The 144179-nt window shown below is 38.5% G+C and overlaps 1 protein-coding gene across 3 annotated transcripts; it reads left to right on the forward strand.

Annotated features, from left to right (window-relative positions):
* Positions 1-5976: 5976 nt before the first annotated feature.
* Positions 5977-111863, forward strand: kctd16b (potassium channel tetramerization domain containing 16b). Of its 3 annotated transcripts, XR_003675482.1 has the most exons (3): positions 5977-7579; positions 12817-12923; positions 105559-105651. XR_003675482.1 is itself a non-coding variant. In XM_028466493.1 (2 exons), the coding sequence occupies exons 1-2, from the start codon at positions 6751-6753 to the stop codon at positions 106020-106022; spliced, it is 1293 nt and encodes a 430-aa protein (XP_028322294.1). In that variant the 5' UTR covers positions 5977-6750; the 3' UTR covers positions 106023-111863. The 3 variants fall into 3 exon arrangements, 2 of the variants coding, with proteins under 2 accessions (XP_028322294.1, XP_028322296.1); XM_028466493.1 differs by lacking the exon at positions 12817-12923 and having other exon boundaries at positions 105559-111863; XM_028466495.1 differs by lacking the exons at positions 12817-12923; positions 105559-105651 and adding an exon at positions 39283-39335.
* The last annotated feature ends 32316 nt before the right edge of the window (positions 111864-144179 follow it).

Genomic DNA, 144179 nt, shown 5'->3' on the forward strand with positions numbered 1-144179 from the left:
CACTCGGTGTGACTGTAATGGGAGATGGAAGTGGGAGTAGTATGCTGTTTATTTCAACCATCTGTGGCCGGACTGAAAATGTCCCTTTGTAGTTTTCTCGGCGCCGCTTAGGAAGATAATGACTGTTGCATGCGTATAAGCAAGACGGCAATATTATTTGTAGATAAAAAATTAATTTCTTATTCGGGTGAAAAATTAAACGTCTTTCTGAATGCGTGTCTCACTTGGTGAAAATGATGAATAATATATGCTTCTGCTGAGCCAGTGTAATAAATGGTTCATTATATTCTGTACAGTTGATGCATACATAAGTGTTGAAAGTTTAACAAAAATCATAGATTGTTCAATAAAAACACAGTACTGTCATCATAAATGATTAAAATAAGGTGTATTGAACAATAATGCACTAAGATGTTCTGCAGCTGGAACTGATGCGTAATAAAAAAGCATGCAATGGGTAAAAATATCATTAACTGTAACTCACTGGTGTTTTTGGGGTTTAGTTTAGGGTTTTGTTTCATATTTAGTTCTTTATGTTGTTAAATAGATTTCACATTGGATTTTGTTTTATTTTAATGTTTGGATTTTTTTTTGACAGGGACAATGCACATTAATGAACATCCGCACTGAAACAACAAAAACATCCGCACTGAAACAACAAAAACAGACGCAAACATGCCGGATTATAGCCACGGGGCTAATTTATATCCATAGTTCCTCGGCAGATGACAGAAATACACAAAATACAACAATGTAACAGAAATGAATAAGTACAAGGAAAGTAAAAGAAGAGTCACTGAATGGTCACAAGACTGGTTTGCTTTAAGCCACACTATGAGTTTGGTTTTAAATTTTGGAAATGTGGGACATTCCCTAACAGTGAGGGGGAGACTGTTCCATAATGTACAGACCTTCACAGACATTGAATTTTGTCCAAAAGCTTTTATTCTGAAAGGCACCTCACAGTCACCTCTAGAGGAGGCCCGTGTCCTAGCGCCACTGTGAGTCTTTGGTTTAAAGAAATCCGACAGGAGAGGTGGGGCTAATCCATTTAACACTTTGTAAACAAAACAGGCATATTGAAAATGTTTAAAATTCTCTCGGCTCAATAGATTTTTGTTTTTGTAAAATATTCCAAATATGGAAGGACATTGGACTTTTAAGGCATTTTTGTAGAGCAATTCTATTGATTTGAGTGTATTCACATCAACACTTTGGTAGCCCCAAATGGTATGAATTGTTTAAAATTTCGTAGATTAAATTTGACTGTTTTCAATACTCTTTATACATGTTTTTTAAAACTTAAGGTGGAGTCAAGGGTCTCACCAAGGTACTTAAATTCTGAGACAATTTCTAATTCTTCTCCTCTTGAAAATACACCAGAGTGTTTTGTGTCGTGAGACTGTTTAGTGAACATTATACAAAATGTTTTTTTTTATTATTAATTTATTTTTATTGAGTAGCAGGCAGGATTTAAAAAGCCATTCATTCACAGGGACCAGAGCGGAGGTCAGAATGGCAGAAGCCTCTTGAATACTTTTTGCACTTGTGTAGATGACTGCGAGATCAGCATACATTTAAAATTCAACATCAACGCAAGTGTTAAGAAGGTCATTTATGTATAAAGAAAATAATAAGGGACCGAGTATTGACCTTTGAGGCACACCAATGGGGAAATCAAGGAAAAACTATTTTACACTGTTAATGTTAACACACTGTTTCCTTGAGTCCAAATAACATTTTATCCATTGAATAGCATTTGAGGAGAAGTTGAAATATGTTAGCTTAGATAATGAAATATCATGATTGACAGTGTCAAATGCTTTTTTCGATCTAAAAACACAGCACCAACACGAGCATTTGCTTATTTTGGTCTGTTTTGGTTCCTAATGAATGTCTTAATAATCAGCGGGTTTCTGTATGTTTTCTACAATCCATGTCTTGTCTGTGTGTGCGTGTGTATGTGTGTGCGTGCGTGAGTGCATGTGTGTTGAGTAAATAAGTAGGTTTCTCTTCTTTATCCACCCAGGTGTGCCACTACTTCCTGATTACCCCTCTGCACTATTTAATATTTGCTTTCTCACAGAATGAGTGCTTAGTTGTTGTTTTTTCTGCTTGTTTCTGTCAGCGCACAGTTATTTTAGTCGTTCTCTGGAGGAAATCTTTTTCGAGGGCGAGTACTTTTGTTCTTTCACATTATTCTTTTGTACTTTGGGATTCATTTGTATTAAATGGACCCATTAGTCTAGTCGTTTAGACCTTTGAACACCTGGATGCCACCAAATCTGCACTGTACAGTGGGCCAATTCTATGCTTTTTAAATAGCAGTGCAGTCGAGAGCAACATGGTGGCCACATGAATTTATGATGAAGCTTGCCCTACTTCTGGGTGACTGATCTAGTCCTGGTGAGGCACACCTCTCAACTGTGTCTCTGCCTTCCCCTTGTTCAGCCACTTAGTTTAGAAGGTAAAGATACAATGATATAGTAATTCACATTAGTGTTGAAACTATACTGTGCTGTTGTAAGAATGTGTCATTACCACACCTTCTGAGAGCGTGTTGGGAATAGTCGACAGTCATTACATTATATTCCTCAATGTAGGAGTTGTTTCGCTCAAAAAGTATAAGAAATGATTTTAAATAAGTAACATTTACATGGCACATCCTGTTATTTTTTCATACAAACAAAGGAGTTTCAGGAATTTTTTTTTTAACATTTAGCATAGACCTGATCACAGCTTCATACGGCATGCAGTACTTTCTAAAAATGTGCACGTTTCTGGCTTTCCGTATACTGCACTTTATTTTATACAATTAATAACACCCACCATTTTTTTGTTAATCTGTTTGGTTTTCGTCCAAAGCAGCCATAAGCAGTGTCCTCATAACAAAATGGGTCTGTATAAAGCTTTGAGCCATGGCAATGCTAATGAACAAATCATTTTGAACTGGCCATTTAGAGCTGTTGGTGCACCCTCTTCTTTTTTAGAAAGGCTTGAGTAGGCAAAGCCTTGTGGACTATAAGCCAAGCTACATCTTTGCGTTCATTTAATATGGGATTGTTTACATTTGACCAAGCATTTATTGTATTTTGTTCAGTTAGTGTGCCTGCAGGAGTTAACATTGAATTCTGGGTAGACAGTATAGCTGTTTGACACCTCTTCTTGTGATTTTGTCAAAAGGAAGGTGGAATGCACATTCATACATCACTTTGGAAACCACATTGTTGGGCAGGTTTCTGCATACGGTCTGGAATGGGATGGTTTTTTCCCCCCATGGCCTGAGAGCACCCTGCTCCACCCAGAACATGGAAGAATTGCCGCAACTCAGACCTTCCTGCAATTAAGGATTGTGGCCACAATCATAACTTTCAATTTGTTCTCCACGTCTGGGACACCGCTGCCTTCTTTTTCTACTGGAAATTATTTGATAACGCAAACAACAAGCTGCACTATAAGGATCAAATGAGGCAAAATGTAGCATTAATTGACCTGTAGACATAATCCATCTGACTCATGGTGCCACAAAGGAAGGAAGGTACTCCCAAGACATGTTACTAATCCCTGCATTATGAGACAACCACGCACACGCACAACACACACACACACAAATTGTTTTATAAGAGGAGAACAATAAACAAAGTTACAAACTGCATAGAAAAAGCACAGTACAAACCCATCGCTCTTTCAAAATTAACTTTCATCTCGTGATATGAAATGTGTTATTAAATCATTCTTCACCCGTCTTGTTTACGAATGTCCCCTCGTACAGCTCTGTCTGATCTTTGTTGGCTGTTAATCATCCTCTTGTAAGGTCACGCTCACCAGGCAGACACTGATGTCTAGACCTCTTACTGCCTGTGCTCTTTCCACTGTAATCCCCCAATAGGCCTGTTTGCAAAGTTTGCTTTTGATCTGTGTGTGTGTGGTTGGCTTTAGCAAAGCTCATCTCTCCGCCCCTGCAGACTGGGTTAGAAAGATGGTAGAAGGCAAGTTTCTTGTTAGTTGTAAGTAATGCAGTGATGAGGCCCAAACTGCCAATAATGTGGAAGTCTCTGGGTATTTTACTGTTGAAATTTGACATTCATCTTCTTTTAAAGACAAAATAATTGGGGAAATCTAAACCTGTGCAATATTTTCGGCATGTACAAAAAAAAAAAAAAAGTGAATGTAACCATGTCGGAAATAAACTGAATAAATAAAATAAAAAAAAAATAAAAATTACAAAATCTTAAAACATGCTTTAAAATGGCAGAGAAGTGTTTCAAATCAATAGATAGATCGTTGTCTGCTTTATACGATCACATCTAAAACCATTAAAAAACCACCAGTAAACCAAAAAAAACCAAAAAAAAAAACCATTCAGACCAAAACATATCATTTTCAAACATTGAAGTCCATGCATGGCATCCATTGGCTTTAAAGTAGAAACTATTTTGTTGGACACACTGAATCAAAGTTCTGCTCTGCTGAAGCCCAACATGCACAGCTGAATAAATACATAATTTTTTGTTGGGTGTTTTCCTTGTGCTGATAAAAGAAACGGTGATAACAACTACCAGAGGGTGGGGCTGTTGTACACTATAGATAAAGGGAACCAAGTCTCACTCCATTAAACTTAAAGAAGTAAAGGATATTTATCTGAATATTGATCCTGAAATATGTTGTTCAGTTATTACGTGAACTGAATCACATCCAATATCCTTTCACACAGCAGCAATGCTACAGTTTAGATAAACACATCAATTTCACCAATGAAACACTTCCTCTGTATAAAGTTATAAATGTTCATTTAAAATAAACAAATGACAGTTCCAATATCAAAATAGATAAAAACATTCAATAGTTGCAAATGTTTGCTTAAAGCCAGAGGGTTGTAGGTTTGTTTGTTCATGTTGGTAAATGTAAAGTCTGAGCATATGCGGGTTGTATCCATATGTTGGTTTCCTTGATTTTGATTTGATGTTTATTTGTCTCAAACAAGCACAAACACAAAAACATTATTTGTAAAAAATAAAAAATAGCACACTGTGAAGATTAAAACATTTAACTTTAGTATGATATAGAGCCCTGCATATAAAGTTACTGACATCCTTTAAAAAAAACAAAAAAACAAACAAACAAGGGTAGAAAACTTAGCTGTCCAGTTCTTTATTGCAATTCTTCTGCAGGTCAAACACATGTATTTGTGTATAACTGTGAGATAAGGTTGACCATGAGCAATACATACACACACATATATATATATATATGAAAGACAAATGACTGGATGGAAATGACTTCTGCCAATAATAATGAAAAAAAAAAAGTGCTAATATTTTTTTAATTAACCATTTTATAGTAATAGTCTTCTTCATACTGCTCCTTTCCACTCATTAAAATTTATAATTTAGATCAGTAATTCTCAATTTCTTTTTGGCTCAAGTCGCCTCTTCTCTTATTTCTGAATCCAAGTACCCTCTTTGTCCGACTACAACATTTTGCCTAAAAAACTATCTAAAAACAACGATAAAGCATAATGATGGAATGAACGAGTGATAACACACATTTTAAATAATCTCATTTTGTAAATAAGTGGAAAAAAACAGTATTTACTGCAGTGGTCCTCAACCTTTTTTTAGATCATCACCCCATTTTGAAAGTATAGAAATACAGTTGTTTAAGATTGTGTGTGGTTTTAATTTAAAAAAAAGAACAATATTTTAAAAATGAAAAAAAAAAAAATACATTTTAAATTTTTCAGAAATTTCAGGCGACCCCACATGGGGTCTCAACCCCATGGTTGATAAAAACTGCTTTCGTGGTTCCTGAATAGATTGATTTCTATAGTTTCATCTTGGGACCAAGACTGACACTTTATTTGTAAATTTCCAACTCTCTCTTTTCTTGAGTACCGCCTGTAGCTCCATCGCGTAGCCCTAGGGGTACACGTACCCCCATTTGAGAAACACTAATTTAGGTTGCGATATAGTTTGATGTGCAGGGGTATCTTTGTTGATTGCATTTCCTTGAAAGAAACAAATGTGTGTGTGGTAATAAAGACACCACCCAGCTCTTCAGGGGGAGGGGAGTGATGAGAGAGAGAGGAGGGATGTGAGGGATGCTCGTTTCAGCACCACGGACAGTTCCCGGTGACCGCGTGCAGTCACAGCGTGAGCACCGGGTCCTCTCCTCCTCTCCTCCGACAGAATTATTACCCAGACTGAGATTCATTTCACCGCTTCAACAAGAGGACATTACGTAGTGCGCTTTTCTCTCCTTTTAGCAAGACTTTGGTGAGATGTTGGACACAATCAACAAAGGTTTGTTTCTACCAAGTTGTTCTCCGCTGAAGACGTATGACTAATTCCCCTCATCCAGGCAGCAAAGCAAAGTTGTTTTTTTTTTTTTTTTTTTTTAAAAAAAGAAATATGTTGGGATATATTTCAAATCAATTTCTATAAAGATTTACGGATGTTGCACTTATCATGGATTGAGACAGGGTATGCTGGGTATGGTCCTGTAATGTACAATGCTCTTATCAGGAGATCTTTCTCAAGTTGTGAGTCTTATAGTGTGATTTCTACACAGGACTGCATCCATAAGACATTAGAGGTTCGTCACTGACTCCTTTGGCTCTGATAACTGAGATGAAGTTGGACGTCCTGAGACAGATGAAGAGAAAACGAGCCTGATTCTTAATCTTTAATCTCGGACTTAGTGTGAACAAACAGCCTTGGATCAGATCACTGGGTGTGTTTTAGAGGAACGATGGCGCTGAGTGTGAACTGTAGGACTAACCCCAAAGACCAGGCGTCGGTTCAGAACAGTTTCCCCGATGTTGTCGAGTTAAACGTTGGGGGCCAAGTTTATTACACGCGTTACTCCACTTTAATCAACACACCCAATTCTTTACTCGGTAGATTGTTCTTGTCCAAAAAAGACACATCTAATGACCTGGCCAGAGACCCCAAAGGTCGGTATTTCATCGACAGAGATGGTTTTTTATTCCGCTATGTGTTGGACTATCTCCGGGACAAACAAGTCGTGCTCCCGGACCACTTCCCAGAGAAAGGGAGGCTCCGGAAAGAAGCGGAGTACTTCCAGCTGCCCGACCTGGTGAAGCTCCTGTCCCCGGAGGACATCAAACACAGCCCGGATGACTACTTCCACAGCGACTATGAAGACGGATCGCAGGGCAGCGACCACCGGCAGTGCCCGCCTCCGTCCCTGGTCCCCGCGGACAGGAAGAGCGGGTTCATCACGGTGGGTTACCGGGGGTCATCATGCACCATCGGCCGAGAGAGCCAGACTGACGCCAGGTTCAGGAGGGTACCTCGGATACTAATCTGCGGGAGGGTGGCCCTGGCCAAAGAAGTGTTCGGGGAGACTCTGAACGAGAGTCGGGACCCGGATCGGACCCCGGATCGGTACACGTCCCGGTTTTACCTCAAGTTTAAACACCTGGAGAGATCTTTTGACATGCTGTCGGAGTGTGGCTTCCAGATGGTGGCCTGCAACTCCTCTGTTACTGCCTCGTTTGTCAACCAGAACACGGAGGACAAGCTGTGGTCCAGCTACACTGAATACGTCTTCTACCGTAAGTCCTCGTCTCTTTTTAGTGCTAAAGTCAAACTATGCACACGCACTAAAACTCATTTTAGCGCCGCAAGGGGGCGCAATTATCTACGAGGTGACAGAAGAGAGGGATCTGGTTCATTTCTTGGATGGGTGGAACTTCCTGTTTCTTTTAACACCTCCTGTCATGGCTATGGGTGTTTTGCGGTTTTATTTCATAGATTGTCGATTTACAATAATATAGATAATATCGGCTGAGATTATTTAAATAGCGCTTTTCCCACCCAAGGAGACTCAAAACGCGTACAGAAACCATTATTCATTCACATCACTCAGTCACTCACATCAGTACTACAATTGGTGGTAAGCTACAAAGTAGCCACAGCTCCCTTGGGGCATACAGACAGAAGCGTGGCTGACATTTTGTGCCTACGACCCCTCTGACCATCACCAAAATGTATACCCATTCATACGGGCAATGTGGGTAAAGTGCCTTGCCCAAGAACACAAGGACTTGGATAGAGCGGGATTCGAACCCTAACAATTCGGTTACTGGACGACCACACACACATGTAATCTTTTTTAGAACATACATTAAATCTATATATTTTCCTGTGAAACATGCATTTCACTGCATGCCTGTCAAATGAAAATTTTCTTTCAACCGGGACCCAACCAGTGCAGGTCCACGATCCACATTTGGGTCCCGACCCACTAGTTGAGCATCTCTGCATTAGATGTTATTCTTTCGTTATTTTCTGACTAAGATTAAAAAAAAAAAAAAAAAATCCATAGCAGACTCAAGCATTAAACAAATTATTTTTAACATTTTGCTTGTGTATCTTAAATATTTTCTAGATTGTATTGTTATAGGTCTATACAGTATATTTATGATGCTTGATTTTGCTAATTTCAATTAGACAAACTGGGCCTCATTTATGAAACTGTGATCAGATTTTCAGTTATTTAAATGGGGTGCTAGTGTGAAATCAGCACAAGTGGTAAAAAGGCAATAGTTGTAATGCTCAGTGTTTTGGCATAATGCTCACAACTGGTTTTATATCAACAGGTTCACATTTGATTTCGATGTTGTCGAACTTCTTACAGTTTGCCACAGTTTTGTCAATTAATTGTCAATTTAAAAGCAACTAAATGATCATTTAATGAGGCAAGTTGAATGTACTGTATATCTGAAAGACTGATCGAGATATTGGAGGTTGGTGGCATTTTAAACATGGTTCCTATTTTTTATTTTTTTTTGGAAAGTACCAGCATTCTGTCAACCCCAGCAAGTTCACCAGTTATCTTCACATTTCTACTAATTAATGAGGAGATCGGTTCGTGCACTGGATTTTAAATAGGGTCGCCTGAAATGTCTGATTAAAGACACATTTTTGATTATTTATTAATTATTGTTCTTTTTCAAAATAAATGAACACACAATCATAAAAAGCTGTTTTCTATTGATAAATATAAATCTAGATAATAATAATGAAATGCTGTAAAAAAAATCTAAGCTGGAAAAACTTGATCAAAAAGTAATTCTAGTACAAAAAATGTATTTTGTGTTGCCAGAAATTATTGATATGGAAATGGGGTCACGATCCCATAAAGGTTGAGAACCACTGGGACAGTGCAAGGTGGAGAACACTGGTTGTCACAGAGCGCAAATGGGAAGGTTTTCATGTCTGCTGGAGATATTCTCTCTGTTTACTTTTGTATTTTCCATTTTCAAAATGGGGCCTAAGTAGGTGTGTTAGTTGTTTTGTAATTTTGCATAAAGGAGAGGGTTTTCTGAAGCAGGTCGAACATTTCATGCTAAAAAATGTTTTTAAGTACACCACCTCATTTATGTTTTTTTCCCCCAGAGTGTACATAATTGGACGACGATGTTAAAACTGTGTGTGTTCCAACAAGATTGCAGCATGTTGCTGCATGCTCCGTTAAAGATACTGTAGCTCACAGTTTCTGTGATTTGAATAGTTTCAGTCCTCATTTGAACGATGATCACCAATGACTTAACCAAGCAGTGGTCTTCCTTTTCATCATGGAGCTATTTGCTACTCCTCCTACACCACACTTTACGCTACTCATCTATTTAGTGTCTGTATCAATCTATCTATTCTGGTTTTTGTAAGATTATTTTGTGAGACCAGTTTTTTAAGCCGACATGTTTTATGTAAAACTAATTACTTCACATCGCTGGGTGTGTGTTCTGAAATTTTATAAAAATGTCAGTACTTTGACAGGTACGGTTCAGGGTCAGTGCATGTTTTGGTCATTGAATTTTCCGTTCAGAAAAGTTTAATTGATTTTCATTTTTAAATTGAAAAACGAAAGGTAAAATTCAAGGTATATTTCTTTATAAGGGTCAAGAAGAGAAACATTTAAAAATAGGTTGATTTTCAATAATTGTTTCTAAAAACTAAAAACAAAAAAAAAAAAAACGCCAATTTTTCAATATGGTGAGACCGTCATGTTCTGAGTTTACTTCTGTACTGAGATTATAACCCTAAACCTAACCCTAACATAATCCAATAAACAAATAAAACACGTGTCTGTTCACTTTGAAAACAAAAATAAGCACAAATGAACTTTACGGTATAGTGCGCATGTGCGTATATGCTCATAAACAATCTCAGTATGATGCGCACTCAGTACATGACACCTGAAGTAGTTATTTTCAAATTAAGAGCACATATGAGGACACTGCTGTTTTTCTGGTACCAAAATATATGAATTATCTCTATATTTTTCCTGCTGTTTAAAATGACCAAAACATACACTGACCGTTCAGGCTAAATTGCAATAAATCCACCTTAATAGTCCGTAAAACACAATAGCTGATTGCTCTTAGCTTCAAATAACACTTAGAAGCTGCGCTAACATTGCAAATCAAGAGGTTGTGTGGGATGCTAACACATTCCACACACATCTCGTCTGTGCACTACGCCTCTGCTTCATTTTCCTTCTCAGCAAATAACTCTGTTGACAAATGTTGTGCTGAAAAGTGAAGCCACAAAGAGAAGCCAGCGTGTCAGGCTTTGTGAATGGAAGCACACTTTGGCAGAGGCCAGGACGTGTATACACAACTGCAGACAGTGCAAAATTATCAAAGCAGCAGCTCTGTACACAAGGCAATGCAACGCAGACACACGGGTAAGCAGAGGCAGCACATGTGCACTCAGAGGATCATTAATGCAACCAAGAGATCAAATAGTGCCACTTGCAGTCTCTTGTTCTTCAATCTGCCTTTCACCTTTTTTCCACACTTATTCAGATCTGCTACCACTTTTTCTTCCTGCTTTTCATACTACCAGTATTCCTCTGTGCTGTCTACCTTATTTCTTTATTCCATTCATGCCCTGCCACAAAAAGCAAAATTTAGTAAAGCCTAACAGCGCTGTAATGCCTCCTGTTTTGACGTTGGTTCAATTTTGCCCCACTGTTTGTTTTCATGGTTGTTTATTTCCCTCTCAGCTGCCTTCTTTGTTCGTTTTATAATTTAGACGTTTTGTCTGCCTCTTTCAATTTCTCCCAAATACAGATTTTTGTGAGTCATAGTTATAGTATTAAGATGAACAGGCATTAAAGTTAGTGGTCTGCATATTTTGGAAATTGTATTGACTGTTCAGATAAGATATAAAAAAAAAAAAAAAAAAATGAGTGGATATTGGATTTTTCTATAAACAATATTTGATATAATATAATGTAATTATCAATAGAATTGTTGATTTCTTCACAAGCTAACATTTCATTTTTGGTCCCACTTGTTTTGATTGACGTTAAGGACGTTGGCTGTGTGAGTTTGTACTTGCAGTTTAAAAACAAAATACTTTTTAGAATAAAAGAGGTATCCTTAAAGCTGCTATCCGGCGTTTCTGAGAAACGTCTCAATGTCCCGCCCTAAACAGCCTCACTTCCTCCCACTGCCTCTGCCAATTTACCAGAAGCCACGCCTCTACTGTTCGCGGAACATAACAAAGTCGCATTGGGTCACATTGATATAGGTCTATGGGTCAGGTCAGAGCCAAAATCATATATACTTGTTTGCTGTTGTGACGCGCGGCCTTGTTTCCGTGCACAGTTCCGCATTCACTTTGATTGACAGTCTCAAAAACAGGAAGTCGAAGCCTATTGGCTGGGCGTACTCGATCGTTTCCATTTGTATAGGGGTCTATAGGACGAAGGAGGGACTTATATACATTAATGTATATGAATGACCACCAGCAGTAGATCATAGTAAAAGACTAGTTGGGTATTTTTTCACATTTCAGAAGAATCATACATAAACATAGATTTCTCAGAAACTCCAGATATCAGCTTTAAGTCCAAATTAACTGAAAGTTTAAAATTTCATATCAAATTAGAGTTTAACTGTGAGCAGTGGGAAAATGTACTAATGCGGCTCAATAGGCTTATTATATAATTTGCAAATAGAGAAAATGTGAATGTGAAGCACAGTGACAAAAGAGAGAGTAGGATACAAAACAACCTAACATCCAGGTTTTTGCACTGTTTGGGGGAAACAATGAGAAAATAAATACACTCTCAGTGAGAACACGCAATCTCTGGACAGACAGACCAGGGTATCGGGGCTGAAACTGCAAGCTGTGACACAGTGATGGCACTCACTGCTTCACTGAACTAATCCTTGCCTAAATCAATGAATGCAAAATGCTTCTTCTCTGAGGCAGTTAAGACCCCAAACCATAACATTTCCACTACAAAGCTTCACATTTCTCATAAGTTTTCTCCCTTGGACTGTGCCAAACGTGCGGTGGCCAAAAACCCGGTTAACTTTGTCTGGAGAGTTTGTCTGGCAGAGTGCAGCTTGGCTCTTCTGCTCTCTCAGTAAGGTTTCTTCCTGGCATTAATTTTGTGAAGGTTGGGTCTCACAAAGCAGCTGTTAGATAATGGGTGTGAACTTTAATAAAAAAAAAGTTGTTGAATTCGTATTTGCATTAAACTCTAAGACCAAAATGAAATAAACCTCGAGCACCTCAACCGTGTAACTAGTCGAAATGAGCTCGATCATGTAGAGAAAACTAAAGTATTTGAGAGAAGCGTAATAAAATATAATTGCTTTTAAAGTGATTGAATGTTGTTTTCTTTCAAAAGTGAGCATTTTCCACCCTTTTTTTTTGTTTATTTGTCGTTCAATTTTACGCTTATGATTTGTGATTGATGTATTAAATGTTTTCATTAATCTCGTTCGACTGCGTTAATCTTGCCTTGTTTTTGTTTTCAATCAATCAGGAGTGGAGCTTTTCTGATTGGACCTATCATTGAGTCATAATATTCCATTTCGAGAACAGCTGTTGAATCTCAACAGAGCAAATCAGATTTAACAGTTTCCAGCTACAGTGAGTAACGATTAATTTTTCCTGTTGACTGCAGATTCAGTAAAATGTATAAATGTTTTCCTTTAGTTTGAAGCAGGAGTGGATTGGCCATCTGGCATACCGAGCATCGTCCCGGTGGGCCGTCGACCCGAAGTGGCCGAGTCCGGTCCGCGACATTTATCTTTTCTTTTTTTTTTTACAAGCTAGTGAAGGCAGACATTGTAACAGGTGGCCAAAAATGGTTCAAAAGTGGCAAGAAAAGAGTGAAAAGTAAGTAAAATAGGCCAAAAATTGTCATGAGTGGCCAAAAGTGGGCAAATAAAGAGGAAACAGGTGGTATGTAATGGTAAATGGTAGCTTAAATGGGCACAGTGTGGCAAACAATAGTGAAAAAGGGCAAAAATGTGGAACAAAAATAGAGAAAATGTGGGGAAAAAGGAAACAAGTGTTATTTATTGGGCAAAAGTTAGCTTATTTAGCTGAAAAGTGGCCAAAAAAATTAAAGAAAAGTGTCAAAGAGAAGTTGTAAAAATGGACGAAACATTGGAAAAAGGGATATTTCTAAAATCAGAAAAAAGTGTCAGAACTTTTTAAAAAGGGGCAAAAATGAAATCAAATTTCGACATAAAGAGCCACATGTTGAGTATCGCTGACTTAATAATGGCTTCTACGTGGTATCACTGATAATGTAGTGGGCTGGTCTGGACAGAAAATGCCAGGGCGGAATTTTTGTCCCAGTCCACGCCTGGTTTTCAATTCATTTCAATTGAACTTCATTTATATAGTGCAAATTACAACAAAATCATCTCAATGTGCTATTAAAATATGAAAATCATAATAAGGGAGAAAAAAACCCAACAAGATCCACATGAACAAGCATTTAGTGACAGTGGGAGGAAACAACTCCCTTTTAACAGGAAGAAATCTCCAGCAGAACCAGGTTCAGAGGTGGCAGCCATCTGCTGTGACTGGTTGGGGTTAGTGGACAGAAGGACCAACAGAACAGGATAGAGAGATGGACCATTAGAGTGTCCCAGACTAGTTAAGCTGTGAACCACAGATCAGGAACTGTCATCATCAGCTTCACGACACCTGAAACAGAAAAGAGAGAGAAGGACAAGGAGAAGGCACTGACTGCAGAAAAACATGATACAGGAACAGTGGAATGAGAATGAATATGGGGTGGACATTAGTGTAAATGGTGTGTAAGCAGTGTGAGCAATGTGATGGGTATACATATATTGAAGAGTGTATTTTCCCAGTGTGAACTGGTTTGCATGAGGCTAGTTAGGCTAGTTATCATTTTCTGTTGCACACAGAGCAGATACCACATTGCCCACTAATAAGCAACTCATTTTGTGCAAATGTTATTTGGCAGACGGCAGCCATTTCAGTTAGTGCGAATGTGTGCAGAACCCATGATGACGCATTAGCTAACCTGTTGGACTGCTAGCCAAACACATCTGCCCTCCACCAAACTTTCACACGTGGACAGTAACAGAAACACATCAACATGTAAAACAACATCAGGCTCAATGTGCAAACTCATCCCAGAGCAGTGAGTGAACACATTAACAGCAGCTGCCCTGCACTACAGGCTTTTAGGAAGTGATTAGCTAAGGAGCAGACAGGCCATGACAGCTCTTAGGAGTGTCTGGGTAGGGACAGCTGCGAACGCGGCCCTTAACTCCACAGGGGAGTTCATCACCATACACATCGACCCCAGCCTATAATGACGGAAACAGAGCAGGTTGATAAAAGAACGAAGGGGAAGAGAAACTATTACGTTCGTCAGGTTAGTATTTCCTCTCAGTAACGTCCGCTGATGCATGTCCTTTGACACTGTAAATTTGATTCCCTGCGGAGTAATGTCGCCCCCTACTGTGCGTTTTTAGCAGCGTAGGGGGGCTTTTTTGCTCTTTTTTCCCTTTTTAATCGGTTCCGTTGTAATAACTGTTGCACACTTGGACACAAAAGGGACTTTCAGGTGTGCACAGGTTGTTTTAACTCTCTTTTTAATCTACATAACTCATACACACATACATTAGCCGCACTATCTATTGCTCGGATGCTCCCGTCTTCACCTGAGGACCCCTGTTGCCACTTAGCTGCCCCCGATGCTGCCTGTGTGCATCTTCCGCTTTGTAACCATAATATAATACCATCTGGTTGAAACTGGTTTAAAGAGGCATCGGCTATATTCTGGTTGGATGGGTTGTGTTATCTCGGGCTGGGTCTTCTTTTTTCTGCCCAATTAAAGCTCAACTGTGTAGTATGTACATCCTCTGCTTTGTAACCAATAGTTACCGTCCATTATAAACAGTGTGCTTCATAGTGTGTGTTGGAGGTGGTGGGCGTGTCCATAACAGTCCCAATAATACTGCGGGTCTCACATAATCCGTCATTTAAATTTGAAAAGCGCGTCTTTTAAATAAAATGTGATTTCTTGTCTATACAGTGTCTTAGTATTTATAATTGGAGTACCTGATACCAAGCATAACTAACTCTTGTCAATTAAATAAATAACTTTTGGCTTTAAAATAAGGCAGTGACAAAGATAAAAACAAAAACAAAAAAACAAAACAGAAACAACAACTTTCGCTTTACGTCACTTCATTTCTCAGAGAGTTAAAAATGTTCAAATTTCCTGCACCAGTGGCGCTTGTTCTTTGTGAGAACCCTGATGGTACACCACTACTGTCACCAGAACTTCTTTTCATTGCTTAGCTAGCACTGGATTTTAGTTGCATTTAGTGTTCTTTAATGCAAATTCTGTTCTACATACTTGTAGAACAATTCAGATTAAATAATTGTTCAATCAGCGTGAACGTCTGTCTGAAATACTGAAAGTACTCCAGGTCCCCATGACCCCCTTTGCAAACACTAACTTTAATTTGCACTACTTCGCACATGATGCTATAGGCTATTGCTAGCTAAATATAGCAAACATTTACATACTGTACTATCATAGCCACAGGCAGAATAAATTCAATGACTGATTGCATCACTTGTTAGAAGCAAAATTGCATTTGTGGTTAAGCCAACGCTTTCTTTGATTTACTAGCCTTCACATTTTTTATTTCATTTTTTTTTTTTTACAGCTAGATTATAAGCATGTTTTAATTTAGATTATAACTCCTTGTATCATGCAGTTCTCTCTCTCTATTGATTCGCTTTGCCACTCTGCAATACTTATTTGGAAATATATAAATAAATAGATAAAGGAAATTTTTTTCTTATTTCTTTAGCTTGTCCTGTTTTACAGAGTCACTACAGCAAGTGATTGCAACTCTCACCTGAGCTAGTTTTTGTACTGCATTTGAAGTGACCTTTTGAAAATGACAGCCAAGTGTGAGGAAGGAAAAACAAACAAACAATATGCATATTTGTGAGTGAAGCAAAGGAAGCCAATTCAAGCAGAAAACAGATGAGGGTATTCTAAATCTGAACTCATTTTTTTCCTTTTACAACAGAGTTGACTTGCTTTGTCACACAGCAAAACTATGTTGTGTACATGGGAGAATGTTCATCCACTTCAAAAAAAAAAAAACAAAAAAAAAAAAAATAGCTTGCATTTCTTTCACTTTATTCTGGATTTATTTATGTTATGGGTTGACCGATATATAATTTTTTTTTTTAGGGCCGATACGATACCAATTATTAGTAATCGTAGAAAACAATATTAAGAAACAATATTCATTTGCTATAAAAATGTCAAAATTTAGAATAACACACTTTGGATTAGACTGAATACAGTGTACTGTTTGTTTTTGTACACTGATTTATGATTAGAAAAAAAAGAAAAGTAGAATAAACTGACACAAATTTTGGTTGAAAAGATTTTAGCAATTTTTTAATTACATGAAAGCAAAAAGTGTAGAGATCTCCTAATGTTCAGTGAAACAAAAAAGTAAAATAGCTCCTTGATTTTTTTTTTTTTCTTCATAAAATCTAAGTAAAATCACAGATCAGTCCTCTCCTTTCTTTGTGGAGCTTTAGTGTTGATTGGCTGTCACTTGTTTTGTAGTCAATCAGTGACGACTGTGGGCGGGACATTCTTATACAGCCAAGAGTGGTGACTTCAGGCAGAGAGAGACGGCTGTATAAGAGCTAAAGGGGCACGTTTTAAAATATGCAATGAAAAAAAGGTCGGCACAACTGCATGGTTAGCTCCCAATTTGAATTTACATCAAAAAAAATGTGACGTTTCGGGCTAAACGCCCTTCATCAGACATGTGTCCTAGACAGTTTTTAATATGGTGTAGTGACCAATGTGGAGACCACGATTAAAAATACAAAAACAGATGAATGAATTACAATATAAACATGAACACTGCAGTGATGGTCCACCAGAAAAGAGACAACATAACACCGGAGTATGGATGCTTACAATGAACATAGATTACATTTTCGAATAAACATATTTTATTACTGGAAAGAAGGCCCTATACCGTTAATTATAAAAATGCTGAATTTCGACAAATATTATCAGCCGTGCTAATTATCAATCGATCCTTATTTAGGATACCTTATATGTGTTTTTGATTAAAATGTAATGATGATATACAGCCTCCCAAAGACTCTCTTCTCCGAGCTCACAGAAAGAAAGAAGATGGGGGAGAAAAAAGGAAGTCAACTCCCAAGCACCAACAAGCTTATGTGCAACCACCATTTTTCTTCATCCCCACCACCGCCCCCAGACCATTTCCCCTCAGTCGATTCTCTACACTCATTTCTTCTAACAGTGGAGAGCTCAGTTGATACAGCTTTTCTCTGTTGAGTTGGAATAAGCACTCTGTGGTGCAGCGAAGTGTGGAGAATTGCTGTAATGACAGAAACTACAGCTGGAGAGCCTCTTCACACGCTCAACCCACCAGCTGGATGCTACAATGCATCAGTGCTTTAATAGAATTACAACATTACAGCACAAACTGGCTGGAAGAACAACTTAAAGATAACACAAAATGTATATTTTTTTCTGTAATCTCATCAGGTAGTTAATTCACTAATTTTTAGCAAAAATATAACACATTCAACCTGTTTTGTTTGCTCGTTAGCCACTGAACCAGAGTTAGATTTTATTTGTTCATTAGGGGACGGGACCCAGATAAGCAAAATGCTTCTCTCGTCTCCTGTAAATGTAAAAAAAGTGAATGTAACCATGTCGGAAATAAACTGAATAAATAAATAAATTAAAAAATAAATATTTTTCTATTTTACACTTCTTCAGGGTTCTACTGGTAGCTAGCTGGTAGCTGGTAGCTGGTAGAAAGGGTCACGGCATTCAGTCAGATTATCATTCATACACCCACCTATGGGACATGTAAAAACTGGAAACAAGCTAACATGATACATCACTGTGAGAGGAAGCTGGAGTATCAGGAGAAACCCCCGCAAACAAGGGGAGAATTGGCAAATTCCACAAAGAAAGGTCAGAGATCAAACCCAGCACGCAACACAAGTGTCAACTACTACGCTACCTTATTGTAGTGTAGTTTTTTTTTAGTGATCAATTGTAGTTCAATATGTATTCCAGTTTTATTCCTGCCATTCAGAGCGTCATAAGGTACTAAAGCCTTGCCCATGTTGCTGGGAGGTTAGGTGTTCATAGTGGATTTTTAGCATTTCTTTACTTTAAGTTGGTGACCGTGGCTAGATGGGTGTGTGTCTATGTGTTGAAATGGGGGCAAAACTCTGAACTCTGAGTCAATCTTAATGATAGATTTGCACCTTGCATGGAAGCACTGTTCCATTGGTGTGTAAATGAATGGGGGAATGTGGCTGATTTTGTAAAGCATTTACGGACTACTTGGGTTGTAATCAAAGCGCAGTAGAAGTCAAGTCCATTTACCATTTGTATTTATTTATAGACTATTAGAGGTGCTTTACAAACACGTGTGAAAAGAAACTCCATCTCAAAGATGTAATGGTAACGTGACATACTGGCTTTATCAAATATATGACATCAATACTGGTGGAGGAAAGAAGGCATTGTGATTCAAACTAAATTTCATCATTAATATTTAACAAGCATTTATACTACTTTTGTGATATTATTATAATACCATTTAATTATTATAGATTATAGATTAATTATTGTTTAACTCTCTGACATTTTAGTCAAAATATTTCATTTTGCTGTGTGTTGTTGTAAAAAATAAATAAATAAATAAGAGTCACTGCCCTCCGTGGGTTTGAATCCGGCCATTAAAGTCTAATTTTGTTATTGGCTGAGAATGGTGGTTTGTGACATTTTTGTGGCTTCTTATGTCACAAACCACCATTGTTGGCCCCGCCCTTCCTATAAAAGCTAGCACCTGTGGTGAGTAGGTTGGATTTAGATAATTGTGAATTGAGAGGTACAGCATAGTGATTATTGAGGAGGTAGTTTGCATAGCATAGATTGTTCTTTAGAGATTTTATAGTATCTTGCCCATGCTCATTCTACCCTCCCATGTATATAATGGACGTGTCTTAACTATTCCAGAAGCCCCGCCCATAATCAAGAAATGTTTTTCTTTTCCAGTCTTGATGCACGTTATCCATAACCCAGGAGTTTAGTTACTCTTTAATAAATGGGCGGAATAATGCTGAATAAATGACATACCAGAGGCTCATTATCAGACAGGTGCAGTTACAGTTAACAATGTGTAGGAACTTTTAAGATGATTCAGCTGTACCCACAAAAGACTGAGTTTAAATAGTTAATATTGGCTTTTGCAGGTAACACATGCAGATGACTATCTCCAACCACAGTGCTATGTTTTGTTAGTAATCCCTATGTGTCATTTAACAGCACTTCTTCACTTGCTTGCCAAAGAATACTGCAATCCAACATGAATAATGTAGATGTATGCGCACAGGGTCCCACCCCCCAGCCACCATCACACACTCCCACACACACCTGTTTACCTTACCAAAAGCTTGTAAGTAAAACGTCTCTCATTAGTGGGAATATCTGGCTCACTTAAACACACTTTTGGTACCCATTGGTATTGGTGATTACTCCACCACTGTCCCTTTGCCCTCACAAGTGACACTGGGTGGACTTGGTTTTTCTGCTTTGGAATCCATGGCAGAGGTATTCACGCCATATTAGACACACTTTAAGATCACTACGCTGCACTCTAGAGCCTACCCATGCTTCCAACTCCAATTCTTTCATCCCAAGCCATTTTTTTAAGACTAAAAAGGGATTTACAGGGCAAATGTATCATAGCGTGATTATCCTGTTATCTGAATAAGCTCAGCTTCCTCAATTCTCATCCATTACCGGGATTGCACAACAGCATGAATGAATGCAGGGATCTCATTCTGGGCTGTGGACTGATCTGTGTGTGCAGGACTGCCAGACAAAATAAAATATCATTGTTTGGATTTGACTATATCTGATATAGTGTGCATTCTGGTTTTAGTGTATAAAATAAAGCGGTTATGGCAATAAGATTCTATTTGTTTGAATAATTTATAATGCTTGCAATTCCACATGTTTCACACTACGTATTCAGAAAATTACTGTTGTGAGTGACATGATAGTTGAAGCATGGCTCGTATTGTTTATTGATCTGTTGACAGATACCAGAGCAGACCTATGTGTAATAGGGCTGCAACTACGACCATTTTAATAGTAGACTCGTCATCAATTATTGAAACGATTAATCGACTAATCGGATGATAAATTGTACAATTGTTTGTTTGCTTTATGTTGCTACAATCTTTTAAATGTGGCTTGGGACAGCAAAGTATTTTTTTTTTTTATTGTGTCAAGGGTGAAATGCGACTAAATATGTATCCCAATAAATTCTGGTATTTATCACGGTAATGATAAATATTACGATAAAAAAACTAAAAACAATAAATAAAACTATTTCCAACTTAAAGTGTAAACAGGTTCTTTACAAACACAAATTCAATTGAATACATCACTGGAATCTGCTTCAGTAATAGCATTTACACATTAAAAAAAAAGCTACAGTACCTGTTGACTCAAAGAGCTTTTATAATTTATAATGAAATTATTTTCTAAAAACAAGCACATGAAAAGCAAAAATAACTCCAGTAGTCTTTTTACTCTTTAATATAATTTTTTTTTTGAGGTCAATAGCTTTAGCTCTTAGCCCAGCCTGTGTTTTGGTGGGTTAGCTTAGCTTCGTTCGCTTTAGTCCAGTTTCTATTTCATAATCGTCGCTGCAGGTACAGCTCTGTCAACATGTTTGTGGGAGCTTTGGGTGGATCTGACGGAGGAACTTAGACTGGTTTACTTTGTTGGGTACTGGTCTCATTGTCTGTCACTGCACAGATTCTTCAGGTAGGCTGCGATGAGCAGCGTCTGTGTGTGTGTGAGGGGCAAGAGGGCGCCACCGCGGAGCTCCGGTGAATAATAAGTTGTTGACTAAAGTTTTGGCACATGGAACAAGGTTTTTAAGGGCATTTTTGGCTAAATTGAGGGCGTTACATGCATAAAGCTCTGAGCAAAGATACTGTATAGAGAAGGTGAGATAAGCCACTCCTCATGAAAAACAATGTTCAGCACCGTCCACAGCTGTTGTCAACTAACTGGGGGTTTCCACTGGACACGTCTCTGTTGCGCCACTGCACCGATCCGGTTTTGCCCCGCTGTCCGCCGTCCGGTAATCCCCACCGGTTGCGTTTTAAGTGCGCCATGGTGCACTCCGGTTGGACGACTGTGACGTCACAAGACAGAGGAGTTCTCACGATGTTTATATAATCACAACATGAACTAAATCAAAGTTGCTGCAGTTTACAGTGCAGTTACAGTATGAGAGGAATCGATACAGTGAATGTGATTTTGTTTTTACACATTGTGACGTTTTGGTGATATAGTTACTTGAAATAGACTTTGAAGTGTTTTATTTTGAAAAGTAACCCTATATTTTATTGCGGAGTACATGCTTAACTTCCTGTTTAGCTTAATTTGCTCCGTGCTGATTGATGCGTCGTGCTCCGGTGTCCGCCAGAAATAGAAGCCCTGCGTATATCTGGCGGAGGGCACCGGACTACCGCATCTGGGAAGGAGCAGACACGCACCACAGCGGACCCGGTGGAAAGTAACACATAGACTAAAATGGAAACCTATCAGCTCCGGTGGCGCGGTGGACACGTAACGCAGCGGAGCCGCATCCAGTGGAAATTGGCGGTCACTGTGTAACCCTAAAAATCAACACAAACTAATCAGCATTTTCATTAAGTCTCCCTCTGAATTATGATATAGTGTGGATTGATTGTGGCTACTGGCAATTTTTTATTTTTTTGTTCCTCACATCAAGGAGTATTAACTTTAGCATCTTTTTACTGTGAATGGCTGCTATGCTACAGCCAATGCTGAAACAAAATTAAAGTGATTAAAGTCTGCCATGCTTTTGCAACACAAATCTTTCTTTAGCATTACATCTTATATACACAGACATTTCTGGGGCGTAAGGTATGAACTGGCTTCCACAACTTAGCAAACCACATAATAGCAGTCATTATGTCACTGCACATAATCCAATCTTCCAGTTTTCCAGGTGTGAAAAACCCAGGCAGTAGGTTTGATCTCCACATAGTTCTACCTTGTGGATGGGAGGTGTTTCTTGTTATTGCTGGAAAAAGGCTGAAGACGAAGACATTGGTTTTGGCAGATTTGTATTATTTGCAGTTGGCTGCCTCACAATGATGATGAGTTATCAAAAATGAGCACAACCACTATCTTCTAATCTAGCCCACACTCATGTTTGCTATTCACGTTGTACTGAATGATTGAGTGCTCTTCAGAGAGGACTGTACTGTCTGTGTTGGTTGTTTATTTGCAAATGTAAAAGGTTTCATTTTTTACATACTATCTTATGCTATCCACACAAGGGGTCTTTAAGCCTACAAGCCTGTATTAGCTGCATGAGGAAAACAATTTGCAGGATTTGAAGCTCGGTAATTATGGGCTGAAGACAGGGGGTCCTTTAGTGAATTGGTTGAGCATGAAAAACACATCAGGGTGTAAATGCCTAAAAACAAATATCCACACATTCAGACATATTTCGCCCTCACCCAGCAAACACGCACACGCACACGCACACAAGCATTAACCAGATGAAATCAGGCAGCAGTCCAGCTGAGGAGATTAATTTGGCAAAAGATTGAGGGAATTTGTAAAGCAATGTCTGTAATTTTAGGTGAAGACCGTGGCATGGTCAAGCAAAACAAGCCGCCTGGTGACACGCAGGCTTCATTAGCTAAAGACAGAAGGGTATATCTTAAGCTAGGGACTCATATATAAAGACAATCGGGCAGTTTTTGTCCCAATTTTACCCCTTTCCGACAAATACCAGATCACTTTAGGCTTTATAATATTATTATATCAGATTATTCTGTGGTCTGAGAGTTAATTTGTCTTGATAATTGGCTCTGAAACGGATTGGGGTCGTAAATCAGAAACATTCGATCAAAACTCCTCGTTTGTTGGGAAAGCCAATGACTCTCGACTCATGACCCTGTGATTTGAGACTGGGAACTGACTGTAGCCAATCAAGAAGCAAGTTGGCTGAGAAACACATAATGCTGCGTTCAAGGCAACTAAAATGAAAATTCCAATCTCCAACTTTCTTCAACAGGGATGACCGGTATTGCATATTACATGTCAGTGCCTGATCCTTTTGCGGGCCTGATCCTTTCGGCTCCTTTCAACGTATGCACGAAACGCATCTACATCCGGTTGGCCTATTTTACGGCAGTTCATTTACTATTTAAGAGGTTGAAATCCTGCTATTTAAAAATAATTACAAATATATGTTTTGAGTAGGTGGACTTGGGTCCTTTCTGTGTGGAGTTTGCATGTTCTCCCCGTGCTGCGTGGGTTTCCTCCGGGTACTCCGGCTTCCTCCCACAATCCAAAAACATGACCGTAAGGTTGATTGGAGTCTCTAGATTGCCCATAGGAGTGAATGAGAGAGTGAATGGTTGTCTGTGTCTGTGTTGCCCTGTGATGGACTGGCGCCCTGTCCAGGGTGTACCCCCGCCCAGCGCCCTATGAGAGCTGGAGATTGGCACCGGCAGACCCCTGCGACCCTGTTAAAACGGGAATAAGCGGGTATGAAAATGGATGGATGGATGGATGTTTTGAGTGAAATCCGATTTATTTTGGTTTTTATTTCATTTTCTGTTTGGTTTTAGATCGTCTATTGTTGTGTATGGTGTTTTGATCCATTTTTGTATATATCGTCTCGCAGTGGTTTTTCCTTTTTGTCTTTTTTTAAAATCAAATTAACAATTAAAAACACCACAAAAACAGTCCCATATTTACATGGGTACTATTGAAATAGTTAACAAACGTGATATCGTTGGTTTACATTCAAATACCACGTCCCAGAAGCTCTGTCGTAGAGATTGTGAGTGAAGGAAGTGACGTACGTCTACACACATGCGTTGAATGGATCTAAAACAATCCGGCCTGTGAAAGGATCGGGCCCTTTAAATTCCTTCTAACAAAAACTCTCTCTACTCATTTGCATTTGTCACCTTCAATTGTTCACTTTCTGCCTAGCTTGAAACAGTGATTAAATGCACAGTAAGGGCAAAACAGGTATAATATTCAGTAGGAGCTCCGACTTCAGGTGGCGTTCCAAGTCACTCTTTCAAGTAAAAGGAAGGAAATTACTGAGCTGCTTTGAATGCTGCATTGGGTCACGTTATATCTCGTTTGATTATGCAACATTTCTGGCTTGGAATAAGATCACTGGTTAAACAGAATACTTGTGTGTGGTGTACTGTGTTGGGATTATAGGAGCAAAACTGTTCTATGCATCATTTTTATTTTCATTATGATGTCTGTTAAGACAAACATTTTTTTCAGATTGTTTGATTGTTTGTACGCACATAATAAAATATTTGTGTGTGTACCTTGCTTTATATGTGCAAGATAATGTGGCTCATTTGTACATGGTCATGCTTGTTTGCACTCGTTTGAGAAACAAGTCAATGAAGCAAAACAATAACATACATGCATCACCAAGGAATCTCATTGAAACAATTATAACCATTAAAAGATGACATTTTAGTGCAACGATCCCCTTTGACCTATGAGATACACATGCACGCACACACAATAAGCTGGTTAAATGATGGGATCAGAGCCATAATGGAGTTGTCTCATGATATAATAATGTGTCCTCGCTGAAGAGCAAATCTCATTCATCTTGATTAGGTCTGCCTGTGTGCGATGCAGTCTTGAGAACCAGTGAGGCAGAACGTTGAACGTTGGCTTTTTAGGTCTCACTCTTCTGGTCTTACATCTCACCTGATAAAATGTGCCCACATTTCCATTTGATTTTTTTTTTCTCACCTGCACCATCACCTATCGTCACACATTACTCTTAACTAGTACAATGCCCGTTGGAAGTATGTATTCATATAATGGGGGCTTAAGTAGAGTTGTCAATTATGGCCAAATGAGTATGTGTTTGAAGGTTGGATGCACAAAGAGGTGCACATACTTAAAGGTGTATATTTGTGGGTGCAAAGTAAAATAGAGTGTGCGACTTCCCTGGTTTAATTCTATGAGACATGTGCATGATAAATGTGTTCGTTGTTTTTACTCATTTTTATATTTTCTTGTTTGGTGTATTTTTCTGTAATGTATGTTTTTTGGAATCATTATGTGTATTTTTGTATCTTTCTGTTGTCTTTTTGTGCATTTTTTGTATATTTATTGTTTTTTCTTGCCATTGTAGTGTGATTCTGGAGTCATTTTGTGTATTTTTGCATCTTTTTTGGTGTAGTTTTGTGCAATTCTTTTGTCATTTTTTGTATACATATTTAGTTTTGTGTATTTTGAGTCATTTTCATATTTTTTTCTTGTTGTTTGGTGTAATTTTCTGTAATATTATTTTTGGAGTCATTTCGTGTATTTTTGGAGCCTTTTGTATATTTTTGTATTTTGAAATGACATATTTTTTTTGCATTTTGAAATGAAGATGCACACACTCGGGGTATTTGGAAGCCATTGACAAAGTTTGAGGTCAAACAGACATCGTGTCGGGGAGATATTTCCTCCACAAACACACACTGATACACACACACACACGCGCACTCACGCTTTCCTTCTTTGCATTATAGATAGATAGATAGATAGATAGATAGATAGATAGATAGATAGATAGATAGATAGATAGATACTAAAATACTAAAATGTCTTCCATTTCCAATAGCTGAAGTAAAACTTTGCTAAAAATAAACCAGAAATTGACTTAAGATATAAGAAAATTAAAGAAAATAATAATATTCAGTTTTGTTAACCAAGGGTATGTTATTTTTTAGTCTCAGCTTGGGTGTTCGTGTTGTAACACTTAAAGCTTAGAAATGCTGTGCTGTTAGATCTAACACATGGGCCCTCTGCGTAGTTTTAGTTTTCGTAGTAAGTGCCCAGTGTGCATCACTTTCATGAGTATAATTATACATCACCAAATGACTCATTATGTCCTATGATAGAGTAGAAGAAATAAGAGGAGAAAAGAAGTTGAGAAGGGGAAAGGATAAAAGAACAAATGAAGATGTGTTACAGTGGTTGTCGTTGTCGACTGTGGTAGAAACTGATATGCAAAGAGAAAACTATGGAAATATGTTTGGGATGGAAGACTGCAAGTGGGCGTAAAGTATGTATACAAGAAGTGTTTTTCTCTGTTCTGTTTTTTTTTCCTGTACTCTAACCCTCCAGTTTTGTATCAGTTGCTGCTTTGAGGATTTGATTCACCGCCAGCCGTGCAGATCAGATGTTTTTTGGGTTTTTGCTGGATCATTTAAGGCATCAAGGTCTTGTGCTGGGAGCATTGCCTTCTATCTTTAGAAACACAATCTCTGGTTGGTGTCTCACCGATTTCAAACACCACACCAAAGCTGCCAATTCTGGCTCTGCTGGTGGATATTTGTCTCTGCTATGTTCTTTCATAGCATTTCCTGCTTTTGGCTTACACCAAAGTCCTTTTTCTCACATTTACCCTTCTCAGTTCCTCCTTTTCTTCGATTGTCTCCCACTGACAACTGATTTGCTCAGCTTGGTAGGTGTTTTTTTTTCACAGCTACAGGCCTTTGTCTCTTTTTGACAGTTCTTCTGTTTGTGTTTGCCTGTCTTCTGCTTCTTTATCCTACAATCGTTTGATAATACTTCTCCTTTTTCTGTTGTTGCCTTAAATGGCTTGTTTTGTGATTTTATTCTTTTCTTTACTTTTCTGACAAATATTAAACCGACAGCAGCCACAGAAGCAATCCCACTGGTCGTATTCATTCTCAATTGTGGGTCTTTTGTTCTCCTCCTCTCTCACGCTCTAGTCAACTACAAGCTTACAATATATTTCATGTTGCTTCCCTACTGTACATTGTCCTTTTCATAAGAGAGGAGAAAAGAAAATCTCAGCCAGCTGAAAGATGAAAAACCTTTTTTCCTCAGAACAGTTGCAGTCATTGACAATTGTCCATTGACTGAAAGTGTTGCTAACACTGGTAGGAAGTATAGACAGTTGTTTTTCTTTCCTGTGGCAAGTTACCATGGTTCTAGTAGTATCTGAATAAAGAATACATGATATTTTGTTTGTCAACGTTGTTTTAACTTTTGTTTTTACAGTAAACAGACTTCAGTTTATGAAGAAATACTTTATTCTTGACATTTAAATGAATATTTCACCCAAATTACAAACAAAGACAATTCAACTGAAAGACTATGATTATTAACCTTTACTACTAGGAATGAGAGACTATTTAGAGGCTGCATCTGCAATAAAAACCTCAAAATACACACTGTGACACAGCGATTACTCAAGAAATCTCACTATTTACATGAATCCAACTGGTTTTATGAGGTTAAAGGCATCCAATTGTTCCGATGATAGCGTGGACTTCCCCGTATTAAGGTGTCTGTCATGTTTAGCTTGAATGTTTGCGTGTGTTTGTTTGTAATATGGCTAATATGGCATCCAGATGCTGCTCTGACAGGCGTTTTCAAAGTCTGATTTGTCAGTTCCTGGTAATTGCAAAGTCAATATCCGTCCATCGTTATTTTCCTGGTTTTCCTAGGAAAAATTCCCCAATGTTCTACCACATGAGGAGTGTTTGGTTCGAGGACCCAGATGCAGAGAGAGGCCGGAGTAACTTGGGTAATGAGTCCTTTCATTGTCCAGAAACTGACTTGGCACGTCATCACAGGAGCGGGGAAGACAATAACAATGACAACAATGGACCGGCAAACGTTCGCCGTCCAAGCGCTCAGCTAAATAGTGAGCGAGGCTAATCAGGAAACGCAGCACACCTGAGGACGGAGCATAATCACAATCACAAACCTGGAAGCATGAAGACAAGAGTTCACAAAACATGAACTCGCAACCTAAATGTTGCAAAAGTATAAATTAACATGGACTGACGGAAATTGTTAACTAAATAAAAGGACCCACACAGGGCTGAAAACAAAGATAAACTAACAGAGCCTGACATGTCCAAGAAACTGCATGACATGTAACTAAGCTTTAAAAAAGGAAAGTGACCAAGTCGAATATCAACATGTAGTCATTTGATCCATAAAACTCGCGGAAAACACATTTAATTCCCACATTTCAGAGATTTTCGGAGACCTGCTATTGTGCTACTGACAAAACTTCTGATGAACTTCAAAACAAGAGCCGTATTTATAAGCGTTAAAAACTAATGGAAAACAAGAACAGATGCTTTTGTTTTGAAAATGGGATATTTGATTTTTAGCTTGAAGTCAGTCTCAGGACGATTTTACATTCCGCTCGCAATGCATCATGGGGTGGATGAGTATGACTACCGTGCCCACCGTGCATACAAAAATGTCCCAATATAGTATACATCCGGGTTTTTCTCACATACTCAATCTTTCCATACTGTCTAACTGGAACGCACTACACACTCATTTTGATGTCAGACTTAGTACGAGTAGTAGGTTAGTATGACATTTACAACACAGCCTGTGACTAAGAAGAAGATGGTGATTAAGACAACAGGGGTAGAGGTAGCTTGCTCTGCAACATCACAGGCATATTAATGTCTAACCATCCACATAACCATTACATTAACAAGACTTTGAATTAACTAGTGGTTTCAGGAGGATGGCCCACTGGCCTTGTTAGGAAGCTGCAGAATAGCCCTGACGTGAGAACACCACAACATTTAGCCTGATTGGCGGAAATCTCCAAAATGACGATACCCAAAAATAAAGGGATATTCCAAGTGTATGAATTAGAGTTCTATTATTCAGCTTTAGACCATTAGACCACCTATTTTCTCTTTTGTAGGCCCTGACACGTACTCTATATGCCTGGTTTGAATACTCACATAAGTTGTGCACCGTTTTCATATGACCTCAAGCCTCTCCTGTGCAGACCTGGGTATCGATTCAATTTCGATTAAAAAGGTTTTGAATCGATTAAACATGATTCAATATCAATTCAGTATTGATCTTTCAAGTTTTACTTCGATATTAATAAGATGGTTCCAAACTTCTGACTTAAGTTGTGGTGGCTTACCCCGCTTTGTCTGCCATGTTTGCACTGAAATGAATGCACCACTGAGCAGGCGCAGTAGTCCACTTTGCTAACACCAGACTACAGTGCGAGACTACTGGGGTTAGGGTAAAAAAATTTTTTTCAATGAAATCGATTCAGGATAGATTAAATCGATAGATTAAATTTGCCTTTCGAAAAATGAACCGAATCGATTCGAATCAATCATGGTGCAGTGTTATGGTTTAGGGCGGGTTATCCGGGTGTGACGAAGGCAAAAGCGCCGAAGCGAAACTGGCGAGGAGAGGAACTAGCTGGGCTACCGCTATTAGCGTAGCTCCGCATCAAAATAGAAAGATGACAACGCAGCAGGATGAACGTGTGGAAGCTGCTATAAACTCAGTTTTAGAAGAATCTAGCATTTCCTTTTTGAAAGAGCAACAGCGAGAGGCACTTTGTGCATTTTTGGACGGTAAAGATGGCAAAGCGGGGCCTTTGCCCAATCAGCTTCCAGCGTTCTGTTCATGTCCCTCCTTGGTTCCAAAGGATTCACCAGACACAGACCCAAATCGATGTGGAGAACTCGAGTTAGAGGGAGGGGCTACACATCATACTGGCTCTTGCCAGGTTATTCAGGAACAGCAGGCCTGCTAAAAACTTTACTTGTGACTATAACTAGAATAAACCACATTGAAATAGAACTACTATTGTCATCCATCCTTGAGCTGTTCTATAAAAGATTCAGGGCGAAGGTAGAAAAAAAACCTTACACTATAATTGCATTCATGTGATGGGTTGCGTATCACTTCAAACTGTTTTGTTGGAGCTAGATTTCTTTGATGTGCACTCTTTGTCTCTATACTAGTGGGACCACCTGCTTACAGCTATTGTTCTGTCAAATAGTGTGAAGTAATAAGAAGAAGAAATTAATGATAATCTTGGTAGCATTGTCCACCCTTTGGCTTTATCTCATAAAGCAAAAAACTCTTTTTTGCAGTTGTGCCTAAATCTGTATTAAACCAATTCCTTATTAATAGTCTATGTTTCCTAGGTTTGTTGTGACCTTTGAAGACTTGAACAAAGTGGATGAATATGGTGGAAAACGTCTAGGAGTGCATAAAATGTGCTTTATCTGAGTAAAATATATTTCGTTATACACATTTGTGCTCATATATTTTTGTGACATTGCAAGTTGTATTGCTGCTTTCATTTTAGATCGGTGGCGTCCTGAAAATGTCACAAAATCTAAAAAATGTGATTAATTATTAAAAAACATTTTCTCAAACGCAGACATTTTGTTTACACACTTTCAAAATCAGATACGAGAATCTAGCATTCCATTTACGTGTCTGTCAATCCAATGTGGCTGCAGTAAACCATCTTCATAGCCCCCAACGACCCCCTCAATACTGACAAAATTCCATTTCCCCTGCAGGAATGCTGAGACATTTTCAGGCCAAATTGGATATTTAATCCGTCCGCTATGCTTCGGGTATTCCACAGTATCTCCAATCAGGTGGACATGCTCAGATTACCTTCACTGGAAAGCTTCTTCCTGCAGATCAGATGTCAAACCAACTAAGTGTGCCTTAATAATGGACTTTTTACAATGTTACTAAATTTAGGTTCATCCACAAGGAAAGCCTCTGACACACAAATCAGATGATGCATTCAAACCCCTGTAACATGAGCAGACATTTCCAAACTATCTTTTAATTCATAAGCGGAACATTTTAGAACAAGACTCAACAATAAAAAGTGCAGTGTCACAGAGGGGAAAAAAAAGCAACAACCACAACAACCCATATAGCCATGAATGTTTACAGCTATGCATTTTACGAATAAGAATGTGTGTAGAACACTTAGGGTTGACACCTACCATTGCTGCTGAAAGGAAAAGAATTGACCTTAGTGCCTTCTGGTACTCGACTCGTCTCTGCCTGAGGCTTCCAGTAAAAGCCTGAAGTAGCCTCTCCTAGTTTGACACATATACGTGTCAAGTAGTTGAGTCATACCCAGCAATACATTGGAATATTTAGACAAAAAATGTTTTTTTTTAAAGGTTGCAGTTTTTTCAGTTGTTTTAACTTGTCACCCTCTTTGTTTCATCATGTGGATGTGGAATATCTATTTCCTACTACAGTGGTTCTCAAACTGTTTTGGCTCAAGTACCCCCCTTTTGTCCGACTACAACATTTTGCTGAGAAAATGATTTAAAAACAATTATAGAGCACAATGATGGAATGAAGGAGCAATAACATACATTTTAAAGAATCTAATTTTGTAGTTTTTAGTGCAGTGGTTCCTAACCTTTTTTGGATCATGACCCCATTTTGATATCAAGAACTTGAATTAGTTTTCGATCATGTTTGATTTTAGTTGAACTAGATTCACAAAGTCACAAAGAAATACAGTTGTTAAAGATTGTTTAAATTAAAAGAATAATAAAATAAAATAAAAATTACAAAATTTTGAAAACTATTTTAATTTTTCAAAAATTCCAGGCGACCCCACATGGGGTCCTGACCCCAAGGCTGAAAAACACTGACTTAGTGCCACCTGAATAGATTTATTTCTATAGTTTATGACATTTTTGTTCATACAACACCTGGTGTGAAACCAAGACTGACCGTTTATTTGTTAATTTTCCACACTCTCTCTCTCTCATTTACCCCCTGTAGTACCATTGCGTACCCCTAGGGGTACACTTACCCCATTTGAGAGACACTGTCCTACTGTACTGTTCAAAATAAAAATGTTATCCCCCTATATTAGATGATGGCCTTGCTTATGTGCTTGCATGCACTCTCATATTCCTCTGGTAATAAAATCATACATCCAAACGATTAAAGAAGATGCCACCACTCATACACATGCATGCACACACTCCTTGGCTTACGGTAAAACTGGACTCCATTATCGAAATGGAGGAGTCTACAGCGAGTCTGAGTGATGTGAAAGGCTTTGGGCGGGGTGCTAATGTAGGCTATACTGCATGCAGCTTCCAGTCAGATCAAGTTACGACTTCGTGCAATTGTGTAGCAAGTGGGACTTCCTGTGGTCAACAAATTGATTGAACTATTATGACACTTTCCTCTGGTGCCTAGTCAAAGTCCAAATAGTAATACGGGAGCACTTAAAGAAAAAATAACAGGCTTTGAGAAAAAGTAAACAAAATAGTTTAGAAAAATATTCATGTTTTATAAGCTGCACTCTGAAATAAATTACATTAGTTTTCAGTAATGTGTTGCATCCAACTGTTGTGCTTTTACTCAGTTATGTTATTTTATGGTGGTATAGCTTGCTCAAGAGCAAGAAATTAGCTTGGGTAAAAGTTTATTTTTCGAAATAAAATGTATACTTTTTAATCAAATTTACAGGCCTGCATGGTCTGACAGAGGAACATTTTCTAAAGGAAAGCTCTTAAATAAATTATACTGTTGTTTTCACGCATTCCCAGGGGTTTAGCTTACACTTTAATTTTTCAAAACACAATTTTGCTTTGTTTTATCAGTAATTATTGTTATTTTTCATACCTGTTCTCTTTTGTCGTGTATTTTAATACCTTTTACATTTTAGGTTGCTTTCTAAAATCTGGCCAGGGGACACCAGATGAAAACTAGCCTCTTTTGGCTAAATCTGGCTGATTTACAGCATGTCTGTTTATTAATGTGCATTGTCCCTTTTAAATAATCAATAAATTCAAATTCATCAAGAGGCGTGATTGGCATATAGAGCATACATTAACTGTAGAGCACTTTCAGTATAGAAACAATACCTTTCTGCTATGTGGGAAGTGTTTGCATAGCATAGCATTCCCAAAATTACACAAAAGGATAAACATTTTCTCTAAATTCAGTCAGCTTTCATGCTGTAAATGTTTTTTTTTAATGATATTTCCATGTGCTGTACCTTTTAGACTGCCCAATAATATTCTCACCAGGAGGATTGCTCAGTGCACCTCCAGCATCATTTACATCATAATTTATCTTAAGTCTTATGCGAAGCGGATCTGGTTTTATCAGATGATCGCTGCCCTCAGTGCGGCTGCTTTCACTGCTGCTTCACACGCTCATGGATCATCAGATATAGGGATGCACTCTGCCTGGGAAGGGCGGTGTCGGCTGCCAGTGCCTCAGGAGACTCTGCCACTCTACACTTCACCCTGGCAGCAGAATCAACATACGCCGCATTCTCTATTTAGCACAGACACTAGGATATGCTCAGTGCTGTGTATGGTGCAGTAAAACTGTTAAACTTGATCATATTCTGCACAACAGATAGTTCAATTTAGCTACACCTAACATCAAATTGATTCGAATAGTTTGATCAGTTTTATACATAGGATATAACTACAGGTTATTGCTTTAAAAAAAAAAGAGAGAGAGAGATTAGTTTAGATGTAGGCCTGCATTGTGTAATTCAAATTTAATTTACTGAGGCAAACATTCAATTTCTCCCAGGCTAGCCACGCCCAGAAAAAAACTCATAAGGATACATAAAAGCGATCAGTAGATGCCTCTGAGGAAGACTGACAGTTGGCAGTTCGAAACATGTCAGGAGATTCAAGTACATTTCCAGAAAAAAGTTGTCTGAATAAATGAAACCTTATCTTTTTTAAATTTCATTAAAAAAAAAAAAAAAAATTAACAAAATTGATATTTATGTTTGATATAGCCATTGTAACCAAAATAAATGTATTTAAAGCATTTAATGGATTGCAGTTTCTGGTTTATTTAGAGTTTATTTATTTTTTACAAAAAATTACTATTTATTTTGACTATTTGACCATAATTTCATCTTAAAGCCTCCCACTAACGCGCACACACACCGCCCAAGCAACAGAGGTGGTGTGTGGCCTTTGGCTTCAAAAGAATTCAAACGCTCTCAGTTCCCCTTATTGTGAGTTGCATCGCTCATCATCGAGCACCGCTTCAAATTAATTAACTGCACGCAACTGTAAAATTGCTTCCATCCTGACTTCTTTATTATCTGCAAAAGCAAGTCTCATTAGCAATTAAATTCCCTTCTGGCATTGTCAAAGAAAAGCAAGGGACATTATCTGCATAGTTAACACACAACTTAAATTATTATTTGCTAAAATGCCACTCCTGTGACAGCAAGTTCTTCACACTGATTGTACTGTATGTGTACAGTGTGAAATATACGGTGCGTTTTGTTTGAACCTAAACAAAGAGCGTTTTTACTCAGCAATATGTTAATGAGAAATACATAAGGATTTTGAATTTCTACTATGCTTAATAGTTTTTATAATGTTAATCAAATTAAAAAAAAAATATGGACAAACAAAACTGCTTGAGGTTTTTCAGAAAAATAAGAAAAAAAAAACTTTTTACAGGGCGCTAAACATGACAAGTGATTGCATTGTTCAATGTGCTTCATTAGAAGAATAAATAATGGAAAGCGAACCCCCATTAGTCAAAAGAAAGGTCAATAAGAGCGCCAAAGGCAGTAATAAAAACTGTCAAGTGAAAGGAACCGTAGAAACTATTAAAAACAGGAGAAAATTTAAAAGCAACATGACATTTAACATTTAGATGAAGGGACAAGGACACCAAGGTCACACCATTTCTGATCAAAAATGACTGAATTGCGACATGATTTATTCGTGCCATCTACCACAATGGGACTATTAGTTATATTTATTATTTGGAAAGTTATATATGACCTTTATTGAGGAGAATTAGCTGCTGGACTATATGGCTGCAGTCAGTGTTTTTTTAAAGAGTCATTCATCGATTAAGGCCAGTTCTGTATATCATCATTGATTTACGTTTCACTGAAGGCAGCAAAGCACAGAAGTCACTGCTCATAGTAATCTTTTTTAAAACTGGTATTAAAGATAATCTTGTAAGGGAAAGTAAAAGTAAGAAAAAGTTTTGTTTACGGAACAAAATAGGATTATAAAGGATCTATTAGAGTCAAAGAACTTATGCTTCTATGATCATATTGAGTTGTTATTGTGTTTTCTGTCACTCATTTCTTCTATGCTTTCCTCTACACCAAGTCAATCAGCTGCAGGTGCAGTATGTGGGAGCAGGGAGGCCTCAAAGGCACCCCCTTTAAGAAAAAAAAGCCTCGATGTGACAAACAAGATGTGAAGTTTGAAGAAGTAGATCTTGGCCATGGGGTTTTGGTTTGAAGAAAAAACGCTGACCTAATCAGATGTTTTCAGAAAAACAATAAGAAGGAAAGGGCTGATGGGCATTGGGTTTGGTCTCAAACATATTGTAAAGATACATAAAAGTGCAAAGAAGTGCTGGAATGGATGGATTAGTCAGGTACTCTATGTCATTTCGCCAGATTTTTGTGGCGAGTATCACAAGTACACATTTTTGGAAAATCTATTGTATCAGCAATCAGAAAAACAATGTTTCCATTTCCCCTGATACCATCTTGGGTTTTAGATAAAGGACAGCCATAAAAAGGGTTTTCGTTAATATCTCGGCTTCTACTATACTACCATTTTTTTCCTGAAAAAACAAACATCTTTCTTCATTGATGGACTTGTACGGAGCCTTGTAAATGTTGTTGAAGAACCAAATGTTGGTTTAACTGCTTGCTTCCTCTTTTCTGTCCACGTTTCTTGACATTGTGGGAGCCAGTAGTTAATGTATGTGCGTGACGGTCTCTGGCATGTTGGATATGGGCTTTGTTAGTGTGATATGATGGTAGACTGCCTCATGCGTACAGAGTGTTTTTTTTAGATGATAGTAGATTAGCTGTCAAAATAAAAGCTCCAGGTTATTTAGAAGCTAAAATATTGACAAAAATGTTTTTCACGGCAGCCATTTTGTAAAATCAAAGATGGCAAATGAAAACATTGCTTTTCTGATTACTTATACTATAAGGATTTTCATATTCTCCACAAAAATCCAACAAAAGTTAAAGTCTAAACATAGTGAACCTGACTAGATGCATGGTTGGATGGATCCCAAGCATCGTAGATGGGATTTTCACCTGGTTGTTACCAAAAGCTCCAACACCAACACCATCATGCCAGGTTACGCCGGTCTAATTTATAACATTTCTAAAGAAACAACTCAGTCCATTGTCTACACCTTTGTTTAATTCCTGATTATAAAACTGGTTTTCCAAATCTAGTGTCTCTCCTGTGTGCACTGAGACACACATACGGTACATTGAATTCTGTTGAATTCCAGTTGGAAGCCTGACATTTCCTAAGGCCATCAGCACAGGTGTCATAATTTACGAAAGCATCCTGAATGTCTCTGCCAGAACAATCAAGACTTCAAAGACCTTCACCATGAAAGAGACTGTGGGAAATCATTTTCAAAAACTCTGGTAACTTCAAAAAGGTCATTTTAGACATTCCCATGCAGCCATAGATTGGAAACTATTGAGGGACTTACAGTTTTTCCCTTAAACATCATTGGATCTCTGAGTCTCTGAATATGTGGTTTTTATCCTTCCACGTATTGAATAAATTAAATATCTCAAATCTCTAAAGTGTACTTAAGGACAGTGAGATGATGGAGTTGTTGTGTGATTCTGACGTAATGAGTGTCCTTGATAAGTTTGCCAGTTTAGATAGAACACCAGTGCCATGAAGGTCACATTTCTTATGTTGCCGATTCGATGTAATTTGCAAACAATTCCCTTGGTTGTAAACAGACTTTTCCCATTTGCAGACTGTTCTGCATCTGGAAATGAATATGATCAAAAACTGACAAAGAGGAATACATTACCACGGAAAAACTTTGCAGCAATTTGTCTGTTTTTGACGACTCAAAGCATTGTTATACAATATTATACGTGGTGTACTTGGAATCACATTAAATAGCATTTAAGGGGCGACCATGGATCAGTGGTAGAGTGGGTTGTCCAGTAACCGAAGGGTTGGGGGTTCAAAACCCGCTCTAATCGAGTCATTGTCGTTGTGTCCTTGGGCAAGGCACTTTACCCACATTGCCTTGTATGAGTGAGTATGAATTGTGCATGAATGTTGGTGGTGGTCAGAGGGGACGTAGGCACGAAATGGCAGCCACGCCTCTGTCAGTCTGCCCTAGGGCAGCTGTGGCTACATTGTAGCTTACCACCACCGGTATGACTGTGTGAGTGACTGGTGTGAGTGAATAATGGTTTCTGTAACGCGCTTTGAGTCTCCTCGAAAAAAGCGCTGTATAAATCCAAGCCATTATTATTATTATTAAGGAAAAAGATACTTAGTTTGTGATTAAGTAGGCAACTGTGGCTCAGGTGGTAGAGGGGTCGTCTTCTGATCAGGAGGTTGTCTATGTGTCAAAGTGTCCTTGGGCAAGACACTAAATCCTACTGTATGTTGTTCCCAATGGTCAATGGTCGACTAGCGCTTTTCATGACAACTCTGCCCTATTGGTGTGTGAATGGGTGAATGAGCCGATATTGTGAAGCTCTTTCGGACGACCTCGGTGGTTATAAAGTGCTATATAAATCAAGTCCATTTACCATGTAATATATTAAGCAATCACTTTACATTATTTCAAACCAAGAAAACCCAGAAGAAGGTACCTAGAAGAAGTGCTTTTGTCTGCAATTTAAGTTTCTGATAGGAAAATATGATTCTATAAGAGCTGGATGTGGTTTAAGATTTAAATCTGATAACAACTAGTGCAGTTATCACTGTATAATTCCCTATAGGTGGCCTATTGTTCATTCTGCTTTAATCCCAGCTCATATTTCCTCACTTGGTGAATTCTGCTTCACAGTGATAGGAAGAGTCATTATTGAAGGAAGAAAAAAGAGAAGTCAGCAAAAGTAAACACCTTCAGACAAGGAATCCAGGAGATTGTAGCTTGGATTATAAAACAGATTTTTTTTTTTTTACTTTGTTTTGTTATGTAAACAGCACAGTAATTCTGATACGAGTTCTCACAGAAATCAATCGATGACGTTCTCTTATTTTACTGAGGAATATGTATTTATTTTTTATTTTTTGCACTGGGAGAAAACCGAGCGCTGAGAGAACCTGGATGGATTCAAACTCCAGCCTTTTACAGTGCAATATATGCGCAGCAGAAAATGAGTGGTTCACAGATGAATAGGAAAATGTTTTATTATAAAAATAAATCTCTCATTCATTGAAAAGTGAAATGAAACGTTTAGCATGAATTTCAATTGCTCTTTATTATGTGAAGTCAGAACCGATGGCAATCGAATAATGAGTATAGAGCATAATAAAAAAGTGAACTTTCCCCTAAAGCTGCTAGATAGATGCTTAGATATTTAAAAAATGCACACAGAAGAAAATAACCCTGCCTGTATATTTTGAAACCTGAGGATAGCTCTACTTTCTTTTCATCTTTGGTTGTTTTTGTGAAATAAAGATGCTTCCAGAAAAATAGACAAGTATGCAATTGGCTTCTGCAAATCCCTGTCAGAACATTTTGTGAGAATTGTTGAAATTGAATATCTTATTTCACACAAACAATAGTTGTTAGCAGTTTCCGTGCTGGTTGCAACCACGGTTACAGAAGTTGCAAGAGAAAGTTGCCATGGCTTGCTGCTAAGGTGATTCACCAAGGCAGGTTTTGGAGTGCACGGAGCCCCGTGTTGATCGACGTGGAAGTAAATTCTGCAGAGCGGAGCTCGGCTACAGCTCAAAGCTCTTTGGGACGCTGCTTCCAAACAGATGTCCACAGAGACAGAGGGGACACGATGATGTCAAACAAAGTAGTCAGCTGAGCTAGAAAGGAGCGAGTTCCCAGCTCCCAGAGGGAAGGAACACCTTCACTTGTTTCATGTGCAGGATTAACAACAGAAATAGTCACGATAATGTGACCAGACTGAAAGGGAAATCTGGTTGTCACAGACTTAAAGTTTCCAACTGTTAAGGGCTGCTATTTTCCTTCTTTGTTCAGGACTATGCTAGGTCTGATGACATCACTGAGTTCGTTGACTCAGGAGGTGGGGCATCCAAACAATTCCAACATTGCACACCCTTGAACCAAGCAGCAGCCATGTTGAAAGTCTCAGCTCTGTCTGTCCCTGAATGGCAGAGATATTTGAGCCACAGACACAGAGATTCCTTGCTTTTATAGATAGATATATCAATACCACAAAATACAAGACATCTATTAATAAGTTAGTCTTATTAACCACTCAATTCACATTGTTATTTTTACATGAAAAAGATAAACATGATACAGAAAACCAGAGGTGAAAGTAAATAAATTACAAATATTCACATTACTGTAATTGAGTTGTTTTATGGGTACTTACTGAGTAAATTCATAAACCAGTCATTTTACTTGTACATAAGTATGTTTTAAAAAAAGTAAAGTAATAATTAAATTTCAACATTCAACTGTTGCTGAGTAATAGTAGTAATATTTTTTGTGATTTTTTTTAATTTTTTATTATTTCTGTTTGATAGCACATTGAACATAATCCATGGGTTCATATTTGTGTCAATTCTGATCAACGTCCATCCACTTTCTTTGGTTTAGGTTGTGGTTTCTACCCATAATGTTGTTACCCACGACGCACATTTAGCATGGCACTGTTATAGAGTTCATGAATGTAGCTGTAGGGAACAAAAGCACCTCAAGCATAAATCTTCCCCCTTTGCTAGCAGGAATGAACCAAGGAGCCTGTCTTTGTGTTATCATCGAACTGTTTACACACAACTGCCCCCGTAACTCTGAGATGCAGGACTAACCCCACTATGTGGTCTTTGAACTTCTTACCGGAGCCGCTAAGACTGAACCAGCTATGTGAAGTACTCAGTATGAACCCGTCTTTTACGACTCCCCTTCCGGCCAAACAAAAGGACCAGAGAATCCAAGGACAGTTTTCCCTTATATTACCTCCCTGCGACATTTATGATCAAAGAAGAACATCCCTCTTCTCCCCCTTTTTAAAACAGATACTGTGGGATGCTATAAGTTCAAAGAACGGTCCCAATGCCCTTTGACCCCCTGTGGTGAGATATCACAGGAAGACGCTTACCAGACCTTCACTGAGAGGTCTCCTAGTGAAGAAAGGAGAACAAAGAAATTGTATTATGTTTGAAAAGTTAGAAATGAGAACAACGAACATGTGTTTGACTGAAAAATTACAAATGAAAACATTGTTGTGGAATGATTTCTCCAGAAATTGGAATTACAAATATTGCTGTTCAATCACACTCGTTTCATGCAAGACAATAACCAACAGAATGCTATTTTAAAGTGTTTATCATTTAAAAGTGCTTAAAATTACCAGAAAAACCTCACAAAAGTTAGTTTGAGGTATTTACTGCGACCGTATAGTTAAGAGGAGGCATAACATGATTTTTGACATTTATGTTATGAGTAATTACAGGTAAAATGCATTAATTAGTTCCTAAAGTGATTCGAGGCTATTTCCTAGTCGTGTTTGGTATCAAACTCTTTCGTAATACATGATATTTCAGGATATGATGTTGAAAAGATGTTTTGAAATATGTGGAATTAATTATTAGGCATTCTTTTATGTTTAGAATCATCCCTTGTCGTCTGTCTCTGTCTCACACTCACACACACCCAAGACACACCCACAAGCTGAAAGCAGAGACATTGACCAATCACCGACATGATCACAGAATAATCAACGAAGACGCCTCCTCCAAAAGGCGTCACCAAACGCCCTTTAAAAAAAGACGCGCGACCAGAAACAACAGTTTTGGACGCGGGCGTTCATGCTCACCCGTCTTCCCTCATGTTTCCAGTCTTTCATTTCATTTTTATTTTTAGTTGAAACAGTTAGATTTTGTAATCAACAGCTGCTTGGTTCGGACGAATACAGCATCTAGTGACGTGCGTAACAGCCGAAAGGAAGCCCGGCCCGCGACCCGTTGGGGTTAGCCAAGAGCCATTCTCTAAGCCAGCTGCGAAGGCCTAACCGCCCGGATCGGCTGAAGGGGCTACACTCTGTTGAACCGAAACAGAACCAACGGTGGCACGTCCTGCTGCATTGCTCAAACAGCACCTCCAGGTCCAACCCTGACATCTTCAAGGTACAAGAATGAACTCTCATCAGCAACTTTCCCCACAATAGATCACACACATATTTCCATAACTACAAACTTACACGCATTAACAATATGCTACACACACAGTACATCTCATTCATGTTTGTTCGTCTCCCCCTTGTCCGTCCTCCTCTCTTTGTTATGAGCTCTCTTTATTTTATTCTTTGATTTTATGATTTTATTATTGAATATGTATCCTGCATTTTTATTCAATATTTAGTAGACTAGCATCCTCCTAGATTAGTGATTTCACTTTATTACATATAATCCTCACTTTTATTAGCCTAGAAATGCATTTTATCATGATTTAATTATCCCATTTCAATTGATATTTTGACTGTGTTAATTGTTGACTTTTGAATAAAAGGTTAAACATAATATTTGATTCCTCTGATTCATTAAAGCTGTGACTATGGTGTAGATGTCTGGTAGAATTCACTTTTCCCTGGTTTCACACTGATGAGTTTAGTCTAAAAACTTAGACATATTTCTCCTGTTAAAAGGAGTGGCACCCCGCAAATTTGAAGTAATATTAATAATCATAATTAATATTCTCAGTTATATAACCCATTAATAATAACTCATCTCATCTTCCTACATAATTTCTGGCACCCCAGATGGGACCAGCTGAAGCCATAAACACAGCGTTAATGAATAATCATTGGAATCAAAAGCCGGTCTAAAAAACTGAACACTCGTGTTGCCAGATTGGTTCGGAAGCCGCTGCGCCCCGACCAATGTTGTATTCTAAGCAAAGCCGCCGCGCTAATGCTTAGAAACTGAATAAATAAGACCGCCGTGTCTCTGTGTTTAAAGCGCTAATGTTATGAAAGGCCGCCGCGCCAAAAGAAAAAGTTAAAATTAATCACTGCGCCGTCAGTGACTGTGACGTCAGAGGTAAACAGTAAGTTGCCAGAACCGGGAAAACCCCGTATAAAAGGAAAAGATACGCAGACAGTGCAAACTAGGACTTTGCTACCCCGAAGAGCTCTGAAACTCTGGTATCTACCGACGCAAACAAAGAGTAAGTCGTCTGAATCTTCCGTTCCTTAAAACGGACAAGCTATCGTTGTATTAGCTCATGTTAGCTCATTGTGGTTGGAACACGTGGGTAACGCTCCGGAAACCGGAAGCAAGTGTGTCAAGCCATCGCTCATACACAAAGACAGGCCTTCCTGTCCCTTTTTGAGACGCGACTGCCCCTCGTGGCGAGCTCGCGAATAACAGGCTAACGAGAGCCTCAGCCTAGCAGCAGCAGCCTGCTACTAAGCGGTTAGCATCAAGCTAACCTATCGTGCCCAGTGAGACTTTAAACACATCTAAGTTACAGCGTGTCTTTAGACACGTTTTGCTTGACAACTGTGCATCGATACAGCTGTCTTTACCGTCACTTTGTTGAAATCGTGTGGTTAAATGTGCTCGATTTGATTTTGTCATCTCTCAGAAACGCACGCACGCGCACGCACACACAAGGCCCATAACTAAACGGAAGTTAAGCCATTAAAAGGGTAACCTTATTAAAACTAAGGTAACTCATTTAAATACAAGTGACGCACTAAAATCAAGGTTTAACAAGATTTAAACCAATTTGAAAAAATAATTAAACTAAAACAGTTTAAATAAATAAACTAATGATTAAAGTAAAATACACATTTTACTAAATGATTAATCCAGTGTGATTAAAATTAAATCAATTTGATTAAAAACAATTAAATTGATTAGGAAGTTAATTAAATGAAAGCAACTAATTTAAGAAGGATTTATTAATTAAAATAAGTTTAATAAAAGTTAAACCAGTTTTAATTAAGGTAATTAAATTCAACACAACCGAATTTAAACACAAACCATTCTTAAAAATCAACCTAAAGGAAATTACAACTGAAATAAAAACTGATAAATTAAAACAGAATTTAATTAATTAAAATTAACATTTATTGATTAAAATAAATTCAATAGGATTTGGATTAAATTTCAAAAAAAAAAAAAAAAAAAATTTTTTTTTTTTTTTTTTTCTCTTCTTTTTCCAATTGATTAATCACCTGATTAATCTAAGGAAACTGAATCAAGGTAAAGCTAATTTAAACTAAAGTTTAAATTAATTGAGGAAAAACATTTATTGATTAAAATAAATTCAATAGGATTTGAATTTAATTTCAATAAAAACATTTTTTCCAATTGATTAAAAACACCTGATTAATCTAAGGAAACTGAATCAAGGTAAAGCTAATTTAAACGAAAGTTTAAATTAATTGAGGAAAAACATTTATTGATTAAAATAAATTCAATAAGATTTGAATTTAATTTCAATAAAAACGTTTTTTTAATTGATTAAAAATACCTGTTGATTAATTCAACGAAATTGAATTAAAGTAAAGTTAATTTAAATAAAAGTCTTAAATCAGTAAGAACAAGTCTTAAATGAGTAAGAACAATTGTTTAAATTAAACAAACCACACCAAACTTTTCAAGTTTACCACTCAGTTTTTATTTACCAAACAGTGAATTGCTAAGAACAAACAAAATAAGATAAAACAATTTACTACCATTGTAATTTTCAAACTATTTGGAAAATTATTTGAAATTTTGAAATTCTTTAGAGTTCTTCGTACGATTTTGATCCACAACAAATCAACATGTCTGTCTCCTCAGAAGACCATCCAGCCGAGAACTTAGAATTCCTCCTCACAGAAATTTTAGGGGACGGAAAATCCACAATTGATGCCAAAATCCGAGAATCTCCCCCTCAAGAATTAGGAGACCTTGTGGCCGATTGCGTCACTGCAGCCGTTTCAAAAAAGCTGAAAGATAAGGAGCTGGTTAAACAGCTCGGCTTTGTAATATCAGCATTCTCCGCCCAGTTAAAATACGAACAGAATCGAGTTAAAACCCTCGAGAGCGAACGCGACGCTCAACTCGAAACCATCGAGGAACGCGAAGCCCGCTGCGCGAACCTCACGGCCCAGTATGACGAAACACGTGAAGAAAATGGACTGCTCCAAATGCGTGTGACTTACCTAGAAGAAGCGGAAGATCAGGTTAATCAATTAATCACTGAGAATAAAGAATTAGAAAAATCCAAAGTGCTACTCGGTGATAAAATACGCGTTCTCGAACATGATTTCGACACCACCACCCGGGAATTAGACGCACAACTACACGAGTCAAATGATGGGAAGAAACTCCTCCTTGAGGCAGAAGGGGCGATCAAAGCCTCAAAAGCCAAAACTAAACTGCTCTCTAGAGAATTAGACGCAGAACGAGAGAGGGTTAATGACTTATTACAACAAGTAGCTGACGGTAAAGTAGCTACTGCTAAGGTTCAACGACAATTGAACCTCACCAGGAGAGAGCTCCTAGACGCAAGACGTGAGCTCGGGCACGCTCTCTCATCATTGTCAATGTCGGAGGCCGATGGCGATCCTGACTCCGACGGTGAAGACGCAACTCGACAAGTCCTGCGCACCACCGACCCAACGGTACGTCCGCATCGCTTAAGGAGGCCCCGGGATGCCTCCGCGGACCCTCCTATTGACGGCGGACCGACGCCCGCCAGGCCCCCGAATAGCAATCGACCGTCCAACCGCGACCTGGATAAAATCGCCAGAAACATTCCGAGATTCGAACCAAAGTTCGACGAACCCCAAAATGCTAGAGCATTTTTGAGAGACATTGATTTTTATCTAAAAAGTTATCCAATGGCTAATGTTGAAGATAAAATCTACCTAATCAAAGCAACCTCGAGCAGGCTTGTCAATGATTTCATTGAACGTCAACTACCTCAGATCAGAAATGATTACACAACACTGTGCCGCCTCCTGGTGGATGAATTTTCTGACGCACTTCACCAAACAGGTTTCGACTATGCCCACACCGTTAAACAGGGGAAGAACGAATCACCCCAACAATATTACCACACTTTGCTACAGGCATACTTTGGTAATCGCAACGACCCTGGTATGGAGGAAGAAGAGCAGTTCAAACAACTGTTCCTCAGAAACCTTCACCACAGCACGAGCACCCATCTCGGCGTCGCGGCAGATCCCTATACCATGTCCAGTAAGAAACTTCGCGATCTTGCAATCAGAGGCTTCCTCTTGTACAAACAAAATTCGGCAAAATCCACACCTCGCGAAATGTTCCCGATAAAGAATAACTCTCACTCGCTGCAATTGGAAGGCATTCAAAAGGAACTCATCGTTCCTCAAGAGCATCCACCGCAAGCACCACAGACCCCTCCGCGGTACAACCAGCAACCGTACCATGGAATAAAGCCAAAACGATACCAAGATAACACCGATTATCGAGATTATGCGCCAAAACAAAACTTTCGGCACCAAAATTCCCGCCCTAACTCACACCACCAAGATCGCCGACCGCGACCACCGTGGTATGATTACAACCGTTCTGACCAGTGGAGAAGACACGACAACGACCGCCGAACACCTCCACCCAGAAACGAACACTCAAAACCTCGGTATCACAAAAATATTCAAAGGTCATACGACCAGCAGCCAAACAGATCAAGATCAGACGATGAATCTAATGAAATAGAAAGTTTAGAAATTAGGTTAGCTAACCAAATCACTAAAGAAATGACATCCATCAAGAAAATGTTCGAACAAATGATAGATGACAAAACCAATGATAAACCAAAACGATCAAAACGAACAGATGAAGATGATCCGCCTAGTGCTGTCTTGCTGGTGCAAACACATGCACCAAACCACCGTTTTGCCAATGGACATCAGTCCATTGAGGGTGAACCATCAATTCACCAATTCTTGTGCGACCTCTACGAAAGAGGAATCGCCCGAAAGTTTTATATATCAGCCACATTTGAAGGTGTGCTTACCAATGAAGCCTTACTTGACACTGGAGCAGACATATCCCTCATGTCCGCCCAACTGTTCAATGAGCTGCGCAGCCTAGCCAAGGAGACCAACCTAAGGTTGATACTCCAAGACTGCCACATTGACATTGAACCTTATGGCGACAACGCCACTGTTATCACGAAGAAGGCTCTCGTACAAGTCACCATAGGGCACCTGACCCTGGTGCACCCGTTTTACATCTCAGACCACAACCAGATTCCTCTTCTCATAGGTATCGATCTCCTCAACCGATTTGAGCCCCTGATCGACTTTCAAAACCTGAAAATCTGGGCACAAGTCAGGCAGCCACTGCCGCTGCAGCATGACTCACTCGACGGAGTTCAGTGCTACCAACTGAACCACTCTCGGGCTCTAAAGGAGACCCCCAGCCGGTCTCCGGCCCAAATGCGTCCGGCTACTAAAACCGTAGACCGTACTCTAACGACCAGAAATACCTCCCTGTGCTCGTTAACCAACAACCCCCTCGCTACCGATGGTCTTGCGTTTCAGAACCAACACATCAACGATGCTCTCGCCAAACAGGGAGCGCTATCAGGGACATCCTGGTCCTTTGACCCCACCCAGCTCGCTGAGCCCCACCCGTTATCAGTGAATTCGATTACGCGCTCTCGTGCGGCTGCCGAGACCATCGCCCCATCGTCTTCGCAGGTCATCGCACCGGTAAAACCCGCTTTCATCGACAATGACCCAATAACGTTAAATGTCTCCTCTGACTTTGCCTCCACACCCAGCCATCTGTTCGCTGCCCGTCGCTCAACACAGACAATCAAGGGCACCTCGGTCCATGTTTCTGCGGACTCCCAAACGCATGCGTTCGTTGTCCCACAGAACCAAAGGGGGGTGATATTGGCACATGCCCATGACATGCCCTGCGCCAGACACAGAGGAGTCAAAATCAAAACCAAGCCAACACCGCTACCGCTTACACCACCCACCAATACACGACCGATCTTGAGAACCACCTCCGAGCTACGTTCGCGTTCGCTCAAAAACATCTCAAAGAGAGTGCGAAGGGCTGTAAAACCTACTACGACCAAAAAGCCTCACAAGAGGAACTACAGGTGGAAGACCACGTATGGCATTACAGGTTTGCTCCGCCCGCCGGCAAAACCAATCATCATGCAACCAAACTGAAAAAATAAATAAATAAATAAAATTTCTTCCTAAATGGACAGGACCCTACCTGGTCACCGATAAACTGTCTCCAGTGGTGTACCAAATAAGGATTCCGAGCACAAAAACCGAATCAAAGCTCAAATGGGTCCACCGAAACCAAATTAAGCTATACAGAACACCAAAATCAACAGACAAACCTTCAACCGCGAGCTGAATAAACCCTACAAGCCGAGAGATAGCATTCCTAATTAACGTACCAGTCGTCACGTTCAATAACATCTACCACCTCAAGGACGACATAAACTAAGAACTAGGAACTAGAATCCACTACGCTATCTGGTCCCACCGAGGACACACCCGAGGGTCAGGACTTAACCGTGCTGGTTGATCCGTAAACTTCCAATCAGCCATCCCATTGATCAGGCCCCAAACATTAGCATATCTAACACCCTGCTACTGAGACCACCTACTCGTCTCATTATATAGGCACAGGCCAAATTTAGCTAGAGCAAAAGAAAGCTTTTCTTCCTTTTCTCTTATTTAGCTTAAGATCCCTTAGGGATTTCTTTTGTGTGTTTAGATGTGATTCTTTTTATACCCCGCATGCTTTGTTTTTGTCTTATTGATATGCACCAAGAGTAATTGACTGATACCACGCTGTCTTTTATGTTTATGTGTACACTTTTATGTTACCCCCTCCTGCTGATCCCAAATTACATGTTCGCACCGAGCATTGTTGAGGGATACATAGCAACATATAGTACACACACCTAGTCTGCCTCCTGGTCTACGGGTGCCCACTGCCAAGCGGCACCTCAGAATCAACTCCATGGTCGCCCAACTCCTACCTCCATGGCCCACGGGCATTAACACCAGGCAATGCTCCAACGCCAGCCACCAGGGGCTCCAGGCTTCAACCTCCGGGGCTCCAGTCTTCAACCTCCGGGGCTCCAGTCTTCAACCGCCAGGGCTCCAGTCTCCAACCTCCGGGGCTCCAGCCTTCAACCTCCAGGGGCTCCAGTCTTCAACCGCCAGGGGCTCCAGTCTTCAACCGCCAGGGGCTCCAGTCTTCAACCGCCAGGGCTCCAGTCTTCAACCTCCAGGGTTCCAGCCCCAACCACCAAGGGCTCTAGCTTCAACCTCCCAGCTTTGCCTCCAGTATTGACTTCCTGGCAATGCCGCTCATCTCAACGTCAAGGTGAGAGTGATTTCCCTACCCTACAGGGGGAAACACCTCCAATTTCCAACAAGGACGTTGGACTTTTGTCACTCCTGAACTTTCGTCAGGGTGTGTGAGGACCTCAACACACCTTTACCTGTTTCCAGTTTTCGTCAACTTGAAGGTTTGTTCCCTCTTTTGTTCCCCAAAAGAACTATTTGATAAGAGCTTCAAAGCATTGAAACCTTATCAACAGGGGGATTATGTAGGGAACAAAAGCACCTCAAGCATAAATCTTCCCCCTTTGCTAGCAGGAATGAACCAAGGAGCCTGTCTTTGTGTTATCATCGAACTGTTTACACACAACTGCCCCCGTAACTCTGAGATGCAGGACTAACCCCACTATGTGGTCTTTGAACTTCTTACCGGAGCCGCTAAGACTGAACCAGCTATGTGAAGTACTCAGTATGAACCCGTCTTTTACGACTCCCCTTCCGGCCAAACAAAAGGACCAGAGAATCCAAGGACAGTTTTCCCTTATATTACCTCCCTGCGACATTTATGATCAAAGAAGAACATCCCTCTTCTCCCCCTTTTTAAAACAGATACTGTGGGATGCTATAAGTTCAAAGAACGGTCCCAATGCCCTTTGACCCCCTGTGGTGAGATATCACAGGAAGACGCTTACCAGACCTTCACTGAGAGGTCTCCTAGTGAAGAAAGGAGAACAAAGAAATTGTATTATGTTTGAAAAGTTAGAAATGAGAACAACGAACATGTGTTTGACTGAAAAATTACAAATGAAAACATTGTTGTGGAATGATTTCTCCAGAAATTGGAATTACAAATATTGCTGTTCAATCACACTCGTTTCATGCAAGACAATAACCAACAGAATGCTATTTTAAAGTGTTTATCATTTAAAAGTGCTTAAAATTACCAGAAAAACCTCACAAAAGTTAGTTTGAGGTATTTACTGCGACCGTATAGTTAAGAGGAGGCATAACATGATTTTTGACATTTATGTTATGAGTAATTACAGGTAAAATGCATTAATTAGTTCCTAAAGTGATTCGAGGCTATTTCCTAGTCGTGTTTGGTATCAAACTCTTTCGTAATACATGATATTTCAGGATATGATGTTGAAAAGATGTTTTGAAATATGTGGAATTAATTATTAGGCATTCTTTTATGTTTAGAATCATCCCTTGTCGTCTGTCTCTGTCTCACACTCACACACACCCAAGACACACCCACAAGCTGAAAGCAGAGACATTGACCAATCACCGACATGATCACAGAATAATCAACGAAGACGCCTCCTCCAAAAGGCGTCACCAAACGCCCTTTAAAAAAAGACGCGCGACCAGAAACAACAGTTTTGGACGCGGGCGTTCATGCTCACCCGTCTTCCCTCATGTTTCCAGTCTTTCATTTCATTTTTATTTTTAGTTGAAACAGTTAGATTTTGTAATCAACAGCTGCTTGGTTCGGACGAATACAGCATCTAGTGACGTGCGTAACAGCCGAAAGGAAGCCCGGCCCGCGACCCGTTGGGGTTAGCCAAGAGCCATTCTCTAAGCCAGCTGCGAAGGCCTAACCGCCCGGATCGGCTGAAGGGGCTACACTCTGTTGAACCGAAACAGAACCAACGGTGGCACGTCCTGCTGCATTGCTCAAACAGCACCTCCAGGTCCAACCCTGACATCTTCAAGGTACAAGAATGAACTCTCATCAGCAACTTTCCCCACAATAGATCACACACATATTTCCATAACTACAAACTTACACGCATTAACAATATGCTACACACACAGTACATCTCATTCATGTTTGTTCGTCTCCCCCTTGTCCGTCCTCCTCTCTTTGTTATGAGCTCTCTTTATTTTATTCTTTGATTTTATGATTTTATTATTGAATATGTATCCTGCATTTTTATTCAATATTTAGTAGACTAGCATCCTCCTAGATTAGTGATTTCACTTTATTACATATAATCCTCACTTTTATTAGCCTAGAAATGCATTTTATCATGATTTAATTATCCCATTTCAATTGATATTTTGACTGTGTTAATTGTTGACTTTTGAATAAAAGGTTAAACATAATATTTGATTCCTCTGATTCATTAAAGCTGTGACTATGGTGTAGATGTCTGGTAGAATTCACTTTTCCCTGGTTTCACACTGATGAGTTTAGTCTAAAAACTTAGACATATTTCTCCTGTTAAAAGGAGTGGCACCCCGCAAATTTGAAGTAATATTAATAATCATAATTAATATTCTCAGTTATATAACCCATTAATAATAACTCATCTCATCTTCCTACATAGCTAAACTTAGAGCCTGATCCTTTTTTATGCATATTGATTCAAATTCATTGGTGTTACATTACGTTGAGTTCTGCCAATTGGATTTCTGCCATTGTCCCCAAGCCTTCGCACTCTTCAGATCATTTGTTGCTGCACATGATACAACAAACATTGCCCTCTACTGGCTCTCCATTTTTAAACACATTCATCTTTAGATCATTGCGACACCAACGACCTCACAGACACTCCTCTCATATTAATGAGCCAGCCTCTGTGCTCCAACTCACCCACACTTGCTCCCATTTAACCTTGTCCCTCTTCCTCCATTTTCAAAAATATAACTTGTTTATTTAGAAGTATAATATTCAACGATATGCATAGAAAAGGTCACAGTTGACTTTCTGCTGGACAACCTCAACTTATTACTTCATAATTTTTTTTATTGCCATGGTGTTTTTTTATTTTATTTTGATAAATCATTGTTAAAGTACACCACCAGATTTTTGCTGACCTGCCACTGGGAGAAAATAAAAAAAAATGCCTTGATTATGGGCATTGCTCCTATAGTAGTTAAGACACAATAACTCACAGCAGCCCCGCCCCCACAGTGCTGCACAGTTTCACATGAAGCTGACAATCAATGAGGGCCGTGAGAGGAGGAAAATTAAAATTGCAATAGCCAGTGTTCAACCCAATACGGGGCATTCACTCTTACATTTTACAACTGAAAACACTACAGACTAAAATGTGAAGATCAGGACCAGGATCAATAAACTACATTACTTCATACCTAGCATATACAGTATTCAGCAGAAAAAAGTGGTTTTAGGGTGTACTTACACTTAAAAATGTAAAAGTTTAGGTAACTTTTAGAATAAACATGTTTTTTGGGAAAATATACATGATTTTCAAGGTATTTCGGTAAACCACAACACAATCAACATTTAGTTACAGTAGACGAAGTTTTGCATTAAAGTCCATGATGTAATTTCTTTTTAGCAATTTTAATTTGATAAGTTTGCACAAATAAGTTTCAAACTTCCACGTACCAAGTTTAAGGTAGTGCTATGATAATAAATGTAGGCTCTGTTTATATATCACGAGTCACTGAACGATGCTTGGAAGCTATAAAATTTCTGTAATGCCACAAACATATACATCCTGATTATTCACCACTGTAAACGTGTGTGTTGCTGAGCATTTCATATTGAAAATCATGCATAAAATAAAGAGGAGCTATCACTGTATCAGAAATCAATGTATCACTGGATCGGTTTTCAATGTCTCTCTGTTTGAGAGCCATGTATTTGACTTTCACAGCCAGCAACTGTACTTCTGCACACCCACACACCATTAGGCAAGTTCGCCTACTTTCTATCTTCATGCTTTCCGCCGTTTGGAGCCTTTGGAATGATTAGAATTTTTTAAAAATGGATTTTTTTACGACACAAAGACCTAAAAGAAAAAGCCTGCTGACACACACACCCCCTCACACACAAACATAGTACACGCAGTCGTCAGTGCGTTACTTTTCCTTCCACGTTGACTTGCATGTCAAGCCACACCGCCTCTACACTCCACACTATGAACACACATCTTTTCTTGCTCCCCAGATTGCTCTGCTACTTTTTTGTCACTTTCATGTACGTCATTATTCACCCTGATTGCACCACTCCTCTTATAACTCCCCATTAGCTTGTCTCCCTTGCTGACTCTCTGTCTTCATCTCTCTTTCGTCGTCTCCTTCTCCGTCAACCCAAATGGTGATGTTCAGCCCACTGTACCAATTTGACCTGACAGAAAACTGTGTTCATAATAATTCCCTTTGCTCAGCGGCCTGTCCTGGACTGGGGTTCAGACAGATCCAACATGATGGGAAAGGCTCTCCCCCTGGAAAAGCTTCAACCATTTGAATTTGCAGAGCCTAGAGGGCCAGACCAAATAATGACACCCCTGGTTACTAGAAATGTAAAGGGAAGTTTGACGTTGATGTCCATACATTAGTTCAATCATTTCTGCTTTTATAGCCTTTGCTATTGAGAATTGGCTTTATATTTGATGTAAATCTCTGTATTTTAAACCATTTATTGTCACTCAGTATCATATATTTTCAAAATTTCACATCATCTGTAACCACAAAAGGTCCTATTTTAATCGGAACAAAAATTAGCCATGTAAGTCACGTAGAAGCTTAGAAAAACTTTATTTGTGATGGGTATGTGATTTTTGGATAAAGGTGGCTGGGGCTTAAAAAGGTAAAAGAGAAGCTTAAAAAGAAAAAAAAGACATGAAAAAACTGATATGTACTGTTGTTTGAGACTTGTTGAAAAAAAAATATAGCAAAATTGAGACCAAAAGCTGAATTAGTGTTCTTAGTGTGCACAGAAGATATTTTATGTTGAATACATAGAAGTCGGGCATCATTTTAAAAGTAGGCTTAACGTAGTAGTGTAGTGGTTAGCACATCAACCTCCCCCTAGATAGGGCACCAGCATATATATATATATATATATATATATATATATATATATATATATATATATTGCTGTATGTAATATTGTGACCTGAAATAAAGGGTAAAGGGTAATAGAATAGTAGAAATTAAGTGTCGGACAATTTCAGAAAAGCTAATACCAAACATCTCTAAATACAACTAAGAAATGCACAATTCTTTGACGCCAGCCTTTTATTCATGACGTTTCTTTTCACACCAAGCCAAGAAAAAATGAATTACTGCAGTTTTCATTTACCATTGAAAAAAAATGTGCTTCGCCTAGAATTGGCTGTTTTGTATGCATTTTAAAAACACGAAACACATTTATATAAATCGCCAATCTACCCAGCATAAACAGGATTATTTTTTACACAATAAAGCTATACATCTCATGAATTAAGATTGGCATGTTTCACTGATGTATTTTAAGAATATAGAACTAGTTTCTAAGGCTGTTGTGCTCTGTGGCTGAAAAAAATCCAACTGCACTTTAAATTTATTGCCAAGTGTGTGTCTGGCTACTATACCAGACACACACTCAGCTTTCAGGCCACAGTCTAATTCCTGCACATTCAATAGGAATCTTATTAGAGCCCCAAATTGCTTTTCCGCTCAACCTCTTTGTGCTTTAACAGTTTCTCTCTTCACCAACTGCATATCTTGGTTCCTTTCAGCATCTATCTTTCTCACTGGGTTGACCTCACCCTCTTCTAACTTTGTTATCACCAATCTCATTCCGTCTCTCTTCCTTCCTCTCCCCTTTGAGTCACTCACTCTGTTACTGCTTTCTTGTAATGTTGCTCCAACTGATGGACTTTCCTCACAGCATTTTGTTGTTCTTCAACTGTATCTCGCCATTTAGGTCAATCTTCTGTTTCACCGCTTACATTTTTTGGGATATCTCCCTTATCCACAGAATCAGAGTAAAGACTGTTCCACATTTCTTACTTCTAAGTCACCCCAGTTGCCCATTAAAAGCTCCAGCACAATGTACATAATACCAGTCTCAGGGGACATTTTTATGGCTTTCAGTGCAGTGAGTGCCAGGGAGAACAGAGTGGAGAACGCCAACACACATTACTGGACGTGTCTCACACTATCGGGCCATTTGCAATCACACTGAAGCAAACTTCTTTTAAATTAATGCATTCTGCATCCATCTATTTAGATTCAAAATATATTTAAAAAAAATGACAAAATTGTGTCTAAGTGTTCTTTTCGACTCCATTTACTTACAAAAATAACTTGTTAAAACTATCTTTTTGTCAGTGGATCCTAGCCAATATATGTTGACTGGGTGTTAGCTCAGAGCAGGGGTGGACTGGCCATCTGGCATGTTGGGCATCGTCCCTGTGCGCCGTTGACACAAAGTGGGCTGGTCCGGTCAGCTACGTTTGTTTTTGATGAGTTAGTGGAGGCATGTGTGTCAATAGATGGCCAAAAATGGTCCACAAGTGGCAAAAATGTGGCAAGAAGAGTGTAAAGTATCTAAAATGGGCCAAAAGCAGTCAAGAGCTCCCAAAAATGGACAAATAAAGAGCAGCCAAGTGGCATGTAATGGCTAAAGGTAGCTTAAATGGGCAAAATGTGGCAAACAATAGTGAAAAAGGCAAAAACGTGGAACAAAAAGAGGCAAAATGTGGGGTAAAAAGGAAATACGTTGTATTTATTGAGCAACAGTTAGCTTATTTGGAAGAAAAGTGGCCAAAATAATTAAAGAAAGGACAAAAATTAGATAACAAAGACAAAGGAAGTAGTAAAAGGTGACCTTTCAAGAGACCATAACTATTTACCTCAGGAGAACTAGAAATCTGATACCAACATTCACTTAACTTCAATTAACTTAAACCCATGAATACATGACTGAGAGATACGGACACATGGCTTGGCCTGTTTTTTGTTTCCATATCATCAGCGTAATAAGCAGAAGAGGAGCTCAGCTCATCGCTTGTATTGTGTAGAAACGTTGTCTCATGTCTCATTCAGCAGTAAGTAAACACTAAACTTTACCATTATATATATTAAAAAAAAGTGGCCAAAAACTCTGTTTTAACTCTGTCAGTGGTGACGCGCATTCAGTGTGAGCTCGTGGATATGCGAAGTGTTGAGAACGAGCAGGAAGACAGGGAGACGTGATTGGTAAAAAAAAAAAAAAAAAAAAAAAAAAACGGTTAGTTTTTTTTTCCATTGGTCGAAGTTATTACAGATTTACAGCTGCTACAGTTGACAGATTTTCTTCGTTCCTTTTTCAGAGCACATGAGATCTTAATTTCTGTGAGGACATAAAGACAAGTTCAACCAAAAATTTAAAAAGTATATCTGGAGAAAATTGCCTATCGTAGCTTTAAGTCAAGAGTTTGTTCAAGGAGTCTTGGCCGTAACTTTCTCAAAGGGTTTAGGCAGCATGTCACATAAATGTATTGGTGAGACTACATTTCTAGAATGGTGGATTCATTCACAGTTGGTAAACGTAAATAATTCATATGGAGTCAGCCCACAAGCTTAAACTAACCCCTACTTTTAACCTTGTGGTGCATCTAGCGGTGTTGTCAAATGTTAATATTGGTGGAGAGCCGAGAAACTTCCCCCCTCCAAAATAAAACATTTAGAGAAAAATGATATTCTTTTCATGTTTTTTGGAGTGTGTGCTCTGCAGTGGCCTTAGATTTTGTCAGGAAAGCTGTTGATGGCATTTACCAGAGTAAAAGCCCCAAGCTGTGCAGTGTTTCTAGTTGGTTCTGCTGTTATGACTTCTGAGGCCGATGGTGGTTTTATTTTTTTAGTCTTTCTTTTGCTTCCCAAAACAACACCATTTAAATAGTTTCCCCTATCAGTAATGATTTTCATCTTGTTCAGAATCAGAAAAAAAACTTTATTGATCCCCAAGGGGTAATTAGAATGGCAAAGAGCGGCATATTAAAAGACAACACTAATAATAATAATTGTACAGACACAGAAAAAAGAAGGAAGATTACACAAAGGAAATGTGCAAAGGAAAGATAAGGTGCAAAGAAAATGTGCAAAAATATTAAGAATAATAATAGAATAGAGTTTATTGCCATATGTACAAGTTTAAAAAAACAGGTACAATGGAATTCTTGTGCATGACCCAGAGTCAGATAAAAAAAAAATACTAACAACAATTACAAACAACAAATCAGCCAAAACAGTATAAGTAGAGGAACAAAACAAGATAAATAAATACATATAACCTGAGTTGAATTTACATATTACACATAGGAGAGCGTGAGGTAATTTGTCCAGCATTGGGGATTCATTTTTCAGTTTCTCAATGGTTGGAGTGCTGAGGTATTTGCCCTCTTTAACGTCCTGTCGTCCACAATAATAATAATGAAGACAAATAAATTGAAGTACAGTATATATACACATGTAAACAGATTTCTTTTTAGGTCCATGGCAGGCCAGGAAAAAAGTCAGATTATTTTAACCCCTTTAGTTCATTTCGTTCAGATTATTAAACATATTACAACTCCTGGGACTCAGTTGCAGATGTTTTGATATTAAAACTGCGCATGCCATTATGAAAAATTCCTTTTCCGTACACATCAGTCGTCTGTTTTTATCACACAAACCCGAGCGGCCGCTTCTCATTCTCATCCACCCCTGCTTGTGCTGCTGTAACCTTAAGCTCCTCAGCTCTCTGGCCCTGTTACCTGGGCAGCAGAAAGTGATGGATTTGTTTTCATCCCACCTTTTGACCTCCCCTCTGGCCATTCATTGAAACGTCCACCCTGAGAATGACACACAACCCCGTCTTTAGACGGAGTGTAGATGACCTTTAAACTCTTAATCACCGCAGGCATATTTACTTTGCTGATACGACATACATACAGAGGGCAGGAAACATTTAGGAGAGAAGGTACTGTATAAAGTGGGGGAAAGCTTATAATTCATTTCAGACTTTAAACACCTCCATTATGCTGTAACAATCTTATTGTTAAAACAATGGTGGAGTGTGTCTGAAGTGCCTAGTCTCCAACTGTAATATTAAAGTTTGTATTTAAAACTACAGGTGTGAGAAATAAATGAAAAACGTGTCTGTCGTCAGTGTAACAAGAAACAAAAGGAACACTGGTAAAATGATCCAGTGTTGTTGTTCCTCACCCACACAAAAGACAAAGAACATTTCTAAAATGCCCACAGAGCTTTGTTTCTTTGATAAATACTTCAGTTTTATTTTCTTAAGCTTTGTTCTTTTATCCCATGCCCATCCAAGCACTGCTTTTCCCCCTAATCACAAATAAAATGAGGGCAATTAAGTGTATTGTGTCATATTGTGATGTCCCTTTGTCTCCATCCGCACTAGTTTAAAGATTTTAAAAAGGCTTATTGGGCCTAGTTCTTTATTTTTATTATTAGTCCAGGCTACGGGCCTCAAAACGCCACTCACTATGTTGGTGTTGTTGTTCTTCTTCTTATTGCGTACACTAGATCAGGCTGAAATTTGGTAGGTATATAATCTATGGATGCATCAACACTCTGAGCCCGATTTTCGAGACCCAATGGGAAAAAAAAGAAAGTTGATTTCTCCTTTATTTGCAAATCAAATATTACGACGGTTGGTGGTACTGAATCATTGGCACATACCAATATATAAATGGGGCCCATTATCCAGTACGTGTCACGGGAGCACCAGGGAGACCCCGGGTGCCCCTTTTTTTCAAATGACTACTCCTCCATTAGTTCTTGTTAGATCAAAATGCAGTTTGGTATAAATACTCTATGAATTAATATGATGAGACGCTCGGAGCCCTTTTTTTTTTTTTTAATAGGGCCCCATTTCCGATAATTTTAAAATTTATGGGAACATAGTTGTGTTATATATTGTTTCAAAGGTAATTCAAAGTAGATTATGTTTATGCCTCCCACAATTTGATTAGGGGCCCCCCTTTTTTGACAATTTCCATTAAAGTTGTTTTCTCATTTTTTTGTGAGTCAAATATTGCGACAGTTGACACATACCATTATATGAATGGGGCCCAATACGCCGTATATGCCATGGGGGCACCAGGGGGCCTTATTTTTTAAATGACTGCTCCTCCGTTTATGCTCGTTAAATTGGGCAGTAATTTGACATGTATATTCTATGAGGCAATTCAACGTAGATTACGATTTTACGTCGCACAATTTTAGTCGCTTTACTCGGTGGAATCGAGTCATTTCACTGATTTCTGGAAAACGTGGTACGTGCTATTCGTCGCGGAGACGTTTCACGGGCCCGGCCGTAATTCATAAGAAATTGTTCTGTGAAGCTCTGTAACCACATTTGCTTTGTTTTAAGTTTGTGGATTAGACGTGGTATAACGTGAGCCCAAAAACTAAACTTTGGTTTCTAAAATAATAAACAGCACCTCAGCAACAAATGGTGACCACCATCCCGTAGACTTTTAGAATATTTCTACCATCACTACTGCTGCCTCTTTTATTTGATCTTATTTCGTCTTCTCCATCTCTGAAAATGAAATTACTTTGAAGCATTCTACTTCTACTACTACTGATTTTCATCCCTCTGCATCTCACACTGTATGATTCCAGTGCTAGAAATGTCAGAGTGACTCAGCTCTCAACTCTTTTCTGTAGTGTATTTCTCCCAGAAGAGCCACATTCTATATAGTTTTTGATTGTGACGTGCACTAGGCTATTGGTACGCACTGCAGCATTGTCATAGAGAGAATTTATACCAAAGCACCAGCTGCTCTCACCCCTTATTATCTAATGCTGTAGCTACGGTTATGTGTAGGCAACAATTTAAAAATGAAATTTATGTTTTTAGTCAACTTCTACAATTTTTTTGCTTAAGTTCTGAAGTAATTTGAGCCACATTATCAACATTCATGTCAGCATTTAGAATAATGACCAATCTGAGCATTAACACAGGGAAGAACATTAAGGTTGTGTTGTCATTTCATGTGTTTTTGGTGTAATTTATTGTTTTATTTCATTGTTTGTGGTCGTTTTATGTACTTTTTTGCTTTGTGTGTTTTTACTGTTGTTTTATGTGTGTTTTTGAAGTCATTTAGCCTATTTTCCTCTCATTTCGTTAGTTTTTTTTTTGTTGTTTTGTGTGTTATGTGCCAATTTGTGATTTTGGAGAATTTTTTTGTTTATCCATTTTGTATTTTTATGATTTTTCTCTCATTTGGTGTTTTTTTTTTTATATTGTTGTTGTTGTTGCTGTTGTGTGTTTTTAATTCATTTTGTGCATTGACTTCAAGGGCCGCTCAAAATTAGAGCGAGGGCCACCAGTTGCCCATGTCTGATAGAGTATATAATGTTTCTCCAATGGAAAAAAAGGGAATTAGTATCAACATTTTCCCAAGAGCTGAAAAAACCAAATTTACAGCATTTTATTTTAGGCGATAATGTTCCAACTTTGTAAAAGCTATATGTTTTTCTCAGTTAATTGGATGATTTGCATGTTTTTGTTTTTATTTTTGGCACAGACTAATGAAATGTCTTCAAATGTCACAGTAATTACCTGAGTTCATTTTCTTGGGAGCACACTCCAAAAGAACAGCCTTAATGTAAGTGAAGGTGAGCTGATTGCCTTGAATTGAGATTCAGGTTTGATGATTTAAATGCAGCCTTTAATCAGTATAAGTGTTCGATTATAATTACACTGAATAGTTAGATCAGTTTCTCTTCATATTGTATTATTCTTGTATGTTCAGTATATTAGACATTTCCTGCTTGCTGTGTTCCACATGCACCGATAAATAATTGTTGTTCGAATCACAAATAAACAACACTGAGATCTAGCTCGGCAAATAGCAGCTGGCAGAAGGGTTTTCTTAAGAGACCCAACTGTTATTTGTTCTTTCCCCTTCCCACTAATTGCATCCTGAGGAAAATCAGGAAGGTCAAGCAGTTTTCCAAATGAACCCTTAAGGTTCTTTTTCCCATGATGAGTCTTTAGGGAAAATCCATCTCTGCATAAAAGCCATGTGGAAAAAAAAAGAATCAGAGAGAAAGAAAAACAGCAGGTAGACAGTGAGATCAACACAAGACAAAAGGTGGGACCGACAAGAGAAATGGAGACTTAAAAAGAAAGCTGTGCATATAATTGAGTCACCCTTAGGCAACCTGCTGCTGAGACTTTGCAGCAACCTTGCTTTCTTATGTCTGTGGAGGGGGATGGGGGGGGGGGGGGGGCACGATTGAGGTCAAGGAGGATGTTGTACCTGAATTGAAAGCTGTGTTCATGTCTCTACTCATATGCTTGAGTAGATTACTTCAGTGCTTAGCAGCAGTGTTGTAATGTACACAGGAGGCAAACTCTGAGAAGCAGGGGCCATGGTGTCCTATGCAACAAAATGCGCTTCATTCTACTTCGTTTCTCCCTGAAAATAACTGGTAACTAAGCAATTGTAAACTCAAATCAACCTGAATACATCTACGTAAGTGGGGAGAAGAATGAATTCCTGGCTCCAACATGTGTGTGCCATAGTATCCTCAGGCAAAACGCTGAACACCATTGGAGGATTAGCGCCATGCATGGCAGCACTGTAGCCGCTGATGTGTGAGTGAATGGGTGAAAGATGTGGGCAAACCTTCCAGAGGTGATCACAGTGTAATTAAGTGTATGGAGAACCTGTGATGGATTAGCAACGGGAATAGAAAACAAGACAAAAAGAAAACTCGGTAATTTTGTGCATGACAAAATTATAAATCAGACGGATTAAAAATGCTAGAAATAACAACAACATAGAGCTGGAAGATATATCAAAATTGAAGATATATGGAGTTTTCTATTTTGAGGATTTAAAAAATTACAATATTGCCTATATCGATATATATAAATGTATATATATCTTCATTTTATTTTTGTATTATATTTTCACAGCTTATTGGGCTTTAAAATACTTGTTTTAGGAGTCGCCGCTTACCCTACTTCTCAGAACAGCATACAAAGCTCAGTTAGATGACCAATGAGTGCACTCTAACCCAGAGCTCACTCACACGTGCTGTCCCATAGAGAAGAAAAAGACGAAAGGGTCACATATTGTGCAGCTGTTTGTTAGTAAATGTGTCTGTGTGGCTTTTGGATGATCAAATATAACCATGATTTGTCTTTCTGGTCAGACTTCATTTGAAATAAAATAATCAAGATTTATATCATATATCGCTATTTTGAGAAAAAAAAATATTGAGATATGAGTTTTGGTCCATATTGCCCAGCCCTGCACCAACAACGTTTCCTTTACAGTAAGAATGATCGATATGTTATCAAACATTCTTATCATCAAAAACATTCTCACTGGTAAGAATATGTAATCCCACGATAGAAATAATAAATTCCATTGTCGGAAATTTGTCCCACAATTTAGCCAAGAATGCCCCTAAAAACCACACACACACACACACAGACGGCGGTGCTCGTCATGGACCGCTACTTGGTTAAGACCAGACAATCATCCATCAAAGTGAACCAGTCCAAGTTCCTCCTCTCGCAACAATTATGAACTGGAAACTCAACTGAAGCTAGCTAAGCTAAGCTAACCACCAACACATAAGACTGGACCAGTCATTAAACCACAAAGGGCCACCGATTTGTTTATGGGAGGATTTAACACTTGTATGGAAGGATAAGAGCTAAACATGTCACAGGTGGTGTGTAATAAATGTTAGCATATAGTAAATACTAATGTCACTATTCATCAATCACAACTTGTGAAACGCAATGTTTTTTTAATTATATTTCACGTGTTCACAAAACAAAGCTGGTCCCATTAGACAGTAATGTAACTATTGTGAGTATTACACCAAAACATCCTGAATGATTAAATCCTCAAGCTTGATCTGGTTTAATTATAGGAAATCAAAGAAATATTTATCAACCATAACTTTATGTAACTCATTATCATATATAAAATAAACTAAATTCAGCAGCTGTAAAAACACCATTGGAGTTATTTTTGCTTTTCATGAAACATGACACCGCCTTAGCCAATCATAATCGCTCACCTTGGTTTTAACCCACCTCCTCACTACAGCTGCGTATGAAGCCAGGGATGCTTTCGGATAACAGTTAATCCAATCAATGCATGTAACGCACCGCATTTAACGTTCAGTAACGTTAACGGTGTAACGGCGTAAAAAGTAATTAGTTAGATTACCTCGTTACTGAATAAAAAAATTACCGTTACTCCAAACACTGGCTATAGAGTATCAACAAACTGGTCCTGCAACGTTGCGGGTTGTAGATTAGTGCAGTTCATTCATAACCTTTTCGTGTTCACACATACTAACCGTGATGTAGTTGTAGCTTTACTTCAGCAACATAATAAAAACAAACACTAAATTCTTGTCAGTGCAGCCAAAGTAATGCAAAATGAAGATTAAATGAAAGCTTTAGGCCGCCATCAGCAAACACTGTTTTCCATTATATCTCTATAAAAACAGGAAACCCTTTGCACTTGGGTAGTTTGTGTGCATTATTCAGTGGATGAAGTACAAAGTAATTTAGAGGAAGACAGAGACTGTGATGAGACAATTAGACCAAGTGACACCTTTGTAAGCTTGGATTAAGAGCTAAATTCCAACAATTAAAAGTTAAAAACCCAGTTTGCCCTTTTTAAAGTTTCAATGTGGCCTCAAACACAGTCAGATCATAGGAGGACATGGCAAGTTTGATCTATGCTATAGACATTATGGATTATACTTAAGAATTAGTGTTAAAATTCAGTTCTTTTGTCCGATACAACTTTTTACTCGAGGAAATATACCAAAGAAATGTGCTGGTGAACATTCATTTGCACATTTTCCCAACTGAGCTTTTTTTACATGCCATGGAAGATAATGATTATCTAGATCCTGGTTGGCATTTAGCTCAGACTGTTTTCCTCAACATTGCGATGTCAGGATAAGGCGCCATTTGTGTCTTGTAAAAATCTGCATGCATTTGAAAACAGGACTCCCAGAACGAACAGTTTTACTCTTTTAATTTGTTTGAAAAAAAAGAGGAAAAGAATAATGAACTGTGTGCACTCACTAATTGCTGTAGATTCTGCATACATTGTCAGGAAAACAAATGTTTTTCAGAGGTTCGCACTAAGAAGCGGTAAAACTAATAAAGTTTTTCAACAGACAAGTGAGCCAAAGCTATAACATAACTCAGTACATCTAAATCGAAAATACCTCCAGCAGTTATAATAGACGCACTGTGTGTTCATAACCATATCAGTGTCCTGCCTCCAGGTTTCCACCTCTGTTAAATGAATAAAGTGAATGACTTATTAAAGTCTGTGCGGGAAGGTCTTCTCAGCTTATTTTTCATTTTGATTCTTTATTTGTCTCATTTGCTTGATTTCCCTTTGAGCTGAGTCTGTCTATTTTCTCTCTGAGGGAATAAAAAAAAAAAAGGGCCTCTCATCTTTTTCCCACATCCTCCCTCTTGCTCTCAAGCTTGTGTAAGGCAGCAAAAGTGAATGCAACATCATTTGCATTTCCAATCCAGGCACTTGGCATTTGCATTGGATCTAGCACTTATAAACACAGACATGCATTCTTTGTCATCTGTTGTGAAGTCGCAGAATGAAGGATGGATCCACAAATCTTTCTTTAAAAAAACAGTTTTTAAATGACTTTATAAACTGTACCGACCTTCTGGTTTTTTTTTTAAAAATGAACAGAAATGGAAATAGATGTAAATAAATGTGTTTCAGATGATATAAGCACCCAGACTTGTCATATTAAAACAATTATCTTGCACTATGAAATCCTTTTCTCCATGATGGATAACGCAAGATTTGAGCGTCCCGTTTCGATTTCTGGAGCATAATAAAGCGTTGTTTTTTTAACAAGATTTAACTAAATCAATCCCTATTATGCATTTTTGGCATGGATTGGAGACACTTATTATGTCTAGAATTAACATAAAAAAATCGAAAGCTGATAAAATAAAAATGGGTTGTCTAAAACAAACAAGCAATAAAAAAAATAAAATAAAAAAACAGAAACAGGTGTACCAAGAGGTGAAAGTAATGGATGACAAGTACTCACTTTACTGTAATTGAGTTGCTTTTATGGGTACTTTTTGATTACATTCCTAAATCAGTGATTTTACTTGTACTTAAGCACATTTTAAAAGAAGTAATTTGTTTCATTTCTACACCCAACCATTACTGAGTAAATTGTTCTTTTTTGTTTTAAAATGATCAACGGACACTGTCAGTTCTCCCATTCTTGTCTCCCATGTTATATGTGACTGTTTTTACATGTTTTCTTTAGACGGGATGATACTGAAATGTTTGTACAGCACTTTGTGGTTTTTACCTGTGAAAAGCTCTCTATAAATAAAGTTTACTTACTTACGTACTTGTCAAACTACAAAAAAATGAAATGACCAGACAGCAATCAAAAATGCATCACATCATAGCCGACCAATCAGATTAAACGTAATACACGGTAACAAAACAGCATTGAATAGAGTTTATTTTCTTAGTTTTAGAGTTCATAAATGTAGTTGGAGCCTGATCATTTATTTTTATTTTTAATTGAATTCATCTGTGTTATTTTATTTGAAAAAGAATTGTACATTTTGACAAACATTTTATTTTATACAGATTCCTGCAAGATTTAGTCTCTTCCTTTTTAAGTTTATACATGTGATGTTTACTGTATGCAAGGAAACCGTGGCAAGATTTATCACCAAAAATAAACATAAGGGTGAATGTAACTCATAGCTTTTACTTTGAGTAACAAAGTACTTGCAATTGAGTATTTTATGTATGACTTACTTGTACTTTTACTTCAGTACAGTTTCTATCATTTAACAGTACTTCTACTTGAGTAGGACATATCAGTACTCTTTACACCTCTGGGTGAACCTAGAAATGGAATTTAAGAATATTTGAAATAATCTGATTATCAACAAGGTATAGGGACATTGGTTACCCTAAAAAGCTCTCATGCCCTCTTAGACTGTCTGTGATGATCTAAGAGTGCACAAGAACTGGCAAAACATGGTGCAGGTGAAATAGTCGAATAGATTTAGAGTGAGGGTCAGGGTATGCAAGGAAGAGAGGGTACGCACTCCCAAGTCTAGACAACATGACTGGACATTAACAAAGCCTAAAGAACACCACATACGGTAAATACCAGGTATAGTCGACCCTAGGGTGGTGAAAATAAGCCCTCATTGTCTTTGTTGTCAAGTGAATGTCTTATAATTCCCAAAGGGGTACAACATTACACCCAATAGATGACTAGCTGATGGTTGATCTGCCAATGTTGGTGTTTGCGTGTTTCATTTCAACTCGATTTCTTCTAATCCTGAAACTTTTAACACTCTTGTATTGTAAGCTTTGAGAATGCGGGAGCATTTTGACCTGAAAAGAAACTAATTTGTCAGTCGTATTAGAGCACCAGCGGATCAGACATTCCCACGTTCTGTCATACAATTTTTTCCCCCAAAAACAATCTACACACCCTTTCTCATTTCCCAGAGCCTATGCAACCAGAACGATAGAGTCATGACCTCCTCTACCTCAACCATAAATCAAACGTGTCCCCACTCACCAGTGAAAGCACCAACTTAAACATATTGTATATTTCACGGTCCGCAATGTGAGGGTATTTGTTTTTGATTCTGACTTTGTAGAAAAGTCTGTTCTTGGTAAAAGTATTATTTTATTTTATTTATTTATTATTATTGTTATTTTTGTTGTTCTAAAACTTCAATTTATTAAACTTGTATTGATTTATAGATTGTTAAAAAGACAACATTGTAAAAACTCTTCAACACAAGTAATTAACAAAAATAAGACTAGTATAGGCTGGCTTCCATTCAAAATGACCTGCAAAGTCCTCGGGACTAGACATAACACGTACACACATGCATTTCAGGTTTCTATTGTACAGCTTATTGATCAATTCTACCTGCAGAAAAATACCTCTACTCATTTGTTTCCATACAAATATGAATATGTCCATCACTTTTTGTCTTAAAAGGTCCATTTTCCTTTCGTCACCACAGTGTGCTTTTCTGTTAGTTTAGACACAGGTTTGTAGGTAGTGGGAAGGTTCATGTCCGTCCTTTGAATGTGTTCATGCAAGTGTAACTCCCAGAAAACCTGTGGATTTCATCAAGTGCCATAAAGTGGCATAAAGCTTTCGAGGATGACAAGAGCATGCATTGTCCAGGGAAGGTAGAGGAAGGCCTTGTTGCTTCTGACTGCATCCACCGTCCTCTGGGCCACTATCTCTGGTTTGAGAGGTGAGAACAGCTGAGGAAACTGGACTCTCATGCCCTGGAACATCTCTGTGTTCTCCATTTTATGTTCTTACTATCAAATACTGCAACATGCCAGGGCGATTGTTCGGGATTAGTTTGTCTATTTCTCAACATGCATAATTTAAAACTACTATTTAAAGGATATTGTGCTAACTGGGGAGGAGAGTGGGCAGTGTGTGAGCCAAGTGATTTGTACATGACTAATGATGTACAATTTACATCCAGTACAGTATGACCAGGATCTCATTTGGCTCACAAAGTCATTCTCCTTTTGATCGCTGCTTGCCTGTGTCCTTTTATCCTTTACTCACTTTGAAAGCCATCTTATCTCTACTTTTTTTCTTCTTCTTCTGTTTTTCACCATCGACTCCTCGCTTTGTCTGTTTTACTATCTCGCTTTGCAGACAGGCAAAGTGAGAGGGCCTCCGTTATCTACCTTGCGCTGACCTATCTGTGGCTGAGGTGACGCTGCCATCGCAATGACAAAACTTTGGGAGTGTGCGACGACACCTATCAGAACTACGCTGTAATCGAGCATTACTCCACTCTTGCTTGGAGTCAGTTATTTAAACTACTGCTTTATTAACTACTTCATAATAATTGTAGAGATTCTTAATAAAGGATCACGTGACAAAAGATATTACAATATTAAAAAAGTCTGACCTGACGATTCCGATTTTGGCCAATCCCAATTTTTTTTTTTTATTTATAACAAAGCATACATCTTGAATGTTCCAATCTTATTTTAAAAACATTGAACAATACCCATAAAACAACACAAACTTGTTGTATTAACTGCAGGTGAGGTAATTATCTCAAATATAAATGAAAAGTTTAGAGCATTGCTGTTTAAAATAATAAATTATATCAGTACATTTCATTTTTCACATTTTAAAAACAAACTTCTGCAACAGATGGCACTGCAGACTGTTTTGAGCTCATTCTCAAAAATGAAGTGCACAACAGTATTTTGGTTTGACAAAAAGAAAATGACAAGGTTTGACAGATAAATAATATGAAATAATAATCTACAGGACAAATTAACCAAACATCTTAAACCACAAATGAAGTGTTCTGTGTTTTTCATTTCCTTGTAGTGCAAAAAATTAAAAATGTCCAAATGCAGCAGTTTCGTGTTTATTTAAATGTAAAAATATCAATATTAAAATAACTTGCTACAGCTTACAAGGAAAAAACTTTTAAAAGTCAAACATTCTACAAAAAAAATGAAGTGCAGCATGTGTAACATTTTCAAAAGTCAACGGGTGGGCACTGGGCAGACTTGTCAGTCATCTCACAGCAGAAGGAGACAGCGGCTGACTTTATGACCGACTTTAAGACCTTTGCGGAGGTAGAAAAGATTGGCAGAAAAGATAGGTTTCATATGCAAGGATCTGCCAATCGCCGATCCCCCAAAATCGGCGCTGATCGATCGGTTCATCCTTAATTCAAACGTCACAAGATGTATGGTCGAGGGAACGAGTGGTTTCATGAGAAGAAGAGATTCAGATTAGAAAAAAAAATCCACACAATCTACTTCACACTTGATTGTTACAGTTTCTTTAGATTTTTTTTAATATTCCCATTGAGTTGAAAATACCAAATACAGTTAGTATGTTAGTATGGCCAGAGTTGAAGTTAAAGGCACACTGCAGACTTTTTGACCTAAAGATTGACCCATAAGTTATTTTAAATGGTTCCTCAGGCTAATATACAGGGCTTGACAGTATCAATGCTCAGAACGGGGCTGCCCTCTTCAAATATCGCCCATTTAAGTTTGGAAAATGCTTTTGCTAGTATTTTTTTTTTTTCTTTACAAAAATAACGTTACCCAATATCATCTGTCGTATTGTATCATGAACTCATTATCCCACCTCTACTTTTTAACCATTTATCATTAAACATTAAGTAGACTCTAAGTAAGTGTCAAAGGCTTGGTTAGAAAAATGCCCCAAATAACAGGTTTGCAATATCCATTTGCTGAAATGTTTCACCTTGAACCATATTATTGAGTGGCCAATACAGGGTTAATCAGGATGTCCATTGTATGTATTAGTATAAGTACTATAAGTAATATGTAGTATGTAGTGTGTAGTATGTAGAAAGCAAAAAAGAAACACAAACACTGAGCACTGTAGGAAATAGCCGGGGTGTCCCAATGTTTGAAATAGCAAAATCTCACATGTATTCATATTTCTTTCACCTGGAATGGACATCATATGCTGACTAGGTTGACATGATTTATGGAGTTCCCCCTGAATAAATATTCGAATGCAGTTCTGGGGAACAGGTGATGCATAGTCTTAGAGTGATGGAGAGCAGTACAAATTGGCCTGTATAGAAGATGGAATGAAGACACTGAATAGAGAGAGCGATGAAGCGTAGGATGGGGAGCAGAGATGGAGGCTCAATAAGGCTGTTTGTTCTCTTTTTAAAAGCCATTTGTTCTCTGGGCGTTACCTAAGCATTAGATGTAGTGTAATTGCACAACTTTCAGGGATTTTCAATTGGTTTTCCTTCAGAGTAGATCAGATAACAGGTTAAACCACCGCTGAAGTGGCTTGTGGCTAAAAAAAAAAAAAAAAAAAAACCATTTATGTATTCGATAATCGACATATTATTTAAATCTCAAGCTTTCGGTAAATGTTTTGTTGTTGACTTTATGTCATTTGGAACTGCAATATTTTATCCAAAAAGACAGAAGGTCATTATGACGAAAAAAACAAAAAATAAAAATAATGATAATATAACTAACCATGTTCTTTGAGCCTCTCGGTGTAGCCAACACTAGAAGAAGTTACAAGTGTGAATCCAGGCTCTGTTTCCACACATTTAATGAGGATGCCAAAGTTCACTTCAAGTACTTTAGTTTCTCAGCATTGCTGTGTATGTGATGAAACAGATCCATGTGGATTATTTGATTTAAACGCAACCAAAACACTCCAACATGGTGATTTATTACTTTAGATATTTTTTTCTCAATGCTGCAGAGAAATTTAGATATGCCTGTCAATGTTGTGGATGTATTTTTTTGCATCATGATCATAATGAAATATTCGCAATAGCCTAGAAATGACTCGGCATAAGACATAAAAATGGCTAAAAAGCAATCTGCCTAAAAATGACATAAAGTGTCAAATATAATTGCAATAGGTATATATATATATATATATATATATATATGGATCCTTTATTGCGGGTTTCTGTACCATTTTTTGTTTTAAGCATTTGATATGCCTCACACATTAAGAGCCGTATAATTATATAAAAAAGGAAGCAGGTAATTTATTCTATGGCTTAATAAATATCTGATTTTGTTTTTGAAAGATAATTCTAATCTGACTCAATTACAAATCACATGATAAATGGTAGAGGCTTGTTTTTATAGATGATGTCTGCTGGTAGATCATGAAAGAAAGAGTTTAAAGCCTTCACATTCACCTTCATCCTTCTTTGTAGCAAATACCAGACATGACATTGATATCAAATGGAAGGCTTTGAACTGAAAAGCATTCTGAATGGCAAATAACAATATTATAACCCCTGAAGAGACGAATGAAGCAGCGATGACCAAAGAGAAAAGATGAAATGTGAAAACCTGAAGTTTGCTTTCCAAATTCAGCCAAATAGCCCATCCATTTTTTCTTCCACTTTTATCCGGGGCTGGGTCGCGGAAGCAGCAGTCTCAGCAGAGATGCCCAGTCCTCCCGATCCACGCACACCTCCTCCAGCCGTTCTGGGGGGACCCCGAGGCGACACCAGGCCAGCTCAGAGACATAGTCCCTCCAGCGTGTCCTGGGCCTTCCACGAGGCCTCTTCCCAATAGGACATGCCTGAAACACCTCCTGAGGGAGGCGACCAGGAGGCATTCGAAACAGATGCCGTGAAGGAGCAGCGACTCTACTCCGAGCTCCTCCCGAGTGACTGAGCTTCTCACCCTATCTCGAAGGGTGCGCCCAGCCACCCTGCGAAGGAAACTCATTTCGGCCGCCTGTATCCGCAATCTTGTCTTTTCGGTCATTACCCAAATATCATGATCATAGGTGAGGGTAGGAATGTAGATTTATCGGTAAATTGAGAGCTTTGCCCCTCGACTCAGCTCCCTCTTCACCACAACAGTCCAATACAGCGACTGCATCACTGCTGACGCCGCACCGATCCGTCTATCGATCTCACGCTCTATCCGACCCTCACTCGTGAACAAGACCCTGAGATACTTTAACTCCTCCATTTGAGGCAAGGACTCTCCACCGACCCAGAGATAGCCAATTAATCTAGTATGTAATAAAAATGTATAATCAACTGCTCAGTATGCTCAGAATATTATTCGTAAGAAGGTTGGTCTTTGAAATATTTCCTATAAACTGGTGTATAATTACAGAATATTTGTTGTTGTGCATGACTATGTAATGATTAAATAAATGCTTTATTTGATTTTTTTTTTGAAACAATCTCTATTTTCTCTTTTTCTATTCCCTTTTGTTCTTGATCTGTGGCAAGGTGACACACAGAGAAAGACAGGTACAGAAACATTCAAGTCTACGTACAATTTAAGGTACTCAAACATCCATGTTCTTAGACAAAAGGCCTGTTTTACTGAAGTTTTGCATGTGTAAAAGTGTGTACAAACTTCACAGCGCAAAAACACATGCAAAAAAGTATTGCTGTTGATCTACAAATAACGTGCAATCTGGGTTGTTTCTGTCGAACACGTAAAATAACACAAATCTAGCGTGTTTGACTAGTGGTGATTTACTAAAAATTTAATTGATTTGCGGGGACAGTTTTGTGCATTTATGTGATAGATCAAAAATGTTTGTTTTTTTCCGCTTTTGTTCTTCTTACATCTTCCGTATTTTCTTGACTTTTATCTGCTGTTATTCCCATTTTACTTTCTCACCGATACACTGCTTAGGTGTACATTTTTGTACTGTTACTCAATACGTTGTTTGCTGCAACTTATACCAGTTAAAAAAGCGTATCAGATTTTTGGGGTTGTTTTATAGTCGGAGTGAGTCGTTATTTCTTAGATCAGTACCCTGTCAGCTGTAATCTGGTTCGGCCTCCAGACAAATCTCCAACGGACAAGTTACAAATCTTGCCTTGAAAGCTGGTTGCATCATTGCACTCCCTGGAGTCTTTATTTGATCACAGGGAGGATTTGTATAGATGAGTCGGCTGATCTTTGTATTTCTTGCTGGACAGATTTCCTAGGGCAGCCTCTGAAGAAACACCATCAGATCTGTTCTGTGGACATGACCAATACTGGGTGTAGCCAACAAGACGAAAAAGATTTTGAATATGCAAGAAAATAGGCATGTAAATAATATCGTTGACTTTTAGCATGTTATTTAGTTTCGAAAAAATATTGACATAAGAAAGGGAAATTTTAGCAAACGAATAGTGTCATGTCGAAGTTACGTCAAATGTTGTTTTCCCATGTGTTCTCTACTCCAGTAATGAGCAGTGAACCAATGTCCACACTAGAGACAATCTAACAATACCGTTTAAGCGGCTAACGCTAAATGGGGGTGATAAACTGCCATCTTCAGGCGGGCATACACTGTGCCATTTTTTAAATCGTTGTACTCAGCTCCAGCTCAAATTGTGCAACTCAATTGCAGAGTCCAAATGTTTGCAGCTCACAATACATGTCCTCACACTACACATACACATCAGGGTCTTTTTTCCAGAAATGCAACTTACAAATTAGAAGAAGAACTCTGAAGAGTCGCCATTAAAAGAGAAGAAGAAGAATAACCCGGAAGTGGATAGACAGGAATCTCAGCAAAAAGAGCTTCAAAAAAGAAAAAGCTGGAATTGGCTGGACAAACGCGGGCAGTACGGTCCGTCAATTTTACAGAAGTCCTACGGTGTTCGTGCATGCGCAGTGTGAGAGTTTGAGGTAAGCTGGTCCGTGGCACTGCTTCAACAGTGATACCCTCACGAGGAGTGACCAGGATTTCAAATATGTTTGATTTTCCATACGATTGCTGATTGGGAGCTGGTTGTGAGGTGACGCTTCTCGTGACCCCATGTATACTAAATGATGCACAGACCAGTTAGCAGAGACACAGCCCAATACCAAAATTAGACGCATGAGTGAAAAATCGGCTCAAAATGGGCCAAAAATTGCACAGTGTTTGCCAGCCTTTATTGACGTGGTGGATCTAGAAGTGAGAAGGTTGAGTGAAGTGTTATGCTGCGTTCACACCGGATGCGTCACAAAATGTTCGTACGTCCAGATTACATTACATAAATAGATGCGTCCCAGATGCAAAATTCTTCCTGAGCGCCGGTGCGGTCCAATCCGCACGTCAAGAGCGTCGGCCGTGCGAGCGCGCTCCTGATTTTACGCACATCCGCAAGAGTTGAAAATATTGAACTCCTGCGACTGTTTCGCATGACGAAAGCCAATCAGAGTCTTTGTTGACTTCAGGCCGTCAACACGGACACCGGTCTGTTCACCCATTCAATCATGGAGTAGAAGCTGTGTGTGACCACCTGGAGCTGTATGACACGGCCTTTATAACCGGGACCGGACTAGGAAGGATTAGGCGTGGAGGAGAATCAGCGAGAAGGTGGTTGTAGCAGGTAGGATAGCATTAGCCGCTAATCACACCGGCTTTTTTCACTGGTGGTTTAAGTTTATGAGATGAGAAAAAGGAGCGCAGTTCCTCGCTTCAGCAGGCAGTGAAACTCATCGAGTTGGATGTGTCGCTGGTGGGCGATGCTTCGCTTCAGACGTACATATGAAGCGAATGGGGACATTTTTTGATCCTGCGACACATGCGGAACGTTTCGTGCGGCAGATGCGTCCGGTGCCGCAGAAGACACATTCGGTGTGAACGCAGCATTATTATGCAGAAGCCTGTGAGAAACACTTCCAGAGAGCATTTATTTGTGTCTGAATTGCAATGTTCATAGTTCAACTTTATTCTTTATTCTGCTTTATTCATATTGACACTGGAAGTTTCCAAACCTATAAGCTGGATTCTTTAATTTGTTCTTTTTTTATTGGGTTATCTTGGTTATTCTCTTAAAAAAGTAATATATTTTGGTAATACCAGACTGACCTTTAACAAAGCCAAAACCTTTATAGCATTTTTCAGTGTTTTTTTCTGTGTGGAAACAAAAGCAATTACACATTTGACCTTAATAAATGCAACTTTTTCACAACAATCACCATTTCTGAGCAATAACTCGATGATTCAGTGTGTCATTACAAAGTCACAAGATGTGATTAATCCTGATTGCTTAAGGTCAGATTTGCAATTAATCGAGTCAAGAAAACAATGATTCATTTTCTTGTTTTGAATACAGTAAGGTATGAGACCAAAAAAACATGTCAAAACAGCATGCTCGCGTGAAACTGAAGGATCCGCCGCCGCAACTGACCCCAGACAAAGCACAGCAACCCAGTGGGGAAGCATTGTGTTCCTGCTGTTCTATCATCTCTTCTTCAGGTAAAGCTAGAGAGCGCACCATCGATATTCCTCCCACACGTTTTTCTGATGAGTACAAGCTTACAGCGCTTCAAGAGTCCTCAGTGTTTGTTCTGTTTTGTCTGACCCACAACTCTTCTGTCACACACACACACACATACACACACACACACACACACACACACACACACACAGACTCTTCTTTTAACGATTGATTGCTGTAATCAAACACAGGGTTGTTGCAGGTCATATAAAACAGCACAGTTATTTTCTAATAATTTTCCAACTCGTGAAGTGCTACATATTTTCTGCACGATTCAAATTGCACAAAGGCAGAGAAAGCGAATGAGAACACAAAACCACCACACAACAAAACAACCCAATTTAGAAAAACAGCAATAACTGATACATTTTGATGGATTTTATGCAGTCAGCAAGCAAAGGAAAAGCAGGACAGAGGAAAAATGACCAGCCGGGGGAGTATCTATTTATCGGATCTCATAATGCAAAGCAAAGGAAAACATATTTCTTTCTGCTTGCAGGTGAGACAAGAAATGGCGTCAGGTTAATTGGCTTGTCTAAAGACAAGTTAGCAGGCAGACAAAATACTTTAAGTCAAGAAAGACAAGTAGCTTCATAGAAGAGACGGAAAAAAAGCCACTTTCAGTCTGCAGTTCTTCCCTCTCAGAACAGACTGGCAGTAATTTACCAAAATTACCAAATTATTAGTTTGAGTCATATGATAAATTAGCTTCCAACATCTCAATAAAAAGCTCTAACAATACTATTAGCTATCTTAAGTCTAACACCGCTCCATGTAATAAAAAAACCAATATAACCAGTATAGATTGAGGACAATAATTATCTTGAAAGTGCATGAAAGTGAAAATTACTAACTTTAATCTGTGGGCCTTTGATCCCAAACTAAGGTACATTTGTCAAACCAGCGAGCTCCTACAATAGTAGTTTGTTAAACTGGATGCTATCCCAGTTAAGATTGTTTTTCACAAGGGAGATTAAAAAAGTTCACCTAAAATCTCGTACAACCTAAAAAATAACTTTGTAATTTGAGGCACTTTCAGTCGAGCACTAATTGTTTCTCTTTAAAAGTCAGTCCACTTTCTTTACGCAGCTGTTTTAGTGTTGAAATATTTTTAAAGGGTAGATTAATTTGAAAGTAAGCCCAACTTTTGAACTTTTAGGCTGCTTTCCCATAAGGATAGTCCTGAACGAGACCGGGCGGAGAACAGCTGATAATTGACACATCTGGATTTTGTGCGGTTTGTGTTCACAATGCACGTTTGGAATCACTCCAAACTGACAGGAAAACACTGTCAGATACAGGAGCTGCTTATTCATAGTCATCGACAGCATTCTAACCAACTGCAAAATAACTACGGTAGTTGGTTTTTGGTCTGTTTTTCAGTGAAGTAAATAAATACTACATAAACAGCATCATGTGTTTTCAATTAATTTAAGTGTGGTTAGGGCTGGACGATTTTGCCTAAAAAAAAAAAAAAAAAAACTCCAATTTTTTTAAAGAACAATTTGAGTTTCAATTCGATTTTTGATTTATTTTTTTTTAATGCACTTAAAAATGACTGCAGACTTTAGATATATATTCTCAAAAGTGCAACTTTATTGCTGTGATTGTCCTCAAGAGTTAAAATGCATAAAACAATCCCAAAATAAAAAGTTAAGTAAATGAGGCTGTCATTCAACAATTTCAAGCTTTAACCGAGGTTTAAACAAAAATGCAACAGTGGTGGGAAAAAAAAAAATTAAAAAAATACTAGAATTTGCAAAATAAAAATCATTTTTATCTGCAAATTTGATTAATCGATTAAATTGATTTTTTTCGCCCAGCCCTAAGTGTGGTATATTAAAAATAACCTATAAAAAAACACATCCACATTTTTAAATCATCAATGCTCCAGAAATGCACAAACTGGCACATTTAAACGCTATCCACCACCTGCTTTGTGGATGCACAAGCATTGAGACAATGACAGACAGAAAGTAAACTGGTGATGTTTGGAAACGCGTTCGGCTAAAAATAGATAACGTTTGATACAAACTGCAACAGAAAACTTTTATTCAACTGGGTCAATGCCGAACCTCATTGAACAGCAACTCTTGTAGGTGTCTTTATTGTTTGGGAATGCTGTGATGATCTCAGGGCAGATAAGCTTTAGCTATAGAGAAAATAACTGAGGTAATTTAGGAGATGACAGTGCGAAGTGTGTGCGCGCACGTGTGAAAAGGTACGAGGGACATTATAAAAGTGATTGTATTGGAGGTGTTTTTAAACCTACCCTGAGAGTATCCGTTAATGTTTACACGGCTGCTACGTTCATATAATTAGTCAAATATTAATAATAATAATAATAATGAATTTTATTTATAATGCACTTTACATTTCAAATAAAATCTCAAAGTGCTACATGGTAAACAGGATAAAAATACAATACAATACAACAATAAAAGCAAGACAAGTTAAAATTAGCTATAGGCTTTTTTAAAAAGGAAGGTCTTTAGTCCTTTTTTAAAAGCATCCACCGTCTGTGGAGACCTAAGGTGGTCAGGAAGGGCGTTCCACAGACGAGGAGCGGCAGCTTCGAAAGCCCTGTCCCCCATGGTCATGAGCCGCGTCCTGGGCGCGAGCAGACGGTGCTGTTGGCCTGACCGGGTCCTGGTTGAGGTGTGTGGTGTGAGGAGGTCAGTGAGGTAGGTGGGGGCATCACCGTGCAGACAGTGGTGGGTGTGTAGGAGGACCTTGTACTCTATGCGGGCGGAGATGGGGAGCCAGTGGAGAGTGCGGAGTATGGGGGTGATGTGATCGTATTTCCGCACCCTCATCAGGACCCTGGCAGCGCTGTTTTGGACAAACTGGAGTTTTTGGATGTTCCTGCCAGGGATCCCGATGAGGAGAGCGTTACAGTAGTCCAACCTGGAGGAGACAAACGCATGGACGAGCCTCTCTGCAGCCGAAAGGGAGAGGAAAGGACGGAGTTTTGAGATGTTACGGAGGTGAAAAAAAGAGGTTTTGCATATGTGGGTGACATGGTTGTCGAAGGAGAGGTGGGGGTCAAACTTCACCCCAAGGTTGGTAATGGAGGGAGAGAGGGGAATGCTGTGGCCAAAAATTGAAACTGAGGCGATGGGGGAGGTACAGAGTTGTTGAGGAGTACCAGTTTGGATGGCTTCTGTTTTTGAGCCATTCAGCTGCAAGAAGTTTTGTCTCATCCATGCGTTTATGTCCTCCAGGCAGGAGCTGAGACGAGTGAGGGTGGCAGAGGGGGACCCAGAGGGGGAGACCTTGAGGTAGAGTTGTGTGTCGTCAGCGTAGCAGTGGAAGTTAATTCCGTGCCTGCCGACGACACACCCGAGGGGAAGCATGTAAATAGTGAAGAGGGTGGGGCCGAGCACGGAGCCCTGGGGGACCCCACAGGTGATAGTGTGGGGGCGGGATTTAGCATTCCCCAGGACCACGTACTCGGTCCTGTCAGTGAGATAGGAACGGAACCAGTGAAGGATGGTGTCAGAGAGGCCAATGTGCTGGAGACGGTGGAGAAGGATGTTGTGGTCGATGGTGTCGAAGGCACCTAACATTGACTACTTTGTATTCAGTAAAAGGTGAATATCTGCTAATTCTTTGTTTTTCTGCATTTTTCTGTAATTATTCAACTGGTTAATACTAAAGGTGAGGCTTGAAAATGTCATTATTGAATTATTTTGTTGTTATATAGTGAGTTGCCATTGTTTAATGAGATTGTTGATCACATTGATTATAATCTTTTTTGTTCAATGCTCTACCTTAAAAGATTGCTTAGAAATGCCAAACATGGATTCCAGTGGTAATTGGTTTCTTTTCAATGGTTTTTGCTCACTTTGATTAAATACTGAGGAGATTCCTTGATGTTTTGCTGGTCGTCTCACAGTGTAAACAAATCAGCATTAGTTGAACTAAAACCTTGGTATGCAGAGGACGTCTTAAGGCACAATATTTTTGAAGAAAATTAATCCCAGAGCAAATGAATGAAAGCCAAGATTCAAGATTTTTGCAGTGTTTTTCATTGCAAGCAAGTGCTTTTACTTTGTCTCAATGCTTTGTGGTTAAACCTAGTTTAAGTTATTAGAAGACTTCACTTTTACGTTGCACAACAAGAACAAAATCCCAATTAAACCACCCCCCAGCAAGCTCTTCTAAACAAACAAACAAACAAACTGTGACAGTCAGACAAAGCATGAGTTTTTCGAGATACACTATAACAGCGATTCTCAACTGGTGGGTCGGGACCCAGAAGTCGGTCACGGACTTGTACTGGGTGGGTCGTGGACAGAAATTAACAAACACTTAATGTCTCTCATGTTGGACTTGTCTTTTATTTTAAAAGAACCTTTTCTTTTGACAGGCATGCTGTAAACTGCATGTTGCAAGGAAAAATATATGGATTTATGTTTTTAAAAATATCATATATGTGTGTATGTTTTCGATTCTATTTCTTCTGTTTTTGAAAAACTAAATTTAATTGGTTGAATTCTAAAAAATTCACTATAACATCTTACAGCAGCTTTATATTTAGCTCAAAAAGAAAGCTTATGCAACTCTGATTGCATTTCTTGTTCTAAAAAATAAAAGTGTTTTGTATAGGGAACAAGGACGACACGAACAACGATGGAGAGGAGGAATGAAAAAAGACAACACTGACTACAGATGAGAATAAATCCTACATAAAAAAGGACAAAAAAAGGACAAAAAAAAAAAAAAAATGAAATTGTGTTCAGAACAACCTAAGACTGTTTGACCAGAGAGACAAGCTTTGATGTAAATTTTCTGTGTTCAAAACAGGGGACGGGACTTGGATAAGCAAACTGCTTCTCTCGTCTCCTTTTTCGGCATGTACAAAAAAAAAAAAAAAAAGAAAAGAATAACAAGACTTCTGTGAATGCAACCATGTCGGAAATAAACTGAATAAATAAATAAAAAATAAAATAAAAAATATGTCTTATGTGTCTACTCTGGATGTTAAGCTACATTATGAGTCTGTGTCTAATAGTCAAGACAAGACAGTACTTGATTAATGATACAGTTTTTTTGGCACATTTGGTATTTGCTCTTCAGGCAGAAAGTTAAACTTTACAGATAAAAGTCACATCGTGTAGCGCTATTGGCTCCACAAAGAAAAGTTGTCAATTTTTTTGTATAAATAAAAACATTAATACATTTGGAATTTGTTGACATGATTAAATGATTACTGGGATCTGTGTGGTGTGTTGCCTGCTAAAGGACAGAGTAGATTGGAAGAACAGAAGGAAAGGGATTGATCAATATAATTATCTGGACATGAGACAATTTATGATCAGGTGAAGGAAAGAATATAGAATACAAGGAAGCAGCTGCAAAATAATTCGGAAATGCATTTTGGAAAAGAACAAGAAGGAAAGAATAAAACAGCGGTATGACAGGATCAGCACGATATATATATGGCAAGATTAGAGAGCCAATATCAGACTGTCCATCATTGTCACAGAGCTCCTGTCCAATCTGAGCTATTTCACCCATCAGCCCCGAGGGCCAGATTGTGAGAAGATTGCCGTGACTGCCTGTTTACCCAATCTGCATTGTGACACTTATTTTCCTTCTTGTGATAGGAGGGAGGGATTGGATTCAGGCTTTCTCAAATTAAAATATTAACCCTTTTTATCAATAATTTAGTCACCCCAAACCCAACTTGATTAAAATCTTGACAAGATAAGTTAAAGAAGAAACGTATGAGCTTAAGCAAATTCATTAAATGGTTGTGGGTGTGGAGACTTCTGTGTCAGTGACTCTGTAGAATGTCAGCCTGATGTGTTTGACCTATACCCTGATTACAAATTTAAAATTTTAAATTCCACTAAGTCCAGCTGCTGAATCTTTTGTTTCCACTTGCTAATGCAAACATGTGCCACTCTTAAAGCTGCAGTATGTAGAATCTGTGAAACTGGAACGGAAACAACCACGCAGCCTTCTCCCCTCCCTGTTTTGATCCCACCGGCATCCTTGTGAACGTGCACAACTGTGGAGCCGTTTGCAGTGACTTTGAAGCTAAATCTGGCAACTTTCCAATCAACTTTTCTCTCAAAGGCGACTAATCTACAACTTTTTCTTATGTTATTGGAGAGCTTTCTGATGTTTTAGACATGAAAGCACGTATCGCTCTGTAGTTGCTCCCCTCAATGAGCCCCCGTCCCAAAGCACTCGCAGGCAGTCAGGTCCACAGTAGCTCCCGGCCGCAGCACTCAGGAGACCCACACCACTCCGCATCCAAACTCATCCAAGGTAAATAAATTCCGTCTGTTATCATTCTCCTTCTGACACAAGTACGTGGCACAGTCGCTTCTCAATGTCGTTCTTCCTTATTGTTGTACATAACGCTGCGAAGGGGACTTTTCCTGCTGAAATGCCTGCCATTGCACCGTCACTACCGATAGTACATGTAGTGAACGCACATGGACTTTTGTCGAGCAGCCAATAACGGCACTTTGTTCGTCAAAAAGATCTCTGATTGGCTGAAACAGAGCGTCGAGCTCCTTGATTGCTAAAGCTTGAATTATAGCGCCTCACAGTTGCTATAAGTTGTTTTGAGTTTTCAGTCTATGGACTTTTCGTTAGTTATCTGTATTTGGGCGTACCACTTCTCTTTTATTGACCTACTCGTTAAAGGTAAGAGAATATATGTGGCGACACGTTGCATTTAAGTTTCATTATGATATATTTTCTCCAGTATTAGACTGAAATTATTTTTTTTATTACTTTTTTTTAGAACCAGTGCAAAAAATATGTAATTTAAAATAAAGTAGCTTGTTTTAAAGTGGTGCTTCAATTCTTATTCAGCACAGAAGATAAAATTGTCTTGCGCGCCATGTTCAATTCACTTCTTTGCTGTGCGGTAATTCTCGTGATTTTTTTATTTTCATTTTCATATGTGAAAGAGGACATCCATCATCAGTTTTTATCTTTATCTTTTCTTGTTTACTGCAATCTGGTCGACCATGACAGAGCTTTATGAAGTTCTGCCTCATGCTAGGAATCACTGATTGTACCATTTTCTGCCACATCTTAGAAGAATAATGTGGTACTACTGCTCACTGCAGGCTTCAAATAAGATTTTCAACCATACATAATGCTCCCCGCGGAATCTGTGCATTTTCTGCTTGGCATGCATTCACATATCAGAGGAATTCAGATGTGACAATGGTCCCACGAAGTGCAGTCTATTTGCAGATCTTGGAAGGAAGGTGCTTTTATTTAAATGGTGCATGTAAAGTGGATCATTGCAAAGAAAGAAAGCGAAACAGAAGGATAGGCTGCTCTGCTGCAGACCTTTATGGGCCATGAAAGAAAGGCCAGAATAAGTGAGCTCGTCACAATTTTGACGATGATGATGATGAGGAGGCTCTGTATTCGAGAGATTAAACAATAACGACAAAAAGAGAGAAAAACATACTTGTTTTTCTTCATTTCACCTAATGAATGCATGCTATCTGCAGAATTGGGACGCAACCTGACATTTCTCCAGCATCCATCCCTCTTCTGATGTTTGCTCCATTCATATCAGTTTTATATAAAAACAGAACCATTAGGTGACTTTCCATTAGAGAGGCCACACCATGCCATTCATTGACTATTGCATAATGTGAAACCCGTAAGGGCTGCTGGGGAGAAATTAGGGTGCCTGATTGAGAACTGAGTTTTTATTCATTGTCTCCTGGTTGATGGAGCATGAAAATAAATGTTTTGCCATCCTCATTATGTAGCTTTCAGTTTGTGTGATATACTAAAAAGGTCATACCAAGGATTGGTCAAAGAATTATTTAATTTTTTTAATGACCATACTTAATGCCTGTTGCTTTGGATACTATGAAGAAAACAAATTAATGAATAAAGGGGCAAAATAAAACAGCGGCCGTGACTCTGATAGTGGTGGAGAGAAATTGAAGAGAGAGAGAATCAGCAGGACATGTCATTTAGCATTGGGCTTCATATTGATTCTACCCAGTCATCACTCATGTAAAGGCTGAGACAACCCACCAATTAAGAATTCAGGGAAGTGGGCAATCTTGCAAGGACAGCTGGATGGATGAGAGTGGCAGGGAAGAGGACAGGTTTGTATGTGCCTGTAAATGTACACAGTACACGAACAACAAAAAGAAAAGCAAAGGAAAAAGTGAAGATTCTGGGCATGTCTTTTCCAATTTAACACCTTGGACTTCGGATTTCATTTAGAACGCAAAATATACAAGCACACATGAGCTGAAAGAGACCATGAAATAAAACCAAAACACAAAAAGAACACACACAAAGAGAACTCTTTAATGTGTGTGCATAGCAAAATTTGACAGGTACTCGGGTTAGAATTGATAATAATTACAATCCTAACCCAATAATTAAAGAAAAATAACGCACAAAAAACGATTTCCCGGTATACCCATAATTAGGGCTGAACGATTTTGAAAAATAATCTAATTGCAATTTTTTTCCTCAATATTGCGATTGCGATTTAATATGCGATTATTTTTTCAAGGGCCTCTTGTCATGTATTTTTCAATGAACACAAGCAATAAATCTATCTGTTTCTTAATAAACAATTTCAGATTTATTTAAACTTTAAATAAATATGAAATGTAAATTTTAAAGCACAGATTACAACAATAAAGCAAACAAATCTGTGGCTGTACCTCTTCAACACTAGGGATGGGTATACTACTACTTTTATCGATCTAGTTCTTATTTTTTTAAATAAATGGAAAAACACAAAATAACAAAAACGAAAAATTAACATCAATCAGTTTACTTTTGAACATTTTTAACAATATGGCACACAAAATAAATGAAAAACACAAAATGAATAAATAAAACACTATAAATGTATAAATAAAACAATAGAAAATACTGTATATAACACATTTTTATATTAACAAAACACTAAACCAACTATCTGAAAAATACAAATATTCAAATCAAGCATATCAAACAACTTAACAATAAAAAATTGTGCAAAAGGAGAATTAGTGAGCTGCACCTCTGATGGCTGCTGCTGCACTGGCTCATGACACCAAGGCTAACAATGTTGATTTATCCCTGTTTTGCCATATTAACTCACAACGTTTTAGCTTTAAGATAATATATTATCGCAAGTCACTACTCGAAGTAAACCTTGCCAGCAGCCGAGGCACGGTAGTGACCGATGTACGGGGAAACTTACGCAGCCTAGGACTGCTACGCTGGAGCAGACGGCAAAAGCCTGGCTGCCACGGAGGACCATTGGCTACGCTAACGGCTAAGCCGTGGAGAACCCCGCACGGCGCACACACACAACTCATCTGCTTCTGCTGCGGCACACACTTTTCTGACTCAGAATCACAATAGCCACTAAAATAGCCATGTGTTTTACTGTACTGTGCAGTTTTTTGGCTGAAAACAATAATCTACAGATGCACACAAGCGAGGCGAGCACTGTCTACAGTAGCCCCTCCCATCAGTCAGCTCCACATGCAGGTTCGTAAGGAGGAATGACAGGCAGCACGGCAGTATCAATGCTCATTTGAGGTTTGAGGAATAACACAACCTTAAAAATACCCGTGACAGGGCCGATAAGGATGTAGCTTGTCGGTCCAAAAAAATTATTTAAAAAATCGCAGCCTTTTGCGATTAGAAAATTGCATTTTATGATATCGCGAGAATATTGCAAATGCGATTAATCGTTCAGCTTTACCCATAATACTGATGCACAAACCACAACACAAGAAAAGGGAGAACCAGAAGAGAAGTCGTTGCTGTACTTCATAGGTGTTTATTTTAACTTAAGTGTTGTTTAAGCTAATTTATTGTGTTCATTGATTCAACTATATACCAAAATCCATTTTAAAAAATGTTGCTTCTCTGGTCAAAAATTTAGATTAATTGAGATCAAATAACAAAGTTTCTAATTAATTTTTTTAATTTTATTAATTTTTTAATTGAGTTTCACCACTAGTATAAACAGATTGAATAAAAGGCTTTCACGGCTTGTGAGCTCACAGTTTTTAAGGTGTGCTTAGGCACCTTGCTGGAAACTTATTTTATATAAATTTGTGTTAAAAGATTATTTACCTCAAACATATTTGAAATGTTGAGTTTTGGCTTATTTTCTGCTTTGAAATCTTGATCAAAGCTAGGAGAGTCATGTTTGGCTTAAAAGCTTGGCTGCATTCCTGTATATGCAGATGTTTGGATATAAAAAGGAAAAACTCAAGAAGCACATGAAGGAAATTGGAAAGCCTTTTTTTTTTTAGAAGAAGAAGAAAAAAAAAAAACTTTGCTCAGGGGTTCATGCAGGAAAAGTGAAAATGCAAATTACTCAAATTGTCAGCGTTCTTGGTAGGCAATGAAACGTTAAGTGCTCAAGCTCAACCAAATACCAAAATATGAACTTTCGGGCATATTTCCGAAGGGATTTTATAAATTAATCCTGAAGTTTCATTACTTTTCCTTTCAAAAGTAATTTAAATATTCATAACTAAATTTACCATTTATTGTCAGGTAAAATCTAAATTCAAATCTACATTTCTATCCACGGCTGTTTGTTAAAACAGCACCAGGTTGTAATTCTTCTTCCTGATGCCAATAAATTACTGAAAAGAACAACGGCACAGTGAAATGATACCATTAGGGGAAATGTCACTCGCTGTCATGTGTCATTTAACAACATTTTTTATTTAACGATTCAAAAAAACTGCATACTTGCATCTTTAGCGATACGATGCCACGTCACTAAAACCATGTTGGGGTGTTTGACTGCAGGTGATTTTAGTGATTTAACTCCTTGTGGAGAGAAAAGCAATACACACCCACCAATCGTGCCTTCTGGGCTTATTACAGCATCATTTCTGTGTGATATTGAACAGCAGGAGTTTACCTGAGGGACTATGACAAACAAGCCAGTATGCCAGCATTCCTAAAATAACTAGCTGTATACAGAATATATAAATTAGCATGCATTTGCATACCACACTATGTGAAAATGTTTTTTTTTTTGTCAGCCAATCCTGTAGGGATGCGGCATGTTTGGAAAGTACACAAGTAGGTTTATAACACAGAACTCCACTGTGCAGTCTTTGTCCCAGTCACAGATGTTTAGGTAAAATACTCCCTCTGCAATCATTGTGGAGGAATAATTATTATTAGACAGAATATACTACAGGGACTACATTGTTCTATTGCATGACATTTTTATTATACTCCTACTTTATTGGCAGATGCACGCTGTCTTCCAGTTACAAAAAAAGAGAAATATAGTTTTGATTCTAATCAGGCTGTCATTTTCAGTATCGTTATATGATGGACTTGCAACATTTGCAACAAGGTTTTTCCAGCTTTACAATCTCACTTCAGTAAGATAGATAGCAGTACCTCGTAACCTTGTGCAGACAAAGTCCTCTCACATTCTCTGTTTTATGCCTTTCCCAATTAACACTTAACTTTTTTAAAAACAGAATTGATGATAAGTGCTATTTCTTACCTCGTTGTCCACCTTAACCAGTGTTAGTAGGGAGGTTTCTATCTAAGATGGACAAATTTGACTTTTTCTCTTGGCTAAAAAAAACCAGAAAGAGGCCATATCTGTCACACTGACTCAATCTCACAGTCAGCACAGAAACAACTCTTCTCCAGGCGATTAGGCTATTAGCCTGGTTGGAATCCTCCAGAAGAAGATCATGTAAACTGCAGAGACACAAGCCCTGTTGGTTCATCCAAAAATCTATCAAACTTATTGTTGTGTTACTGTTTTTATATCCACATCCATCTTCTTCACCTGCTGTATAACACTATGTAGCAACAAGCAAACCCACTCATTTTGCAACAAATGATAAACAGTAGATTGGAATATGGGAAACATCTTGTTCAATCCCATGTAGGGAGTAACTTTCCACAGAAACCAGCCTATTCACTACGACTATAAATCATGCCCGTGTGCCCCATCTCATCTTGATTCCAAATTTCATATTCTTTTTTGTTTACGTAATCCCAACATTTCTTTAGCCCCAACGATTCTCTGTCCTGAGTCACTACCCAGATAGCCTGCGTCTCGCCGATGTCGGCCTCAGGCATTCTACTCCTAATGCGTCATTTTGAGTGTTTTTTTCCCCCAAATCAGTGATACCACTTATAAACTTATTAAACTGTAAAATGTCACTTCCATGAAGCTGTTTTGTGCTGGGGCTCTTTTGGTTTTGCTGCTGAAAAAACATTTATGATCATGAACTGTGTCTGTCTTTATTTTGTCCACACATAATAAGCTATTTAGTGGTAGTACATTGTTTGTTGTTGTGATATTGCCGTATTCCTGTCAGATTTAAGTAAATACTCGACTTGAATGATCCAAACTAAATAAAGGTTAATACAAGCTGCAGAGAGGCCGTGCTGAGCATCTTTAATCTCTCCGCGACGTCTGGCCAATGACAAATGCTCTCCATAATACGTCTCGCCGATGCAACTTCATTCATTGTGCCTACGTCGGCGAGATGTATGTGGGCCTCCGATTTTGTTTCAAGATTTTCTAGATTTTGTTTCAGGGTATACCCATTGTGTAGTATCTTTAATTAAGTTAAATCTTCTAAATAAGATGTATTTTTTTGATGCCTCAGAGTTCAGAAGATGAAACGGTTTGCTCAAATTGCACGTAAACCTAAGAGATTCCATAAATGCAAGATTTTACCCGATGGTAGAGTAACAGTTAAGAAAGCGGGTGCGTAATCGGAGGGTAATCGGTTCCAATCCAACCTGAGCCATCACTGTGGGACGTTGAGCAAGTTCCTTAATCCTAACTGCTCGTGTTGTATGTTGCTTTGGATGAAAGCAAAATGGAATTGTAATCTTGTAATGTACGGTAATATGAAAAGTCAGCTTGCTCATGTCTTCCAAACTTCTAACTACCTTTTTAAAGGCGAAAATATGGTGAACATGCATGGTATTCCCCCGAAGCAGGAAATTCAATTCTGTGATTTCCGTCCATTATCCGCGATCACAGAAATTCGGAGGCCCTAAATAACCAATGGTGATTATTGTTCATTTATTGGGGGGGGGGGGGGGGGGGGGCGTGCACACATATTTCTTGTAAAAATTGTAATTTGCAAATTTACTTTAACCAATCACAGATGTATTTGTAGATTTTCATCTTCTTGACGCTCGTCTGACAAGTCTAATACTTTCATTATTCAATTACTATCAAAACTGCGTGACAAGATAACTGTCATGATGGGTCGAATAGTAATCTGCAAGATAGAAGTTTTTCTTTAAAAAAGTTTAGATTTTCTAAAAGCTCCAAAAAATAGTCTATAGATTAAATACCTGATTTGCTCAGTTTCCCATACAGTGCCATACATTTGCATCCCATGCATGCTAATAGATAATTCTGGCTCAAAATTAGCTGGACGTACAGTATAAGTGCAAGAAATAGCAGTTTTAGTTGGTTTATTAACCTTCTTCTTAGCCTTTTTTGACAAACATTTCATTTCACTTTGCTTAAAATAATATACTCTTGTTATACTCTCGTTTTGTGTCTTTCTAGTGCTCTTTTGTGTGTGTGTGTGTGTGTGTGTGTGTGTGGATGAGCCTGAGTGTATATGTATATATATTACATAGCCTGTCTATAAAAGGAGTATATCCTTCATTTTGATGGCGGCGTGTCGGTGAAGTTAAGAGACACCATATGGAGCCTGTGTCACTGAGCTGGAAAAAGCTAAATGTAGGTTGTCGAGCGGCAGCCTATTTGAAGTAAATCTTGATACACGCATGCAAACACCACAACGCACACACATACACCCACGCCTCATAAACATGCGTGCCCTCACAGTTGCCAGCTGCGTGAAAAGACGAGCTGCCTATTAACACTTGGTGTGAGATAAACTCTAGAGACGCTCTAAACGTCACACTGAAGCAAAGCTGTTAGAGCTAATAGCCCGCAACACACAGATGTATATCCACTTAAAAACCCAAACCAACAAAAGTGTCAGAAAGTGACAAATCACTCAAAAAAAAACTGACTTGAGTATAGCTTTTTTGCTTTTTCTACACAGGGTAGCCACTTTTTAGAAACCCACAGGTTCGAGCTGCAATCGGGCCTAAAAAATTAGATCCAACCCGACAGAATACATCCCGAACCTGAGTGAATCTGATCTCTCTCTAAGCCTGAACCCATTCCAATCCGACACTGTTGCAACACTGCTTTAACACACACAACTCAGTGACCTGCTCCCTACATATGTGCATATGTGACAGAACGCAGCTCTAGAAAGAGTCTTTTAACGTAATTTATTTATGTGCCAGAGGCCACACTATACCATTCACCTCCTTAGCGTCCATTCGTGCCTCTTTCTCGCACTAATCGAAACACATCGCCTGACTGTTCATTCACTGTGCACCACCAGAACCCAAGCCCAGCTCGTGTTAAAATGATAGAAATTAAGCTCGAAACGTCTGAGTTCTGGCAAAGATTTACAGCTCTACCACATGTCCGACTCGTGTGGTGGTGGGGCGCCCGTAGCAGTTTGATTCTGTTTTTTTGTGTGTGCATGTGCGGGTTTTCATGTAAAGGGGTAACCAATAAAGTAAGTAGTCATAAGTACTATAAGTAATTTTATGTAATGACCACTGAACACTGTATTCCTTAAAAATATAAACACTTTGACATAGAATAACTGTTAATCCCCTTGTATGAGTTTTAAAAGGACACCACGTACATGGTATTTATAGTGGCTAATAATACTGCATATAATAAATGTATGACCATTCATCTGACTAAAATTACTAAATAAGCCATGCCCATGTACTGTTATCTTCTGGCAAAAATGCACAAGCAGATAAGAAACTCAATCATTCCTAACATATTGTGCCATTCCTTATCCGTCTCAGGAGAGATTTGAGGTGTGAAGAACTTTGACCTTTAACACCCGCCAACGTACTTTAGAATTTGCCTTGTAGCCTAATCATCTCCACTGACGCTGTGCTGGCAAAGATGTGCCTCTTCCCACTCAGGTCTGTACTTTTGCTTTTTTGAGGATGTGGTCAAGTATTTGGTGGAGATTTTTAAAAAGCATGGTGTTGTGTGGCACTGGTTTCTGCCTCGAGGCAACTGTTGGACATTATTAAAATGTGGAACCAATTTCATCCCGTGTTGGTTCTTTACGGGAAGCAACATTTAATGGCCAAATAGAAGACAATTCCTTTCTTTACAGGGTTGATGGCAACCCTTTTTTTCCACTGAGGATTTAAAGTGATGGTGAAATGAAAATAAAACCAGTCTTTTCCATTAGCCTGGCGTGTAGTGGTCATGACACATCACTTTACTGCCAATTACTTTTTGCACTAAGTCAGACTCTCAAACTGCCTGCAATATGTGTGTATGAGTGTGTCACATATGTGCATGTGTGTGTCTCTGTCCCAGTTCCTGCATTCAACCATCACACAATGTCCCTAATGAGGCCCCTGGGAAGCTGTCCAGAGCTTGTGGTGCTCCAAAACCAAAATGGCTCTGATTCTCCATCAAGGCTGAGCATCCTTTGAATCGCCATTGTTGGTCACTAACAGTCCAGTTTTATCACTTTCCATGCTGAGATTGCTACTATCAAATTTGGCCAGTTTGGAAAATATTGAAGAAGTTTGTGTGCTTTTTGTTTTCAACACATTTTTACCCAGAGGGAGAAGTTGCATGGAAACCACTCGAAGGGGTTTGAGTTTCTCTCCTTTTTTATCCTTTCATTTTAGTTTGTGCTGCCATCTTATCCTGAGTCAGACTCCATGTAGGAAAAATACACAATATACAGCTTTCATGTCTAATTCCTCTTGGGTCACTGACCATGCCGTTTCTCAGACACCCTGTCCTCCTCCCTTAGTTTTCTTTAAATCATTTCTGGTGTGAATACCTCAGGTGAAATGGGACCGCATCCATTTACAGTTGATTCTCCAGATCGAAGCCCTTAGCGTGGGATGGAAAGCTCAAAGTGGAGTGAAGAGGAAAAAGCAATTCTCAGGTTCATGTGTTTTGTTTTTTCAGCGATTTGACGGGGATGAGAAGTCACTGTCTCGCAAACACCTGCATTTCCGAAAGGGAGAAATAACACCAAAAGGGTGGACCTGTAAATTCATGAAAAGTTAGTTTTTCTGTTGGTCGACGGTACAGATACAAATAACACTGGTTAAATATCTACCATTTTTGAGACAAGTTTGAATTGCCTTTGTGATCTTTTATGCTAAACTGACATTTCTCTGTCCATAATGAAGTAGTCGTCAGCCTCGACTGTTCTTGGCAGTCCACCACTTTCCACAGTCGACTCATTTGTCCAAGAGCTGCCCACAAACTTGAAACGGCCAACTGTGAGCTTTGAAGGAGGAATCGGTGCCAGCTCAATGATTCTCCAGTTCAAGTGGTCGCACTGTTCTGCGGTTCATCATTAGCTTCAAGTGCTTAATGTAGCCAAACTATTGATTGTGGTTGACCATTTAGACTGCCTCTAAGGAGATATGCATACTTTTGTATTTTATATTATACAAGGTCAATTAAAAATTATTTTCAGACACATTTTAGGTTGTGCATCTGAATGGTGTAATTTATGCTCAATCTACTTAATATGCTTATTATTAGGGGCCCGATAGCCTAAGCTGCTAGGAACTTTTTGGTATCCTGCATGTTCTTTTTCTTCCAAAGAAATCCTACTTTCCACACTCAAACAATCACCAAAATTTACACAAAGGACCATTCCAATACCAGATTGCCTCAGCTGCAAAAACAGACCAGTTGTTCTAAAGGTGGCACTACAGCAAGCTTCTAAAATCTAACATTTTGAAAATTCAAGAGAAATCCACCTAATATGCGATAACTTTCACTAAAAATAAAGCCCCAACCTTGAAGAAAATGTTGTACATTAAAGCTGCAGTTTGTAGAAAAGTGAGGCGTTCACCGCTCCCCCCTCCCCTCCTGAAAAACTCACTGGTCTTCTTGGGAATGCTTGCGTGCACGTGCACAACTGGTACTCTTTGCGACTGAGACTAGTAACAAATGTTGGGACTTTATCTTGTGTTATTGGAGAGTTTTTCGATGTTTTAGAGACATGAAAGCACGCATCACTGGCTGCTGTGAGGACAGTAAGAGGCTCAGAGCCACAGCTGCTCCTCACACACAAGCAGCTGTGTCTGTTCTCTGTCTCCATCTTAGATAATGTTCCTCTTAAGTTTAAAAGCTATTTATCTCATCAGTTATCACTATCTCTCTCTGACTTGGGGCAGACTGTGCACGGACTGAAAGCGGATCACGTGCAGTCCACCACACACACCGAGTCAGGGGAAACTTCCGAAGTCTGTTCTTCCTGAACACGTTTGTGCCTTTATTCTGCTGCTTCTCCACCTCGGACTTCCTTTTTCCTCTTGCTTTGCTGTGTAAGATCTCTGATTGGCTGAGCTTTAGAAATCCAGGAGAGTGATTCACTGTCTACTCAGAACACTTTGGATTACAATATGCTCAAAGATGATTATGGATTTTTGACCAAATAACACTAAAAATAAATTACATATTGCAGCTTTAAGTCTGTAACTCCTTGTTTTTCCACAATTTTTGCTCAATTGATACCAAATTTGCTACAGCACATCGTCAGACTGTTCTACACAAATGATCCACACAGATTTTTAGATTTATCAAAAATCTAGCCAACATTCCATCAAAATGTTTGACTAAATGATAGTAATGTAAACATATATTTCCAAAATCCTTTTGATTCCATTTTTATTATTCATTTTAAAAGACATTTTTCTAGTCATGGTTGATGTTAGAAAAACATCACATCATAAATATTTCGTCTTAAAAACTTTTTCTTTTTTTTTTTTTTACAGTATTTTGAATTTCTCTCTCTCGCAAATATTTGGAGTCAATGCAAAAAAGGCTTTTTTAAATATAAGTTTCTCCCTTATGGAGCCAATAAATTATTGTTAAAAACAAATTACCAAATTTTTTATTCTGTCTTGATGCAATGGGTATTTTTGGATTTGTGTCTTAATATCTTAAGTTTTGACAACTGAAATCTGCTTTTACAGCCGTCTTGTTTTGCCTAAAATTGCCTGGCCCCAACCACTGCTGCACATCAGCTATAATAATCTATTGTGCTCCTTCCTCCTGAGACATTTCTGCAGCACTTTACAGTTTTTCAAGGAAAATTCTGCTAAGTAGATGAAGCCTGTGCTGAGTCCACTAAATATTGGAAAAGGCTTGCATTTTTAATAGGTTTAGCTAAGTTAGTTTGTGGTTAATGTCTTGGTTGACATATACATGAAGTCATTTCTCATTGGTCACTTGGCAGGCTGAATCTAGTGCACATTTATGAAGACCCGTGGGGATTGTTACACTGAGCAATCCAGATTTACCAATAAAATGTCCCTTTACCAGGAACATTACAGTCCAATGATTAGTTAAATTGGAAAAACAGGGACACTGTTACCATAATTTTAAGAGATTCAAAGAAAAAGGGGCAGTATTGAATGTCTTTAAAAGCTCTAGTCTTTAAAAGCCTAAAAGGCTCCAAGGACAAATTTGGGTGACCAACGAAAAGGTATTGAATGAAAGCAAAAATGGTAAAGCAGAAGCTTTTACCGAAAAGGGCTGATCAATACTAAAATCCCAAACCATAATTATTTTGTTGTGATTGCCAGAAGCACAAACAGGAAGTAGTACGCTTGAAAAAGCCATATACACACAATCCCGATCAGGATTCATAGAAGATTCAGCCTAAAGATATGAATCAAGGCAAGAGGTCACCAGTCCATCTTGAATCATAATTATAGAGCTACAGTAAATAGTGCACTTTGTTTTGGATAAGATGAACAAATCAAATCGAGTTTTACTGTCATTATGCCAACCATACATAGTAGTGCAGACCAGATGAGAGAATGTTTCTCCAGGGTCCAGTTAAAAACATACATATCTCCCATAATACACATACACGCATACTCACACACACACATCTCTGAGACGTCTTAATAGTTAAAAAGTTAAATAGTATATAGCAGCCAGAGTGCATGTATGAAACAGTAGTTAAGAGACTGTGTGTGTGTGTGTGTGTGTGTGTGTGTGTGTGTGTGTGTGTGTGTGTGTGTGTGTGTGTGTGCGTGTGTGCGTGTGTGTGTGTGAGAGAGACAGTAGAACACAGATAGTGGGCTGGTGAGTGCTCTGCTGAGCAGTGATTGCACTCATGCAGTTGTTTAGCCATTACAGTGAGTCTATTTGCTCTGACATCATCTGAAGTTAGCTCCTCACTGGACGCTGTGGCACAGTCTCTCTGTTTGTCAGCATCAGTCCTGGAGAATAGCTCGTGTGCGTTTGGAAGTCTGTACAAAGTGTTTACTGTCAGAAATGAAGATGATCTCACACGGGATTGTTTTGGGTGGAGGAACCTCTTAAGCCCTTTTCACGGTTTGTCTTTTTGACCATCAAGAACTGTGTTTTTGTCATCGCTGCTCTTCTCTGCTATGTACAGTATGTGGTCTGGGTTGCGTTTTGCTGCTCGCTGCAGAGTGCAAACCTTTTCTGCTGCTCAGTACTGCACGCTCGGCTGCTCTCAGTTCAAAAAAGCACCTAATTTTCCTCTCTGTAGAGATTAATTTGGTCTCGGGTTCCTATTATTCACCTGTGAAAGCCCACAAGGGATATTAGGGTTGCATTTACATAAGAATATCTCAGTGAGATCTGGACTTATCCTATTGTAAAAATGACATCTCGATTGCACAACTTGTTCCAGGTGTTCCTTCAGATTTCAATCATTGCTTTTATTTTATGAACACTATTTTACCTATGAAGACTGTTCTCACCCATTGAGCCTTGGCTTTTCATCCTTTTTCTCAAATATTATAAATCTCTTTCTAAAAGGTTCTGAGCATGAGGGCTAAAAGATGCACAATAACCTATGTATGAAGGGCTCGAATATAAAAAGATACGATGTGCAAAAAGTTTTTATTGAAGAGTTTTTTTTGTAAGTTTATCACCTCAGCTGTGTCGTTGTTAAAGTGTAATTTTGATGAATAAGTACAGACCAGTGTCCACAAAATATTAAAAAGCAAGCCCATTGGAAAGAAGATAGCTTTTTTATTAGATGTTTTATTTTTGCTGTGTCACATTCTAAAAGTGCTTCACATTTCCTACAATTTACTTCTTGAAGATACCAGTGGTGACCAGGGCGTTATTTATCTGCTACCAGTTTTTACACTGGTGCAAAAAACTAATTTTGACGTTTGTTCCTCCTTTTTGTCAATATTCAAATCTGTCTCTTCTTTATCCTGTTGACTCCTTTGGACTGAAAATCAAACCAAATAGTTGGGGTAAAATAAAGTCGTGAACATTCAACAACAAACCAGTCAAAGGGATACTCAACCCAACCTACAAAGACAGCTCAATGAAAGACCAGTATATGTAACCTTTACTGGTAGGAATGAGAAGTGATTTAGAAGGAATGTACCCAAGGAATGTAACTCAAACTGATTTGATAGTTAGTTTGAGGATAAAGGCATTCAATGATTCCCATGGTAGCGTAAACTTCCATGTTTGAATAGCACATTTCATACACAAGGCAACTCAATGTGGTTTACATGATCAAAAAGTGCAACAGAAAACATTCAACAGCTCAAAAATAAATAAGAACATTTAAACATTTAAAATCAATTAAAATCATCAACAAACACATTACATCAACAACAACATGACCAAAAATCTCTCTCTCTCAATCATACGCAGTAAAGAAAAAAAAGTGTCTTTAACTTTGATTTAAAAATGTTCACATTGGATGCTAACTTCAGCTCTGCTGGAAGTTTGTTCTACTTCTTTGCTGCATAACATTTAAATGCAGCATCACCATGTTTACTGTGAACTCTGGGCTCCACTATCTGACCTGTGTCCATAGATCTGAGAGACCTTAAAGGAGTCTTTTCTTGTTCAGCTGTAGTAGTAATATGGCTGACAGTGGCATACAAATGCTGCACAAACTAGTGGGCATTTTTAAAGTTTGATTTGTCATTTACTGGTAAGTGCAACATCAAAGTCCGTCCACCGAAATGTTCCTGGTCTTTTTCAAGATAACGTCACCACGTCCAAGGAACTGGAGGACACGTAACTAAGTGCTAAAACAGAGTATCTTTGGGACTCAGAATATAAACAGTCTTACTGATGTGACAATATGTGAATGTGATATGTGAAAAATCCAAAATGGCAGTGCCCACATATAAAATAATATGTTTGCTTTCAAAGTTTTTTTTTTTTTACACCAATTAGAAACTAAGTTTTGTCATTGGACTTTAGAACAATTATCTAAAGTGTATTCATGTATTGGGTTATGCATTGTTTTAAGCTTCTGATGACTTATATAGTCTCTTTAGTCTCTGCTTAGATGAAAGACAAGGGAGGAGAACAAATCAAAGTGAAGTACGAAGGTTCAAAGAGGTTTGAATAATAGGGGGAAAATGATCTGCCGGGAAAAGAGATTTTTTTTTTTACCCTGTGTTACCACGAGGCAAAATGTAACACCTGCTTGTAGAAAAGACAGATACTTTGGCTCAGACACACAAAACAAAACCTCCTTAAGCGCCGAATGCCACACAAAACAACAACCTTTAAACAAAGTGCTAAAAGACTTTGAGTTTTGCAATGTGTCTAGTTTACAAACAGTCAGGTCCATTATTTTACACCGACTTGCAGAAGATTACAAGTGTATCTGATGAAAATAATCAGGAGGAAAGAGGTTGAGAGCAAAGAGATTGAAACCAATAATCCAACTTGGAGTGATTGCTTCATACATTTTGAATGATGCTAAATTTTCACTTGTCAGCTGCCATCTTTACACAGGAGTCTATTCCATGGCCTTGGACAGTTTAATCAATACCCGACCAACCAAGTTTCACCTAAGAGCAAAGATGCACAGCAGCCTGCTGGAGGCTCATGTTTTTGAGTTGACCAGCATCTGTCATGCTGAAGTCCTTGAGCAAGATGCTGAATCACTGCCAATTTGGCAAAGCCTGACAGAATCCATTGTTTTGTATTTGGCGTTTGAAAAATTCAAGGTATAATAAGACTCAGATCAGTGCATTACAGGACAGAGTTATTGACATGTTTTACTGTGCTTTATTTTACTAGAGTTTTTTTCTATAAGATAAAGTAAGTATTCAAGCTTGTATGAGACATGTATACTAGTACTGGCTTGGAAACATAAATACTAACCTTTAACCACAAAATAGTCTCAAGATCAGAAAATCCCACAAAGTTCAGATGAGATTAAATGATGATCAAAGACAAACATGCAGTAGCTGTTCAGACTGGCAGAAAAGGGTGCTTTGTAGCCTTATAATAAATCATATATATTATAATACTTTCAAACTGTGAGGCTAAACTTTTCTCATTCACTGAGAATGCCAGTGTTCCTCCAAAAAACCCAACGTGACTTCTAAACACATTTCTGGTGTTTTCACAGACTGAAAGTTGCAGAAATATAATGGAGGATGTTTATTTTGTGGCAGAATACACGAAACACAAGAAACTCAAGAAAAAAGTAAAAACAATAAGAAACGAGTTGGCATGGAGTGCAGCATGGGTGTGAGGATTTGCCCCAGTGCTCTTCAGATTGGGGATCCAAGTATACTCAATGCTAAAAGATTTCTGAGGCACTCAGAGGCAATCTTAAAAAGCCTTTATTAACTCTTTGACTGCCAAAGACGTCTAAAGACGTTGTGTTTTTCGGAAAATGGTGCTATGAGAGTTGATGCTGAAGTTCCCACCAGCTCACACTCGACCAGAGCATGTGTGACATTAAGTGCACTATTGAGAGTGTCGCGATGGTGAGAAAAAACAATAAGAAAAAAACGGGGCAAGCGGTGAGACTGGGAGAAGGAGGAAATTACGTGTGGGGAGAATGACGGGGGGAGAGACTTGGAGGACGGCCAAAATACAGTAAGAAATCCATTCAACTCTGCTCTAGACAGCAAAAATAATAAAAAATGTAGCCATCAAAAGCCTGGTCTCAGTGTTGTTTTTGTAGTTTTATAGAAGGAAACCAATGTTGAGGTGTCACTAAAGCAAAAAAAAAAAAAAAAAAATTTAAAGTTACTAATAGGTTTTTTCAGAAAAAGACATTTTTCTCAGCTTTTTGTCACAAACTGGCGATTTGTGTAAAACTTGCCTCTATTCAACTGCTGATTACGGAAGAACGAAAACAAGCTAGAAACAAAATAATTTTTTCTGATGAAACTAGAGAGTCTAATCTTTCAGAATCGTCATAGGGCTGGCAGTGAGTGAGTTAAAGAAGCATAGGACAGGATTTGAGAAAACAAACATTCATTTTAAGTTTTTTTTTAATGCTGATGGGTGCTCTAAACCAAATTGAATGAGTAAACACATTTCTACCTATTGCCTTGAAAAGATTGTGTGATATATTTTAACTGCTTTTTGGAGTCTGGTTTTCCCGCCCAGTTCAGCAGGCGTGAAGTCAAATGACGCTGATGATGACGTCAAATGATGCTGGCGCACGTTCACGACGGCTTGGAGAGGTGTCCCAATAAACCGGAAATAAAAAAAGAATAAGGAAAAAACGGCTTGGAGACAAGCACAGTGGACTAAACTACTGTTTGGTTCCGCAGAGGCATTTTTTCCTCAAAGAAATAACATATGTATGTTTGTTTTAGTGGTAAACACAGACTTTTATTAACAAACAACTGTTAATGTCAAAATCAGATCAGCGTACGGGTAACAAGCAAAAGTGAAACACAAACAGGAGCGCCTTGCACACAAGAGACCCATCAGATCTATTTACATAATCCATGTACCAAAGATAAAGATAATCCATGTTATTGTGCGGTAAAAGGAATGTTTCAGTGCCATCATTTAATTTTTCCCGGTGGTTCCCGATCCCACAATGCAATGTGCAAAACATTTCCGAAGGTCAAGTCACACAACCATTCGTCAAACTGATTGCGAGTGAGTCAAAAACAAACTTGGTGGGAATTTCAACCTTTGACATTTGTTTGAGATGAAATCAGAATGTCAATGAGAACAACTGTTGGATGACATACGGGTGCAGTTTTTAAAATGTTTGTTAACTAAGTACGAGCAAATTTGTTGAGATGTTTGTGGAACCAAACATTCATTTAAAGAAAAACAAGTTGCGAGTATGACAAATCTAGAAATAGTTGATAAAGCTGGAGTTTGTGCGTTTGATGCAATGCAAGTATGTGACATTGGTATTCACTTAGGGTAAATAAATACTTTGAAAACGTGCTCAATAAGGATTTTAGGATATAAAGCACGCACTTTGAAAACAACTAATATCACATGACATCACATTCTTCATCTGACTTGAGAAATGCTTAAATGTAGAGCAGAGAATTAGACGCTGGAGCTGAGAGATGCTGATTGGAGGTAGGAAACAGAAGATCCACTGATGGAGAGAAAGTGACAAATTGAAAAGGTTTATTTGCTTTTGTCATTCCATCATCATCTATCTTCTGTGAGCGGTCCCCATGTGTTGAGAGGCTGTATGACAGAAATCAATCAGAGGGCAATTGCCCGTACATTTCCACTGATGGGGTGACACATCGATAAAGGCATTAGAGGAGTGGTAAAGTGAAGAGGCTCAGAATGAAGAGAGGAAAGGGTGAAAGTGGCAGTACAGTCAAAGAAGGAAAAGATGTATCAGATTTTTAGCTACTCAGTCCTAAAAAAAATTATTTAGTGCTACTAAGAATGCTTGTAGAGTGTTTGTGTTATTGTGTACATGTGTGATTCTCTTTGTGGTTGAAATGGATGTGTATTCTGGTCATTTGTGGGTTTTAAATTGGTTCCTCTTACAGAATATATGCACATAATTGGCTCACACACACACACACACACACGCACGCACGCACATAATCATAGTATTCTCTCCATTCTACCTGTTTCCAGGTTTGACACAATCTTGTCATGGCTGCTTTGCTGTGTTTTTAGAGTTAAAGTTATATCCCGATTGTGTGTATTTCAAGTATATTTCCACTTGATCGTACCTAAATGACGATGTTGAGGAAAAATCTAAGAAACCTCCAGAAGAACTGGATATTAGTTGTGACTTACATAGAGTATGCAGTCTACAGTTGTCATTGGCATTTTACAGAACACAAAGTCTTAAATTGTGGTACTGAAATTTAATTAAACACAAAACTGTAGATTGAATAGCTCTAAATAATTCAATTATATAAGTTTTGGCCATAAAAAAGTTTTTCATTTGACTATATAAAATGTGTTATTACTGGCATGGACACTAAATGGTCGACCCGTTTAATATTTCCTCTTTTGATTCAGAATTTTAAGCCAAATATTGACGTCTTTATGTCGAACATGTAAAATGATAAAAGAACAACAGTTTAGAAAACTAAAACATTTAAAATGATGAATTACAACAGCAGAAATACACCACTGATATGATCCACCAACACTTAAACTTCTCAACTTACACATGCAAAAAGAAGTAGGAAGAAGTAAGTAAGTAAGAAGAAACAAATATATTTCTACAACTTTAACCACTACCGATTTAGCTTTTTTAAGTTCAACTAATAAAACAATTAATTACCCATATATCACTAAACAATCTACATATTCACAAACAGTCAATAGCTAATCACCAAAACGGGAAAAAAGACAACAAAAAATATTATTAGTTATCAGATTAATTCCTGTACCTTGTGAAAATAATGTATTTATACCTGTTTTTAAACTTAATTATGTTCGAACATTGTTTTAGGTCCACCCTCATTCTGTTCCATAATTTTACAAAAACTTTTCAAAGTTAAAGAACGTGTTGTTGCTGAATGGAAAGTTCATACCAATTTCTAAGATTTTTTGAAAACTATGATATGACAAACTATTGATACGCAGGTTGTTGTTGATGAGTTTAATCCTGCTATATTTTTGCCTCTTTAACAAACCTCCGGCCTATTCTCTTCTTGTGTGCACCGGATTGGCCTTTATGTTTCCACGTGTTACTATTGCAATGGACTAGATGATTAAAAACTTAAATTTAAACAGTATTTATTTTTTTCCTGCACAAGTTAGTATACTTATAAGAAAAAAAAACACATTTGCTATTGATGGATAAAGGTATGTGAGACAGAAAGCTGTAGGAATGTGTCAGTGAGTGTATTTGTTGGTTTGCTGGTCTTAATCATTTACTGGTGGAGGCTAACACAAGCCAAGGTGTTTCCTGCTGAGATCAATACGTCAGTCCCTGCAGCACCTGTCAGGAAGCCCTGTGTGTGTGTGTGTGTGTGTGCGCGTTCGTGCATGTGTGTGTAATAGCATGAGGCAGTCATTAGCTGTCAGTCAGAGCTCTTGCCCACCTGCCTGGAAAAGAAACAACACAAATCACGTGAATCAGCTGCACGCACAATACGTCTCTCACTCACACACGCACGCACGCACGAGTTTGGGTGCGAGTCCTGAGTGATGCTGTCCAGAGGCAGTCTGACACCACCGTCGACTTCAATGGAAACCACACCTGACGCTAGAATCCCTTTCTCTGCTCAACTGCATCCAGATAATGGATCTAAGGCCAATGTCACTTACGCACTGAGGGATGACCTAAGGCTGACCATACACACACACACACACACACACTAGAAAATGGACAAACAGAACATACAGTATATGCCCACATTCTGACCTCTATTAGGAGGTTGTATGTTGCATGTGCAGTGTCTGCTCACACTCACATCTGCACAGCCTGAGCCCTAGAGGTAAATATGACCTTGTATTCACATTAGTGCAAAGACTCCCACGTGTTTGCATTATGGATGTTGCAATATCAACAGAGCGTGTGATAAAACAATACATTGTGATTGCATATTAGACCTAAGTCTTTTTTCACAGGTCGATTTTTTCTATAGGTGTCAACATATGAATAGTATACATGTGCATTGGCTTGATGTTTAGGCAATCATATGCAACACCATTAATGCTCATCTCATAGCAGGAAATTGAAATGACGCAATTTGTGAAATCAGAACTTTAATAAATGAGAAACGGTCGAGTGATTTACATGTTTTTCCACTCGGGATCGCTGAGAAAATTGGTTTTACGATTAAAAATGTCTCGGTTTGCGACAAATCAACACTGAACACTGTAATTGTATTATGGGAACAAAATTACAGGCTCACTACAGGAAAATATCAAAAAGGCCCCACTGAGAATTGTAGCAGATTAATAGTGTTGATTTAAATATGCTGTGCTAGGTGTTTTAACTATGGGTTTTTTCCAGAGCTGCATTTCAGATAAATATTTGATAGAAACACAACTAGTCAGAGTATAAAAACAAATGACTCCCTTTATTGTTTACAATGATAATAACTTGTTACAATACATATTAAGTTAAGTGCTATGTTAACAGAGTAAATGGGGTAGTATAGTTACCACCAATGATTTGCAGGCCACTGAATGTTGCATAAAATGTGTATAATTAGAATAAAAGTGTATAATAGTTTGTTTTAAAAGATATCCACACACACACATGCACACACAGCCATTTGTTTAATCTAAATGTAAATATATACCGGTAAACTGCATGCATATACCTACGTGACAAGACTGATTAAAGCAATTGGTATTGTTAGCTTTATTTCAACAAGCATATTTAATACAAGATTATTTGGCAATCCTGCTGCGTTAGAGACGACTATTCAACCTCCCATTAGAAATCTGCATTTAATCGATCTGGAGACCCCCTGTTCACTGAGTCACATAAATCAACTCACTCGTTCCCGAACAAATGCTGGAGGAAACACATGATGACACCTTACATACTGTGTGCTGCACTCTCTACACTTTAGACTTAATTGAGAACATACCTTTAAAAGGCTAGTTTCTGGCTTGATAATAAGGACTTGACTCTCTTTATATCTTCAAGGGTTGACTGTGTTTGCGTGTTTGTTTGTTAGAGAAAGCTGTGAAGGTTAGCGGTAAGTAAAGAGATCTAATGATAAGCAGAGGAGAGGCAAAGTGTTCTGTTATCCTTCTGTCAACTCTGAAAAAGTTTTTTTTTATGAAATTCAATTACAATTGTAATTAATTATCAATTCCATGATTACAATTATAATTGACCCCAACCCTGGCCATGACCATACTAAAATAAACATTGTTGGGATACAAAGTGACCACTCAAGAGCAATACTCTTGGGAACAAATATTTTTTTTTTTTTTTTTTTTTTTTTTTTTTTTTTTTTTTTACCTTGTCTGCACATGCTTTCGAAGGTTAACACTACAAGAAGTGCAATCTTTTGACAGCAATGCATATTTTATTATTGCAATTAAATAAATTTATTTATTTCATTGCATAATTGTGACCGTCACCAGCCCTCCCTAGGGAAGGGTAAGAAATACTTTATTAAAGGGAGGATGTAAAAAAGAGAGGGCAGTGTTACACCAAGGTGAGGGGTTGGAGGGGGGTGGGGAAGTTAGCAGGGAAGAGGGATACAAGATAGGATATGGAATGGGTGAGGAATAGTTTTAAGTGATGCGATGTGAAATTGTGGTTGTGTATATTGTGTTTATTGTTGTGTTGTCAAGCCAGTTTGGTGACCAGTGTGTGGTTTAGGAATAATGGTGGTGGCTGTGAACAGAGGAAGAGGTGAGTGGAAATTCCATAAAACAGGTATTTGGGAACAACGTGTCTAAGGTTGAGCCCAGTATGAGTGTTATCCCACAGCCCAAGGCCAGTGCATCCATGACAAATGTATTTCCAAGTACCGCCACTGCAAAACCCAAGAGCCGCCCCCGGGCCCGAAGAAGCAGTCAGGCCAGCAGCAAGAGCAGGCAGCCTAAGGGCCCCCGGCGACCACCCCACGGCCAAGCAGTCCCCCGAACGCCCCCAAGATCCCAAGCCGAGAGGCAGCCATCGCCCCCCCCATACACACCCGAGAAAGCCCCAAGGAGCCAAGGACCCAGCGCACCACGCCACCGATCCCACCCCCAACCCCCAGACCCCCCACCCCATCGACCCCCCCACCCCCCCACCCCACCCCCGCGCCTAACCCCCCGAGGGGAGGGCCCAGAGAACTCCCTGCCCGAGGCCCCAGCGGAGGAGCCGAAGCCCACACCCAGCAGACGACCAGAACCGCGCCGAACAGGCAGCCAGTGGGCACCCGCCGGCGAGCCCAGAGCCAGCAGGGGCCCGACCCCAGGCCAGAAGGACCCGGAACGGATGCAGCACCAGGAGCAGCCCGCCCAGGGAGGACGACCACACCCCAAGCCGCATAAGGCACCAGGGGGCCGCTGGGAGTCTCCCCGCCGGCCCCCAGGCACCCCAACCTAGCCCCCCACGGCGCCCCAGATCACCCTTCACTGATGCCGCCCGCGCCACGAGCTTCAATTCTTTTTTTTTTTTTAAAGCCAGGGCCCCCTCCAAGGGCCAAGCCAGACCGCCCCGCCGGGATGTGGCCCCCTATTCCGGCCCCCGACACCCTACCTCACGGGGCACTGCCCAAGCAGGGGCCGCACCAGTAGGTACGCAAGGGCGCGGCACGCGCCACCCGCCCCGAAAGACCCCCGCCAGGACCGGCCCGGCCAGCAGGCCAAGCACCCCGGGCCCCAGGAGCACCCCCCGGGACCAGGACCCCCCAAGGGCAAGCCCCCGGGCCAAGCCCCCCGGGACGCATCCCCCACCCCCGCCCGGGACCCGGCCACGGCCCAGCAGGACCGCACAGCCCCGGACAGCCCACGGCCAGCAGCCCAGGGCCCGCCGCCCCCCGGACAGCGCCAGCCACGGAGCAGCGCCCCCCGCCGGCCCGCGAGCAACCGGCGATCCCCACCGCGGGGACGGAGGCACCCCAACGGCACACATCAAGTGCGGGACAGCAGCCCCCAGCCAAAGATGCCCCGGACCCACCCACCAGTCCGCAAACGGCAGGATAGACCCACCAGGCGGCCGACAGCAACCTCCACCACCGGAACAGCTAGCGCCGCCCCCCAGTAAACAGCATCACCCCGAGGCGCCAAGCAACCCCGCCCCAACCCCGGCGAGGACACCAGCACCCCCCCAGCACACCCACCCCCCAAACCGGCGAGGCAGGCCGCCCCGGGCCCGCACACCGCGGGGCCCGCCCCCAAGGCCACCAGGAGACAAAGCAAGCACCAAGCCACACCCAAGGGGGAGAGGCACCCCCGCGCCCCACCCGGCCGACACAGCCCGGAAAGACCCCGCAAGGAGAGACCCCGGCAAAGCCCCCCCGAGACCCACCGCCACGCCCGACCGCACCATCTTGATGTGCTTTTGCTCTATGCAGTGGCCCAGCCACCAACAGAGGGGCCAGGCCCCCACCGGAGAGGCCCAAATATGTGTACCAACCCACCACCCTGTTATGGGGCCTCTCCATTCCCCAATGGAGAGGCACTTCCCGATTTGGGAACAAATATTAAATGGATTAACTCGTGTGTGTCTTGCTGGGAGGCTCAAAACCAAAGTAAATACGTCGCTGAGAATAAAGGAAACGAGAAGCAGAAGGACATTTATTTAAAGCTGCGCTATTTATAGGTTTGTTCAATCTTGTTTTGAAATGAATTGCTCCCCGACACATGAAAAGAAACAAAGGAGCTTTTGAACTTGATCAAACGAGCAACGCTTGAACAAGTGTCAGCGTTGGGTTGTTAAGCCCAGCTAAACAGGGAAGAGTCCATCAGCAACAGATACCTCTTCAATTATTTACAAGGTTAGCATGAAAAATAAATGGCTGCTTCCTGTAGTGAGAGGTGTGGTGATGGTGGTGCTGCACTGATCTTTCAGTCTTTTAAGCCACTGTTGGCTCCACAGATGTGAAGTCGGGCCAAAGCTTCCTCTACAACATGGAATCAATGCTTTTACTGACATGTACGTCCACCTAATCAATACTGGGGTAGTCCACAGCATACTTAATTCAAATTGTTGATCAGTTTATCAACCAGCACTTTAATATGTGCTTTATAAGTCTTTAAGTCATTGTCGCATTTTGTACCTCACGTTTTTCCAGTTTGCTTTATGGTTTAAATGTTTTATCGACTCGTCTGGCTGTTAAGTTTTCAGCGTTTACTGTAAAACACTTGACTCCCCTATGTGGTTGTTTTTATGTGATGACTCAATCTTTTGTGTGCCCTTGGAAAATGCTTTTTATCAACATAACTCCTCATCTTCTTTCTCCAGACAGAGAAAGGCAACTCACGTACATTCAATTACATTCATTACTGAGACTCCTCAGTTTTTGCTCACCGATTGTTGCTCAGCATTGTTAACAATGATGTGCCAGGTTATGTAATCCAGTGCGTTGAAGCAGGGAGACATTTTTTACTTCAAAAATTGTTGTTCTTCAGGACCAAGTTGGGACACCAACAAAATGAGATGTCTTATAAAAGTATTTCTGCTTCTCTCTCTTGTTTCAGGTGGGTCGTCACGTTGGTCCTCCCCTCCATGCGACTGCTGCTGCAAGAATCATAAAGGTGACGGAGAAGGGGAGAGTGGCACCTCCTTCAATGAGCTTTCCACGTCCAGCTCCGAGAGCCAGTCCGAGGCCAGCTCTCCCCAGGGAACGGTCATCTGTGGCCCAGTGAGTCGCCAGTCCCACCCTCATGCTAAAGTCCAAACCTTGGACAGGCCACTGAAAAAGGGGCCCGTTGCCATGCTCCAGCAGTCTGAACAGCGACGAAAGAGCGACTTGCTGCGCACTCTTACAGCTAGCTCCCGTGACACCAGCACTTGCAAGAAAAGGCCCGGCAAGGAGAAGCTTACTGTGGAGGAGGAGTTGGAAAAGTGCATTCAAGACTTCCGCAAGATTAAGATTCCTGAGAGATTCCCTGAGAAAAAGTACATGTGGCAGGCCGATCTATTGCGAAAATACCGTCTCTGAGTCACAAAACTGGAGATGCAATAGGCCAAGGATCACGTTTACTTGTTTTTTTTCTCCGATTTTTCCAACAGAAAGAAGATACGGTCGGACCTATATGAATAAAGTTTGTGTGAAAAACTTCATCTGCCAGTAGATTCACAGTCTTCAAAGCCGTGTAGAGACCCAAGAACAGATGGTCCTCCTCTTGACATAGGTAGTACGTATGTACTGTATGTATGTAGTCAAGTCTACAAGTATGTGCTGTCTCCCACTGAATGCTTATGAGTGTTGAATAATTTTCCCTCAAGGACTAACAAGGGGACTAAATGTTATCTATGAACTGATCAGACTGAAAGTTTGCTAATGACCATATTTGGACTTACTGACGGCTACACACCCTGTACACCGTCATCGTTTACAGGATGGAAAGGACCGTCACACCATCTGCAGTTTGAGTAGCCTACAAAAAGACAAACAGCTTCTTATTATGTGAATGTGTGTTTTGTTTGTGTACGTGTGCACCCAGGTGGCCTAGAGGGTCACCCATGATTCTGCATCAGGAGACATTAATAATTCATGCAGTTCCAGCAACGCTCCGATACTCCCACTATAAATACACGTCAAGGACTCTTCTGCGTAGCATAATCAGCTGCGGTGCTTACTTTTAGGCAACTTTGGGAGAATTTGTAGGAAGGCAGAGGCAGAGTTTCCTCCTAAAACTACTGCAAGTAGAGCAAAAGCAAGGTTAGATGATGAATTTTGAAATAAAGTAGCAATGAAAGATGAAAACATCATTTAAGAGTAGAAAGGTTTGATGCCCATGCATCACTTAAAATCTTCACAAGCACACAGAGAGATATAACATGTCTAGTGTAGCACCAAGATCCGTATTCAACCACCTGCATTGGCTGATCTTCTCAAGCAGAAAGATGCTTTCAGCAATTCCTGACTTGATAAAATAATCAATAGTTTTCAATGTGGTGATTGATGGATGTGCTTCTTGTTTACAGTCACTTATCAAGTTCCGAGGTCACCTTCAAGGACAAACTGTTTACATATACTGTGAAACGAGCCGTTGTCCACGTTCTCATGTATGCACTAAAAGCTCCATCTGGCTAATGGGATGCACTGACTGCAGTGTGGTTGCAAGAATTCTGATGTGCTATAAGCCAGGCTTTCCCAAACCTTTATCCAGGGAGCTCTGGGTGTGCACAAGCCATAGCTCTGGGTTAAATGTAAAAATGGTGTATAAATGAAAAGTGGACCATTACCACTACATCATCATTCAGACTAAATCTCCCTAATTCATTGGCTTTAAACTTTTACATCTCCAACATGGAAATTAGCCTAAAGTACTATACATTTTTTATAATAATGCGTTTCCCATTTTTCTTTGCCAAGTCTTGCTGCACTGTTAATGCTTATCAATAGGTGACAATATCTATCTATGACATCCAAATTGGAATTAAGGAATTCACAACTCTTGATTTTTGTTTAATTTAATTCTGATTTGCATTTTCAAGAAATGTAAGTTGTCTTAAGCAGGTCTAATGTAATCCTTTATAGATTATCGAGACATATGAAGAAAATCCTACAAGTACAAATATCAGTTAAAATGCTTGAACAGATTGTTATGAAGGAGTTCTCAGCAAAATGACTATCCTGCAGGTTTTTGGTAACTATTCTGCCAATCGAGTTCATTATAAAGTTGCCGCAGGCACAATAAAACCATGACAGCTCAACCATTTTATTCGGATATTTTCCAGAAGGAAAAACATTTTACTAAAGTTGAAAAATTGGAAATTAAATTAGATTCATTTTTCTGATAATACCCTTGATCTACTGAGAGCTTTTATAGAATAAATAGTGTAACTTCGAGTTTCCAAATAATCCATACCTGTATCAGGTCTTTGGTCTTTCCTCAGTGATTTCAACGCAGACAACATGGTGGAAGCTAACATTGTGCTTTTATAAACTCACTACAGCATTAGTGTCAATCTGTTAGTCCGAAAAACAGCTGAAAAACTTGAATATAAAGACAATGAACAACTAAAAGGAATCAGATGAGGCATCCTTAAAGGGATTGACTGCAGTGCCAGGAATATGTCAGGTTGGATATCAGGTATAGTTAAAATAAATATTGTTATTACAACAGCACAAATTATCGGATCTTAAAGTTATTAGCCTTGGATTACTCAGTCCTACCATCTGTGACAATGGGAGCTAATACCAGGGGTAATTAATTTGTATAAGTTCTTTAGCATCTTCTTAAGACGTCTTATGCATCATTCACTTCACTACAGATTGCATTTGTTACCTAACTATAGGCTAATGACCAACTCAGCTAGGAGCCGTGGGTGCTAAATCAGAAATAAAGACATTTATTTCGAGCAACGCAAGCCCAAAACCTATTGATTAAAATCCCGTTTGTACAGTAATATACAGGCCAAATGCTTGGACAGAACTATTATAATTCTGTAGTGAAAGGAAAATCCTTGCTATATGAACCTTTTTTTCCATAATGAAATACCCTATTGATGGTAGTGCAGGAGTGCCGCTTTTTTATACAAAGAACAGGAAAAAAAACTCACCATGGATAAAGATAATATCAAGACATCTCTCTGTAAATTATACATATATTTTTGTTAAAGTCTTTATTCCATACAGTGAAGATTAGTCATATTGCCTATAAACGGATTTCCAAAGGTAGTAAATGGTCATAAGTCATGCTTGTACATCAGCTTAGTTTTACCTTAATGACCAACCCTTTTCCTCCTCATTTCTATAAAATCACTGTCTTTTTTTATCTTCTTTGCTGGAAAAGTGGATTATTTATTTATTTTTTACAGTAATTTATCTTATCACCTAAAGCATAAATGTGTTTAAACTACAGTACATATATGTAAATAAACACCATTATTCATATACCCAAAGCAATGTATTATACTCTCTGCATAACATGTAAATCCAGGAGGCGTTTCTGTTCCTCTGATCTTAGTGGTTCTCGAGAATGACACCAATGTAATTCAGTCATTCCGTTTAACGCGTTGGGCCATCAGGGACAAAAAGCAAATATAATAAAGATCTAAAACATATTACTATGATAAATAATTGCTGATTGCTGTTTTGTTTTTTTCCGAGATAACTGTGTTAGGAACAGACTAAGATCGTTGAACTGCACTGCATATTGGATACTATAGGGTGGTTCACAATATAATGGTATCTATATTAAAAAAAAAAAAGTTTTCCAAATTTTGCCAGATCAGATTTTGCCTTGTGTTCTTATTGATATTTTGAACATCTGTTCCAAAAACTGGGTCAATATAACATCTGTAAAAGGTGGCACACTTTTTCACAATTTTCTTTGCTCAACAAAGAACGCGTAACTTTCACAGATATCAGAATTTTTACCACTATAAAGGCAAGTATGGTCATTAATAGTTTCTCCCTGTATTTATAGTAAGAACATTAGGACAGTTCAAACACTATTCCTGAAAATAGAAAAAAAACGTCAACATTGCGAAAAAGTGTGCACACCCCGAAATGTGCAGCGCTTGACTCCATTTTTGGCACAGATGCTTACCACATTAATGTGAACAAGGCTAAAAGTTATCTGGCAAAATTTGGTGAACATTTATTTTGTGAGCCACCCTGCTATAGGGTAGCACAAACCAGCCTCCAAACGTACAATCGAGATAAAGCAACAGCCTGATTCAAAGCACAGGAACAACAGTATTAGTTTGTTTACGAGCCCCACAGATATCGCGCTATGCTTACAAGTCGAAAAAAGCACCTCTCGTCTCGTCCCAGCGTACATGCAGGAGAGAAAACCAAACTCCTGACTCCCATCGAGCTAATGTGCCTAGTATGCACTATTACGACTCTCAGGCTGCTACTTCTACGGCTGGCATTCAAAAGTTCAAGGGAGAGTTGATTATACACAGAGTGCCCTTTTCTTTTTGAGTAGTGTACCTATAGTTTCCCTCCATTTAATGATTATTGAGAGTGATCAATTAAGTGGGGTTTACGTTCAGATGACTGGGTTTGATGAAATAAATTTAGGAAAAGGGCTATGATTTGTAGGATGTGGTTAGATTGTGTAACCGGGGTTTATCCTCTAACAGGTTAGTCATATAAGGATACTATGACAGACATAAATGACAGAGAGGCACTAATTACCAGGGGTGGGGACGATACAATGATGTCTCAATACAATACTGTACAAGACATTGTGATCAGAAGATCAATATGATATTTTAAATATTTTAAAATGGAAAGAAAACCAGAAATTATTTATTATCATAATTAATATTTTTAAATGCATAAAAAAGCCTTTAAACTCGATATGAACTTTCAAGTTTCAAACTGTAAATAAAACAATGAAATAAACAGTAAAATAAATAAGAATGTTCCTTTTTGAAGTCCAAAAACTCATAACAAGCTGAAAAAAGAACCACACACCTTATATATGATCATCTTCATCATAACATCCTTTAGAATTATTCACACGGCCACACCATAGACATGGTGTTGCATCAAATTTACTCAAAAAAAAAACAAAAAAAAAACAAGTGAGTAGAGTCGGAATGTCAAAAAAAAAAAAGATATATTTGGCAAAAAAAAAAACAATCATTATTTCTATTGAAGTCATGAGTGATAAAAGGGCAAAACTGTTTTGTTTCTTTATTTTTCTTTGTTTGCCTCCTTACATTTGCTTAATGTTCAAAATAATTTAGTAGTTATGCTTGCTTACTGAAAAAAACCAAGGTCCATCTGTTTAAATGTAAATGTTCTCATGTAGTTTGACACACATTTGCCATAAGGTACAATTCAAACGCTGCTGGAAAGATAAATAGTGGGGATGAATATCGAAACACGTGGTTGCCTTTTAGAATAGACTACAGCTGATTTTGCACAGTATATTTAGAATGAATACATAATAGAACATATTTAAAACATAAAATAAAGTATTTAAAGGTAATTAAAGCCATTAGTCACATAACGGACAGTCATAAATAATGTTTGTGTCATTCAAGCCTGAATAGGTTGGCCTGTTTTATCCTCGAGGGAAAATATACGATGAAGATTATACAGCGACTTTATTGAAAATGAAGTAAGTCCTTACCACTGTTACATTTCTTTGTGTTTTCTTGCCGTTTCCATTGAAGTTGATGGTTTACCTGAGAACACGACCCCTGCCTTTGATGAACCTGCGTAACAAAACTCCAATTAACCACTACAGCGGACCTGCAGGCACACACTGTGTCTAATTTTATGTACGTTGCTTTAACACTCACAGGGAAAAATGAAAAATGTAAGAAAAAGGGAGTGTGGTTTAGAAACATTGTGAGCATGTTGGTATTGAAAACTTATGACAGATTTACCTGGATATGTTTTTTTTTTTTTTTTGTGAAAATGTTAAAAGAGAAAATATTATCAGAAAAAAAAAAAAGAAAACTTCTGAAAAGGAAAAATGATAAGCACAAATGTGTTGATAGTATAATTCTGTTAATCCACTGGTGTAAACTCTTCAGTGTGACCGAGCTCCTGCTAAACAGAGCAAGTCTCATCAGGACATTAGGCTTTACTGAACACTCGTTTTACAACTACTTTATTAAATATTTGTGAAAACTAAATAAATAAATACATTTGAATAGAATGATCTGATCATGTATCAATTTACCAAATTGAGAATTAACAAAGTATAAATTGTCGAACATCCGTGGAGAGAGTTGCTCTGTTTCTAGGTGTGACGTCCTGTTACTGTCGGCCTCGAGACAGCACAAAACATCTCAGTCTTTAGATACAAAGCATAGAGTAAATATTAAAATGTGTGAGTACAACTAATAAAAAAAAAAACCTCTGGAGACTATGACTCATGACTTGAATCTATACTCCATAATCAAAGACAATTGGTGTATTCGTCTGTTTTATGTTATGCATTAGTTTGGCCAAACAGGAGACGGATGGGTGTGGTTTTGTGTGCATTCTTAAAAAACACTGGGCTAAAACACAGAATTCTACACATTTGCCAATGAAGTAAGTGTTTAATACCTGCTGATAATCAGCTTCCCCTTTTAGGAGGACTAAACCTCCAGTGTGAATTTAATCAATATGTTGTGGTTTTGCAGGCAAATACACAAGAAAACAAATGTTTGGGAACTCAATTGGCACCGTTTTATCAATACTACATAAGTATGCATTGCTATAGAAAAGTGGGAGGTTAAGTAGCTTTCATACTTATTGTGTTTTCATATATTTTGGCTTTTAGCAAAGACACTGTAGGGAGTTGAACCCTATCTAATCTGATTCCAGTTTGTTGTCCTCACGGATCCGGATCTCCTTAGACGGGAACAGACTTGAACGGACTCGTTTAGTGTCATTAATCCACAACAATTTAGATGCATACGGATTTGTAAAGCATTTATGAAACTCCTTGCTTTTATAGAAATTATTTATTAACAGTATCATTGCAGTCCAATCAAATCCAACGTCACACACCCTTGAACCAAGCAGCAGCCATGCGCATGTTCCGCAAGCAACAGTCACTGTTGAGGTAGGACTGATGACATCATCACTACAGAGGTAGGACCAATGTTCTCATGTTCTAATATTCCAATGTTCCAAAATGGGTGGGGCGTGGGGGTGGGCTCTCCAGTGATTGGCTCTGGCACACACGTGGCTACGGTGTGCAGTGATTGGCTAGGTAGGACCAATGTTCCAATGTTCTAACTGATGACATCACTGTAGAGCTAGGACTGATGACATCATGACTCAGGAGGTGGGGCGTCAAAACAAATCAGACGTTGCACACCCTTGACCCAAGCAGCAGCAGCCATGTTGAAACTCTCAGGTCAGTCTGTCCCTGAACCGCAGAGATATTTGAGGAACACACACAGACAGACAGACAGACAGACAGACATTACTTGCTTTATAGATAGATAACTACACTCTCAATTCAAAATGTACAACACAAAAACAGGGAAAGAGGAGAAAAACTAATCCACATTGAAAAATGAAGGTGGGTTAGGGTTATGGATAGTGAGAGTGACAATTTTAAGTTGGACTGTAGCTTGTTCATAGCAAAAAATGTCTACCAGTTTTTTTTTTTTTTTTTTTTTTATTGTTTCTTTTTAATGTATGGTACTCTATCAAATCTGAGTACTTTTACTGCCACTAGTTGTGGTAAAATGGGGTATTGAGTATTTTAAAAAAAAAATGTTCCCATCAAATATTTTTTCATAAAAAGCTGCATCTTTGATACTTTTTCTTGACATGAAACCATCCATATGTAACACTTATAATTTTAACTTAATTTTTTAGTATTTTTCTTTTGTATGCATTTCAACATTTTGTTCTCCAAGATGATGTCAAATTCTCGGCGTGTCTATTCATTTTATTGAGATTGTGATATTACTCCTAACATTAGCCCTTGCTTTGGTGTCAACAAACTGGACTCTGAAGGTTTATGATCTGTATTAGATGTGTATTATTCTGTGGTATAATGTCTCTAAAGGTCAGACATGTTAGTTGAATTATGACCGTCGTGTGCATTTAAGATCTTGTTTTTTCATTTGCCTACTGATGACCTAATTCTGCATCTCTCATGATAATAGATGAAAGTTAATAGAATCTAGTAGGTCAAAGACCCATGTCATTCGCTGCTTCATAAACAAGATTTTTTGGTTTATAATTATTTGCTATCGGAGTAAATATTGTGCAATTTATTTTGCAAATATGAGGTAAGGTATCTTTACTTACAAAAAAGTCAAAACCATTAATCAGGCTATGATAGTGACCTTGAAATAATGCCAAATTATCATTAAGAACAGTGAGAAATTGTACTTGAATCTTAAAGCTACTGGAGACTAAACAATTTATCATAAAGACAGTGTAGCCTTATAGATTAAAAAAAAAAAAAAAATTCAAGATCATTTGCTTGAAAAAAGATGTAAAATGTTGAATATGCTGCTTAAAAAATGTTTTGGTCTTCACTATAAACAATCAATGTATTGACATTGTTGGAAGAGTTTGGTGCATTGCATTGTGGGATGGGGAGTCCTGTAGACAAATGCAGTAAAATGATTTCACTTAATTATTTCTGCGATTTCTTGTTTTTGCCCCCAAAAACTGCCAAAGTAACGCCCAATACATTACTGGTCTTTTCATGGTAAGAAAGCTGAGGCAAAACAATGACAGATGATGAATTTGAAGCGTAAAGATCCAAATCCACTCTTGAGGTGATATCACTGGGAGTAATGGGAACAAACAAGAGTAAAAATGAAGTCAAGCAAATCACTATCCTCCTTGTCTGGCAAAGAATTACAAGAACTCACTGTAAGAATGAAAGAAAAACACTTAACGAATCTCACACTTACCAACATATTGACCAATGAGGCCTACACTATATCTTCATCTGATAAAAAAAAAAGAAATCTATAACAAAACCAATGATAAGTAAGAGACATCACTATATGAGTACTTCTATAACTTTAATGCATTAATATGATTCTTAACCTTATACGGCAATATAACATTTCCTCAACCGACCCTAGCATAACTCGGAACTCATGCAAGCTGTCGAAAAAACGCTGGTACGATTTAAAGCCTTCGTTAAAAGGTCAGGTTAGAAGCTCGCAAACAGTGGAAAAAGGCAAACAAAAGCTGACAGGGAAAATGTGGAAAAGGCCAGAGAAGGTAATGAGGGAGGGGCTAAAGAGTTTTAGCACCCGGGCAGGTTTGACAAATGAAAAACACCGACAGCACGTCTGCATGTGGTGCAAAGATAATGAGGAACGCTGTGGCATAAGTGTTGACAATGTTGTCAGCTGAGCAGCTCCGGTAGGCATTGTTTTAGATGACGGGGCAAAATATACAAAAAATACCAAATATGCATAGAAATAGTTCATAGCTCTACTTATTTTCAAGCTGAAAATTATTTTGTGTTTTAGACTGTTTGAATTTATTGACATTTTATCCTGCATAATGAAGTGGACTAGTTTCTATCGTCAACTGAGGGAAAATGTGCAGCAATAGTTCAGTCTATAGGAGGAAATCTGGTCTGCAATGGACACAGCCACTTACTGACATGTTGCTTTTCAGTAAATGAAGTAAATACATAAACAAAAAAATAAGCTGATAAAAAGCTTGTCTTTTACATTCATCAAAGGCCCTTTGAAAGGCTTTTCAAACAACCTATTTAGCGCTGGCATACGGAGAGAAATCTGAGTGTCCATCAGAAAAGCTCATCCCTGGATATTAAAATGAATTATACTGGTTTCAAAGCCATAGTGATGGCTGAAAAAATATACTAGTGGTGGAAAATTGCATGTTTCATGTGTGCATTTGTGGCTGCTAGCTTTTCATGTCAAGGAAGAGGAGGGGAAGGAGAACACATGATGTGCTTAATATAGCATCAGTGGGATCTGCTATCTCTGCAAGATCAAGGAATGAGGACCGCATGTGGTCCAAGCCTGTTTCGGAGGAACAGATAAAATCAGAGATTGGGGAGTGAAGGGTGTGGATGGAAGTGTGAGAAAGAGGTGATAAAAAGCAATGAAGGGAAAGACAATGGATTAGACAAAAACAATGAGAAAGGTGGCATAATGAGAACAAAGGTGGTTGTTGTGAAATATAATTTAAAAAAAAAAAAGGTTAGAGAAGAACTCGGAGGAAATCCCCAAAAATATACATGAAAATAATTTTGAGAGGGGACCTGGAAAATGTGGAGGGATATCGAGGTGATAGGGGTAAGGTTCTCATGAACATCTGGAAGATAGTGCATTGATTAAAAACGCCCATTTTTGCCATCAGTATCCTTCTCCAAGATAAGAGCAGCCGCTACAGGATCTGTTTCTCAGCATTACAGATGAAGGCAGACGCTTCTGCTCTGCAATCAGATCAGCCATGTGTGTCGCTATTGTTGCCACCAGCTGGGATGATTTTCTAAGCAACACGGCTGAATGATGCATACTGCCAGGCTTTGTAGAGCAAACAATGATACAAGCCTTTGTGCACAAAGGGCTGATCCAGCTCCAGCTGTGTCCTGAAGCTGCAATCACACTGACAGGATTAGTGAGGGGATGAGCAATGGGTTAACCCCTTTCATCTGGTAACCCAACTAAGCCCAACACTTCTCCAGGTCTCACTCTGGGTTTGACGACGTCGCAAAACCGTAGTGTGTCACAGAATGTGAAGCCCGGTGACACTACAACTAATATCTAAAGGGCTAAATTAGTCAAGATTTTATTCTCACCAATATAACAAACACGAGTCGACTTATTAAGCCAAATAGATCTTGAAAAAACAAAAAAAAGAAAGAAAGAACAGTTTACTTTCTTTGAGAAGTCAGATTTTTAGAATTTCTCAATCGACTAAAACACATTGACGGTGAGTTCCCACCAATGGACTCTAGAGCTATTAAAATGCTCCAGGATTAGTTTTTTCCTTGTTTAGTCAGTGTGAACCACTGGGCGTGCACTGTAGCCGTTCCCACTTATTGTTCTTGAAGCCAAAATACAGCGCTTAGGGGTGCTGCCATCTTGCAAATTTGACATCATTTGGAGCCACAGTCTGGCAAGAGGAGCCCTGGTAACACGCCCCGCCCATTTAGCGTACTGCCCAAATGACTTATGCAGTTTTCCCACTGGAAATTCTACCAACGTCTTGTTCAGATGCGATATAAGAGTTGTTTCCACATTGGATTGAGTCAAAGAAAGAACCGAGACACGTGCACACAGTTGGTACAGGGACGAGGCAGAGTCGTATTAACAGTAAACACACCCTTTGTCTGTGATTGACTCCGTTTGGCGGTGTTTCACGTACTGCGGCAATGAAAGGAAATAATAAAACTCTGGCACTTTCTGTCCGTCTTGGTTCCCTCTTTGACCCAGTCCAATGTGGTAACAACTCTCATATCGCTACACAAAAAGTTATAACACGGCAGTGGTGACTAGAAAATGCAGTGACCGGGGCTGAGCTCAAGAAACCCCGAAGAAGAGTGGCCACTGACGTCACTCTGCTGCGCCGACTGGGGTTGCAAAGTCAAATTAAATTATGTTACACTTTGCGCGGGGGGTGGGACATGAAAACAAAAATGCAATGACCTCTTTGCTTTCTTTAGTTGTGTCACAAAATGAGCAATGTTGAAGAACAAAATCAAAATCACCTGTCCTCAGCCCATTCGGACAGAGTACGAGACTAAACCAGTGTGAATGCTACCTGAGTTTGAAAATGTATGAAAAGCACCATTTAAATGAATTTTTCAAGGGGTCATTAGTGGTATGGACAATGTTTTAAGACAGATATTACAAAGACATATGAAATGTGAACTTTTTGACATGTCTTTCTTTTGGGTCTGTTAAAATATTTTTTCGCAGGAATTTAAGGAGGACTTTTAAAATTGAATATGTCGCGCTGTTACTTTCCTCTGTAAATATTCATTGCATGCTATTGTGGTATTACTGCAGGGAACACAAAGAGGAAACACAAGAACAGAAATTACTGAGAACAGCTTGCCAAATAAAGCTGCTGCTCTGCAGGTTGGAGATTTCAATTTTATTAGACACACTGTCTGCCCAGACAGAGAAAGTGCCACTAACATCATCCACATATTTAATGTTTAACATTGAAAAAAAAAACAAAATAGAATAAGACAAAGAAGTAGTAAAAGAAATTCAAGCTACAATATTCAGGCAGCGTAATGTGTTTACGAACGTGTGAAAAACTCCACGCAACTGCAGATAAAGTTTAAAAATAATGGTTCTTTATTTGTATAAATTTTATAATTATTTATTGGATTATAATGAGTTGGAAACATGGTAAGTAAACTGTGTATTGTTAGGTCAATAGTTGAGTTGGGTTGTATGTTTAATTTAAATTAGACCTAATCAGAGTAGACCATTATTTTCCATTAAATGGCCATCGATGTGTAAACGCCTTCACACTGTGCAGGTTTGATTGTGCATTGAAAGTTCTCAGTTGTTGAAACCATCACCGACTGTATATGAAGCTGCAAAACATTAGCCGTGCAGAAATGTAGCATATCCGTCATATGCCCACAACAAATATTTTTATGATGTCTGCCTGTGTCTCAAATATATTGATAGTACATTTAAAATATTAATTTTTTTTGTTGGTTTTGTTGGAATAGTTTCAAAAGCTTAAAGACGCTTAACTGCATTAGTGTGGTTATCGCACACTGCAACACTTTGAGGGGCGGATACACTCTGAAATAAAGGGTCGTAAATCAGTCGCTTCCCTAAATCCGTTGGTGACGCAGTTTCCTCACCTGCTGCGAGAAATTCACTAAGATTGCAGCAATGATTAGTGCACATGCAGAAGTGGTGCAGTCCACCCTATTTAAGAGAGTTATGTTACGTTGAACATGGAGCATGAAGGAGAGCTGAATGCGTGGAAGTGAAAAAAATAATTTGAAGCAGCAGAATTGGAGGTGTTAGTAGAGGAAGCTAATAAAAAAAATGGATGAACTACAACAAAGAGATAGATAGATAGATAGATGGATTCTTTATTCATCCCGCAGTGGGGGAAATATGCATGGCTGTGAGTGATAGGTGTGCATGCGCGTGGCTGGCTAGTGTGCGTGAGAGAGCGAGCCACGGAGGAGAGATGTGTGTGTCTGCCTATGGGTAGAGTCTGACAGGCAACCGGGACAGGTAGCAAGCTATGTTTATAGAGCAGCGAGATAATAAAGTGCAGCTCTACAACAACAAAATGCCCTGTTCTTCCTATGTGGTACCATCTTTAACAAGCATACAGGAGTGATTCCCGGAGGAGAAGCAGCCTCCGGCCATGGAGAGCGCTGTGTCCCCCCAGCCATGGTGGAGAGACGAAACAGGAAAGGTTTTAAACACGTACTTAAAGTTGTGCATCCCCTGCATTAATTTATTTGCATGTCCTCCTCCCGTTTTTTTTGCCTTGTGATCTCTGCCTACTATGCATATTCAGTGAGAAAGTTGCTAAATGGATTGAGGGCGCATTGCGACATGCAGCAGCAGTGCACTCATTCCCTAGGGTTTGTATGGCTTTATTAGTGTGTGGAGTGATATTTGCACAGGTTTTAATACTCCTAAACTTTTAGTGAATCCGCCCGAGTGTCCGCCGACCTGCCAAAAAATCACGCCAAGCTTTTCCACAACAGTCTGTAAAAGCTGTCAATAAACAAGGCTGGATCTAGTAACACAGAAAACATCATATTAATAGGTAACACTTTTCACACAATAGTAAACTTTTACAATCAGTGTGTTGTGACAGTGCACATCCGTGCGTCTCTCAGTGAACCTTGCTTGTTGCAGATTGATAAAGTACTCTACAAGAGGCTTTTCTCTGCAGAATCCCTGTTTATTTCCCTCCAGTGCAAAGGATTGGATTTGTCACACAAAACACACACACACACACACACACAAAAGAAAGTGTAAAAAGATGATGTTAGCTTTGATCTCTTAACTTTGCAGTACAAATGACTAGACTGCTGTGTTAGGCTATATGTGAAATGGTAGCAGGACGGAATTATTGCAATAACTAATGTCGCCTAAAGAAATGCAAGATGTGAGGAAAGCAAAATTATGAAACTAAAAAAATTGAGAGGAATGAACTACTTTGGTGTTTAAACTGAAAAGAAAAACACTTTCAATCTGAGGTTGTCGGACTATTAATAAAACTATAAAAAAAAAAGTTCAATAACCTTAATTAATCAAAATCAACCTTAAAGCTGTTACATTGTTAAAAAGAAACATTAATTAATGAAATCCACAGTGACAGCATTTATCAGGTCTGTCTTGGTCACTTAGTTTTGACCATTAATACTTTTGGATAAATTGGTTGTTGAAAATGTGGTAATTTGTATAGATCAGTAGCTTATGTGTGATTGAATCTGATTTCAAAGCATTGAATTCCATAAAAAAAAGCTCCATCAAGAATCAAGCATTTACCAGCATTTCAGTTCTTTTATTTATTGCTGGACTATGTTGTCCAGCACAGAACCATCTATTATTAACACCTATGTGAGAAAGCCAAATTTCCCTGGCGCTAAAACAAAACAGAACTGTCAGGCCCAAGAGGTTAACTCTATTCCAGCTTTGTATTTGGCTGCTGACTGCAAATGGGTGACCCATGTTTCCTCATCTCATGAGATCGCCCACAAAAATACACCAGGAACTGGCTTTCATACACAGAAAGTGATTCAGAAAAAAACAAGAGCGCTCAAAGATCCTCTTTGCCAAATATTTACATTATCGAGATCAGTGATCCTGTTCAAGGTACTATGACCATTCACACTTTAAATTCATGTAAGAAATTTTAGATAAACACCTTGTGTAAAGATGGATAACAGAGGAGCCTTCTATTATGGTAGACATGGCAGCTAAAGTGTTAGAATGGGATCGTTTTTGTTTTTCTGCAAAGTTTGTTGAGTTAGGGCCGGTGTGAAGACCTAAACAAATTCTAGAGTAGATAAGGCCATTCAATTCTAGAGTGTTGGTTTTGGCCAAACCCAGTGTGTTTCATTTCTAAGTCTATAGTGATTCGGGAACACAAATGCTATTGGATCGCACAAAACACAGGCAGTATCAAAGATGACGTAGACTGGGTGATGGGTGGTCAGAAGAACCGGCTGTGACACAAAACATGAAAACAATATTAAACTATAGTCAGACAAACTTGGACCAAGGCAGCGTCCAAATAGTCACTTCAATCTCCTTTCCTATCCCCTTTTCCCTAACCCCGTGACGTCATCCTCAGGGTTAAGAAAAGGTGTTAGGAGACATCCTAAAGGAGTTGGGTAATGGCGTTCAAATTGTTTTGACAATCAGATGCACTTCCAGTAGGTGACGTAATAATGCAACGGTGGCAAAGGTTTGTGACGTCTGCCGTGGTAAAAAAAGACTAAACATTTCTGAAAGTGGACCGCTGATATAATCTCAAATATAAGGTTTGAATGTAGAAGAAAGAAAAAGAGCAAAAGTGAAACTAAAAGAGAATGGTTGCTCATTCAGAAATCAATACTAATCCAAAATAAACATTTATGCAAGATATAGGCCTACATTACGTTGAAGGCATACAAATATACAACCGCAAAAAGCATTACTAGGTGAACGAAATATGTTAAATAACACACAATGTGGCTAAAAATGTCCCTGATCCATTTTTCTTGAATGACAGATTGCTCTGTTTTCAGTCATCGTGAGTTTCCATGTCCCTGTAAATGATGTCGCCGCAAGGGATTATGGGGCTGTGTTATCTTGTCTTCTTTGGTTAAGGATTTACTAGTGTTGCCTAGGATAAATGAGGTTATAAAGAAAGCATTGAGCCTTTTTCCTTTTGCTTTTACAGAATTGGAATGCTCCTTATCATGGCACTTCTGAGGTTAAGGAAAAGTGGATAGGAAAGGAGATAATAGGGACTATTGGGACGCAGCCCAAGGCTGAGGGGAAGGCACTTATTGCTGTTTGTAGTAGGACACATGAAGGACAAATTGTTTTACCCTCTTCTTCTCATTTCTGTTCGTCTTACCAGGGAAGTCTTTATTCCAGTAATGGTGTCCCAAGGGAGTAGCTAATACAACAGCATTTAAGGCTGTTAGGAATAGTATAAAAACAGAATAAAAAGTGTGTTGTGAACACAAACCGAGCTAAATCAAGGTGATATAATTATCTGCTGCTTTCCGCCCCTTCACCCATGTATCAATTCACATGCTACAAAAATCTCAATTTCTTTCCTCAAGGTTAGTTTACACTTGAATGTAAGCATGTGCGAGCACCGTATAAAACATATTTTGTTGGTTAAACACTTTGAAATTAGAGGCTTTTATCTTTGCTTCAAGCTGTGGCCATTTCCGTATCCCTCAGCTGAATTAATCAAGGATGTTCATTAATTCAAACACTTTAATTAATTGTGCCATGCATGGTATGGCTTGAAAACAAATATGCTATCACACAGATAACAGCGGTTATGACTTCCCTAATTAATCATGTTGTATTCGTGCTGTTGAACCATTATGTGTGTTTATTATTACCTTCAGTGTGGGAGGGTAATTTAATGTTTCCACTATCATGTAATACATTCTCACAACCTACTGTAAGATGTAGCCATCAAATGGCTAACACAAAATCTAACAGCTATCACCTGGTAAGGCCAATTAAAAAACTTAAACTAGTGCCCCATGTTTCTCAAATATTTTGGGAAAATCTGATAAACTTAGTATACAAATACTATACAAGTAAAGCTTAACCCCATAACTCCTATCTAAGCTGTGAGTCAGTGACTGTAACCCTTGCAGTACCACTGTTAACCCTCCTACCGGCTACAATGGGAATAGTAATGCTATTATACCACCTTCTACTGAAAGAGCATGTGAGAAATGTAGTTTTTCAACAGTAAATCATCACTTGCTAGCTAGCAGCCTTTCCTCTAATATTTCCAAGCAATTCATTATCACATCAGTTATAGAAAAGGATGACAGTAAAAGTTTTCTTTTGAAACGTCTTTGTATTCAAAGGAAACTTATGGATGAATGCTGAACTTTGATCTTCTTTAGACGGATTTTGAGAAAACAAAAAGTTATTACTAAAGGAGACCACTGTTCAATGGAAAATGCCCTATGTGCGCTCTAGTTTTTTGTGTTTATGTACACACATATTGAACCATGTTGGCAAACTTTGCCTTAGTAGCTTTTTGCGTGGGTGTTGAAGCAATAAACCACGGTCAGTTTATGAGGGCAGAAATCCAATGGGAATGGTAAGTCAGATAATGCATGATAATGTTTCTTTTGCTTGTTTTACATTGAAATTTAGCACTGGAAGCTAATGAGTGATGACTAGTGCATTGAACTTGGGAAAAAAGTTTGTTTCAAACACAACAAAAAGGGTCTTACTAGAAGATGTTTCTTGTTCTACTCGAACGAGAAACAAGTGAAAAGTCTCTAATACTGTTAGTAATGTAGCAAATGTATTACCCAGTGCAAAGCCCAAGCTAAAGAAAAGTCCTGTCAGTGTAAGACACATTACTTATTATTCACCAATGTAAATTCTAATTTTATTAGAAATTCTGATAATTTTTGCCAATGCTTAATAATTGTAAAATATGCATTAATGCAGATTGAATTTGATTGCTTTTCCAAATAATGGAAATGTTGATTTGCGTTCTACAGAGAACAGAAAGTGGTGATTCGTATGGTATTCTGGATCCAATAATAACTGCAGGGTCATTTTTACAAATCCCGCTTCATAATCATGGCTGCAGTGTCCTTGGGCAAGACAGTAAAACAACATTGCATCTTGTTGATGTAAATGTGATGTGAAAGGTTTGAGTGTCAGTTTTTTTTTTTTTTTTTAATTATTCATTCCTTTATTCTTCAATGAAGAAAACACTAATACATATACATATACTGTATACATAACTTATGTTTAATGTTAATTGGACTAATCCGGAGAGTTTAATATTAACTCATTATGCAATAACTTCAGGTATTACTCTGTATCAACACCCTACTGTGTTATGAAATATTTTAGGTTTGAGACTCCCTTAAGTTTCCTTAACGGTGACTGGAAAGTGGGACGTGTTTTTGCTTTGAGGCACAGAAAACTGCACACTAAAAGATGAACAATAGGAAATATGGCATTTGGCAGTGGGTGACAAATACATTATTGCTCTGCACACAGCAGCAAACAATCCAAGTGCTGCTTTGGGGAGGGAGCTGTCATAGTCCCTGCAGCCAGACATCACCCTATAAATATCAATAAACAGAGAGATAGAGCGATGTCCCGAGGGAGCAGCAGCAAAGGTACAAGAATTAGAAATGTCAGCAGAACATTTTGGAAAAAGGGGGAGGTTTTCATCATCCTTACCAATTCATGTGTCCTCTGCTTTTTGCCATAAGCAAAACCAAGGCAGCAACATCAATGACACTATTTTACATCTACTTTCATTTACATTGTGTAATATAATCTGCCTCCACTATCCCATTCACTACATGAAGACTGTCACAATTAACCATTCTATGTAGTGTTCAGATGCAATACAAATGCGTAATACTAATTTGTGCACACAAGGAGTAGTAATCCAAGTGTAATTTCACAGATTGTTGTCAGGCCAGTGATGTTACCCTCAGTTTCACTGACTCAGCCTTCAATTATTAGCAGGCTGTATTGGGTGTGATACCTTTTACTTTACCCAAAAGCCCAATGAAGATGTGAAAGGAGCTTGAACTCGGAGCACTAGTCAATTAGCGGCGTTATTTCCTCAGAGGCCACAAATAAAAAAGCCTCATGAGTCACACCTGGTAAGACAGATGTGAAGGGGGGGCAATTTGGTGGCCTGCCTTTTGTTAGGGAGCTGAGAAGAAGGGCGTGTAGTGGATGAGATGTTCTTGCAAAGTCTACGCACAAAGTACAAACCAAGGGGAACTAGAATATTTGCATTTCCTGAGGAAAATGCAAGTGAGGATGCAGGTGCCGACCCGCGTCACACTGCATTAGCTTAGCATTACAAAATAGCTAGCATTAGCTTAGCATTAACATTGGCATTAGCATTACCATTAGCTTAGCAATAGCATGAATCTAGCATTAACACCAACATGGCACTACAATTCGCCAAGCAATAGTGTTAGCCCACTATGGCATTAACCTAGCATGAGCTAAACCTTAACCTGGGAATAGCTGAACATGAGCAATAAGGTTGAAAAAAGTTTAAATGGGTTGAAAAGGTTGAAATAGTAAAAAAAAAAAAAAAAAAAAAAAAAGGTTGAATGTTGAATGGTCCAAATCAGTTGAAGAATGGCTGGGGATGAAAGGTTTGAAAGTTGAAGAAGCTAAAAAAAAAAAACATGTGATTTCACATTTTGTTATTTTTGTAAGTCTTGATGTGGAATATTCACAATTTTTACCTTTTCCAACAAAGGATATATTTTCAACCCATTTTGTTGAAATGGGAGGTGCAACAAAAAAAAAAAAAACTCGGGAACCACTGCATTCATGCTCTCTGCACTTATACACTCACAGGACAGGGGGTGCAATAAACAAAATAGGCTACAACCCTCAAGAAATCATCACAAACGCCAATCCCTATCCTGCATGTTTTAGAATAGATTGGTATCTCTATCAGGCTTTCTGCAGAGCTGCATACCACATTCATTAAAGTCAGGTGTGTTGGAGCCGAGATGCAACTAAAACATCAGCTTTGACTCCTGACAATGTTGATTCATTCAAATAATTTAAAAAAAAGTGTCTTTGGTTACACAGATTTGTCGATGGTGAGTTCTGCATCATGTTTGTTTTCCTTGTGTAATTTAAAGTTTTGGGTTCACAGGATAATAAATAGCCACTGACTTTTCTTAGCACCTCAAATATCAGATAAACAATATAGATAAACCTGTATAATAAAACCTTTGGGAGTTTTCTTCCTTTTTTCACCTTTTCCTTTTTATGTGATCCTTTTCCTTCGGATAATGAGCCATTTAATAAATTCTCTGCCGTCTCCCACAGGAAAAGAATGCTGAACACCTCCTGACCTGCAGCTCATTTTTGCTCCCGATATTTTCTTTATAAAAGCATCCTTGGATGCGTACATTCATTCCAAACAGTGCATGGCCATTTATCTGGATTCCTGCTGTCTCCGTGTGAAAAAAATACAAAGATTTATAAAAACTCATCTAAGCGGGAGCCTTATTTTTACATTACGTACTTTACAATAGACTAACAGTGCTGTGGATAAAGAAAGAGGGACCACACAAAAACACTTTTGGAAAATGAGAACATAATGAAAAAAATGTCTTGTATATGGTGAAAAACTATACTTAAACATTTGTCAGAATAGTTTGAGACTGATCTTTATTTGTAATAAATATTCCTATCAAATCCACATCATCATAACATCACCTAACCACTAGAGCCGACATGGGCTCGTCTGTAAACGGTCGCATTACTGGTTTAATAAACGGGAAGAAATTTAAATTCTGATGTAGGTGGTTCTGATTCACAGTCCGCAAGAACAGGACTGAATCATAACATAACCAAACCACTAGAGTGGACATGAGCTCATCTGTAAACTGTCACATTTACAGAGTTCCCGTTAGTTTATCAGTAAACAGGAAGAGATTTGTCACCTTTATAATAAGTGTTGACTAGGCCAGTGGGAGTGAAGCCCAAGGCAGACCGACTTGATAATACTGTATCATGTTTTTCTGCAGTCTGTGCCTTCTCCTCGTCCTTCTCTCTCTCTTCTGTTTCAGGTGTCTTGAAGCTGGTGTTGACAGTTCCTGATCTGTGGTTCATGGCTCAACTAGTCTGGAACATTCTGATTTTCTGTTTCTCCATATTGTTCTGTTCCTTCTGTCCACTTACCCCAACCAGTCAAAGCAGATGGCTGTGATCTCTGAACCTGATTCTGCTGGTGATTTCTGCCTGTAAAAGGAATGTTTTTCTTCCCACTGTCACTAAATGCCTGTTCATGTTAATTTTGTTGGGTTTTTTCCTTATTATGGATTTTATATTTTGATAGCGCTATGAGATGAACTTTGTTGTAATTTGCACTATATCAATAAAGATTGAATGATTGATTGATTCATCAATATTTCTGGCCATATGCAGACTATGGTATTGCATAGAGCTGCATCAATTACTAGGGGCCTTAGAAGGGAATTAAAACTTAGATGTTAAATCTCAATGAATGCATGTAATGACTGTGGCCTGTTAGTTTCAGATTGTAGCAGCATTCGGACCATTTAATGGATGATAAAATTCTTCCACGTAGTTTGGTAAATAAGCTGACAACATCTTACATAGGGCCACCACAAAGCTACATACTATATATTTATCAAACAGGTGTGAAGAAATAGCCTGAAAGCAGTTTCTCCTAAAAAGCATCTGTTAAAATCACTCTGGTTAAATACAAAGCTTTTCAACCTAATGATGAGCAGAAACTTTTGTTTAGTTATGAATATTCAGCCTTACCAGCTCTACTCACCATCATTTCATAACGTAAAGAGCTCTAATTGCTCTGCCGGGACTGCTGAATGAAAGATAATTTACAATTTACTGTCGCAGCAAGTTCTGCTCCTGCTGTCGACATCACCTGCCCACTTATTACTTTTGGTTACTATGTAGGCGTATGGTGTGATTATAGCAGCTCATTTCAAAGCAAATTGCCTCAATTACAGGCCAGCAGTCGTAAATATGTGAGATCCTTGTATTTTTCAAGTGTTCAAGGAAAAGTAAGACAATAAAACAGATTGTGTGGCTCCAACTTGCATATTTGTGTTAATGAAGAGTTGTTTGAAATGTTGCAGTGTTTTTTATAAATTTTCAGATGGCAAATTAATTTCTAAGGTACCAATAAGTCCTTAACCAATGTTTATTTAAAGTCTGTTGAATGAGCATTGCTTTATTCAATATACTGTAGAAAGCTAATAGCGAGCCTGAGTTTGATTTTCCCCACCCCCTTATTAGCATAAGTCACTAGTGCCATGTTTTGCTTCACTATTCATACTAGTGACATTTTTTGCTGCACTAGTATAATTTTCTCACATTAGTAAACCGAAACAGTACACGTATTCCAAATTTGAGTAGTAGCGCTATATTATGGTTGATATCATAGATATCAAATTGATGCTCAAACAGCTTTCTATGGCAGGGGTCAAAAACACAGTGCCCGTGGGCACCAAGTAGCCCTCATGTACCATGCGAGGTGCCCTCTGGAGCTTTAGTCACCATTGAGCTCCATCTAAAATCTGATTTACATTACAGAATTCGCAAACATTAATACATATACTTAGTAGAATTTAATACTGCTGCACATGACAAAGTATTAAATTGACGTAGGACCCGCCCTCCCACCCACTCCGTAGCCGAGCTATTGCTGCTTTATAAACATATGAGAGCTTTATGGGAGCTGGATGTTTGCCGGTACATACATGGACTGTAGAAAATACATACATAGCACTGCGCGAAGGACGCTGAAATGCTCACCTTTGTGAGCATGTCTGTTTATATGTCAATCACGACAGAGAGCTTCCTGGAGGCGCGGCTTCTCCAGCTCAGTGCTGCATCAAATTTGTCATCAAAGAGGAAACGCATCATCAAATCTGAGTGAAGCGTTTAGGCTCACCCTGCAGTAAGAAATGAGCAAATCACCCTCTAACGATTGAGGGAATCAATGAAAGAAACACTGAGCATGTGTATGAAGCCCAAAAGCACTTTTTAGATGTTTAAAGTACAGAAAAGTTACTGCTAGCCTTCTTTATTACCTTACCCTTTAATTTAAGTGAAACTGAACATATAGCATTTAAGAAGTGCTTTTCTAACTGCACAGCAAATCCAGCATGCCCAAATTAACACCGTCAGATTTGATTTCAACACTTTTAAAGTGTCTATATGGGTCCACACCAGAGAGTGTTAATTTAACTCTTTTTGGAGAGTTGGTACCTTAACTCTAATAAAGTGTCAAATACTAAATCTGTCTGGAGTTAATAATTTAACACTTAGTAACACTAACTCAGTGTTAGAGTCTAAATATTAACTCTCCAAGAGTTTTTTTTTTCTTTTAACTACATAAGAGTTATTTGTAAATAATACTAAAAAAAGGTATAAATTTAGTTTTTAACTTTTAGAAATTCCTTGGGAAATAAACATGTAAGAGGCAATTATTTTCTGAAATACATTTATTTCAAAACATGCATCACAATTAGAAAACAATTTCTAAAACATGTAACAATGTGGAACAATGTACATGCTCTCACTTTCATTAGAATATTGCTTATCAAAGGGTCTGACATATGTGAGCTGGTCAATGCAAATAACAGCATTTTCATTTTTTTTAATTTCAATACATTATGCATGGAAGTGTTGATCAGGATCAGTCCACCCTCTGTGAAGAGTTGAGACTGAAAGCTGAATTTCTCCATAACTGAAAGAAATTAAGAGAATTGAAATGTCATAAACTATTAAAACCATCAATTCAAGTTGTTCACTCACAGGTAATTAGTCTATACCAATTTAAATTGCACATAAATGCAAACCCTCTTGAAGAAACTGGAGGAAATGGAAGCATTCATCACTTTGTGGAACTTTAACGTACGTCTGCACTCCCCCATATTCCACCTTTGCATCTCCTGCATGGAGATTAAACCAGAAGTTGTGTAAGCCCAAGCATTTTACAAGACGACAATGGTAGATACTATTGTCCATCTTTAAAGGCAATTTTATACTCAAAAGTAAGTAAGTAAATAACATTTATTTATATAGTGCTTTTCGCTGATAAAAATCACAAAGTGCTTTACAGAGAACAGAACTTGTTAAAATTGTGCTCTTAATCAATGCACACAGACATCAGTTAGTGCCGAAATAAATACAAAACCTCAACCTTTTTTATTTTTACCTAAACCGTGTGCACAAAGCTCTGAAGGGATCTAAATGTTAACGTAGAACCCAATCAGAACATCTGTCTTCAAGTCGTGGCATAACTGTATGTCAACCTTTCACGATCTGAAAATTGCTTTAGGTGAACAGTAGTCCCTCGCTGTTTGGCGGATTTTTTTACAGTGCAATTTTGGATGCATTTTTTTACAGTGTATGAACGCGCATTGTGTTCTGCATCCTGATTGGCTAATGCTGCGTTCACCCACCAGCAACACATCCAACTCAGTGAGTTTCACTGTCTGCTGTAGTGAGGAGCTGTGCTCCTTTTTCTCCTCTCATAAACAAGCCACCAGTGAAAAAAAGCCTGTTTGATTAGCGGCTAATGCTATGTTAGCTCAGTGCTACAGAGAGAACTTTTACCTGCTACTACCACCTCCTCACTGATTCTCCTCCACACTTAATCCTTCCTAGTCCGGTCCAGGTTATAAAGACCATGTCAAACAGCTCCAGGTGGTCACAGCTTCTACTCCATGGTTGAATGGGTGAACGTGTTGACGTGACGTCATCGTCAACAAAGACTCTGAATGCGTTCAGCATCAATGTCTGATCACCAACAGTGACTCTGAAATGCTGTATGTTTGAAAACAGGTTTATGTTTTAAAATCTACAAAGTTTTGAACTTTGAGAGTGTTTAAACGAGAGAAATGTGGTTTTACAGCCTTAAAACATGTATAAAAATAGTAAAAAAATAAAGCTGACAACTTCGCCTATTGCGGGTTATTTTTAGACCGTAACCCCCGTGATAAACGAGGGACTACTGTATTTAAGTTAGCCAAAAATGTGAATGTGCACCTGCACGGTTTTTTGAAACTATGGTTTTGCCCGCAAACAATGAACTTTGGCGTGCCAAACCAGATTTATATATCACCTAGCAATGTGGCTAATGCCTTTCACACAGGTTGGTCTCAGCCAAAAATAATAGTAACAAATAAAAATATCTCAAATTGAAATGACTTACCAAGCGTGGAAAACACCTCAGTCATGTGGAAAGCAAATTGTTCTGAATAATCGCTTCGGTGAGAGCCTGTGATGCTGGGGGCGGAGTCAGTGAATTTACTCGTGTGTTATAGCCACTGTGGAAGTTTAGAGTTAAAAAGTCAAGACTACTACTAACTACTAATATTATACACCCCAGAGTTACATAAAATTAATGTGACTCTATTAGAGTAAAATTAACTCTGCTTTTGTACAAAGTCTACCAACACCAAAAATGTAACACTTTTTAATTTGCTGTGTGGTAGCCCTTTAGTCTATGCAGTACCAATGAAGTAGCTAACAGTTTCAGAAAGGTTGGTGACCCCTGATCTATGGTGTTCCCCTGCCTAGTGCCCATTGAGAGGTCAAAACATGGGCAACCAGTACACCCCCACGAACATGAGCAGCAAAGTCAGATCAATGAATGCTTTCACTCTGTGCTTTTGAAAGTCAACCAAACCTCCTCGTCATTAACTCTGAGTAGGATGGTACAGTCCTTAATCCTTATTGATTATGTTAGTCTAATTTCTGAAAACATTTAGGGAAGATTTTACTAAACGTGTTAATTTTATGCAAAATATTTGTTTGCTTCAAATAGACACATTCTTTAGCATTATTGGGTCATCGCCCACCCACCAATTGCACTGAAATTCATTACTGTGTTTTAACACACTACCACTTCAACTGATCTGTAACAGCCGTTTCTGGCACCAAGGTATGTAATTATCCATTTTAGCTGTACCAGATAGCCAAATCAAGACGGCACTAGCACCAGCCATCTGGCTCTGTGAGAGCTTGAGTCCCTGCTGGCAGAAAAAGAAATGCGTTTTCTCCCACCCTCTTCAAACACCCACCATGACAACCTCCATCTCTGTTTTACAGATTGTTCATTTCTCCCATTCCCCCGGACAATGTTTTCCAGTAACTTTTCTCATTTTGTGATTCAAGCACAAGTCATACGGTCATATACTGACCTAGTATGCAGTGAAAGACACTGCAATTGTTTGATGTTATAGAAATGTATGAGGTTGTAAAAAAAGTTGTGTAGTAAAAATAATCAATGATCTGGAGCTTCACTCATGTTGTCTTTGCACATGATCAGGTTGCTTCAAGCCTCTGTCTGGTCCAATTTCAGATCACATCTCGATATAATCAAAAATGCTATATATCATCTTGTGTAACGATAGTATTTTCAATGTTAAGTCATAATGAAAAACTTAAAATGGACTACAAGTCCTCTGGGCTCATGTATAGGTCATAGCTATCTTTAGTTGAAACTTGGGGGCGAGTCGTTATCGTTGTGAAACAGGGCCAGATGGGGTCCAATCCTGGTTGGATCCCCTCCAGGCATCTAATTAGCTGCTTTAAGAAGCTCGCAAGGCTATATGGTATTCACAATTAGACACCTCTGCCATTCACTTCTCGGCCTGCAGTGAAACTCTGATCAGAATTAGAAATCTTAAGAGTTTGACAGGTTACGGCTTTCACAGGCGATCAAGAGTGATAATGGATAAGATTGACAATCAGTATGTGTCATACAAAAAAATAAAATTGCCAGTGGTCAATTTATTGCCAAAATTCTAATTACGGTATAGTTTTTAGAGGTGATTGTGCAAAGCTAGATGACTACCTTTGACAAATTTGCTCAATTAAGGCTTGATATGTGAAATAGTTCTTAGACACACCTTTGACCCTAATGATGTATCTGCTTCTGAAGGGAATTCTTTGGTTTGGAGGCTTAATGAGAATGCACCAAAACAGCTTGAGGTAAAACTCACGTAGCTAACAAGGTATAGCAACTTAGAATGAGTAAAGAGTAATGTCAAACATAATTTAATCTATACTGCAACCAATGATGCTGATGCAATTCATTTTCTAATACCTGTCAACATTCCAAAAAATATTGTATTTCATTTGTGGGGTTTTAATTTGTCAGGATAAATCAGTTTACCACCAAAGTACAACCAGCGACAGCTGTATTGATGGTTTCCGTAGCTGATGGTAAATAATAGCGTTATTATTGATTGTAACTCTCAAACAAGCTTTACATGAGACAAGGTTCATTGTTGACATGAAAAACAATCTACCAAAATGATGAATTGCTGACCACTTTCTCCCTTACTCTTCTCCATTTATCATTGGCTCTTTCTTTGTGTCACTTTTCTTCCCTTAGACACACACATTCAATCCTTGCATTCAATGGATTTATTTACCCTCCTGATAATTTTGTTTCCTTTTTGTATCTCTTTTGAAACAATGATCTTAAAGTCTTCAATCTAGTTCAATGGCTAGGCATTTGGGGCAACCATGGCTCAGGCTGTAGAGGGGATATCTTCTGATCCAGGGGTTAAGGTTTTACTCCCAAACTATACCAATCTGTGTGTTAAAATGTCCTTGGTCATTTTCCCCCAGGAACTGAGAACTTTGTAAGAACTGTCTCTAAATTTTATCCAGAAAGGTTCATCATGGCCACTTCTCAGGAGTTAGTACTTTTGATAAGGCCCAGGGTGTTGACGGCCATTTGTTTATTAATTTGTTAAATTTTAAAGGTGAGATGAAGCTTCCACAAGCATTTTTTTTTTTTTTTTTTTTTTTTTTTTGCGTTTATCGTGTATTTCTCCCACTGCTGTTTCTTCTGTCACAGGTCACATGAACACAGCAACTCTGAGATTTTAAAGCACGGTGACAATGTGGTGGCAATGTCCTGGGGTAATAAATACCCTGCATTTAAAGCAACAAGAACTGTCGGTGGGTTTATTTGTCTTTGTTACCAATTACTGTGCTGTACTGTAAGAATGCTGTCCACACACTTACTAACTTCAATATCTACTTTTACAAAGTTAGTCATCAGGTGAACACAGAAACAAATCAGAATATAGGTAGCGTGGTGAATGGACTAATGAAAGCCAGACTAAGGGTTAAATATATTTACCATAGAATGATTAATCATGTGCAGACCTTCATAAGCACATGGGCTGTGGAGGATGTGGTCCGTCTTTATTTACAATGATGTTTTTTGTCCTGCAGAATGTGACTATGTTGCAGTATGTTGCATTGAAGCAGTGAATAGAGGGACTTGAATTACCACCACTGCCATTTGGTAAGCACCATAAGTTGCCCCCAATGGTACATTAGGCCAGTTCTGTCCCATTGGTGAGTGAATATGATTTTGGAACTACTGCTTTGGTAATTAATGCACCATATAAATCAAATCTGTTTATCACTTCTTAATTTAAGTTTAGAGTACAGTGGTTTTCATAATCATCTTAATACCACTATTCTTAAGAGCTCTAATGTCCCTTCCTTATCGACAGGGGTACCTCGGGGGTCAGTGCTTGGTCCCATACTCTTAACCTAACACTACCTCACTTGGTGCAGTGATCTGCTCCAATGGCTTCTCCTACCACTACTATGCTGACTACACTCAGCTTTTCCCATTTTTTTTTTCCCACCTGATGACATGGGTCACAGCTCGGATATCAGATTATCTGGCTAATATCTCCACATGGATGAAGGAACGCCACCCTCATCTAAATCTGTCCAAGACTGAGCTCATTGTCTTTTCAGCTTGTCTCAGTTCAACCACAGATCAGTGTCCACCTTGAATCTAATCTACTTGTGCCCACAAACTCTGGCATAAATCTGGGTGTCATGATTGATGACCAGCTATTGACTACAGCAACATCCTTCTGGCAGGCCTCTCAGTGTGTACATTTAAAGAACTGCAGATGATCCAGAATGCAGCAGTGCGTCTGGTCTTTAACAAGCCCAAAACAGCACATTCTGCAGTTCATTTCGCTTCACTGGCTTCCAGTGGCAGCTCGGATCAAATCTAAATCTTTTACTGGAGTACAAAGCCGTAACAAGAGCGCTCCTGCCTACCTGGAATCTCTCATCCACATCTACATTAACTCGTACTTGCTATGCTCTGCGTGGGAAAGATGCCTGGTGCTCCTTGCCCAGTAGGGCTTTAAATCTCTAGCTAGACTCTTCTCTGTCGTTCCCAAATTGCAGATTTAATTACCCAACTCTGTTCGATCCGCAGAGTCCTTTTCAACTTTTAGGAGACGTCCAAAGGCTCAACTGTTCAGAGAATACGTAGGCACTTGATCTGACCCTTCTCCTCTTTGTCTCCTATGGTCCAAGGCTCTTGGTCAATATTTATCACTGACAATGTTGAGTATTAGTAAATATTGTATAGCATTGCTGATTTTGATGTTGAATTGGTACTTGGTTGTGGTTACATTGTTGTTGAAAAAAAAAAAAAAAAAAAAAGGTACTTCTAGTACTAGACGGCAGCACCTGCAGCCAATCAACCTTAATGCACTTACTAAGGGTTTTTCCTCCAGTCTACATTCATGCTTGTGTTGTATGTTACTTTGGACAAAAGCGTCTGCTAAATGAAACTGTAGAATTGTAGAACTAGGAAGGAAAAATACAGGCAAAATTGTCTCCACTCCAGGATTTCCAGAACAGCAACACAATGTATGCTTCTGTGCTGTAAGCGAGGGCAGAACCCTGTAACTGTGTGTCACTGTGCACAAAGGCGTATTAGTGAGTGGTCCGTGACTATATAATTGGTAGCATATGGACTGGAATATTTTTTTATCAGGCTTGTTGATGCTTAATTGTGAAAGAATCATAGAATAAAGATATTGTTTGATATGGTTCTCCAACATAATGTATTGTACACCCTGTCAATGTTATTTGGGATCCTTCAATGACAATTAGGAACTGAAGGTAATGCCACCAAACTCATTACTTTCATTTCTTTGTTGGCGCAAGATAGAGCAGGATGACTCCAATAAAATACTGAAAGAGTGAAAGAAAAAAAAAACTTTAACATCTGTGTTGTTCAGTAACAGCTATTCCTGAGAAAAAAAAGTAGGGCTTGGATTTTATCTGCGAGTTACTAACCTAAAAAGCAGGCCTAAAGGTGATACTGGTGGCTGGTAACACTTACAGCTTCTTAAGTGTAAAAGTTTTAGTAGATTCTATTAATATTAATACATCAATTTTATATAGCGCTTTTTTGGACACTCAGAGTCACTTTACAAAATTAAGGGATTATTCTTTCTACTACTGTAGCCACAGCTGCCCTGGGGCAGATTGACTGTTGTGATGTTTTTTTTCTTATAAAAGTGAACATGTGGAGGAAGAGGGCCAACAAATAAACTGAAACTTGCTGGATACATATTGAAGAAACTATAACGAAACTTCCAAATCTAAAACTGTTGGCCTCACATGGCAATAGCTGGGATTAAAGCTTTAATAATGCACTATTCCCACCCCCCATGTCCCCCCAATCTATGTAACTAATAGATTTGTTTAGCTGAAAGAAGTGTAACAGTATTACATATACAATCGCCTCTTTTTATACAGTGTTACATGCTTTCATTTATTCATATTTAAGCCACTTTTTAGTTCTAAAAATATTTTGTAGAATTTAAAGACAAAAACAACAAACTACCAATTTCATGCAAAAAACAATACAAAAGAGACCTCCCAACACATTTCTAGTGTTTAAACCGACTAAAAGACGTGGCAAAACAACCAATTACGGCTAAAATTGTATTTCGCTGGGAACACACTAAAGAAACCAGAACAAAAATGGCATCAAACAAAACAGTCTTCCTTTTTTGGTGAAGAAACACAAGAAGTCAGAGTAAAAATTAAGTAAAAACACTTCTTAAAAGAAAACTTCTCCATTTCCATGCTCTTTGCATTCCTCTATGGGATTCCCACTTCCACAATGAAATGCCTGAAACTTTTGGATAACAATGTACATTTTTAAAAATGTGTTATTGTCACAAGCAGCGTTAAACAAAAATAATATATTTTCAAAGAACAAAAGAAGTCTCGTTACAAGGGACTTGATTAAATGTGGTGTATGCAGAAAATTTCCTCCTTTGACTTTTTTTGCAGAATTAGAGATAGAATATACTGTATATCCTAAGCAGTGAAAGGTAAGTGGAATCAATTTTGCAAGTTTTCAGAAAATTTAATCCAAGTGATGCTCCTCTCTGCCTGCTGACAGAAGATTGTCATATTTCTGGCAATTATCATGGCTTTTAATAAACCCTTTTTCACCATTTGCTTGATACACAGGAATGTGCAAAGCCCTTAATGGCAAAGGCAGCTGGAAATCGATTTGAAATATGATTTTTTTTTTTTTTATCCTGCACTTAATGTTCAAACCCTAGAAAACAGATCCTTGTAAATGATGGCTAGAAGGAAAAATACCAAAATTAAATGTCATACCTGAAGTATGTCATTCTCTAAAATGGTGATACTAGTGAATAAATACCAATAACGTCAAGTAGATTAATTATCTTCCAGGAGAAAAATGTTATCAAGAAGGAAAAGCCATTAACTATGTGTTAGCTATGTTATCACACACATGCTGATCTGCAGCAAACAGTCGACATTGACATCACCTTGAACGACAATGGAACCTGCAAAAACTCACTCAACCTAAGCCTGACCAGGTGTAGCTTCTAAAGCCCTGCACCGCTGATTAAAATAAAGACAGGAAGTCATCTGACACAGTGAAGACAAACAAGTCATCACTGGCAGGAAATTATTTATACGAAGCACAAACAAGGACAACATAAAAAGGAATATTAGGAAATTATGCAAACTTCTTGTAACTAATTGAAAATAAGTCACACTCACAATCAACTGAATCGATTTAAAGTGAAAGAATAGAAGCAAAAACAATCACCGCAACAAACGTCTTGTACCTGTTTAATGGCATCTTACATTATACTGTAACATCTAGCCCATGACACAAAGTACATGCTTATATTATCTTTCATCTGATATGGAAGTTATAATAAAAGTCATTTTAAATCAAATTATTGAACCATGACGCCCTTTAGTTCAACACGTTTCTGCACAAATATTGTTGTCATATACATGAAATACATATATTAAAAAATGACTTAACATGAATATGTACATCTCTACAATGATGTGTTTGACTATTCTTTCTGCTGCAAATTGCATAATGCACAAACGTTTCTGCTTTGGATACTAAAAACTCTTTTGGATTGAAAATAAAACAGGCACTAAATATAAAATATAAAGAAATTGGCGGGAAAACAACTAAAATAAAAATCAGAATAAATATAAACAACAAAAATCTAATTGGACTAAAACTGTAAACAGAAAACTGTCAAATGAATGATTTGCCAAAACTTACCAAAATATCAGCAGGATATTTGTGTCACCTCTGTAACCACATTTTAGTGGGCGGGGCTAGAGGTGATGGGTCTGTAACCAAAAGAAACTTAAGCTGAGCCACCTCGAAATGAGGAAAATGAAAACAAGGTTAACTAAACAGAGAGTTCCCTATTAAAGAATGCCCAGGCAAACCCCACAATGAACACAGAGAGATGGTAGTGTACAACCATCTTTAGTTACAAGTCTGAACAATATAACATTACTTTATTATTATTTCTAAATGCTTTTTAAAACCACAACTCAAACACTGGTTTATCCAAATAATGAAGGGGTTACAAAACAATCTAAAAACACAGCAAAATAAATTAGTAACACACACACACAACAATAAACTGTATAAAACGAATCAAGATACTTAATGGTTAAGTGGGAAAAACCAAAAAGAAACTAGAGAACATAACTCAGGCATAAAAGTAAGAGCATAACATGACAGCAGTGACAAAGCGCTAACAGAAATAAATAAATGAGCTTTAATAGTGAACATTCACTGCTACATTATGTTATCTTAGAGATAGTTACCTGGATCACTCTGTTCCAGCACCACAAGACTTTCAGGGTAGACACAGGCCTAAAACAGGGGCCAACATTAATAATATTCATAATAAAACAAACATTCAAATAAAAGAAAGAACTACTTACATCCATGTCACACCAAACCAAGCCAACAGTTCAGACATGGCCAAACCAAAGGGGGGCACAGGTGATCTAGATCACCTAATTAAGACCCATAGAGGGGCAGGGAGGGGCACGTGCAGTAATGGTGGCGTTCAAGGACACTGGGAAATATGCAACTCACCTCACTACATTCGTATTTATTGTCATTATCATAATGATTGCTAGTTTTTAATCTGTGTAAGGTGGGGCATTTATTTATTTTTATTTTTTCCTTCTTTTTTTATTTTAATTTTTTCCTTTTTTTTGGTGGGGTCAATCTAAAAATAATATTCTAACTTTAAAAAGATCTAAATACTTACAGTACAATCTCACATGCAGTTTTTGCAGCACAGGTCAAAAAGTTTGCTGAACGTGGACACGTACTCTGGGTTTATGCACCGATTGTCACACATGGCCCCGTGAATACAGACAGGTTTTTCTGGTTAAAAATTCTAATATATAAAAACTAAGATGCTTGTTTCTTGTCATTTCTCATAGCGTAAAAAGAGACATCATAACGAGAAACTGGGGATTGATTAAAAATGAAACCTTTTAATAAATATTGTAGTTAAAGAGGCAAAATATGATATTTGTTCTGTTAAAAACATCATGAAAACGTGTATTAAAATCTCACACACATGTTGCATTCTATCTGTTTTATCCCTGAGTCTTTTAATTAGTTGAGTTTGACACGGAGGTAGGAAATAGTGTGAAGTTCGGGTTAGGGTTGTTTAAAGTGGCTGCAGACTAAGCACTATAAGCTTAAAGATGAAGTTTTTTGTATTATGCGGAGATATCAATCACTGTTATTTGCTCATCCTTTCTTTCATCTTCAAACCGCAAACCTTTTGGATCAATGCGAACACTAACAGCAGCACGAGTTGTTTGATGACTTTGTTTTGTTATAGCTTGCCTTGCTGAAGTGTTTGCCAGAATCGATACTAACGCCTTTTGATGAGAGGGACTGATTAACAGAGAACCAACTCTTTACAGGAAGAAGAGAAAAAAAAAAAGTTTGTGTGCACAGAACACAACGAAGCATCTCAGGATTTCAGATTTAGAAACTTTTAAAAAGTTGACATATAAATAGGAGATTTTTGACTCAGATGAGAATAAATTACTCTGAAAGCTGAAGAAATCCTGCAGAAAGACTGTTTTTTCGACCAAGTACTCTCTGAGCTAACAACATGGGGCGCAGGTAAGCATTTTAAGCAGCACTTACCTCATTAGCATTGTGCTAAAGGGCATATGAGAGTGTGCTTCGCAAATCGAAACCAATTTCCATTCCGCTTTTCCTATTCAATGTGTTCTTCTATGTTTTTGCGGGTTGGTTTTTAAGACTGGAAACAATAAAGTCCCAAACCTCTATATTTTTTTTTTGCACTGACAAACTATACTGACAAACTGCTTCACACAGCAGTTCATATTGGTCTGCGAGATGTTTTAGGAAGCTGCCGAGGCCATTGACTCCTTTTCGCTTTTGTTATTGCTTATTATGCACAGTGTGCATTTACGCTGCTTTAGCTCACTGACCTGTTTAAAACATGTTTATGTGACGAGGACTTCATTGTCTCTCCTTCTGCATCATTAGATTTAGGTGTTCACTTTTGGTACACAGGGACATGTCAAAGATCAGAGGTGGAAAATGCTTATTTTGTGCTTTAGGTACTTAAAAAATGTACACCTCGTACCGTCTTGTGATTGATGCTACAAAAAATTGGAGTAAATCCCAGCTGACTAAGGGCACAGGACGGGTTACGCCCTGTGCAGGTCACCAATCCATCTTAGTGCAGGACAACTTTAGCCTCAACTCAACACTAACCATGCGTATTTTCATATTTTGTGGGAACAAACTGTTATTTTAGTAATAAAAGGCAAACGTATTATTATTTACACATGCAACAAATACAGACCCACTGTCTCCTAATTGTCGTTTTAAAATATAGGCAGTTCAGATATTGTTTACGTAACCTCTTGCACCTCTCATTAGCTTTCCTGCTGGGTGTCTGCTGTTGACCTTTATGTTCTGCAATGCGTTCTTTTGCCTGCCAGATGTCCCATTATTATTCTCAATTTACCTTATATGTGGTGTCTTTGTTGTGAATTCCAAATGAAAATCCTTGTATATGTTATGTTTTCTCTTGATCCCATGTTTTTTTGATCACGCATACAGTCCTCGACTTAAGCCATTGTGGTTTAAAGTAATGTTAATCGTGAAAGGACGAGCGTACAAATGAGACACAATGTGACACAAATATGGTCAAAATTGTATGTTATATCCAATCAAAATTAAATTTCAGCTACTTGAAAGGGATTATCACCTAGTTATGAATGCAGGCAGTTTGGGAAGGTATCCTGCACACACTGGTCATACATTTTCTTAAGGAAAATCAGATGCCAAAGGGTTTGCGATTCGATTAAATGCCAACAGTGAAGGCTGGTTTTATATTCCACACCTATAGAGGTAATGCAATTCACCAAATCCCAGAGGAAAGTCAAAAAAGTGGATCAAACAGACCAAAACAATAGCATCTTATAAATAATGACTGTGGGATGAACAGAAATAGGAAACATGTGCATTGTCCTACAAAATGCAGAGTGATCATAATCTCATTTTACATTGTTTTATTGTTGTCTGCTGTGTGCAACCCTTTCACCACTGCTTACAAATAGGACACATTTTACTCACCAGAAAAATAAAGTATGTATTTTTTTTTTTTTTCTCAATGACAAAAAAATACATTCCATTGTAATATATATATATATATATATATATATATATATATATATATATATATATATATATATATATATATATATATATATATATATATATATATATATATATATAGGGTTAAGTATGACTGTCACTCTCCTGGAAATGACATTACCAGGCTACCAGGAAACCCAATTGAGTTATAATATTAACCAGAATCAGAATGTCTTTATTAATCCCAGGGTGAAATTGCTTAATTAATATATTATATTACATTTATATAAAATGATATGCCATTAACTAGGGCTGGGTATCGCCAGGTACCTCGCAATACGATATGTCGCAATATTTTTTTTCCCAACGATAATGATATTATTGTGATACGGCGATCATCGATATATTGCAGGAAATTTTATCGACAATATATCAAGATGTCTGTGTCACTGAAAAAAATGAGATTTTATTGACTGCACTGAATCCATTTCACAGGAATTACGAAACATTGTCAATGAATTTCACATAAATGACAGCCAAGTACACGCACACACACACAGTGTAAATTTGTAAATATCCACTCCACACCTATTGTCTCATTGTACTGTGTATGTATGTACTGCATTAGCTCTGTGTATCATGTACAGTTGAGCCGGATACTCGGCTGAAACGAGTATCCGATACGGATAAAGCACTTTTGCCGAGTCCGAGTATTATACGAGTAATACGAGCCCATATCTGTGCTCAGTCACAGCACTCCTCCTCTGCACACATACAGATGTGTTGCTGACTGTCCTGCAGCTGTCTCTCCCTGTCACTCAGGTTTGGGGGTCTTTTCCGTTAACGTTTAGGGTTTCTTCAGCTTCAGGCTTGTTTTTTGTTTTGTTTTTTCGATTTGTACTTACTTATCAAACAATAGAGTTCTGGAAAACGTGGATTTGTTCAGACATGGTGCTTAATAGAGCGCGTTGTGTCTCTGCCTGTTGGTGATTACTTTCTTTCTTTTTCTTTTTTTAAGTGCCAGCTGGCTCTAACCAGTTTTTTTTTTTACTTCACTGAGTTTCTGACACTTTCTTGCTGTATTTCATAAAAAAATAAAGGTAGTAGTGTTATAAATATTAAAAATTAATTAAGCCACACACACACACACACACACACACCTGATGTGGAAATAAAAAATAATAATAAAATGAACCAAAAAATAAATAAAAATAAAACACTGATCATAAAAAAAATATTAAAGTTAAACAAAAGAAAGTACGAAAACTCTTACATTACATTTTACTTCATAACTGCAACCGCATGTGTTGTATTCATTGTTGCTATGGTTTGATCAAAACCATTGATCTGAAGCTCAATGCTGATGCTGTCCTGTAAATAGTTTTCGACTCAGCAATAAATATAACAATTTCTGATCAACCCATATCAATTGCATGCTTAAAATAACACACCGGTTAAAGCCCCGCCCATTTCAAGACAACTCAACCCACTTCCGGGTTAAATCCTGCCCACTTTCAGGATAGGCCCCACCCACTCCGAGTACAGATACAGATAATTCATATGGGTAACAGTTACAGAAAATGCTGTACTCGCTCATCACTAGTATCATGTACATATATATTGTTTTTGTCATGTCGTGCATGTTGCAATAAAAAATAAATTAAAAAAAAAAAGATGAAAAAAATAGATATTAGGCGCCAGTGAATACATAACTTATCGCGAGACATATGCGATATATCATCGTATTGATATTTTGGCACCCCCTAACATTAACATACAATATTGTGCTATATCTTAATAGAAAACCAAAAATATGTCTCTATAACACTTTAAAGCACGCAGCATTAAAACAACACAACACATTATCTCAGTTTTTGCATTTGTATTAACAAATTAAGAAATGTTCCACCGTTCAAAAACACATTCATGCGTACCTTCTTTTAGTTTAGTTTAAAAACTGTTATTATAATCAGGCATTTAATAAAGGATAACTCCAAACAAAGGTAGTGACAATAATACTGACATTAGTCAGGTTATTACATGGAAAAGATTGATGTGGCTATCATTTCAAGTAAAGAAAGTTTCAGCTTAGATTTGTTGGATTTAAAAACGCAGTACTGGGATCAGTGCACATAATTAACAAATGCAGGCCCATTTAGGCATTTTTGGGACTAAGAGTAGGACCACATGCGTTGTGTGCAACAGGCAGCGATGCATTGTGCTTTTGGACACTTGTATGTCCTAATAAGAATTAATTTTCACATCCACTATGCTGAGGCACACCACAGAGGAGATGTATTTGTTCCATGTTTGCATCAATGGTCTCACCTGACTTTGTCTTTTTAATAATGATCAAATCCAATTGTCTATTTAGCCGTAAGAAGAAAAAAAATGTAGTTTGGGATGCACAGAGTTAGTCAAATTACTGAAAAACTATAAGATAGATATTAATGCTCATTAATAGTTGCTTCTGTCCAAAAGTAATACAATTATACCTAATTACTGTGTAATAAATTACTAAGTATAGTAAGATTCATTGTTCCTGCACCTCGGTAACTCTTTTCGCCTAAAAAAATATAACTAATATGAATAATTTTGTTCATTTATTAGCCAAATTCCCAAAAAAAATTGCATGTTGTGACAGCTCAATAAGTAGGGTACATTATGTAACTGATGGCCAGGGACAGTTTGTGTCGTCCATCAAATTACAGAAGATAATAATATTAAATGTCATGTTAATAAACTTCATAAATGAGTGAGTGGCTCCTGTAAAAGTTTCTAGCCATGTGTTTTTCATTAGGAGCAGAGGGAAGCGTGAAGGGAATGGGTGTTTTGAATGGATAAGAGTGTTTAGATTATAGCTATTAGAAAGAAGTCAACATGTTGGATATTGATTGTGTTTGGCAAAAAAGAAGAAAAAAAAGCAGCACACTCTAGTCGAGTCCTGCATTTCAGGCCTGTGAAGATAAGCCAGTGCTTAAACATGACACCTCTCAATATGAGTTCACTCCTCAACGACTGACTGGTCATGAAGATGGCAACATGGCTGCAATCGACCCTGAAGACAACATGCCACAAAATGAAAAAAAAAACAAAAAACACAACACCTAATGGACATTAAATGACTTAGTTGTCAATAAACTATGACATGTTTATTGATTTCGACAT

The sequence above is a fragment of the Gouania willdenowi genome, chromosome 14, assembly GCF_900634775.1.
Source record: "Gouania willdenowi chromosome 14, fGouWil2.1, whole genome shotgun sequence".
Lineage (NCBI taxonomy): Eukaryota > Metazoa > Chordata > Actinopteri > Blenniiformes > Gobiesocidae > Gouania > Gouania willdenowi.

Bases quoted from the DNA above. Each gene is read 5' to 3' on its own strand.
- kctd16b (XM_028466493.1), top strand. From the start codon at position 6,751: ATGGCGCTGAGTGTGAACTGTAGGACTAACCCCAAAGACCAGGCGTCG. The intron at 7,580-105,558 runs GTAAGTCCTCGT...CTCTTGTTTCAG, and splicing joins CACTGAATACGTCTTCTACC to GTGGGTCGTCACGTTGGTCC.